The sequence below is a fragment of the Macaca mulatta genome, chromosome 4, assembly GCF_049350105.2.
Source record: "Macaca mulatta isolate MMU2019108-1 chromosome 4, T2T-MMU8v2.0, whole genome shotgun sequence".
NCBI classification, from domain to species: domain Eukaryota; kingdom Metazoa; phylum Chordata; class Mammalia; order Primates; family Cercopithecidae; genus Macaca; species Macaca mulatta.
Genome location: NC_133409.1, coordinates 133,304,399 through 133,448,577, shown reverse-complemented (window position 1 = coordinate 133,448,577; position 144,179 = coordinate 133,304,399).

The window sequence follows — 144,179 nt, the reverse complement described above, 5'->3', positions numbered from 1 at the left end:
GACTGTGTGGTTTGTATTTCAAAATATAAGTTGTGTATCATCTTATGCCTCTGCTTATGTACCTACAAAGGCTTCCCATTTCCTTCAGTGTTTCAATGGTGTAAAATGCTTCCTAAGGCTTCCTATGGTCTACCCTATCTCTAACTTTTATGATCACATTTCCTACTACTACTCTTACACCACTCACTCTGCTTGGTCCCACTGTGCTCTTGTCATTCCTTGAACTGACAGACATATTCCCCCATAGAATCTTGTCTTAGCTTTTTCTGTTGTTTAGAAAACTCTCTAGACATCTGCATGGCTAACTCCATCACATACTTAATATGTTTGCTTTACTTTAATGTCATCTTCTTGCTGAGACCTACCCCAAATACCCCATTTAAAATTGCAGTTTGCACCCTGGATACCTATTGTGCATGTCAAATCACCTTTACCTTGTGTTTTTCAGTATTTTTTGGTATTTATTCTCTTCCAATTTGGTACATAGCATACTTATCCTGTTTATTGTTCATTGTTTCTCCACACATGCAAACAGAAATATAATCCATATGAGGACAGGGATCTTTTCTCTTGTATGTGTCATAATGATTTCAGACAGTTTCTGCAACAGGAGACACTAAATAAGCATTTCCAACTTAGAACTTTCATATATACCCTTTCTTTTAGCTTAGGGAGAATATCAAGCATTGTGGGAAGGGTAGCAGGAAGCAATGTGAGGGAGTCAGTTAAATGGTTCTGTTTTCCGTAGCCATTTTAGTGTTACCTAACGAAACATTTAAGGACAAACACTTCAATTTCATGCTTCTGGAACTGGGGTAAGTATGATATCAAAGACTATGGCATGACTTTTTCAAGAGGTATTCAGCCCACAGAATAAATCTGGTTAACCTCTTGAATTAAATTCATGTAAAAATCTCAAATAAAAACATGTTTTATTCCAAAGAAAACATAAACTTGTTAATCATAGAATAGAAAAATTAGACAAAATTGAAGATTTCAAAAAACAAAGACATTTTACTCTTTGCATACACCAAAGTGTATGTAAACATGCACTTTGGTTTAAACAATCAGACCCCAGTGACATTTAGTTAAGTCTTTTCTGCCATTATAGATATTAGAGACTGAGAGCAGCACTCTTCATGTAAGAAAATCCCTTAGCTTAATTGTGGTATTTTGACTCCTAGCTTATTTTTTCTAAAGAAGAATTATATACTTTGTTATTTATTTATATTGCATCTAGGTTTTCAGGTGCTTGTTAGTGTTTGGTAGACATAAATAATGCTGGAATGCATGCTACTGTTAACATATGTTTGCTACTGTCAGCATAATCCCTTTTTTTAAAAAAAGAAATTCAACATTGTGAAAACTAAACATTGGACTAAGTAGACTTTGATTTGTTATATCTTATTGACCACAAATAAATGGTTTATTGTTGAGCTGAAATGTCTCATATTTTCTTTAATTATAAATAGAGCAAAAGAACAATGGTACTTATTATTATATGTATGACAATTGGGTGTATCAGAATTAACATAAATGCAGGTCTTAAAAGCCATCATTACTTACTACATAAGCATCAATATTTAATCTTAGAAACATGAAACTAGCTTCCTATGTATGAGTAGACAGAAGTGGAAAGTAATATTCAAGCCATGAAATTACCAAAAACTAAATAAAAACAAAGTAATGGGTTGCTAATACTGACCTTCAAATTATTTTACTTTTAACTCTCTTCAATCATGTAACGTATATAAAATCCACAAAACTTCTATTTGCGTCTTAGAAACACATCTGTTTGAGGGACTACTAAGGATTAAGGGTTTAATTCGGTTGGCCTCACATGTGCCAACTGAGTGTCATAATAATTTTGTACTTTATAGCTTGATGAGCCAAACTGTTCTGACAATTCTTTGCATCTTCAGTCACCAGAGGATTATACATAGGCTGTTATCCAAATCTCATTTAGAAAATATGTATCTCTTCTAAAATAACTCAGGCAAACTTGTTGCACAGCTTTCTTCATCCTGGTAAGTAAGACACAGGATTACATGCAGTCTCTGCTCCTTGGGAGCTTACCTTCCAAAACAGAAAAACACAATGAGGCCAATTAAGCAATCACATTTTACAGGACTAGGAAAATCACTTCTGGATTCCTTATTGGCACTACTGGAGTTGCTTTATATTCTTACAGGAAACATAATTTTTAAAAGGAAAAAGGAATAATCATGTCTTACTTCTGCTTACCGAAGGAATACAGCAGGGATTTAGCAGGTTTTTATGAGGAATGGTTTCCAGTTTGTATATATGGACCCCTGAGATATTGTTCATAAAATGCATATGCAGGCCATTTGTGTTCCGTAATACCAATAATGCATCCCAAACATGTGATCTTTTGTCATTTTGTGTTTTCCTGTCAGCAAAACATGGAATACATGTTGCTTGCTCTGAATATGTTGAAGGTCTAACAGTAGAACAAAAACTCAAAAACTTGAAAGGAAACTGCTATGGGTCCCTGAAAAAGCAGACACTATCCATTTGGCTCAACTTGGAGATATAGACCTTTTGCTGACAAGCGTTTTTGTTTGTTTCTTTCTTTCTTTCTTTTGTTTTGTTGTGTTTTTGAGACAAACTCACTCTGTCACCCAGGTTGGACTGCAGTGGTGTGATCTTGGCTCACTGCAACCTCTGCCTCCCAGCTTCAAGTGATCCTCCTGCCTCAGCCTCCTGCAGGTGCATGCCAACATGCCTGGCTAATTTTTGTATTTTTAGTAGAGATGGGGTTTCACCATGTTTGCCAGGCTGGTCTGAAACTCCTGACCTCAAATGATCCACCCACCATGGCCTCCCAAAGTAGTGGGATTACAGCCATGAGACAACGTGCCCAGCCACTGACTAGCTTTTTCTAATATGCAGTGTCCATACATGATACAGTTTAAGAGTGTTGAAAATTCACCATTCGTAATTTCAGAGACGTACTTTTTTTTCAATATTTTAGGAAAGAACAGAGCTGAGAAGAGTATCTTAGACATAGACTGAGGCAAATGAGAAGATATGGAGTCAAGAAAAATAGCGATAAAATAATCATTATTATTTAAAGAAGATATTCAGTTGAAAAAATGTCAGACCAAGACAATGTGTAACGAATAGAACAGGTTATTAGAGACCATGGTCTAAAGGTGAGAATACAGATGCAGAGTTGACGTCGAAGAGTCAGCGTTATTCTCATACTTCTCCATCGTTTGACTCCATCACTTCATAACAAAATAAGTTTAACCAGCTAATGATCATGCCATTTGCTCACTTGAAACCACAATATATTTAGAATTTATAAATCATTAAAAATAAGTCAGAAAGTCAATTTCCAAGACCTCAGTGCTATAGATAACATTTCCTAAGATTGAACTGCATGTGTGGTTCACCTGTATTTACAATAATTTTCTTCTGCTTTACACAAAAGACATGTATTTTGCCTATCACAAATCTTATAATGGTGACTTGCCCATAAAAAGAGACTATAAAATTGTGTTGGCTGACAATTGAAGGGAAAGTTTTGTTGCAGACACTAGAAATTTTATCAAATATTCCATCTATTTTCCCACATTTCTCCACTCTATCCACTCCCATTAAGTGAAGCAACAAAAATAGTTCTGAGTAATGGGCTGTGGGTAGAAGTGTTAGGTATCACTTCCATTCCAAAACATAGATGAAATAGAATGCCACTCTTCACCTGTTTCTTCTCCTGCTACAGCAACTATACCATTGGCATTCCAAATGCTGGGATCATCATCAAACAGGGTCTCTTGATCATGGGACTGCAGAGTGGAACATCCCCTAAAACACACACACACATATGTAAACCAGCCTTTATCTGGCATTTATGAAGAGCAATAACAAACTGTTGTTAAGCCACTAAGATCTGTGGTTGTTGTTGAACTATAGTCTTGTTACTGTGTATAATTTCCAAGAGCATATTAGTGTTATACTAGAAGAGTACTACGTGTTCATCGTTTCAAAGCAACAACACAAGAGATGTTTTCTTGTCCAGATACATTTCACAGCTGAACATTAACTAGGTTAGGGCTGTCTGAGAATGATGAGATAACTGATAATATCAGTGAATAATATGAAATTATTATTTTCCTTATTTTGCTATCAAATGGATTTCATCAGAAGTGATTTTTGAAGCTGGAGACATCACACTACCCAACTTCAAATTACATTATAAGGCTACAGTAACTAAAACATCATGGTACTAGTACAATAACAGACACATTGAAAAATGGAACAGAATAGATTACCCAGAAATAAAACCACACACCTATAACCATCTAATCTTCAACAAAACAATAAAAAACAAGCAATAAGGACTCCATATTCAATAAATGGAGGTAAGATAACTGGCTAGGCACATACAGAAGACTGAAACTTAACCTCTACATTTCACTATATAAAAAATTAACTCAAGATGAATTAAAAATTTAAATGTAAGATCTAAAACTATAAAAATCCTAGGAGAAAACCTAGGAAATAGACTTCTCAACATCAGCTGTGGCAAAGAATTTTTGACTAAGTCCCAAAAAGCAATTGAAAAGAACAAAATTGACAAGCGAGGCCTAATTAAACTAAAGATTTTGTGCACAGCAAAAGAAACTATCAACAAAGTAAACAGACAATCTACAGAATGGGAGAAGGTATTTGTGAACTATGCATCTCACAAAGGTCTAATATCCTGAATTTATGAGGAATTTAAACAAATCAACAAGCAAAATCAAATAACCTCATTAAAAATGGGCAAAGGAGATGAACAGACATTTCTCAAAAGAAGATATACAAGTGGCCAAAAAAAATACAAAAATGCTTAGCATCATTAATCATCAGATCAATACAAATCAAAACCACAATGAGATACCATCTTACCCTAGTCAGAATGATGATAGCTTTTAAAAAGTAATAGAATAACAGTTCCTCGCCAGGCTTCAGAGAAATGGGAACTCTTACATTGTTGGTGGGAAGGTAAAGCAGTCCCACCACTGTGGAAATTGGTTCAGAGATTTTTCAAAGAATTTAAAACAGAGCTACCATCTGACTCAGCAGTCTCATTAGTGGGTGTACACCCAAGGAAAATAAATCATTCTGCCAAAAGATACATGCACACACATATTCACTTCAGTGCTATTCACAATAGCAAAGACATGGAATCAACTTAGATGCTATCAACAGTGGATTGGATAAAGAAAATGTAGTACATATACAGCATAGGATACTACATAGCCATAAAAAAGAACAAAATCACATCCTTTGCAGAAACATGCATACAGTTGGAGGCCATTGTCCTTAGCAAATTGATGCAGGAACAGAAAACCAAATACCACATGTTCTCACAAGTGGGAGCTAAGTATACATGGACATAAAGATGGGAATAATAGACACTGGGGACTACTACAATGGAGAGAGAGAAAAGAGGGGCTGATACAGATCTCTGCTCACTACCTGGATGACAAATTCATTCATACTCCAAACCTTAGCATCACACAATACACCCATGCAACAAACCTGTCCATGTACGCACTGATTCTAAAATAAAAGCTGAAATTACTTTTTCAAAAATAAGTAATTTTTGAATAAGTTACAGAATGATATAGATGTCCATGGATGATGGTGCTTGAAAAGCATCATGGATGCAGGAAGCCATTTAAATCTATATCAAGAAAAAACAGCATTTGCCATAATAATATCTCCATTCCAAGTGCGAAGTTCTATTCATTTTGCCCTAATGTGGAAATTACATTTAGAGCAGCAAGTCCAATTGAAATAGTGTCTAATTAAGTTGATTACCACCTACTATCATTTCTAAGATGCCTAACTTCTTTTAGTAATGACTTAATTAGTAGTTCAAAGTGTCTTCTTACTATAAATACTGTGATTATCCTGAATCATTTTTAAATTATCTATCCCATCAACATCCTCAACTTCAGTGACCAATACATTCACTCTGTTTCAGCCACATGTAAATTGGCATCACCCAGAAATGTTCAATTCAAATATCTATCATTGTTGACACCATATCTTATCATTCTTGTTATTTATATGAATATATTTTTTAATTTTTAGTTTTTTCTCATTGAGAAAAATTGCATATGTTTACCATGTAGAACATGACGTTTGGAAATATGTGTATATTTTGGTATGGCTAAATCGAGCTAATTAACATCTGCATTACTTCACATACTTAATCATGTTTTTGTGATGAGAAAACTTAAAATCTGCTGTTAGCAATTTTTAAGAAGACAATAGATTGTTATTAACTATAGTCGCCATGTTGTACAATAGAACTCTTAAACTTGTTTCTCTTATCTAACTGAAATTTTGTATCCTTTAACCAATGAAGTATACATATATATACCTTGATATGATTGACTCTCCAATCTACACTACCCTAGCTACTTTCTTATTACATGTAAGTCCCACTTTACTTGTCACTTTTCTTCTTGTCTACTTAGAGTGTCAAAAAATATAACTGCAGCCAGTTTTTCCCCCACTATCCTGACTTCCTTTGCCTCAGGAAACAAAACATAACAAATTCACCCATTGAATAACATCATCATTTAACTCAACTCCTCCTATGTCTGGGTTATGAGGCATTATTAAAGAAAATAGTAAAAAACACACAGGTAGAGGTGTCTTTCTAAAATTCATAGTCTGCAAATGTGTTTGAGTATTTAATAAAACCTAGAAATTCTTCGATGAGTGCCAAGTAATTTCTTTCTCCAATTCCACTAGTAATTATTTTTAAATGTCTAACTTCTTGTCAAAATTTTGAAAACAAAATCACTACTCATCTGAACAGATGATTTTTCACTCTCATTCTTAGGGAAGCAATTTAATTTAAACACCTTCAAATTTATTTTCCACTTTATATAATAAATTGTTTCAAAATAACAAGGGCATCTGAACTTTTGATGACAGGCATTGAGAAGAGCTACTATAACTCTAACGCCTTATGTAAACAGGTTGATGAGGAGTTTTTCCTTTGTATGTCACTAGCGACATAAAACAAATTAAGCATAATTTTTTACAGAAACATTTTTCTATAAGAATTTACAAAGGGTACATATATTATTTATTACACTATGTGCAATATTTGGGATGATCTATTTCTCATTGTGTCTGGCTAAGTATGCCCACAATTTTTTTTTTTGCAAAAGACAGAGAAACATGGAGTGACCAATGAGTGTAAGGCTTCAAAACTCTCTCTCTACATATATATAGTTTCCCAGAACACCAGCTTAGTATAGTGCTTTCCCTGGGGAGGTAATGTGGTTTTTGTAGGTAGACAGATTTGAGTTGGATTCCTAGTTCTGCTTAAATACCTTTGGAGTAGTTATGTTATTTCCATGAACTTCAATATAATCACTTTTTTCTTTTTTTTTTTATTTTTATTTATTTTTTTTTGACGGAGTCTTGCTCTATCGCCCAGGCTGGAATGCAATGGCACAATGGATCCTGGCTCACTGGAAGCTCCGCCTCCCAGGTTCCAGCAATTCTTCTGCTTCAGCCTCCCTAGAAACTGGGATTACAGGTGCCCACCACCTCGCCCTACTAATTTTTGTATTTTTAGTAGGATGGGGTTGCATCATGTTGGCCAGGCTGGTCTTGAACTCCTGACCTCAAGTGATCCACCTGCCTCTGGTGTAATTACTTTTTAAAAAGGAACTAATGACACCTTCCTCATGAGATAGTTGTACAGATTAAACAAATGTACATGCACAAAGCTCTTCCACACAGTTTGTGCTCAGTACAAGAGGGTTTCATTTTTTTTTTTAACTCAGTTGAAAGTTAAAGTTCAAAGTCAAAGATAGATAATTAGGACATGTTATCTTGGACCAAGATCTTAATTGCAGAACTGATAGCCTAAGAGCTATGTTTTCAAGAATATTAAGGTAAGTGCTACAAACTCCTTGCTAGCACTTCCATATTTTATCAGCTGGATGAGAACAAAACTTCCACAGTTAAAGGTTCAGTCTTTAACCCTAAGACAGTATGTGACACTAGTTAAAGTCAGATGGATAGCTGTGCAAAATCAGATGTATAAATGTGACCACACTTATTTTATGCATGTTCAGATTGAAGAAATATTTATTACAGAAAATTTATAAATTGTGGCAAAACATCAAAATAGATATTTAAATCCACACATGAGCCCTCCACACAATAATAATCATAGCTAACATTTGCTTTACATTATCTTTTAAAACTGTAATATAAAAAATATATTTAATTATTATTCTTCAAAAGACTAGTCACATCTGCATCATATTCCACCACTGCAGTGTATCACAATTTACCAAAATACCATGCTGCATGATTCAGGTTTTTTTTTTTTTAATTATTGCTTGTAAAATTCGACAAGAACTAACTTTTGCTGATCTTTGACAATTTATCCGGCACAAAATTATTGGGTTGAAAGATGAGATATTTTTACACTTGTGTTGTGCATTGCCAAATTGCAGCATCTTGACATATTGAAAATACTGGATATCAAGATTTTATTCAGGAAAATGAGGGAAAACAAGAGAACAGAGACTCTAAAGCTCTTAAAGAGTAGGTTGAAATGCAATGGGCCATGTGAGAAACTGGGAGAACTCCCGAGGAAATAGTCCAATCTGCTTAGAGTCAGCTCATTTGGTTCAAGAACTAAATCACAAACCAGGTCACTATGAAGCAGCTGAACTTAACATTTTGTTGTTGTGGTTGTTGTTGTTGTTCATTAGTTATTTTGTGTTGAAAATCTTTCCCTCCATTTCTTCTATACATACATCCTCCTTCTAATATTCTTTATTATGTAATAAAAATAAAATATGCTAAGTAGATGGTACTAATGATCTGTCCAATAAAAGCTGTGGGTTCATAGAGCATATACAACATGAAATAAAGTAACCTGTGCACTGATTTTAAAAGTAAGGAGGCTGGAATATCTTAACTTGTCCTCACTCAATGATCCAGGAGTTTGTGGATCTTCAAATATTACTATCTTTGGGAAACATTCTCTTATTTTCTAGTACATAATGGACACTCTTTCCTCTGTAATAGAGAGCAAGGCTTTTACTCCATGATTGCTATTCATACCATGTATTATGTTTTTCCTGATTTGTTTCTACCTCATATTTATTTTAATTGATAGTGAACAATTATTGAGAACTTCACACAGTCTAGATATTGTGATTCTTCCATGCATAAACTTTTTGTTGTCATTACAGCCTCTAGTTCAGTGCTCAGTACATACATTTTTTAAAATGCTAACAATTGCTTGAATCAATAGATAAAGTAATTATTCAATAATACATGTGTTATGATTTTCAAATGCAGAGTGTTATATAGTAAAGAAGTGGGCTAAGGAATGTGGAGCCATTGCATCAATTGTTCTGAACTACAACTACCTTTAGCTCAGAGTGTCTCTTTCACAAGAGTGTCTGACCATGAGCTGGGTCCTAGTTTGCTTTACAAATAGTATCCTTTATTATACATGCCTTAATGTGAACAGATTGGAATGTATAACTGAATTTAGAGAATTTCAAGCATATGATTACATCATTAAATTTGAAGAATTCTGTATGCTAACTTTAACTAAAGGTCTGAGTTTGAAGGACTTATTAAATATCATTTTCCAGTAACTACTGAGTGTGTGTATGACCTTACACATGAATCTCACGAAACAAGGTCTGCACCCAGCCTGTCTATTTCAAGAGGATGTCATTCTCTGCCTTGATAGGAAGTCTCTATATCTGAAGGGGTTATGTCTAATGGAATTGCTGGCACAAGTAAAATTGTGTTACTACAGGTAAGTGTGGCCTTGGTTGTATGCAAGTTACCAGTATTGATGGTATTTAGTGGAACATGATGGCTTTTCCAACTATATAAACCTGTGTCATTATTTTTGCATGGAACTGTTATCTTGCAAAGTCATGAAGTAAGGAAGAATATAGCAGATGTTTTATATTTTGCATATAACCACAAGTCTGGTAACACTATGGGCATACATTTAAGAAACAAATGTTCTAATCATTTTTAAAATTTTTGCTCTTAGATTATTTCTCTAACCTAACTGAAACTTAGTAGACTCATCCAGAAGATTAAAGTTGGTCTGAGGATTCTCTCTTTCATTTTTAAAATGCTCTCTTTATGTATAGAAATAGCAGACTGTGCAGCACTCTACTGAACTCTAATAAGCAAAACTTATATTACCTAAGAGAAAGTTGGAACTTTCCAGAATATGTGATGAAGCAGCCAATTCTTTTAAATGATACTTACTATTTTCTGATGAAAACCAGAACACTAGTTTATTGAAATAACTTCAGAAACACAACAAACTACTTTAATTAGGAAATAATCTGTCTTAATGTGTCCCATTTGAACTATTATTCTCTATTTAATTTCATCTGCATCTTATCCATCCAGATTTCCTGTAGTTTATGATAAGTATATGTCTACCACTGGTTGTTCTCATATAGTACTTTATAGTAAAACAACCAAACAAAACAGAGAGTCCAGGCAAGAGCCCAGATTCTTCTACCCTTGCTACATGAGCTGCAAACATGCATACAACATTAAGACTGTGGCCGGATACATTTAGTTTCATTTGCATGCAGATTTAAAGCTTTTGATAAGTAATACTGTCAGGCACAACAGAAGTCTCCATTTCTCAGTATCCTCCCCATTCCTTCCACTACATAATGTGCTTCACTCATCTTTATTAAGTGTCTCATTTCTGAAGTTAATTAATATTGGGAACTCTGATTTGGCAATTGCATGTTTCTTTTACTGTTGAATTAGTTTTACTCTATTTATTGTGTAGATTTTAATGACCTTGGCAGCAACTTTCTGACGCTCGATAGGTAATAACATTCTGAAACTTAATATAGGAAACCCTACCACTGCCTGCTCATAGTGTTGCTTAACAAAGTGAGGGGTGTGGTGCCACAAAACACGTCCAGAGTTCTATATTTTTAAAACTAACCTGCCAGCAGAGAGAAAATGCAATGGGCCATGTGAGAAACTGGGAGAACTCCCGAGGAAATAGACAGAAACCATTTTCTGTCTTCCACATATAAAAATTTTAAAATATAAAACCTAAAATCGTTTATAGCCTGGCTGGGATTTCCAACTATGAATAGCAATCAGCAGACAAAGCATTGATGTAATAAAGGAAAAATAACCACCCTTATTTGGTAAAACCTTAAATGTTAACAGTGAGATTTATAATTTATTTACTTCCATCTTCTTATCACAGTCAAGCATATGAGGACAGAAAAACCTAAAACAGATGGGTGGTTCAATGAATTTCTTAATCTTTTGTAGCTCTTTATCTTCAAAGGAATTTTAAATTCACTATTGTAATGCATATATCTTGAATCAGGAAAACTGGTAAGGAAACATAGGCAAGTTATTTTCTTTAATTGAAGAGAAAATCTGTGTATTTTCATATTTCCGGTATGTCTTTAAAAAACACAGCATTAATATTTAGAGCACTTAGAAGGTAATACAATAATCTGGATTTTCTTGAGTTAGCTGACCTTTCTTCCCAAGGTATTTACAGGGGATTGCCATCTACCAAGTGTGGCTGAATCCCCAGGCAGTGAGATTTCTGAATCCTCGAAAGAATAGCTCAAGAGAGCCACCTACTGCTTATATGGATATCCAGTATGGAGAGAAAAAAAAAAAATGTGTCTTCAGTATCAAATTACATCAATTTAATGATTTTGTCAAATGAAAACAGAAATACTGCTGTGGCTGTGTTAGGAAACAATAGTCAAAATATCACATTTTTTTCATTCATTTCTCTATTGATGGATCCTAGGTTGCTTCTAAATCTCAGCTATTGTGAATAGTGCTGCAATAAACATGGAATCAAAAACGAACACTAAATTAGGCTTTAAATTCTTTGAGCTCTCTTTGCCACTTGATACTTCTCGAGGGACTTATCAAAAGCACAGATTACCGAGTAAAAAATGCATGAAATGGTCTCAAGTTCCAGATTTAGGTTTTAGACTATTTCCTTTTCATACTATCATAGAGCATTTCCTGTTGCTGTCATTCTAAGAAGAAAATACAAGACAGAAGGTAGAAGTGTGTGTCCCAAAATAAAATATTTAAAAGATTGGTCAGTTAGCCAGACATGTTGCTGGGATCGCTCCTGTAATCCCAGCACTTTGGGAGGCTGAGGTGGGAGGATAGCTTGAGCCCAAGAGGTAGAGGCTACAGGAATTGGCTGGCATACTGGCAGTGACAGGATAAACCTGGAATAAAGACCAGTGCTGGGATTATTAATTTTATCCATGCTGCGAATAGCTCCGATTTATAGAGTTCTAGATTACAAAACCATGATCAGATGAAATTTTAATAACTACTTCTTTTTTTGTACTTGAAGAATCTGATGCACACAAAGAAGGTGAAATAACTTGTTCAAGGTCATACTATTATCTATGTCCAGAACATGCTGGAACCCAGGGATCCCTGAAGTTTTTATCTAACACAACATCACTATGCCCACCCGATTCTTCTCAATTGCATATCCATTAGGCAGATTTGACCTATCGCACTATGGATGAAGTAAGGTTGAGAAATTAATTCAAGTGAGTAATATACAGCCCTGCGCAAAGGGAGTTCCAAGTACCATGGGGTGAATAAAACCCAGATGTGAGTCACACAAAGCAGAATTCAAAGTCCAGATTTCCTTCCTCACTGACTCAGTCACTAGATGTGATACTTTCATCAAGGGACTTAAATTCTGTGAACTTGGGTTTCCCAAAAAGTAAAATTTAAAAAAATCTATCCTACAGAATTAAAAATAATATAAAGACAGGTTAAATGCTTTGCTCAAGTGGATAGTACATGTTAATGTGAGCTCATATTATTAGTAAATAAATTACTGTAACATCAGGTAAAATAAATGAGAAGCGCCAAAAATGTACTCAGTGCTACAGATATTGATATACAAATATTAATATTATAGAACTATTTATACTGTGCATGTTCCCTTGCTTAAAAATATAGACTTTCAGACTCAGAAGACATTAAAATTAAATCTAGACACCTTTTGTTGTCATTTCACCATTACTACTCTGAGGCTGAAGTTCTTTTACTAATGACTTACATTTTTTATAGCCCTAATAATACTTTTCAATAATAACTTCATTTATTTATCCCACAGATGAAGCAATGAGAAAATTATGAAATAAATTATCTTTCACTACAGGGAGTACCTTCTAAGTGACTACACAACTTCCACTCTATCAATTAATATACGTCACCTCTATTTGCTTGAATACCTTGAAAAATAACACCATGAATACAAGGATCTGTCTTGTGTGCACTGGAAATGCTAATGACATTAACGTTTTCACTCTTACATGCATCCAATATAATTATCCAATACAATATTTATAATTTCAAATTTTCCATTATGAAGCAGCATGCATGAGATTAAGATTTTTCTCTATCAATTTGTCTTCAAGAACAAAACTAATATAGAGAAAAATATGTAACAATATATTGGAAACTTTTTGTTCCAGTGTCTTTGAGATTTTATCTTGTTTTGTCAATCATCCGCTCATAGTTTGTGAAAGATTTAACATTTGATGTAGTGATGTTCTTTCTTGATTGATTTTTCTTGCTTTAATATGTTTTTAGCAATATTTTAATAACTATAGAATCACCTTCTCTTAAAGTTTTATTTCTTGTTGAAAATTATTCCTGATAACAACTTTACATTTGAGGGATTACCATTGGGTTGTAAAAACTATTATGAAATTAGGATATTATTATTAGAAAATTATAATTAGGAATTGATAACTATAAAGTTAGTAACAAATCCTAAGGAGCAGATGTACTTAATATATGACTTTATGTGAAGTTAAAAATTAATTTGTAATCAAAATGAAATTGGATGAGGAGGAGTATTTAGAAATCATGATTTACATTGATAAAACATTCTGGATTGCATTTGTATTATTCCCAGAATGTGTTGAGTATATTAAATAACATTATACTTAATATCACAAATGATGTTTGGGAAAAAAGACATACGGAGAGAAGGCTGATGACATTCCTACCATTCATTAGGTGTTTGTTATTAGTCATTACTTATTAGCTATTACACACACATACACACACACATATATCACTTCAGTTCAAAAGTAGTGGTGGTAGTGCTGGTGGGGTAGTGGTAAGTGTATTGTTAGCTCAATTCTGCCTGCTTTAATCAGACGAAAAAAATTGGATGTGGTTACAAAATAATTTTGTAAAAGTGTAATTCCATCTGAAGATGAAAGTGTGGCATCAGAGTAATCTGAATTCATGGTGTCAATGATAAGTGCCGAGTACATTTTTCTGTGCGGCAAGTGAAATCACTTGGGCCCACGTGGTCCTCAGATTCTTCTCTTTTACCTTAAATCACTAATAGAAAATTGATCATATAGTAGTTATAATACATAGCTGTCAATCTAGCATTTTCAGCCGTCCAAAAATAGCAACCATATTTCACATGCACTGGAGATCTCTTCCTACTGAGATAATAAAACCATTCCCTTCATTATTAAACATCTTCTAAGCTCTGGGAAAATTTAGAATTAAAAATAGACTAGGGTGTCAATCAAAAGTATTGGATTAATATTTTTTGAAAAGTCGAGCAAAATACTAGTTCATTTTGAGCTTTTTGTCTTGTGCAAAATAAAATATCCTCACTTATAAAGTGAAGAACATAGTTGAGCTAGTCCAGGTCAAGTGTTTAATTATGTAGCTCAAATGTCATGTATCCTGTTCAAGATAGGAAATGACGAGTTGAGTGCTGAATATAATTATCACTGTCTTTCTAACGTTATGGATTTGTGACCATATAACAAAATCATAAATGAGAACATACTTTAAAATATTACTTTATACAAAGATGTCACCATGATTTTGTTCTATTGCCTTTCTCAAATTCCTTGTGTAATTAAATACTTCCTAGAGGGTACCATTTGCACAGCACTGATACAGGTTCATGAAAAAGAAAAATAAGCCTAAAAGGTCTCATTTCCCACACGCATTTTTTTAGTGGTGTTACTTCTCTCGTAACATTCAAGAAATTATACATTTATTCCTTTCTAAAAATCTAAAAATCTTACAATAAGAAGTTATCATCTGCTCAAGCACTCAGCAATATTGTGAGAGAAAATAAATGTGTCTGTATATATACTTATGTGGTATACATATATGTATATAATAATGTATATATATGTATGTGTATATATACATATGCATGTGCACATATGTGTATGTGTATATATATATACACTTATGCTATATATATTTATATAATAACCCAAGTATAGAATTGGGAGTATATATATGTTTAAAATATATATGCATATATGTGCATTTATAATATGTGAATACACACTTTCATACCACTGTCTCTTAAGCTACCAATCATGTTTTATACTTGGTTTGCTGTGTGTATATATATAATTTAAATTGCAGATTACAACTTATAATGAGATAGTTGTACGTACTTTATTCCTAGCTTGTTTTAAAAAATGTAGCTTCTTAAATATTGATGACAAAATGTACTCTGAATTATACTTTCATTGTTTCTGGGTTTTTTTAAAGTCAAAGTGATGTTTCCAACTGAAATATTCTAACTGAAAAATCTGGAATCTTACTGTAATGTTTTGAAAGGAAAGGTTTAAAATTGAAAGAGATATACATTTATAATATATGAATATACAATTCCATGCTACTGTCTCATAAACTATCAATGATGTTTTATTCATGAAGCATAGAGGGAAAATGCAGTAAGGCAAAAAGAATGAAGAAGGGAAGGAAGGAAGGAAGGGAGGGAGAAGGAGAGGGAGAGGGAGAGGGAGAAAGAAAAAGAAAGAAAGAAAGAAGGAAAGAAAGAAAGAAAGAAAGAAAGAAAGAAAGAAAGAAAGAAAGAAAGAAAGAAAGAAAGAAAGAAAGAAAGAAAGAAAGAAAGAAAGAAGGAACAATAGAAAGAACAACAGAAAGAACAACAAAAAGAAGGAGAGAAAGAACGAAAGAAAGAACGAAAGAAAGGGAGGAAGGAAGGCAGGAAGGAAGGAAGGAAGGAAGGAAGGAAGGAAGGAAGGAGAAAGAAAGAGCACAACAAAACTCTGTAAAAAATTACAAGAAAGTAAATATTAACTGGCTATGCATCCATCAGAAAGAAGTGCGCAAATGCTTTGAAACCTCAAAAGGAGAATAAAAAGATAAATAAAAGAATAAAAGACTAGCAGACTGAAAGCAGGCAACAGGTAACACCTTTGCAAAAAAATGAAAGTTGGTCTATATTGACAGTAGTTTCTAATTCCCATAGATCTTACATTACCAAACCAAACCATCACTGAATACATTGTGACAACTCTCAACACTCTAATGACTACCCAGAACTAAATAACATCCTTTAAAGGCACCTCATTTTTGCATCATTTTCAAAGTCAATATAGTCTGGAAGATAATTAGTGAAAATTGAGTACCCTTCTATTCCAATTTACAGCTGTTTGAATTTAATATAAGGAAGAAAATATTTTCAATATGGATTTGGATTCAAATTATGAATTTTACCATGTTAATATCTTTGTAGAAATTTTTAAGAGGGTGGATTATCTAATGCAAATCTTCTATATATTCATAACCAAGAAAATTCATTTTCAAGCACATTCATAATGATAGATTTTATTCAGTATTTTGACACTTGTGCATTTAAAATTCCTTAGAAAGTGAATACTTATACCATGTCAGGCAAATGCCATGAAAATACCATTTATCTAAAAAAAAAATACACAATGAAAAACACAAAAATTATGGGGTTTAGCAGAAATGTTAGAAAGATATTACAATAGCTTTATTTTTGTTTCAGGGGCTTTTAACTCTTAAAGAACCAGAAATGTGAAGCCACACAGTCAAAAAACTCAGAAACAGAATAAGCATTGTATATAATTCTTATTATTTAAGCTGAATGTGCCTTTAACTTGCCATTAAAAAAATAGTAAGTACAATTTTAATTGTATTGAACTTTTCCATACCCCTAAATTTTAGAAAAACATATTATACAATCTGATTCTGATGAAGGCAAAATCTCATTGGAGATTAAAAAATATACTATTCACCCTTGTTTTGTCATTAACAATATTTCAGGGGTAATGGATTGAGTTTATATTAAGGAATGGATTCTTGCTATTATGGACCTCTCCATCAGCCAAGTATGGTGAGAGCAAGTGAATTCTCTGCTACTTTGAGAATTTCATTAAGCCAACATTTGATATGCATTTTGTGCCTGAAATCTGGGACTGCTGTCCTATAAGTGGAGACCCACTGAGTCCAATGGGGCTTTGAGATCCCATATGTCACACCAACAGGAAAAATTCCATGACTCCTTATTGGAAATATAGTGTCTTATATATTAATTATTCCCATATACTAAACTTAATGTGATATCAAATAAATTTTTTTTTCTTCAGTACTGACTAGAGTATAGCTACCTTGCTTCTATGATGTACCCTAACAGGTGATATATTAAATGGTGGATATGCGCTTTTTTATACAGTTTTATACCTCCCAGAAGCACTTAATTTTCTTTGATATAACAACACTTAATATAGTATCAGTTTCTGCCCCAGATTAACATGTATTTTTATTTATTTTAAAATTATTATTATTTTTTTTCTTTTGAAACAGAATCTTGCTCTGTCACCCAGGCGGGAGTGCAGTAGCGTGGTCTCAGCTCACGGCAACCTCCTCCTCATGGGCTCAAGCAGTTCTCATGCCTCAGCCTCCCAAGTAGCTGGGATTATGGGTGTGTGCCATCACACCTGGCTAATTTTTTTATTTTTAGTAGAGATGGGGTTTACCCATGCTGGCCAGGCTGGTCTCAAACTCCTGACCTCAGGTAATCCACATGCCTCAGTCTCCCAAAGTGCTGGGGTTACAGGCATGAGCCACTGTGCATGGCCTAGATTAATATTTAATAGCATTTTCACTATTGAGTAATAGACCTGGTTATGAATTTTGGATATCTTACTCAACTATTGTCTGCTATTCAGCCAATTTGCTTGGGTAATTTGAATTTCAATTTTTATATGAATAAAATGCAGGTAATAACATGTATCTTAGAGGAAATACATATACATATGAAATAGTATATGTAAAATGCATAGCACCATGCATAAAAAATAATAAATACTGGATGAAATCTATTCAGTCATTCAACAAATGTTTATCAAACACATATAATAGTCCAGCACTTTATCAGACATTGGAGATACATTCATCAGGAAAGATCATGCAATCATATCCAACAATCTCAAAATATTAAGGGATCATAAAAAAAAGATTGATTTTAGCTCATGCTACTTCCTTGGCAATATGTATTATTGTTGCCTGGGGTCCCTGGTTCACATTGAAGTCACTCTGGAAACCAGAGAGTAACCATTTCATATAATGTTATTAATTTTTACTGGGGAAAAGAGAAACAAGAGTAATGCATTCAGACGCGTAACATTTCTATCTGGAAGTAACCATGTCATTTAAGTTTACCTTTTATTGGAAAAGCAAGTGACAAGGGGACATCAGCTTTCTATCTGAGGGAGGAAGCGTAATCTTCTTACAACATATCCGGTAGAAGGAGAATAGGAATATTTTTAAATGGGCCTAACCGCTAACCACGAGTAATGAACAAAATAGAACAAGATCCTTGACTTTATTAAGTTCCTATTTTGGAGAGGAGAGATGATAAATAAGAGAAAAATATAAATTATATTAAATGATAGTGGTATATTTTAAGGAAAATGTGTATGTTACTTTCATTAATGAAATAAGCTTTAACCATCCCTCACACTGAGAATAAGTGGAAAACATATAGACAGAATATGTGCATCTGCTAATTATGAACATGAAAATTGAGAAGCTAAGAAATGAACAAAGATTTTGATAGATTCATGAATTGGGGGATACAATTAGAGCTTAGGTCACTCCATGTGGAAAAAGCTCTGGCAAATACCCAGTCTTTCAATTGAAACATCAAAAAGTACTACCTGAGAGTAAAAGTTACAGAAATTATATCAGCCCTCACAATCGGTGTTATCCAGCTTTGGATCATTGAGATCACTGCTCCATTTAAATTGTTATGGTGTTGATAAACACATAACCACCTTCCAGAGCAAAAGTAAATCCCCTCTGGAAGAAGATAAATCCTCCAAAGTTTCAGATTATATTCCCAAATTTTCCTATCTCACCAGACAAAACAAGCAGATATGTGAAAAATAAGACATATCTGAACCAAAAAATTTTCAAAAGACATCTATACAGCCAATAGGTGATATAGATGCTTTATCAGGATATGGATTTGAAGCTTTATTTGTTCAAGGAATCAAAATGCAAGGCTGACAATTTTAGCAGAGGCTGGGAACTAAAAATATTCAAAATAGAAATATAAAAAACTGAAATTAAGAACTCACTAAGTGGATTTAAAAGCAGATTCGCATGTGAGAAGACAATTATTGAACTGGAAAGTTAGGCTACAAGAAAAAATAAATACAGGCTGAAGCAGAGAGAAAAAAAGACATGGAAAATATGAACAACAAAGAAGGTAAGAGATAGATGTGATGAAGTGATAGGTTCTAATATAAATTCAACTCAAACTCAGAAGGACAAGAGAAATGGAATAGGCGAAAAAATATTTGAAAAGATTATAGCTGATAATTTTTCAAAGCCCATTAAAGATATTGGACCAAAGATTCGGAGGTTCTATGAACAGAAAACGAGATTGATGCAAAGGAAAATACACTTACACATTTAGGTACGTCGTACTAAAAGTGCATAATTAAAAAAAAAAAGGCCGGGCGCGGTGGCTCAAGCCTGTAATCCCAGCACTTTGGGAGGCCGAGACGGGCGGATCACGAGGTCAGGAGATCGAGACCATCCTGGCTAACACAATGAAACCCCGTCTCCACTAAAAATACAAAAAAATTAGCCGGGCGTGGTGGCGGCGCCTGTAGTCCCAGCTACTCGGGAGGCTGAGGCAGGAGAATGGCGGGAACCCGGGAGGCGGAGCTTGCAGTGAGCCGAGATCGCGCCACTGCACTCCAGCCTGGGCGACAGAGCGAGACTCCGCCTCAAAAAAAAAAAAAAAAAAAAAGTGAGAGAGATTTTTTAAAATGTAAACCAAAGCAACACATGCCTCTGGTTGAGTCAGAAAACTTTTCTTGCTAGTGATTTTTTTTTCTTTAATTCTCTATGTATTTATTCATTCATTTAAAATTCTGAGCTCTAAATGAGGTCTCAGTTTCAGGTTTCAGTCTCATGTGGGTAGGCCCAAGCCTTCCTTCTTTTCAGTATGTCAGCAATACAATCCAACCCCCTTAACTTAATATATTCTAAAAATTACCTCACAGAAAAGTCACAGATTTGTATTCTTCTCTTTTCTCTTCATAACCCTCATGATTTCACTCAACTTCTTATAAGGTCAGACATGTATGAAAAGATATTTGTTATATTTTATCTAGTATGGCTAGATATTTTATGAAGGGAGATTTTCTAATTATTTACATAGACATAGTGCTAGAAACAAAAGTTTTTGTGTTTTTTACTTTAAAATTTTTTTGAAGATGGGTGCACAGGGTATAAAACACTAAATGGCACTTTTAGGACTTTGAAGATGTAATTTTATTGTCTTCTGCTTTCTATTATTTCTCCAGGGAAGTGAATTGAGTCTGGTATCTTTTCCTTTATCACATCTGATATCTTTTCTTTATAATATTTTTTATATAATTTCTCATTTTTTGCTTCTCTAGAATGAAGTCTTTATCTTTTTCAATTGTTTCCAACTATTAAGGCATCTGCATGATTTTCTTTAGTTTTCAAAATACTTAAGTTATTTGTTTTGTTCTTATAGAATCAAGAATATAATATGTTGCCCAATAGAGTATATAATTAAGTTAAATATGAAGAAAGTGCTGCTTTTGTTTTTCATTGACTATGACTTAGGTCAAAAATAAATTCAGATCAAGTTAGAAAAAATTTAAAAGTTTATTGTCATGCAAAAAGTACAAATCACAATTTCCCAAGTGGTAAAAAGCTCACCTTATAAGAGTTACAGCACCGGTTACAAAGCACAAAGAAGGAAGATTTTGACTTTTATTGTGATTGGCTGTTATACATTAGCCTTTTTTCAAAGATAAGCAGAACTATTTAACCTGATTTGTCTAGAGTTTAATGTCACTGGGTTATGCTACAAGAATGTAAAATATGTTTTGTGTTTATGATTAAATATCGCATTTCAAGGAAATCAGTATCACTTTAATTTTGATCACATGGTTATGGGCAGTTGACCTTGGAGTATATCTAATCCGTGGCCTTCATTTTTATCTTTAATACTAGTTATAGGATAAGTGGAAGAAAATTATACATAAGAGGTATATCTGAATGTCCTCTACCTTTAAGCTCAGGAGGAATGAATGATATAGTATGTGCTCAAGTAATTAGTGCATATAATTAGAGAATGAGGAGGACAGGGAAGACAAACTGCCCACACCCTCACTTACAAAAAGTGTGAATACAAGTACAATGTCCAGGGGAAGATGAACAGAGGCAGTGTCAGTATGTAGTAGTAGTAGTAGGAGAGAAGTTTCATATGTATGTTGGGCCTCAATTGTGGAGTACAAAATTCTGAGCCAATTCAGGGTTTAAGAATATAAATTTGGAACATGATTTTTTATTGCCATTTTATAAATGTGAAACTGTGGACAAGCTATTTATTCTTTCTGAATTTCAATGTGTCATCTGTAAAATAGAGATATTAATAGTAGGTAGCTTGGGAATTAAATAAGATAGTATATATAGGTGCTTAGTACAGTGCCAGACTCATAGGTGCTTAGCACGGTACCTAAATACTGGTTAAGTACTATTATTGTTATTTTAGGGCGGTGTGTTATAAGGTAGCTCTCAAGTCTGTCCTGAGATTATGAAAATGAAAACTTTATACTCTACAATGATCAATCATAATATTTTTATTATAAAATAATAATATTAATTAATAATATTAATTAATAATAATAATAATAGTATATCTCACTTCTTTTAATGAGACAATAAAAAGATGGAGACTTAGCATTATACATTTTATTGTTTTATTTTCCAACACCTCTGCATAAATCTAATTTAAACTAATCTAAACAAATAAACAAGCAAAGGAAAAGTATTTTACATTCTATTTCCAAGTGCAATCTTACCAATGATGTTTATTTCTTAAACCGCTACTGTGATAAGCAAGTATATGAAACATTGAAATATATTAGTACGTATTTACAGTTTTAAAAAGGTACTTTATAAATATCTTAAGCCATTTGTACAAAACAGAATGACCAATAGTTAGGGGAAAATCATAAATATCTAGAGACCACTGGGGTGAGTTGGTGTACCTCCCCTTTAATTTATTTTTATAAATAGATCTTAAACACTTCTATCATTCCTATTATGTCAATTCAGTGCAACTGGTATGATTATTGTTCAGGCATAGATTAAGGCAATAAAAACATGCTGGGACCAGTCTAACAGCAATATACTCATTGCTTATTCTTTTCAAGTTGCAAGGATCTTCACTAAAACAGAATTTTTGTTATTTGGTGGCTTAGACCTTTTTCTTAATATACAAAAACGAGAGTTGTTACTGAAAATCAAGAACATGCACCATTCAAATAATTGTTTAAAGCATTTGTTAATCAAGTGCTAATTTGTCTCAGCCTACGTTAAAGAGTGGAGTGATATATGGAAAACAATGATGATAATTTTCCTGAATATCTTAGACTCTGACTGGGGAAATTACACTTGCCTTGAGTAAAACAACAGCAAAAATATCACACCAAGCAAAGAACAAATAATATCTCAAATAATCTGTGTATCACAAATGAATGTATTTCCACATAGTCTGCACAAAAGAATTAGAGAATGTAATGTATGTGGTAGGGTTGGTCCTGAAAAATTCACAAAAGTTAAATCATGAACAGGGGAACATTAAATAATAATAAACCATAGGATACCACTATAGGCCTATTAGAAGGTCTAAAAGTTTAGGTTAGTGGGAGAGGGCAGCAAGATGACTAAATAGAATGCTCCACTTATCTTCACTCCCCTCCCGCAACAAGGACACCAATTTAACTACTGTCTACATAGAAAAAGGAAACCTTCATATGGACCAAAAATCAGGTGAGCCCTCATGGTACCTGGTTTTAAGTCTATCACTGAAAGAGACACTGAAGATGTAGAAAAAACATTCCCAAATCGACAATACTACTCTTACCCCATCCCCCAGCAGTGGCGGCATGATGTAGAGTGTATCTGGGTGGTGAGGGAGGGAGAGCACAACAATTGTGAGGCACTAAACTCAGTGCTGTTCTGTTATAGCAGAAAGGAAAACTGGACCAGACTCAGCTGATGCCCACCCACAATGGGAGCATTTAAACCAGCCCTAGCCATAGGGGAATCACTAATCCCCGTGATCTGAACTTGAGTTCTCACAAACCTTGCCAGTGTAGGCTAAGCGCTCTGTGCTCTAGATAAACTTGAAATGCAATCTAGGCCAAAAGGACTCCAATTTTTAGGTGAGTCCTATTGCTGAACTAGGCCCAGAGACAGTGGACTGGGGGAGCAGGTGACCTACTGAGACACCAGCTGGGGTGGCTAAGGGCGTGCTGGCATCACCTCTCCCCTAACCCAGAGGAGACTCTTTCCTTCTGCTTGGGGAGAGAAGAGGGAAAAATGGGGAGGACTTTGTTTTGCATCTTGGATACCAGCTCAGCCACAGCAGGATAGGGTACTAGTCAGAGTTGTGAGGCCTCTGTTCCAGAACCTAGCTCCTAGATGACATTTCTAGACATGCCTTAGACAAAAAATGGAACCCACTTCCCTATAGAAAAAGATCCAGTTCTAACAGCATTCATCACCTGCTAACTGAAGACTCCTTGAGCCCAGAATAACCAGAGGTGATAACCAGGTACTACATCGAGTTACTAGCCACACAACTGGAAATGTTCTGAGTCTCACCTGAAGCTAGCAACCTTCAGAGGGTGAGAAACAGTGCTACAGGGAGAAACTCTTGCTTGAGGAAAGAAGTAGAAAAGTAAAGCGGACTTTATCTTGTACATTAAGTACCAGCACAGCCATAGAGTGGGTAGAGCACAAGGTGAGCTCTTGGGATCCCTAATTCTAGGACGTGATTTTTGGAAAGCATTTCTGGACTTGCCCTGCAAGAAGGGAGACCACTGTCCTGAAGGATAAGTCCCAGTCCAGGCAGCATTCACCACAAGCTGACTCAAGAGTCCTTGGGCATTAAGAGAAAATTGGCAGTAGTCAGGCAGTATTCCCCATTGCCTGAGGGTAGTGGCTATAAAGTGAGGTTCTTCTGCTTTTAGAAAGGGGAGGGAAGAGTTGAGAGGACTACATCTTATGGTTTGAGTGCTAGCTCAGCTCCAGCACAATGGAACACCAGGTAGACTTCTAAGGTTCTTGACCCAAGTCCATGATTCCTGAATGGCACCTCTGGACCCACTTAGGGCATATGAGAACTTGCCACCCTAAAGAGAAGAACACAGGTCTGACTGGCTTTGCCACCTGCTGATCGCAGAATCCCAGGGTCCTCAGCAAATATAGGCAGTAGACAGGGAGTGGTTACAGCAGGCCTTGAGTGAGAAACATTGCTGTGCTGGCTTCAGGTCTGACCCAGGAGAGTCACAGTGGTGGTAGCCACAGGGGTGTTTGTGTCACTCCATCCTGAGTTTGAGGTGGCTCAGAACAGAGACAGAGAGATAGACAGAGACAGACTTTATTTGCTAGAAAGTAAAGGAAGAGAACAAGAGTCTCTGCACGGTAATCCAGAGAATTATCCTGGATCTCTTCCAAGACCATCAAGGTGGTACCTGTATGGGTCTGCAAGAACCACAGCATTACTGAACTTGATGCGTCCCCTAAAGCATATATAGTTTAGATCACAACACCTAATTCCTTTCAAATATCTGGAAAGCCTTCCCAAGAAGGACAGGTACAAACAAACCCAGACAGTAAAGACTACAATAAATATCTAACTCTTCAATGTCCAAACACTGAAGAACATCTACTAGCATCAAGACCATCCAGGAAAGCACTGACTCACCAGATGAAATAAAAAAGGTGCCAGGGACCAGTCCTGGAGAAATAGAGATATGTGACCTTTCATAAAGAGAATTAAAAATAGATGTGTTGAGGAAACTCAAAGAAATTCAAGATGACACATAGAGAGAAATTTAGAATTCTACCAGATAAGTTTAACAAAGAGATTGAAATTATTAAAATAAATCAAACAGAAATTCTGGACCTAAAACAATTGGCATGCTAAAGAATGCATGAATCTTTTAATAGCAGAATTGATCAAGCAGAAGAAAGAATCAGTGACCTTGAAGACAGGCTATTTGAAAATACACAATCAGAAGAGACAAAAGAAAAAAAGAATAAAAATCAATAATGCCCACCTGTTGTATCCAGAAAATTGCCTCAAAAGTGCAAATATGAGTTACTGGCCTTAAACAGGAGGTAGAAAAAGATATAGGAGTAGAAAATTTATTAAAAGGGATAATAACAGAGAACTTCCCAAAACTAGAGAAAGATATCAATATCCAAGTACAACAAAGTAATAGAATACCAAGCAGATTTAACTGAAGGAAGACTACCTCAAGGCATTTAGTAAACAGGCTATCAAAGATCGAGGACAAAGAAAAGATCCAAAAAGCAACAACAGAAAAGAAACAAATAACATACAATGCAGCTCCAATAAGTCTGGAAGCAGACTTCAGTAAAAAACCCTACAGGCCAGGGGATAGTGGCATGCCATATTTAAAATGCTGAAGGAAAAGAAATTTTACCCTAAAAGAGTATATCTGGGAAAACATATTTTAAAAATGAAAGAGAAATAGACTTTCATAGAAAAACGAAAGCTGAGGAATTTTATCAACACCAGACTTGTCCTACAAGAAATACTAAAGGAAGTACTTCAATCAGGAAGAAATGGACGTTAACAAGGAATAAGGAAGCTCCTGAAGGCAAAAAACTCACTGGTAATAATCAATATACAGAAGAACACAGAATAATATAACCTTGTAACCACGGTGTGTAGACTACTCTTATTAAGCAGGAACACTAAATGATAAACCAATAAAAAATAATTACAACAATTTTTCAAGACATAGACAGTACAATAAGGCATAAAGAGAAACAAGAAAAAGTTAAAAGGTGGGGGAAGAAGTTAAGGTGTAGAGTTTTTATTAGTTTGATTTTGGTATGTTTGTTTATCCAAATAGTGTTAAATAGTTATCAGTTTAAAATAACGGATTACAAGAGAGTATTTGCAAGTCTCAGGGTAATATCAAACCCAAAAACATACAATGGATACACAAAAAATAAAAAGCTGGAAACTAAATCATATCACCAGAGAAACACACCTTCACTAAAGGCAGACAAAAAAAAAAAAAGAAAGAAGGAAGATCACGAAAGAACTAGAAAACAAATTTTAAAATAGCATGAGAATGTCTTATCAATAATAACACTGAATGTAAATGGACTAAGTTTCTCAATCAAAAGACAGGAGTGGCAGAAGGGATGAAAAAACAAGATTCATTGATCTGTTGCCTATAAGAAACATGCTGCACATATCAAAACACAAATAAACTGAAAGTAAAGGTATAGGGAAAGATATTCCATGACAATGGAAACCAACAAAGAGTAGGATTAACTACACTTATGTCAGATAAAATACCTTTAAAGACAAAAACTATAAGAAGAGACAAAGAAGGTCACTATATAATGATAAAAGGGTCAATTCAGCAAGGTAATAATTTTAAATATATAGGCACTCAACACAGGACCACCCATATATATAAAGCAAATATTGTTAGAGCTAAAGAGAGAGATGGACCAAATATAATAATAGCTGAGGACTTCAACACCCAACTTTCAGCATTAGTCTAATTTTCCATATAGAGAATCAACAAAGAAACATCACAGTTAATCTGCACTACAGACCAAATGGATATAATCAGTATTTACAGAACAGTTCATCCAATGGGGGCAGAATACACATTCTTCTCCTCAGCATGTGGGTCATTCTCAAGGGATAAACAAGTCTTAAAACATTCAAAAAATTGAAATAATATCAAGCATCTTCTCAGACCACAGTAGAATAAAACTAAAAGTTAGCAACAAGAGAAAATTTGGAATCTACACAAATACATGTAAATTAAGCAATGTGCTCCTGAATGGACAGTAGGTCAATGAACAAATTAAGAAGAAAATTGAAAAATTTGAAAAATTTCTTGAAACAAACGATAATGAAAACATATTAAAACTTGTTGAATACATCAAAACCGGTACTAAGAGGAAAGTTTATAGCTATACGTGCTTACATCAAAAAAGAGGAAAAACTTCAAATAATGTAACAATGCATCTTAAAGAACTAGAAAAGCAAGAGCAAACCAAATCCCAAATTAATAGAATAAATAATAAAAATCAGAGCAGAAATAAGTGAAATTGAAATAGAATAGAAAAAAGTAAACAAAAAGTTGTTTTCTTCGAAAAGTTAAATAAAATTGACAAATCTTTATCCAGACTAAGAAAACAAGAAAATATACATAAAATCAAAAATGAAAAAGGAGACATTACAACTGATACAGCAGAAATTTGAACGACCTTTAGTGGCTACTATGAGCAATTATATGTCAATAAATTGGAAAACCTAGAAGAAATGAACGAATTCCTAGACACATATGACCTATTAAAGCAGGGTATTTCCCTGACGTCTTCAGGGGAAGCACAACAGGGGTGACTCATTTACTTAGCCAGTCGCTCTCAACTCCTTGCAGGAGGGAGCGCGTGAGTAAATGAGGTGGGAACCGGAGTGCAGGAGCGCTGAAACCAGCTGGCAGGGCCCAGGGGGTAGAGGGGAGAATCAAACTCCACTCACTCTACTGACTGTGTTCCCATACTTATGGAAGAGAGTTGTGCAGGTAAGCGGGTGCAGGAGCCTGAGTAAGAGCTTTTGGGGTCCAGCAGGGGTGAACTCTGTGCAGGCACTGTGGCAGTGTCCACGCAGGTACCTGAGACTCCCAAAGCCCCAGAGAGTGTGTTACAGTGCTCTTTTAGCTCTGCCATCCACAGATGGCTTAAGTATTAACAGCTCAGCGGACCCTTTGCCTTTTCTCATGTGGCGGTTGCTCTCCACTACTGGGTGCAAAAACAGTCTTTTGTAGCCACAATCAAGGCTCCCAAGCTCTTGTCCGGCATCCAGGAAAAACGAGGACACACGAATAATTGAATGATGGTAAATGCAGGGAATTTTATTACCAGCGGATGTGACTTTCAGTGGGAAGGGGGAGCTGAAAAGGGGAGGGGGTAATAGGTAATTTTCCCCTGAAGCCCGGGCGTCTCCGGCCAGATTCTCCTCCAAAGTTTCATTGTCATCCTGTCCCTCTGAAGTTAAGCTGCTTTTCTCCAATGTCCAGCTGTAGTTCCAATGTTTAGCTGCTTCTCTCTTCTCTGCCAGCTGCATCTGGAGTGTTTATAGGTACAGTAAGAGGTGGGGCAGGCCATGGGTAGTTTGGGAAAGGGCAACATTCGAGTAGGAAAACAGGGATAGATGTTCTCACTTTGGGCTATGAGTTTCAGGATTTTCAGCTTGAGGGTGGGGTTTTGTCAGGGACCCGCCCTTTTGTGCCTAGAATTTCTCTGCTTCCTGTCTCTATCACTACCAAGATTGAACCAGGAAGAAATCCAATACCTGAACAGACCTATAATAAGTAACAAGATCAAAGCCGTAATAAAAATGTTTCCCAGTAAAGAAAAGCCCATGACCCAATGGCTTCACTGCTGACTTCTACCAAACATTTAAAGAATAACTAATACCAACCCTTCTCAAATTCTTCTGAAACATGAAGAAGGGAATACTTCCAAACCCATTCTGCAATGTCATTGTTACCCTTATACCAAAACCATGGTATGCCAAAGTTACCAAGATAAGACATTGCCTTGCAGTTGTCTGCAAGTTGTCTTGTATATACTGTCTTGTAGATATGATATTGTTGTTTTATGTGTCTCTGTCTATACCAGATGTCTCAGAATAAACAAAAACACATGATACAAAGAAAACTACAGGCCAATATCTCTGATAAATATTGATGTAAACAGTCTAAACAAAACATTACCAAACAAAATTCAACAAAACATTGGAAAGATCCTCGTTATGACCAAGCAGGATTTATCCCTGGGATGCAAGTATGGTTCAACATGTGCAAATCAATGTAATACATCATATCAACAGAACGATGAATAAAAAGCATATGATTATTTCAATTGATGCTGAAAAAAAAATCAACAAATAAAATTTGGCATCCCTTCATGACAAAAACACTCAAAATACTGGGTATAAAAGGAACATACCTCAACATAATGAAAGTAGTATACAACAGACTCACAGCTAGTATCCTACTGAATGGGGGAAATGGAAACCATTTCTTCTAATATCTGAGACATGACAAGGATGCCCACTGTCACAACTGTTATTCAACATAGTACTGGAAGTCCTAGCTAGACAAATTAGAGAAGAGAAAGAAATAAAGGGCATCCAAATTGGAATGGAAGAAATCAAGTTATCCTTGTTTGCAGATGATCTTATACTGGGAAAGACCTGAAGACTCCACACACACACACGAAAAAATATCTATTAGAACTGATAAACAAATTCAGTAAAGTTGCAGGATACGAAATTAACTCACAAAAATCAGTAGTTTTTCTATATGCCAAAGGCAAACAATCTGAAAAAGAAACCAACAGACACACACAAAATTAAATACCTAGCAATTAACTTAAACAAATAAATGGAAGATCTGTATAATGATGGCTATAAAACACTGATGAAGGAAATTAAAGAGGAAACTAAAAAATGAAACAAATATTCTATGTTTGTGGATTGGAAGAAACAATATTGTTAAAATGCCCATACTACCCAAAGTGATCTATGGATTCAAGGCAATCCCTATCAAAATACCAATGACAATCTTCACAGAAATAGAAAAAAAAAATCCTAAAATATATATAGAACAAAAAATACCCAGAATATCCAAAGCTATCCTAAGTTAAAAGAACAAAACTAGAGGAATTACATTACCTGATTTTAAAGTATATTACAGAGCTATAAAAACCAAAACAGCATAGTACTGGCATAAAAACAGGCACATAGACCAATGGAACAGAATAGAGAACCCAGAAACAAACCCACACACGTACACTGAACTCATTTTTGACAAAGGTATAAGAATATGCACTGGGAAAAAGTCTGTTCAATAAATGGTGCTGAGTAAACTGAATATCCATCTTCAGAAGTATGAAATTAGACTCCTATCTCTTGCCATATACAAAAATCAAACCAAAATGAATTAAAGACTTAAATCTAAGACCTCTAACTGTGAAACTACTATAAGAAAACATTGGAGATAATCTCCAGTACATTGGTCTGGACAAAGATTCCTGAGTAATACCCCACAAGCACAGGGAAACAAACAAAAAAATGGACAAATGAGATCACATCAAGTTAAAAAGCTCCTGCATAGCAAAGGATACAATCAACAAAATGAAGAGACAACCCACAGAGTGGAAGAAAATATTTGCAAACTACCCCCCTGACAAAGGATTAATTACTGGAATTTGTAAAGATCTCAAACAACTCTACAGGAAAAAATTTAATAATCCAGTCAAAAGGTGGGCAAAAAATTTGAATAGACATTTCTCCAAAGAATTCATATGAATGGCAAACAAGCATATGAAAATGTGCTCAACATCATTGATCATCAGAGCAGTATAAATCAAAAGTAAAATGAGATATCATCTAATCCTAGTTAAAATGGCTTATATCCAAAAGAGAGGCAATAATAAATGCTGGCGAGAATGTGAAGAAAAAGGGATGTGAGAATGTAAATTAGTACAACCACTATGGAGAGTAGTATGCGTGGTCCTCAAAAACTAAAAATTGAGCTCACATATGATCCAGCAATTCCACTGCTGGGTATATACGCCAAAGACAGGAAATCACTATGTTGAAATACAGTGTGTTTGCACTCCCACGTTTGTTGCAGCACTGTTCACAATAGCTAAGATTTGGGAGCAACCTCAGTGTCCATCAACAAATGAATGTATAAAGAAAATGTGGCACATATACACAATGGAGTATTACTCTACCATAAAACAGAACGGGAGCCTGCCATTTCTAACAACACGGATGGAACTTGAGATTTTCATGTTAAGTGAAATAAGCCAAGTACAGTAATACAAATATCACTGTTGTCACTTTTTTTGTGGGGTCTAAAAATCAAAGCAATCGAGCTCATGGAGATAGTAGAAAGATGATTAGGAGAGGCTTGGGAAGGGTAGTCGAGGATGAGGGAGGTTGTGTAGGGGGGAGGTAGGAATGGTTAACAGATGCAAAAAATAGAAAGAATGAATAAGACCTACTATTTGATAATACAACAGGATTACTATAGTCAATAATACCTTAATTGTACATTTAAAAATAACTAAGAGTATAATTGTATTGTTTGTAACACAAAGATAAATGCTTGAGGGTATGGATTTCCCATTTTTTATGATGTGTTTCTTTCACGTTGCATGCCTATATCTAATGTACCTCATAAATATATACACCTACTATGTACCCACAAAAACTAAAAATTTAAAAAATTATAAAAGCATAAAAACTTAAAAAGTCTAACTGTACTAATTATTGCTGACACTATGGAGCAAGTGAAATCCAACATACTAGTTTGGGAAGTATAAAGTGTTACAGCCACATTTGAAATAGTTAGACCATTTCTTATGAAATTAGACAGACTTCTCATTTGAGCTATGACATGTAAAGGGCTCCTAAGTTGTCAACCCCGCACTTACAAGAAGAAAAGAGCTGAAGAAACTCAAATTAACAACATCTTTTTGGAACCATCAGGGAACTGATATCACAGGGCAAACTGTCACCCCCAAACCTTGGAGAGACAAATGAATACAGAGAATCAGCGATGAGTTCAGGCTACATGGAACACAGCCACTGGAGTGCCAAACTGGAAAAGACACTTAAATGAAAATTTTGAAAAATTGCTGGAGGCTGAGTGTAGACTAGCATGAGAGTTAGAAACTGGGCACAGTCTTGGGGGAAGCAAACATTCAGGGATTTTATCTGCAAGAAACCCAAGGGTTCTCATCATGGAGAGCAAAGAAAATTGCCTTTAAGTATTTGTTGTTGCTGTTTGCTTATTTTTATGGTAGATTGGGAGCAGGAAATAATTACTAATTTGAAATACAACCAAAGCATTCTTCATAACAAAGGCATGTTTTTCAGAGGCTAAGGCTTTGTCAGAGCCTTATCAGACCTGTAGTCAGAACAATTATCCAGTTCCTTATTAGGCCTGTGGGAAGAGCAATTATTCAGCTCCTCTGGCTTTCCTATCTCCCCTAAAGATACTAGAAAATACTTAGAAGGTCCCTCTCTAGGGCACAGGCCCATGAAACAGTTGAAATTTTAATTGTAAACTCATATAAAGGTTTCCCTTTCACCATACCTTACCACTACAGCAATAAGACTCTAGGATAAACACACTAAAATATAACATGAAGAGCTGCATACTGTGAAATCTATTTATGAAGGCATTCTTAAAGAAAACTAAAAAAAAAAAAGAGAGAGAGAAAGAGAGAGAAAGAGAAAATGGTAAATGACACTAGTGGAGTTTGAATCCTCTGGCAACTGCAGCTATAGCAAATATCAAACATAGCCAAATGCCTAACTAAATTATCATAAAACCTCACACTAAAGGCCTATTTACCTCAGTTTCTATTATCTAATACATGTTTTTACCAAAAAGTTGAAACATCCAAATATCTATTAACAGGTGAGTGGTTAAAACATTATGACCATACAACAATAACAGTCATCAATTAAAAAAATGAGCAATAGGGATGATTCTAAAAAATTAAATGCTGATTGGAAGACGTCAGTTAGAAAGAATATATACTCAATCATTCCATTTATATAAAATTCCAGAAAAATATGAACTGATCAACAGTCACAGAAAGTACATCAGTGCATGTCTGGAGGCAAGATGGGGGAGTGGGAACAGGGGATAAAGATTATAAGAGGTGTAAGAAAACTTTTGGGAGTGATGAATTCTATTATTTTAATTATGATGATAATTTTATGGTTACACCTATGTCAAAACTTAAATAACATTTTACTCTTCAACTTTGGGCAGTTTATCATGTCAATTATACCACAATAAAGCTTAAAAATTGGTGAAGAGTAGTCTGAAGATGAGTAATAGAAAATTATACCCTTTACAATTTCAATTTAATGGATGTAAGCATGTTTTAAACATCTAAAGTTTGCCTGTTTTCAATATGTACTGTCATCTCTATATAGATTGTAGACGAGCAAATACATCCTGATAAAATGGTGCTGGCCCTCATAGTGCTATATGCTAAAATGTGAGGGACACCATCAAAGGTGGCCAGATATACTTCTAGTTTTATTACTTTATTTCTTCAACAAATATTTTTGAGCTGGTCTATTAGACAGAAAAGGTACATTCCACCACATGTAACAGGCAATAATCTCCAGCTAATTATCTTCTTTCATCTTCCTCCCTTGATTCTTCTACCCTGATGCCAACAGATCTTCCTTGGACAATTTCTCTTCAAGTGACTCAAGAAACTCATGCACGTTGGAAATCTTTTTTCTAATCTGACAAAGCTGACTGGTCTCCAGAGCTCCATTTTGTTACTACTGAAATAGACACACCTTCCCTATGTAGATACTAAGCATGTCTTCAAGAAAAGAATGCTAATAATTTTTCATAGTCCACTACCAAAACTACTTTATTATACCAGATATACAATGTATAATTCACTGGGCAGATATAACAAGATCCTAGACCATTTGACATCTGCCTTCTTATATTTTCACTGATATTTCTGGATATCAATCCAACCAACACTGAAAGATAAGCCTTTTAGTTGTTTCTTGATACATTATATTATTGAGAAAGTGGAATAATGTCACTTTCCATGATGCAAAGGAAAATATAATTTGTTTTAATTCACAAATTATAGGTTTGTAATACCTGGATAAATAAAGCAATGAGAACGATGGGCACATTTAGAAAATTCAGAAGCATCCATAGTTGAATAAATATATATCTAGTTTACTAAACTTCGGTGGTACATTCTGAAATGTTTTGTCTAAGTGTTAGTAAACTTAGCATTTAGTTATTCAAAAAGAGGAGCTCGTGTGAATAAAACTATGGCCTAAAAGCTAAGTGAATGAAGACATATAAAGCAAGAGGTGTTAAAATCAAAACTGGAGTTTTGGAAAAGATCAGTAACTAACAGAGACAAATAAAACAGTAGCAATAAGTCATAAATAAGTAGATATGGAATTATTCTATTGAATTTCATTAGACAGTGACTTACTAGTGAGTATACTTTTAAAAGTCACATAGCTTCATCATACATTATCTACTTTATAGACACCCTCCAATGTGTCATACGTGCCATATGACAATTTGAAAAAAGAATTTGAAAAAAGAATCCAATAACATAGGCTTATAAATAATAGAATTGCACTTGACTCATAGTAATTCTAGCAACTAATTACAGCTGTCTCTCAGTACCCACAGGGGACTGGCTCCAGGACACCCCCTACCCCAAAATCTGCACATATTCAAGTCCCTCAGTTGTCCTTGCAGAGCCTAAAGATGTAAAAAACTTGCCCCTATATGCGCAGATTTCACATCCTTTTCATACTATATTTCCAACCTACATTTGGTTGCAATATACAGGGTTGCAGAGGGACAACTATTCTTCCTGAAAAGAAACCCACTTGTATGTGGACCTGGGCAGTTCAAACCCATGTTGTTCAAGGGTCATTTGTAACTTACAATATTTACTTTTAATGATAGGAAACCATTTACATTGATATATAAAGGTTTTCACAGGCTAATGTTTGAGTGTGATTACAGAGAAAACTTTTGACTTTGGAATCACTTGGAAGTTTCAATCAAATTATAAATAAAAAGAACATAAATTAATATTACATTTTAAAAAATGGAAAGATTAAAAATGTTCAATGTAATCATAAACGAAATGCTAGAAAGGACTGATGGTATAGAAATTTAAAACTTCTTACTCTACAAATTTACTGAGGAACATTCTTATTTATAATTTTTACTCACAGGAATATTATAGTTACACTTGTCTTAGGAACATCGTTTGGAAAAAGATGATGAGGATGATAAAGTAGGTTAATTTTTATTGAGTCTTACTGCATGTCAGATACTTTTCTACTTGGTTTATCCTACTTAAATCCTCACATGCCAACAGAACAACAAATTTTATGAGTAAAATTCTATGAATTTCTGCATTAAATAAATAAAGATATTAAAGATTCTAGATTTAAATACGTTGTTTGTGGGTATAGCAATGTTACAAATTAAAGCCAGTATTTTAAACCTGGCACTGTAATTTTACAACCCACATTTTTAACCAACATTCTATGTTATCTAATTAATTTTCACATGACCTCCAAAACCCATTCAATATTGTGTAAAAAAAAAATCCAAACAATAAGTAAGAATAGAAATTGATGTCTAGTATACCTATGGGTAATTACAAACAAATATCTGATTATCAATGCAATTTTTTTCATTACCACATATACTATAAAGATAACATGACACTAGTTTTTAATTCTTCATTCTTCCACTTACAATTTATTTCCTTTTGTGAACCAGTTTAATATTTTCAATGAAGCAAAAAGACAAATTTTCAGGGATTTTATAATAATGAAAATTAATATAATACAACAGTGAACTTGAACATAACACATCTTTTGTGAAAGTATTATATTTTTATTATTATTATAGATGTTTTTGACATTATAAACCACTAAAGCAATAAATAAATAAGTGATCTTAGAAACCAAATAAAAAATTATTACAGGTGAGGAATGCCATATGTGAACTTGAATTTTAACACCACAAGACACCATTTTAATTGCTTTGCTAATGTAGTTGGTTCCATCTATATTTTAGGGAACATATGGTACATTTTTCTGAGAGTGAGAAATTTTCTAGGTTTTTTACTATTTTTCACTATCATTCAGAATTTTAAATTAAGCCTTTCTCAATTTAATCCATTGTACAATTGACATCCTATTTTATTGTAACTTTTTAAACCAAAAGGATCATCATCTAAAATGTTGGCATTTAGAGTCATCAGAAGTTAGTGTCATTTTGCAATGTCATGGAGCACTTATTTTGTAAATTGCATCCTTTCGGAGATTTCTGACTAAATCTCAAGATGAAAATGGCTTACTCAGTGTTATCAACTGAGTAAATTGTCTTCCTGCCAATGTTTGTCATTCCAAATATTATTTCATCAACACTGAAAGTCAATTTTCCTAAAGCCCTTGGAGCAAGCAAAATTACCAAGTGCTTTCACTCTAATTCCATGAGGGAAATGAAGTAAATTCCAGGCAGTCACTTTGAGTGTTTTAATTTCACGTTTTATTTTGGAATTTATGGATCACTTGGCAATCAATTCATAGGAAACAAAAATAGTTTTCTTTGAAAATGCAAATTTTTGTATGCGGTAAGGTTGTGAGAGGTTAGTCCTATTTAAAAATGCATAAAAAATTCCAGCATGTCATTATTACTTTTTGCAAGGCTTTCATGAAATTTAATATAATTTTGCTAAAACTGCACAGAAAGGAATAATGATGGATTTAAAGTCAGGAGATATACTTTCAAATCACTGTTCATTATAACCTAATTTCATTCTATTCAACAAGATAATTAATCTACCTGAGTATCAAATCTGTTATAATAAAATGAGGATACTAATATAATCCTCACGTGACAGAATTAAAGTATAGATTAAATGTGATCGTATATATGAACATGCTCTTTGAACATGGAAACAAATCTATAAAGACGTTAATCACAAATAAGCATTTCTTGTCTTCGATAGCATTTAATACCCTGTGGCCCATGTATCCTGAGATATCACCCCAAATGTTTAATAATAGAAATCAGGTTTTGTATGTCTTCTCTCTGATAAAAGTTTTTAATACTTTTTGAAGTTTCCATGATTTCTTGTCCAGGTTTTACGAAAAATAACTTCGTCTTTAAACTCCTCTCCACTCCCCTGAAAGATAGAATGCCATCAAGTGAAAAAAATTTAAATGAATTTCTCAATTATTTAACTTGCAAATTATCTTTGCATAATTATTAGAAAGGATATATCATAATTAGATACTATAGCAACTCTATTCAATATATGTGCTTTTCTTTCACTTTGTATCTATGACCTTCACAATCAACTAGCCATTTTAGACACTTTAATTACATTCACACTTCATTATTTTTGCAATTCCCAGGAACTTTTAAACTATAAGTAAATGTAGAAGCAAGGGATTTCAGCCAACAACAGGCATAAAGCAGACAATTTTTCTCCCAGAGTTTCCTCAGGGCTTCAAACTTTAAACAAATTGCAATTCTGATATCAATAGTTACCTCCATTAATCACCATCTCCACATCCTTATCATTCCTACTCCTGGAGTATATAAGGCCTATAAGGTGAATAAATCCTACTCTCACTAGTGATATGCCTGGCATAATTTAATACCCACTTCTGCCCAATATTTGAGGAAGCAGAGAGAATGATGCTGAGCTGAGGATCCTTGAAGTCAAATGCAAGCATCTATTTGCAATGCCTCACTGAATGACTAGAAATATTATCTGGACCAACAAGCCAAGGCTAACATCTAACGCCTTTTAGAAAAGACTAGCAAAGTCATAAAGAAGTATGGGTTCCTTAAAGAGCTATATGGATGTGGCTTGGGAGTAGCCAAGAGCAACAGACCAAGGTGAAGCTGAAGAGAGAAAATAGAAGGCAGACACAGCTTGCTACATGTATTCCTCTCTGAAAAAGAGAGTCATTTGGTGGAGGAAGAATGAGCTGTAGTACTGGAAGATAAAGTCTTCATTCAGACAACATTGATAGACATCTAGGGCAGTGTGAGGGATGTGGTGAGGGGAGGACATATTATATTAATTTTTATTGGCTGCTACCTTTTGCTTTCTTTTACTTTTCCTTTTTTTTTTTTTTTTTTTTTTTTTGAGGTGGAGTTTTGCTCTGTTGCCCAGACTGGAGTGCAATGGTGCAATCTTGGCTCACTGCAACCTCTGCCTCCTGGGCTCTCAAGTGATTCTCCTGCCTCAGTCTCTTGATTAGCTGGGATTACAGGCATGTGCCACCGTGCCCAGCTAATTTTTGTATTTTTAATAGAGACAGGGTTTCATCATGTTGCCCAGGTTGGTCTTGACCTCAGGTGATCCACCTGCTTCGGCCTCCCAAAGTGCTGGGATTACAGGCATGAGTCCCTGTGCCCGGCCAGCTGCTTTTTGTTTTCTAAGCATCATTTTAGATCATTAGAGGGTAGTAATCTGTTTCTATTTTAGGCTCATCTCTTTTGTTTCTGAAACCCACCTTAGCAGGTGGTATTGCACATCTGGTTGTAGTTCAGTCCCCCTTTTTCTCTTGTTTATCCTTTTTGTCAAGTGGTTTTGCATGTTTTCAGAGCTTGTGATGGGAATATGTAATAACCCGATGGTAACATAGACGCAATATTAACAAGAGGTGGGTCTCCGAATTCAGGACCAGGATCACTTTGTTGCTTCAAACATTGCCTTCCTTGAGGTGGTTCCAGCATTCTAGACACATCAAGAATCTGTAAGAAATAAAACCATTCTTCTGAAACACATCGACTAAACACATCTGGAAAAGAGAATTTCTACTAGGGAGGTCACTGGGTCTGCGACTCTGTAAACAAAACTTTAATGCTAAGTAACATATACAACCACATTAAAAGAGGCTTCTTTAGTGAGGATAGCATTGCCAGAGCCAGTCAACATCTAAGACACTTAGGAAAGATGCCAGAAGCTGCAATGTTGACCACCCTCAAAGCCCAAAATCTTTGCCACCAAACTTTCCAGAAGATAATGGATATCACCCAACAATAATCATTTCTGAATTTAATTCTCATGAAGAATTTCATATTTGAAAACATAAGTAATACACCCATATCCTAGTTTCAAGAGAGTCTGAATATATGAAAGATCGGACTTCTCTTTGGATAAGAGAGACGCATTATGTGAACAATTAACAAAATGCAGGAGAAATATCCACTACATGCCTTATCAACATGCTTATCACGTCTATCCATTGACAGCGCTGAGCCATCCTCATTGTAACAACACTTCTTCCAGTTGAGGTGTTTTGTAATCTTCACAGTGATCAGCAGAGTTGCCTAGGTCAGCAGCTCCTCCTGAGCTTAGCTCAAAGGTGTTTTCCCACACCTTTCCCTCCACAGTGACCACTGTGATACAGGAAAATTCAATAAACTTCTTCTCATTGAAATTTTCAAAACGTTTCCTGTATACTTGTAAAACATCACTATACAACTTAACGGTTAGGTTTCTTCAGTTTTTTTATATTATAAAATGTATTACATCAACTCAATTGTTTACTTGCAGGAGATCACCTCAATCCCAAACCTGAATCCATCTTATTTTATCCTAAACCTGAATACAGTGTTATGTTAACTTGGCTACAATATACATGCCAAATAATTGTCCAAGCTACATTTTTTTCTTTTTGCCTTGATCAGAGATCATAATTATCTTCCTAATACAGATCAAAAACACATCTATATTTACACCAATCCAAATTCTAATCCTCACGATTAACAAAGAAATTTAATATCTCTGTATATAATGATGTCTAAGTATCTTTCGTTGCTGTTGTCCCCTAGGCTGGAGTGCAGTGGTACGATCCCGGTTCACTGCAACCTCCACTTCCCAGATTCAATCAATTCTCCTGCCTCAGCCTTCTGAGTAGCTAGGACTACAGGTGCACACCACCACACCTGGCTAATTTTTGTATTTTTTAGTAGAGATGGGATTTCACCATATTGGACAGGCTGGTCTCGAACTCCTGACCTCGTGATCCACCCACCTCAACCTCCCAAAGTGCTGGGATTACAGGCATGAGCCACCGCACCTGGTTGAGTATCTTTTTTCAAAGGTTAATTTTTCTTTTTCTTTACAGGTCAAACGTGCTCCATTTGCTAAATAATTATTCATTATTTATTACTTTCATGTCAATTTAAATTTTTCTGTCATCTTTCTAAAGCACAGTTTCCATAACTAAATGACATAGTTTTTATTTTTTTAAAAGATATTTAGCATAGTGCTGGATACTTTTTAGGTGCTTAACAAACACTAGGATCAGGTTTTTTACTGAAAATTTAATTACTCTTGATGTAGAAAATTATGACATTAATATTAAATGATAATGTGATGGCTAATTTTTTGTGCCAACCAGACTGGACTAAGTGATGCCCAGACAGCTGGTAAAACATGATTTCTGGGTGTTTCTGGGAGAAAGTTTGTCTTAATCTGTTTATGCTGCTGTTACATAATATCACAATCTAAGTAATATATAAAGAAGAGAAATGTATTTCTCTCCATTCTGGAGGCTGAGAAGTCCGAGATCAAGGCATAGGGAGGTTCAGTTGTCTGATGAGGAATACATTCGCTGAATGGGAGTAATACTGTGTCCTCACATGACAGCAAAGCATAATAGAAAGCTATTTATTAAAACACCGAGTGAAGCTTCTTTTATAATGGCCTTAATGCCGTTCATGAGGAAGGAGTCCTTATTGCCTAATCACCTCTCAAAAAACTCACTTTCTAATACTATTTTATTGGCAACACCTACATTTTGGAAGAGTGACATTGTTTTAGATCACAGCAGTATTCTTTTTTTTTTTTTTTTTTTTTTTGAGACGGAGTCTTGCTCATTCTCCCAGGCTGGAGCTCACTGCAAGCTCCGCCTCCCGGGTTTACGCCATTCTCCTGCCTCAGACTCCGGAGTAGCTGGGACTACAGGCGCCCGCCACTATGCCCGGCTAGTTTTTTGTATTTTTAGTAGAGACGGGGTTTCACCGTGTTAGACAGGATGGTCTCGATCTCCTGACCTCGTGATCCGCCCGTCTCGGCCTCCCAAAGTGCTGGGATTACAGGCTTGAGCCACCGCGCCCGGCCCACAGCAGTATTCTTGAAAAGATTACCATTTGAATCAGTAGACAAGGTAAAGAAGATCCTTGCTCACCAGTGTAGGTGGGCATGATCCAATCTTTTGAGACCCAAAGAGAAGCAAGACAAAGAGGAAGAGCTAATTCGTTCTCTCTTTCCCTTCTTCACCTTCCTTGTCTTCTTTTTTTCTCTCTTCTCAAACTGAAACATTCATTTACTCCTGCCCTCATTTGGATTCCCTGGTACTGCGGCCTTTGAACTCTGGGACTTACTCCACCACCCTTTCTATTACTTCTCCCACCCTCAGACTCAAACTGAGTTATGCCACTGGCTTTCCTAGTTGAGGACAGAATACTGTAGACTTCTGGGCCTCCGGAATTGTGTGAGCCAATTATCACGATAAACCTTCTTTTATATATCTATATATCTCTCTCTATATATATAGATATATCCTGTTGGTCGTGTTTCTCTGGAGAACTCTGGCCAATACAAGTTGGATATGCCAATATAACTTGCTCTCTATTTGAAAGTGAATGTGTATATTCTGCATGTCCATCTCAGTTTCCTTTTGCAACCTTCCCCAATATTATTATTTGATTATTTAATGCTTAATTTAAACCACAAACTTTCTAGCAATTTTGATCCTGGGGTTTTATGGTGTTTAATGAGGTTTTAAGTCTGGTTTTGCTATATGAAAGAGGAAACATAGAAATGAGATTATATAAATACCCCTTCAAGGGGAGATTTCTTATATCCATGGCTATCTGGAACATGGTCCAGCTCTATGGACAAAATATACATTCTCATAAAGCTCACCTGTGATATTACGCAATATTTGTAATCAAGAGAATCTCCTCTTCCCTAAGTAGAACATGCTCTCTGGCTAAAATTCCAATTTCTCATTTTCACACCATGTCTGTGTTCTAGAAAGGAATAAATAATTCAAGTCTGATAGAATGTTGAAAAGGGGGATTTCTCAAGAAATTTAAATTTTTACCAAGAAAAACATACGAAGATTAAAAGATAACGTGGAAATGCAGGACTTGTTGGGGCAGGAAGCTGAAAGAATTCAGTGTGTAAGAGAAGGTGAGTGAGCAATGTTGGAAATTATTTACTAAGATACATACTCAGAAAATATCAGGTACTATAGCAGCCACACATATCTGAACCATAAAATTGGCTTTAAAAGTGTGGTATCATATTAGAAAAATGCAGTATTTACTCCCTCATCCACCCTTATACTCATGATCTGTGGCAAAAGAAAGGTATCATCATGTGTTTTGTAATTGATGTGAGGAAAAAAACAACAAACAGAAAGGCAGTGAAAGGGTAGATTCACATGAACAAATCATGTACTGAAGCAGCTTAAATTAAAACGGTATTGAATAAGATAATATACTCCAAGGATATTCAACTGTAAAGTGCTTTTAAAATGTAAGATATTATAATTATGTAAGAAAGGAAGAATGGCCTTGCGTACATGTCTCATTTCTCTAGCCCGTCATTGGATATTATGCCATTCAGAAGACCATAATAACTTTTTCAGAGCAGAAAGGTCTTATTTCAAAAAGCATCCCATTTTATTGTATACTCTAAAGCTTTTCTCATTGATTTCATTTACTCAATGCTTTATATCTCAATATCTTAGGGTATGGTGAGGCATTTTGTTTCTTCTTGATTTTTCACAAGGTTGTTTTCTTCCACAGTAGCTCACATTTCAAACAAAGAACATGGATTATTCATTGGTGGAAATAATCTTTTCTTATCCTCCTCACTTGTTTTTGCAGCTGCAGTATTTCATCATGTGGCTATAGTATGTTTATTCAACTATTTTCCTATGCATGGGCATTCAGGTGATTTCTGATTCTTTGCAATTATAAACAATTCGACAATGAATAATGTGTGCACATTGTTAGAAATATGTTCTTCAGAATAAATTCATAAAATGGGATTGCTGCATCAAAAAGCAAGAACTTGTAGTTTTGCTAGATTTTGCCAAATTCTGCTCCATAAGTGTACTAATTTACATTTCTTATCTTAACCAATTATGAGAATTTCTGTTTCCCCACAGACTATCAACACATTGCTTACTCAAGATGTATTTTTAACTTTTGCCATCCTGATAACTGAGAATCAGTGAAAATATTGTGTTTAATGAGGTTTTAAGTCTGGTTTTGCTTTGCAAGTTTCTCATCATGAAGGAAGTTGGATATGTTTTTAAATGTTTAAAGGGTTTTTGTATTTTTTAATTTTGTTTTAACAAATTTGCCCTTTATGTATTTTACCAATTTCTCTAGCATTTTTAAGTGTTTTTGTTTAGTGTGGCATTGGAGCTAATGTAATAATAATGGTGTTTGTTTTGCCATGCACATTGTTTTTCTAGTTAAATCTATTAAACTTTTCTATTACCTCATCAATACCTTGAGTATACTTAGAAAACTTTTCTCCACACTTAGGTTACAAAAGGATTCATTTATTCTTTCAATTTCTTACATGTTTCATTTTTTACATTAGATCACTCAACTATTTGAAATTTATTCCTAGATATAAAGTAAGCAATAGATTACATTGTACATTTTTTGTAAAAACATGTCCAATTGTGCTAGGACAATTTATTTAAAGGTTCATCTTTACACTAGTGATTTGAAATATACCTTTATAATATAATAAATTTCAATTTATATTTGAGTCAATTATTTGACTTTCGATTCTATGCATTGGTCATTTTGGCTATTTAATGAGTAACAAATGAACTTAAATATAGAGGCTTTAATATGTATGTTTTAATATCTAGTAAGCTCACTATTCTTGTATGTTTTTCTTATGAATTTTAGATTTAAAATGTGTACCTCCAGGAAAGGTTTGAATACACTTGATTGCATTAGACATACAAATTTAAGTTATAAAAAACTGTTAATTTATGATGTTGAATTTTTTTAGCCAAGAACTAGAATTGCTTTTCTATTTGTTCAAGTTGTTTTTGTGTTTTTCAGGGAGGTTTTTTTCTCTCACATAGATTCTGCACAATTCTTGATATAAATGTTTCTAAGTGTTTAATTTTTGCCACTGTGGTTGTTTTGCTGTTATAAATGATGTTTTCTCTACCAGTATTTTCTCTAACTTGTAGTTATGTATTGAGGGCAATGATTTAGTTCTATAGCATTCTGTTTGTTTCATAATTCATTTTCTAGGTATATTATCATATCAAATGCAAATAGAGATAGTTTCAATTCTTATCTCCCTAATTCATTTATATTGTCTAAATCAAATGCTAATACAAAACACTTTTGGTCATATTGAAAATAGTGGACTTATTTGCTTTGTTCTTAACCTTAGTGAAATTTTCTTTAATGTTTTCTCATTAAGTAAAATGATGACTTGATGATTAATAAATTTGTGTGTTCAAATTAATGTCAAAGAAATATCCATAAATTGCTGATGATTTCTTTGTGTGTTTTTAATCACACATTGTCAAATAAATGTTTTCCACACCTACCAAGATTATTATGTGAAATAGTATTGGATCTCTGAGTACAGTTTATTATAACAATGAATTTTAGTATTGTACATTTAAAATTACAAAGTATTGCAAGGAAAATATAAAGATTTAAATAAATAGAGTGATGTACATGTTCATTAATTAGAAGACTCAATGTTTTGGGCACATCAGTTCTCATATATATATATATATATATATATATATATATTCAAAGTCTTCCCAGTTAAAATCCCAGCAGCCTATTGTTGTAGATATTGATAAGCTGATTCTAAAAGTTACATGAAAATTTAAATAGATATCCAAAACAATTTTGAAAAACAGTAAACTTTGGGAACTTAATCTGATTTCAAGAGTTACAATAATAATAACAGTACAGTATTGATGGAAGGATAAGTTTAGTTTATAGGCCAGTAGAACAAAATATAGAATCCTCAAACAGAGCCACACACAACATCAATTCATTTTTGACAAAGATGTCAAGGTAACTCAAAACAGAAAAGAAAGTCTTTCAAATAGTGCTGTAAAAATCAGATACGTATGAGGAAAAAATGAACACAATTCCTTACATAATACTACCCACAAAAATAATTTAAAATGGACACACTCCTAAACATAAATGCCAAAGCTATAAAACTTCCAAAAGAATGTACAAGAAAAAATAATGCACCAGATAATGGATTAATAAACTGATATATTCAGAAAATGTAATATTATTTAGTGATAAAAATTATAGTCATGCAGCATGGATAAAATGCAAAAATATTATGCTGAGAAAAAGAAGCCAGACACAAAAGAGTACAAACTACATGAGCTCATTTGTACAAAAGTTGAGAGCAAACAAAACAAAAATCTAGGAGCAGAAAACAGAATAGTTGCATGGACCAGGAGCGGAAGGGAGTGGTGAATGATTTCAAATGGGCTTAACAAAACTTTCTGTTGTAAAGAAGACGTTTTATCATTTCATTGTGGTGGCCAAAATACTTGAAAGTGTACATTTAAAATGGATATATTTATTATATGTAATTATATTTCACTGATGTGCTAATAAAAAGAAAATATTAGGTAATATTTGAGGTGTTTCTTCATGGAGTGTCTTTAGGTAAAAAAAAAAAAAAAAAAAAAGTGAAAAACACAATGACTGACTCCATGAATGCAAAAGAAACAAACATTTAGAGATAGTTTTTTTTTTTTTTTTTTTTTTTTTACCTATATTTGGAATTAAAACAGTTTTTGTAACATGCCTCAATCAAACAAAACATGTATTTTCTCAAGCTGCCTCTACTCAGTCATACAATTCTCATTGTTGAATCATATTATTTAAATAATTGGTTTTCTGAAAATCTTCTGAGTCAGCTTAAACTGTTTTTTTTGTTTGTTTTTAATGTCATCTTTCAGCTACTCACTTTTATGTCTACCATTTATGTACTCACTGTTCAGTCCATCTACGTCAAATACATTTGTAATATTTTGAATTTGTTCCTTCTGTGCACCTCGACATTTCATGTCCCTTTAAGGTTGATAATAATATCACTTATATTTATAATATTTTATATAAAGGTAATTATCCCAAAAATGTTAAACTGAAGTTCATGTATATCATATTAATATGGAATTAAAATAATATGAGTACCTTATTTTAATGGGAAGAAATGCCCTTCATAAATTTAAAATTTCAAAAAAAAAATTTTCTGTTCCTGATACTGTTCAAAACTTGGATAAAATCAAATGCAAAGTAATATTCCTATTAGTGTGTCAGGATCAGAAATAATACTTCCAGTATTCGTTTTTTACTCAAGCTCTATAACATTGATGAAACAGCAAATAAATGACGGTAAAGCAGGTTATCTACTTAAGTTATTTGAACCACTGGGCATTTCTGAGTGTTGATTGGCCTCCTGCTGATCTCTGAAGTCCTACTGACTTATACTATGATAAAATATGTAGAGATGGTGTGCGATAATAGGTACTTGCATTCACAGTGGAGAAAAAAACCCCTAGCATTGACTTTTGATGGCAGCATTTAAGAATTTATTATCTGCATGAAAAAATTAAGCTGGATCTAATCTTTGAAGTCTGTAGTAATACTCCTTCAGTTGTTCTTCAAATAATGTGTGTAGCATTGTGAAAACAAAGCATTTGTATGTTTTAGTGTCATGCAAAACATTTTATCTTCAGTAGAACACCAGGATGTATTTAATACTTAGGTGGAATATTAATGCATTCTAAAAGAGTTTCTCAGTTTCTGTGGCTGAGATTAGAAACATGAAATACTTATGATTCATAAGTTTCTTTATAAAAGTGAGAACAATAACAAATGCATATAATGATGGAAGACAAAAATTCTTAAACATGAATTAAGTCGTTCTTTTTATATATATATATTTTTTGAGACGGAGTCTTGCTCTGTCACCCAGGCTGGAGGGCAGTGGCGCAATCTGGGCTCAGTGCAAGCACCGCCTCCCGGGTTCACGCCATTCTCTTGCCACAGCTTCCGGAGTAGCTGGGACTACAGGCGCCCATCACCACGCCCGGCTAATTTTTTGTATTTTTAGTAGAGAGGGGGTTTCACTGTGTTAACCAGAATGGTCTCGAGCGCCTGACCTCGTGATCCGCCGGCCTCAACCTCCCAAAGTGCTGGGATTACAGGCGTGAGACACCGTGCCCGGCCGAATTAAGTAGTTCTTAATACTTCCCCAAAATAGTTGGTCACGAGCCATGAAGGGACATTTGAGAGTTGAAAATATATCCCCAGAGGCTTGATAGAGCTCTGAGTTTCTAAAGCTTTTTAGTATTTGTTTATATTTTGTGTACCAATTTGGAGACATTGTCATCTTCCCAGAAGAAATATTGATGTTGCATACACAACCTGACAAAATAAGCTTTTCTGATTATAGATGAAAAGATTTAAGAAACTGATAGCTGCAAAAATATGGCAATGCAAAATTAGATGAGCTTTCAATGACATAAAATTTATCAAGTAGCTGCAAACTTTGATTATGCTCTTGCAGTTCATTCTTTTATTCCACAAATATTTTCTCAATTAGTATGAAAAATATATGCAAAACACTGTGCTAAATATGTGGGCAATTAAATAACTAAGGAGACCCAATCCTTGCTTTGAAATAATTCAATCACATTTACTTAAAGTTTTCTGTAGCAAGTTCTGTCTCCATACAAATTTTAAAATATGTCCCTTAGAACTCCATGGTAGGGCAGAAGCACTGTATTGGCAAAGTGGATGCAAAGTGGATGGAATTCTCCCTATTCTTATTTTTTACTGTCCTATTTCAGCCAAAAGCATTCTACTTTTCTCTTTTTATGCACTGAGTCAACAAAAGTTTTTGCTTGATAAACCTTGCAACTTTCAATAAAATTCTTGACTGTAGTTACTTCAGCATGCTAGCAATAGAATCTTGGTACAGTATTTTCTTTTAAAAAGAAAGTTTAGTCAGGCTTATTCAAACATCGTGTATTTATTCATTGTTTCAACGGGTAATTATTAAGCCTATATAAATGGGAGATAATGATTAATATATTATATGTTTAGCTAGACCTAAATCCCACCTAATCTCCTAATCTAAGGAAAGATTTGACATTGCTTTATCTATTTCCCAATCAACACTTTAGAAGTCCAATTTAAAATTTCTCTCCATACACCCTACAACTTTGACATTTATTTTTTCTATTATCGTGTGTATGTGCCTTCCCGTAATCTGAGAAAAAGAAAAGAAAAATCAAGGCAACATTCGCTCCATGGCCTTGCTCTCTTCCCTCTCTCTGAATTGCTTCTTCTAAGAAGTAGAATCGTTTAATTTTATTTATTTATTTATTTATTTATTTATTTATTTATTTATTTATTTTGCTATAGGCTCTTCACCAGTGCAGGTTCTAAGACCAACATATTATCAGAATTTTTTTTTAAACTGCTGCCCTTCAAAATAACAAAGATATATTACCCTTCATGCTAGCCCATTCTGATGCTGACTCAGTTTTAGTAACACAGACTGGCTTAAATTGACTTTATAATACTGTGCGGATAGTATCTTCACACCTTGTTCCTCTGTTCCCAAGTCTGTATACTCATGACTTTTCCGGATCACAGTCCTTCCAGGACTGAAGCTCTTTCCTCTTCTTCCAATCTTCTCTATCCAGGGGACTGCAGTTACCGGGTGGAGTGTGTTTCTTAATGCTAAATATGTCCGGTTTCTAAATTCTCATATCCTATGCTATATGTTCACCTATGACAAGGTAGGTCTCTACTGACATAGTTTCTGGATTTTCTGTGCTTCTTTTCTACTAAACCAAAAATTCATATTTTAGGGAAAAATTTATTTTCCAAAGAAATCTAATACAGAACTCAAAAAATATTCAACAAGTAGTACTGAAGCTCATCTGTCCACTTGGCTCTTCCTGTCTTCACCAGCAGTCTTTGAAACATAGATAAAAGCTATTGGATTGGTCTCAAACCCTTTTGTTATTCACAAGCCCACTGAATCCCAAACACATAAGAAATGGCCTTTCCAAGTGTCATGTAGCTAATTTGACAACTGTTAGTCTCTTCAGGTGTCCCAAGGCTAAATATCTCTGAACTATTCTTTTGTTCAAGAAGAATGGGATTATTTTTGTTATTTTTAAACTTACAGCCAACTCCATTAGTCTGTTTTTATCCTTTATAAATTGCACTAAAGTTTGTGAATTAACTAGCTTTTAAAAATATCTGCCTAATTTTGTAAGGCAAAGACAGCTAATTTGTTTCTACTATTTTTGAATTAGTCCACTGTGGACCTAGATGGCCCTATTTTTAGAGGATTTATGCTGTCTATAAAAGAATATGATTCTGGATCACATTTTAGAATGTTACATCAAGATTTATAAATAGATATGAGAGGTTTTTCCACAATGAATGGAAGAGAAGTGCTGAAGTAAATATTTCGAGTCAACTGAGGAAAGCATCTAAAAGTTTCAGTAGTTGGAATAATCTGCTATTGTTTCACATTTGGTCTATTTTTCATTAGATTTTAGATTTTAAAAATTTATTCATGTTTTATTTACCTTGATTGAGGATCAAACTATATTTATTCTCTATGATTAAATTAATCAAATATCTCTTTGGGTTTATTTTTTAATAAAATAGATTTGAGTTTCTATGTAACAAAACATTGAGATATTTTAAGTAATTACTTATCAGTCTCCTGTAATCATCCATTAACTAAGGACAATGAGCGCCCTTAGCTTGCTGAAACAGCAAATGTAGGGCATTATTATGAGCTTTTTTTTGAAAAATACGTATTTAATTACGCTATTGTGGGTGGTTCTCAGGTAGAAAATCACAAGTAGATGATGCCAGAGATTCTAACGCTCATACAGAAAATGGCATTCAAGTGAATATGGAGATAGTGATAGGAGAAGAAAATCATCTACATGTTTATTTAGTTGTCAGTTAAGTTTTCAGTTATTAACATGTGTTTCGGCGGGAGGGGGCACTTGGAAGTTGATTGATTTTAATATCTTGTTACCTGATGTCCATTTTAAGAACATTCTTAAATTATCATGTTGGAAAAACAAAAACCAAAAAAACACAGATTTGGTATTTCTTAGGTACTGACTCTTCCAAATTCCAATAACTTCTCCATCCTTCTTCTGCAATACCTATGTTCTCACTCCAAAGAAAGTATCAGTTATGAAAACTTTGTATTGATTATAACCTTACTTCTTTTCTATTAGTCCCATCTTTCCTTTTCTCTTCTCCAAGTGTTTCTCCTTAACCTGAAAAACTTACACATAGCTATCTATCCTGTATTACTCTTTAAATAGTGATAAATTTCAATAGAAGATGCATTTTTTAAAAAAAATTGAAAGTGAGCTGTTTGTAAACTTTAATGTGTCAGAATCACCTGTAAGGGGGTGGTGGATATATAAATAAAAATGCCTATGCTCCATCCCTTAAGATTTTCACTTAGCCGATCTTGATTTGAGCTCGGAAACATCTATATGAGAAAACCCTTACTCAAAGCCCAAGAAAGGTTAAGCCAAGACTAGATTTTTGAAAACACTAATTATCAGAAAATTCAGAAGCCCTTAGAAGTCAATCTGATTTCAAGATCTGAAAGAAATAGGGTTTTCTAAATGGCCTCTTCATCTCACATCCCACAATAGAAAGGTGATTTTCTTAGCAATTATTAGATATTTTAAATATGTTTTTGGGCAATCTTTCTCATCTGTTGAGGTGGGTGCTTGGTAAGCCATTTAAATCTGGAAACATAGGGCACTCAATTCTGGGAATATAAAATAAATTTCTGTGACAATATCTTCCCCAGTGTTTTATCTATTTCTGAAATTTTCATTAATTATATATGACATCCTGAGTTGAACCTGCGATCTTTTCATTCCTGTTACACATTTGTTTATTTAGTTGTACTTTCCGGAAGTTTCAATCAGTTTGATCTTCTCACTATTTATTGATTTTTTCCAACTTTTAACTATCTTAGTTTAAATTTTCATGTGCCGTCTTTTGTTCTCTTCAAAACATTTTTTTCCATTTTTCGTAGAAGCAGTATCATATATTTTTGAAATTTATTTTTTCTCATTGTTTCTGCTTCCTCTACTTTTTTTTTTTTCTTCTTTAGTCTCTCTCTTACTTTTTTTTTTCTTCTTGGAGGCTTTCCTCATATATCTGGTAACTCATGGCTGGCATTTCTTTTGGGGATATATTGTATTGAAATTAGAAGTCCTATTTAATATTTCCATTGTGTTCCTCACAGGAAGGTGTTGAGATGACCAGCCCACTTTTATTTGGGGGAACCTAAAGTATTCATCCATCTTTTCTATAGGTAACTTAGTTTCCTCTGCAAAGGTCCTGAGAGCACAGTATGAGACTGGCCTGCAGTATTCTGGAGGTGGGACTGGGATGAAGGAGTTTGGCCCTGCTAAGGGAGTAGTCACACTTACTGTTTAAATTCCTGATTCTATTCCTGTGCCATAGCACTCCCTCCTCTGTGCGTGCAGAACCTCCCTATTTTTAAATTTCTGAGAGACTGCCTTTAGAGACTGGAGAGGGGAGAGGAGGTATTGTTTGTCTGCTCCATGAGGTGGGCGAGAAATTGGGACTCTCACAGCATTTGAATCAGATGATCCGGCAATCCTTTGCCTAGATTTTCCTCCAGGACATCTGGTGTTCCCAGATCTTAAATCTTTCTGGGGTCCTGTGGTGGGTACGTTAGCTTCACCATCATTAGTACATTCCTCTACACTGCTTGGAGATCTTGTCCCTTTATTTATTCTCCCAGGTTGTTTATTATTCCTACATCTACTCTTAGGAGTTAAAGATATTTTCTACTCTGTTACTTCACTGAAGACCACCGCTCTTATTGAGAAGCTTTTTTCTTACAGGTATTCTTCCAGGTTCCATTAGTTTCTCCTTCTCTTTGCCATGTTCAGACTAGGGCTGGTACCTCCCTGATGTTACTAACCAGAGGGCACTGCAATATTCTTTGCTGTTTTTTCTTAATCCTGTGACAACAGCCTCTTTATTGAACTCCCTCAGTTTCTCCATCTGAGGGTAACATGTTTTCTGATTACACCCCAAATGGAGAAAATGGCAAAACAAAAAACCATAATCTATGACATATTAAATGCTATGTATGTGATTTTACAAGATTTTACAAGAAACCAACCTGTCACAATCTACAGTTACCTGACTAAATCCAAAATAATAATAATAAGGCAGATTTAAACAGAACTGACAGGGTTTCAGAGCTGGGAAGACTATAAAAGTTATCCATTACAATGATCCAGATGTAATTACTTTTCTCTAAGATCATTTGATGAATGATCTCCCTATTTGTAGCATGTTCTGCTCTGTGGGTCTTTTCAAGGCACGTACTCCTAGTAAGTGATCACAAAGAGCAGGAGCGGGACCAGACCACATTTTATCCAGAGTTCACAATTAGCGTTTACTTACTGACAACATGCAAGTGTATAAGATGTGCTATTGTGCACCTGAAAACAAAGAGAAAGACATTCAGAGATTTTGAAATAAGAATCTGTGGGTCATTTCTATCATGAAAAAACTGAAAATATTTCTAGCATGTTTTATATAGCAGAACCTCATAATAGGCTTGGTAAATTTTAACAATGCTCAGCAACTAACTTAGGAATTGGGATGGATGCCTGACCACACATGTCAGCCTAAGACAAGTATTCAAAATTGACCCTCACAGGAGAATGGCCTGAACCCGGTAGGTGGAGCTTGCAGTGAGCCGAGATAGCGCACTGCACTCCAGCCTGGGTGATAGAGCGAGACTCCGTCTCAAAAAAAAAAAAAAATTGGCCCTCATAGCACATCACTACCACAACATTTTAGTTCCTCCAAACCCACTTGCAACAAATTACCAAAATCACAATTAATTTACTTATGTTTTTTCTAGAAAAATCCTACATCTTCTGAGTATACTTATGGAGAAAATATATTAAAAATACAAAAAAACAACATTACTATATTGCAAGTTTTAATTTAGTATTTTAAACCAGACCTTGCAGAGTTTTTATCTATTTACTCAGACTTATCTCCAAAATAGTTGTAAAGTGAATCAAATATATGTAGGGCAACTGCTCTTCAAAAAACAAGAAGTGCTAACAGATCAATGCAGTAAAGTTGTTGACTCCTCATAAATTTAGAAAATGTATCTATTGATGGAAATTCTGCAATATCCATCCAACTTCCCTAAATTGCTCTCTAATCTGTTCCTTTTATATTCAACAATAAATCAAACAATAATAATAATATGCCATAGTCATTTCTCTTATTTTCTTTGTTACTGAGTCTTAAAGAGTAAGTCAGTTATTAGAAATGTAAATTATTTGTTTGTGCCTTTCAGTTCTTTTGATGTTAAATCCGAATCGATATTCCACATAAGAAATATGCTAACTGATAATTAGAAAGTTAACATTTTAATAGGTTTATATAACACTTATTTTTAACTCCTTTATTGTTTTTGGATAAATATAGAATTGACCATTTTTCCTATAATTACTTTATGGAAATTTTCTATTCATTTTTGTCCTCTGTACATAATAGAGAAAAGTATTTTGCTTTGAAAAACTTTCCCTAACATATTTTGTCTTGTATTTGTTTCAGGCCTCAAATTGTACTTGAGAACAAAGAAATCGCATACTTGTCATATACGAAAGATGTGAAACGATTCCAAACATAAGAGTCTTCTTGTCAATATTCTGTCAATACACTCTCTGGCTTGTGCATTACAAAGTATTGTTATTCTTGTTCCTAAGTATAGTTCTTTCTCTCTACAACTACATGGTGACTCTGAATATTTTAGTCTGTTTATGAGTAGGCCAGATTTTAGACAATTGATGAATGCCATTTTGTTTGTAAAGGAATTGGAATATATTTTAGAACTAAGCATTAATTTTGTAAAATATGTTAAGGAAAGTAAAAATATAATAATTGTGCCTTCGGCTTGCAGGGCAATAAATTACAACAGTGGAAAATGAATGCATTTGCTTGCAGGGCAAATGTGTACAGCGTGACTTATTTAAAAAGAAACCTGCAGTAAAGAAAGTCCAAAAACGAACTAATGGGTCATTTAGGGTAAAACTTTTTATCTTTTTGCTGAGCAGAAACACATTTTGTTCAGGTTACACTAAAAGGAATTGTATATCTGGCAAAGCTATGAACAGTACCAATTCTTTCAACTTCTCACCGAAGAGCATCCAGGGAGTACTTTTGTGCTCTGCTCATTTTCATATCCAAACTGAAATGAATTGTTTTACAGTTTATGAGACATTTCCCTAAGCTGTCAAGTTTGAAGTAGTCTGCTTGAGAATAAGACTTATCTAAAAACGTAAGCTCCTGCAGCCCTGAGGCCTTCTGGATGATATAAGTTTAGAAATTTTAAAATTGAGTGAAATCGAAAAAAGAAACAAAGCAAAGAACACTTCCTAGTGAGACTGCTATTGCATGGCTAAACCAGGAAAGAAAAATCTGATACTTGGTTTGCTTGTTTATCCCGATTCCTATCTTTTTGGTATATCTATATGATTCCGTAAATACATAAAGGAAATATTTTCTAATTTCTATCCCAGGAAGTGAAAAATAATGAATCTTTGTAAACTTTGACCATAATGTGGGATCTCGTGGACAGAAGACCTACCTGGATTGTTGGAGGTCTCTATCCTTATAACATCTGGAAAAAGCACTTTTAAGGGCCGAATGTCCTTTTCCCTCGTTGGTGGGGATATCCTATAAAGTTGTCTGAGTCATAGTTGTAATGGTAGTCTGGGCCCCACCTGTTTGCTCATCTGTTTCAAAGTACCAAGGTGGCAGTGCCAGCTTTGGATTGCAGAATCTCTTACAGGTTTTATGATCAATAAACTCAGACAGAGAAAAAGCTGGGGTTCACATATAATAAATTTTGAACTTTTTCTTTAATATGGAATATAGACTGGAAGAAACTTTCAGACAAGTTTCTATCTGATGCTCTCCTGGCCTTTTTAATTTTTTTTTTTTTTTTTTTTTTTTTGACAGAGTCTTACTCTGTCACCCAGGCTGGAGCACAGGGGCATGATCTCAGCTAATTGCAACCTCCACTTCCTAGGTTCAAGCAATTCTCATGCCTCAGCCTCCTGAGTAGCTGGGATTACAGGTGCCTGCCACTACACCCAGTTAATTTTTTTGTATTTTTAGTAGAGACAGGGTTTTGCTGTGTTGGCCAGGCTGGTCTCGAACTCCTGACCTAAGGTGATCCACCCACATCAGGTGATCCACCCACCGCAGCCTCCCAAAGCACTGGGATTACAGGCATGAGCCACTGTGCCCGGCCTAATGATTTCCTGGACATTTTTTTATTGTACCTAAGGAATCTATATCGGAGACATTTTGTCTCTTAATAGTTTCTAAAATGTTCATTCAGAGAGACAGCCTTTGGCCTATTTCCAGTCTGGACTGGTACAAGAGATTCTGGAGAGAGGCAGGAATATAAAGAGTATGGTCTATAGGAATATTTTAAGGCAAAATTGTATTCATTAAATTTGGGCATAAAAGCATTCCTAGCAATTATAAGTATGTAAAAGGCTGTTTTATAAGGGTAAACATAAATATTATTGTCTAAAGTGAGACTCATGTGAAAAGAGACACTAATACATAGATATATAATTTATTTCTTCACATAATGATTCTATTACATAGGGAACTTAACAAAATATTTCCATTTAAATATAACTTTAAGAATAAATTTTTTTCATAAAAATTAAAATATATTCATATGCATCAAAGGAAAAACAATTCCTTATATTTATTATTTAAATGTTAAATAATATACAGGCTTTGCGTCAGAGTTAGGTCTGTTAATCAGATTCTTAACAATATCCTTGCTAATGCCCTTCCACTGGCATTTTTATAACAAAGGCAGTTTATAAAAATATACTTTTGAATGTAAAATATTTTAAATCATTAATGGAAATTTTTCTTCTAATTAATGTATGTATTTTAATTGACAGAAAAGTATATATAGTTATCATGTACCGCATGGTGTTTTGAAACGTGTACATTCTGCAATGTCTTAATTGAGCTAATTAACACACACATTACCTCACATACTTAATTTTTGTGGTGAGAACACATAAAGTCTACTCTCAGAGATTTTTCAAGAATACAACACATCGTTAATAACAACAGTCAGCATGTGTACAATAGATCTCTTGAATTTATTAAATTGTTTTCAAAATTTCCAGTCTATGCTTTAAATATTTGAAATAGTTGAAACCTTTATTTAGCCTTTTTATTCAACTGTGATATTTAGTTTTAATTGAGAAATGCTTTATCTACAAGTGCAGAGGTACTTAGTAAGCACACAGAAAATTCTAAGTGGAAGATATTCTCAATTCTATGTTTTCACACTGAAATGTGCCAATATTTCGATCCAGATATTTTCATAGATAGCATTTTCTCCTATCTACTTGTGGCATTTATTTATGAAAACTTTTATAACCAAAACTTGTTAAATTAGTGCTCCTATTGAAGTTTTTTGCAATGATTTGCTTCATTTAGATGCTGCACAATTATAGACCAATTAATTTTATTCCATTTAAGTTGAAATTGTAAATTTATATAAATAAAACTATGAACTCAATCAAGTATTATTACTAACCTCAAGATATGCCCAAGTACAAGTAACAAAATTAAATACTAAATTTTATTTTTGTATACCACTTGAGCTCTCACTACTTAGTATTTTTCTGTTTCTTTCCTTTGAAATAAAAATAAACTTAAAAATTCTCCTTTTTGCAATTTTTGTTTCCAAAAATTATGGAGGTGTTCTAAGAAATGTTTTCAAGTGAAAACTTTCAACACTTTTGAAGTAATTTTAAGATATACCATTATAATAGATTCAAGGCAAGTGCATAATGCTCAGTGACTTACAAGGTAATTATTAAAAGCCTCAAGTCTTTCTAGAATCTGATTAATAAGGGAGAGAAAAGAACATGTACACTGTTTTGTTGAATATTTTTGCACATTCAGTATCAGCTTCATCACACAATTTTGTAACTTAATTACTCTATTTGCATATACATAAATATATGTCAATTACTCTGTCAAATTACAGCTTTTTTATTGAACAGCACAGCTTGTTTGGAGATATGATGTGTGATGTATGAATGTTTCCAGGTACATTTTGTTTCCAAACTTTCTTAATTTGGTGAGAATAGTATTTTTACCATGACTGTGTTCTACCAACATGCATATGTTGTGATGATCACTGCAAAAAAATAAAATAAACTTACTTTAATGGTTAATTTTTAAACTGAATTTATACTACTAGTCACAATAACATAAGACCTTTTACCTTTAAATTATTTTAATTTCATTAATTGAAAAATCTGACTTCTTCTTAGAATTAATTTAACTGATTAATTTAGCGGATCGGATTTTTTAACTCTGCAAAATTCACCTCAAATTCAAAATGGAATTATTGCAGTAAGAATTATAACTTCATTTACATATTTGCAAAAAAATTAGAATAAAAATGAATAATGTTAAATTAGAAAACATTCATTTAATATAAATGAAAAGTCATGCTTATGGAATGATGTGTAAATACACTTTTTGAAGCCTCAGGAAGTAAATTGCCGGCTTTGAAAAAGCCTTCTTGAATAACCACTTTTTTTTTTCCTTTTTGAGACGGAGTCTCACTTTGTCACCCAGGCTGGAGTGCAATGGCGCAATCTCGGCTCACTGCAACCTCCGCCTCCCGGGTTCAAGTAATTCGCCTGCCTCAGCCTCCCGAGTAGCTGGGATTACAGGCTCCTGCCACTACATCCTGCTAATTTTTGTATTTTTAGTAGAGACAAATTTTCACCATGTTAGTCAGGCTGGTCTCGAACTTCTGACCTCAGGTAATCCACCCGCTTCGGCCTCCAAAAGTGCTGGGATTACAGGCGTGAGCCTCTGTGTCCGCAATAACCACTAACTTTTCAAGAAAATGATATTACACAATTCTTTCTTCTAGTTCTTACATAGTCAATTATATCGCCGTTGTCTCCTTGTCTGGGTGATAATTGTCAACATTCTGTGCTAGTTACATTTTCATTAATATTATTTCAATTTATATATATTTAAGATATGCAACATGATATTTGATGTACATGGAGGAGCTTCAAAAAGTTCATAGAAAAAATCAAATTAATAGATAAAGCCAAAACATATACACTTTATTTCTCAACATATGCTGTATCAAGTTCAAGTCATTTTTGTAAGCAATAAGACCAGTCATTTAGTCCATTTCTATAGAACTGAAGGTTCTAGGAATTTAACCAGATCAGTGTGGTTTGTTTGTTTGTTTTAATTAACTGAAGGAAATGAGTGCCCTTTACAGTTTTGTTGTTGTTGTTGTTTTGTTTGTTTGTTTAAGATTAGAAAATAAAAGAGCCAAACCAAAGCTGTGAGGTGGACGCCTTATGATTTCTCATTGGAACTCTTGCAAAATTGTCCTTCTTTGATAAGAGGACTGAGAAAGAGCCTTGTGGTGGTGAAGAAAGATCCTCTGCTGAAGCTTTCCAGTAATATTTTTCTACTCAAGCTTTGGCTAACTTTCTCAAAACACTCTCGTAATGAGCAGATGTTACTCTTCTTTGGCCCTCCTTACAGTTAACAAGCATAATGCCTTGAGCATCCTCCCAAAAAAACTGTTGCTATGACCTTTGCTCTTGACTGGTCTGCTTTTGCTTTGACTGGACTTCTTTCACTGCTTCTGGCCACTCTTAGGAGCCATTGCTTGGATTGCGTCTTGTCTTCAGAATCATATCTGTAAAGACATGCTACAAGTATTCAAAGAAATGCTTAGGATCTTGACCTCACTTATTTAAAATGTCATTGAAAGCTCTGTTTTTCTCTGCAGCTGATCTAGTTCCAACTGTTTTTGGCCCACATTGAGTGGAAACTCTGCTCAAGTTAGATTTTTCAGTAAGAATTGTGTAAGCTGAACCAAAGAAATGTCAGTGATGCTGACTATTGTTTGTGCAATTAATCATTGGTCCTCCTCAATCAGGGCACAAATAAGATTTTTTTTCTTACAAATCAATGTGGGTGGTCTGCTACTGCAGACTTCTGGCACCATCTCATTCCTTCTTAAAACAAGTTATTCATTTGTAAATTGCTGATTTCTTTGGGGGCATTGTCCCCATAAACTTTTCACAAAACATCAATGATTTCACCATTCTTCCACCCAAGCGTCATCATAAATTTGATGCTTATTCTTGCTTCAATTTTAGCAGAATTCATGTTGCTCTGAGAGGGACACTTTTCGAACTGATGTCTTATTTTTCTTAGTTCCTCAATTAGAGACTCTTCAGATATGGTATAATAAGTTAGTATCAGTTTATTTTGGTGCTGCAAGAGAAATGAAATTCATGCATACTTTTTCATAATATGCATTTTCTCTGAAATTTTAAAGATCTATGATACACAGTGAAATGATAACTCTAATCAGGAAAATTAATATATCTATCACTTAACACAGTTCACTTTGTGTTTGTGTGATAAGAGCACCTAACGTCTAACCTTTCTTTAAATTTTCAATATAGAATATGCGGGTTGGTGCAAAAATAATTGCAGTTTTTGCCATTGAAAGTGCAAATTACCTTTGCACCAACTTAATATGAACTATAGTCCTCATGCTTGCACAGTAGATCTCTAGGCTTATTCATCCTACATAACTGCAACTTTATACTTTTTGACCTACATTTCCCCATTTGCCCCCGCTCCACACCCCTGGTAATGACTATTCTGCAGTCTGTTTCTATGTATTTGACTTTTTAGAAAGTTCTGCTTATAGGTAAGATCATGAAATATTTTTCTCTCTGTGGCTGCTTATTTCACTTAACATTATGCCTCCCAGGTTTATCCATGTTGTCCCAAGTGGCATATTCTCCTTTATTTTTAAAGGTTGAATATTGAATTGTATACCACAATTTCCTTATCCATTCAATTATTAACAGACATCTAAGTTATTTCCATATCTTGATCAATGTTGAACAATGTTGCAATAAACATGGGAACATGTTGAATAATGTTGCAATAAACATGAGAACATGAAAACTCTACAAGGTGATCATTTTATTCCTTTTGGGTATGTATTCCAAATAAGGATTGCTGGGTAACATGGTAGTTCTATTTTTAATTTTTTGAGAATCATCCATACTGTTTTCCATAAGGGCTATACCAATTTATATCCACCCCACAACAGTGGACAATGATTGCCTTTTCTCCATATCCTTACCAACACTTATCTCTTGTCTTTTTGATAACAATCATCCTAATTGGTTATATGGTAATAGTTCATTGTGGTTTTGATTTGCTTTCCACGATGATTAGCAACTTTTTAATATAGCTGATGGCCACTTGTATGTCTTCTTTGGAAAAAAAATGTCTATTCAAGTCTTTTGCCCATAATAATTTAGTTGTTATTTATTTATGTTATTGAGTTGTACGAGTTTTGTATATATTTTGGAAATTAACTTCTTATCAAATATTTGGTTTGTAAATATTTTTCCCGATCAATAAGTTGCTTTTTCATGTTGTTGACTGTTTCATTTGCTGTGTAGAAGCTTTTTAGTTTAATATAGTCCTACTTGTTTATTTTGCTTTTTATTTGTATATTTTTATAACATTCTTGATTAATAGAAATTCAGTTAATCAAGAAATTCAGTATGCTTTTTGTTAACACAAGGTTTCAGTTTTTAGTTTGTTGATGTAAAACCAGTTTTAACAGAATAAAAAGCATTGCCAAACAATCAAATGAATAAATTATTTTGGTTTTACTACTTTTTACCTTGCAATAAATTTCAAAATCCCAGTAGGTGCCTTGCAATAAATTGCAAAACCCCAGTAGTCAGGTATTCAAACCATGCCTTTTCTAAGGCAGGGATCCCCATCCTGTCACTTGCATTTGTTTCCCTTAGACCTAACCTATTATTTTCCATCTTTTTTCATTCTTTCAAAAGACTGGAAGCCTGGGAATCAGGGACCTAACAGATTTCCACTATAAGAATGGCACTACTGCTTATTACACCAAGCAGCCCCCTGACACAGGCTAGACTACTTCTCTCACCACCAAAGAAGACTAGAAATAGCTGGTTATCTCACCCCAGTCCTGTTCAAGCACACTTTATTCTATCTGTGTGTCCTCTGAATTTTGCCCTTTAAAGTAAGATGTTAATTAAAATCTGTCTAGAAAGGGTCAAAAAAAGACAAGTGACCTCTTGTTGTCTTTCAGGTTTTGCCACATGTTCAAGTATGAAAGTTGTTCATTGCACATGTATCTCAACAATACTAGAAGGGAAACTTGTACAAACTAGCAGAAAAAATATAGGGGGTTAGACCAAGCACAGCCAGGCTTATTTTAATGCAACCAGTAATTTATTTATTTTAAATTATTTTTATTTTATTTGTAGAGACTGAGTTTTGCCATGTTGTCCAGGCTCATCTCAAACTCCTGGGCTTAACTGATCCCCCGACCTTAGCCTCCTAAAGTGCTAGAATTAAAGCCATAAGCCACCATGCCCAGTCACACTATTAATAATAATACATTAAAACAGGAATTTCTGTCATGAAACCTAAAGTAGATGTGGTTCTTGGACAACAGGCCAAACTCAGATATATATATATAACACTAGCTATAGGATAAAATGATAATGGACGTTTTAGTTTAAAAAGGAAAAAAAATGTACAAATGCACAATTGTGAGTTCAGGGGACTAGAACTATGTAAATAACCAAGTTAAAAGAGTGGTAATTTATTTTTTAAACAAGACTATCAGTGAAGAGCCTTTAGTTAAGGTCATTGTTACCTAAGAAGCTCCGAAGATCTCCGTTGCTGTATAAGCCCCACAAATTATCCCCCTGTCAAGGAGGCAGAACTATTTGACCAAGACATTTGCTGAGTTTGCATAGATCTTCTTGCAGATTCAGTCTCAAACCTCAATAACTTTTATATCTTCAATCATAGAGCATGGCCACATTCATTTTTTAAAGCAAAATGAACATGTAAACATGTACAAACATAGCTTTAGGCTCAAAGTCTTTAGAGAAATATAGACATAAGTTAATGAAATAGCATCAAGTATAAGCAATTTATGGGATGAAATAAAGTCAGGATTGTGTACAGCTGTAGAAATGTGAAGTGGGTAGAAGTCAGAATTTCTGAAAAGAGGCAGAATAAAAGAGTCTGGGGAAAGAGCATCTGGCATTGGAAGGTAAATCACTATCCACTATCATGCAATAAATGCAATCAAATGAGAAATGTTATTTTTATTTGATTTAATGAGGATATTTGTGCTGCACTCCATGGGTGCAATGATGTGAGGAGAATACAGAAGATTCACTCAGTAGTAACAATTTCAGCTCTGCATAGACAGATGTGCCTCAGCCTGTTTATCACTGTGACTTTCTTCAGCTATTTTAGAAAATAATTTACACTGGTCTGTGGAATGATTAGCCTGCCAAAGATAACTTATATTAAAGGAATCTTTTTTCCCTGCTTTGATAGAGAAAATGCATTAGTATTAAATAATATAAATGTGGTGTTCAGAGGTGCAGCCAAATTCTGTTATCTGAGGAGAGTGGTATGGAGGATTAGGGGTGGCGATTCTGGGGTGAAGCCCTCCCATTTTTTGATGAGTTAACAGGAAGGGGAACACTTCATGTTCACTTTCTGTATTTGTCACACTTGTCTCACAGTCTTGCTTCACACTGTGACCACTAATGTCATCCAATAACAGTGCTAATAACTGTAATGTCAACATATCCTCTTTAAGGATGTTGAAGTGGCTGTGAATGTGAAGAACGTATTCAGAGAAAGAAATTGCATCAGCTGCTCCCTGCTCACCTACCCTTCTGGTTGTATTCAGCACATTAAGGGAAAGACAGAGACAGTGATAGAGAGGAATGCTTCTTATGTCCATCACACCTGACCTTATTATTTCTGAGTATGTAGATGGAAAATTATGTTTGAGGTCATAATTATCCCTCAGGTCTATTGCTGCTGAATGGAAAGTATTTCTCGCTGCCTTTACTTCATAGCTGAATTATCTGAAATTTGTTAGCATCAATAGCAAGGAGTCCATTTAGATAGATACCTGGACACATGATTGATAGATAGATAGATAGATAGATAGATAGATAGATAGATAGATAGATATACAGACACACAGACAGATGGATGACAGATGTATGTAAGTGCAGGGATTTATATTTTTAAGTATATCATGACTGCTATTGTTTGTGGTATTGTGTACCAGATAGACAAATATCCTAGAAAATGCTTTATACAAAACAATTAATAGGTTCCCATAGTGTGAAAATTGTAAAGTAAGATGACTTTTCTAGATTTATTAAGCCAATTTGTTAAAGCTGGGTTTAGCTTTCTGTGACTTAAAGCCTGCTTAGGAGCAGAGGCTGTTAAACAATATATGCATTTCAGTGCATGGTGACATTCTCCATCCAGCCACGCAGGTGAGACCTCAGGAGGACTTCTCCATCATCGCCAAATCAAGTTTATTTATAAATTAGCTGTTGGTTCTGCCTATGCTCCTCACATTGTCATTGGAAACTTGGAATCTCTCTTGCTTTAATGTAGAGCAATTTATTCTCTACTTCATTCATAGCTTACTTTGAAAGTTCAAAAATTCACTAAGAACTTCTGATAAATAAAATCCCTACCTACTATGAAATGCATGTTAGAAAATCAGAAGAAAACTATCTGAAATATGTTTTATAAAGGCGTATTTGACTGTTTTACTGCCTGTCTTTGTCAATAGAAAGAAGCAGCATCAAGATTTAATTTTATCCTATTTTAAATTAGGTCACCATACCCTATTAAATTTTATTTCAATAGATTTTTCATCTTTTTTCTCCATATTCATTCTTTTATTGTTTGTTTGTTTTCTTTTTGAGACGGAGTCTCGTTCTGTTGCCCAGGCTGGAGTGCAGTGGAGCCATATCGCCTCACTACAAGCTCTGCCTCTGGGGTTCATGCCATTCTCCTGCCTCAGCCTCCCGAGCAACTGGGACTACAGGCGCCCGCCACCACACCCGGCTAATTATTTTGTATTTTTTTAGTAGAGACGGAGTTTCACCGTGTTAGCCAGGATGATCTGGATCTCCTGACCTCGTGATCCGCCCACCTCGGCCTCCCAAAATGCTGGGATTACAGATGGGCGTGAGTCACCGTGCCCGGCCCATATTCATTCTTGAAAAATCTCATACGTACATATGTGTTGCATTTTCTCAAACCAAACAAGATCCTATTTGTCTTTGTCAGCATGATTCGTGAACACTGTTTTAAGAAATGAGCTTTCTCTTTTTTTACATACATGACAGACTCCAAGCAAAAGAGCTAATAACTTTAATATGTGTAATTTATAATTATTATAGTTCCATTAATGTGATCTGGTATTCCAATCAAAAATCAAATGAGATACAGATAAGGTTCTATATGTATTGCATAAATCATAAGGAATGCAAGTAAAGGGGTGGTGAGTTTAGCGTGAAAAGAAATAAAGAAAAAATAGGGAAAATCCACCAGATAAATGACTAATTGTTATTTTTATTATTCAAGAAAACCTGCTCAATGAATAAGAATTTGAAACTTACAAGGTTTATGAAAAAGAAAGATGAATAGGGAAAGAAAACCATTCCAATATGAATTGTAGCTTAGGGAAAACTTCAGAGATGTCAGTAAGATGAACAGTTGTAAGGCAATAGAGAAGCATTGTTTTGGAAGAGACGAGCACAACTTAGCTGTAGCATGACTTAATATGATGTGTTTTGATGAGAAAGTGTGAAGGAAAATATAAAATCTATTGCCTTGAGATTCCTATCATTTTATCAGATAATAAGATGTATATAGAGGAAAAATGAGTTTAAAAAGCTAAAGAGTAAGGAAAAAATGATAGGTAAATAAATATTTTATGACTAACCTCATGCATCATCAATTGCTCCAATGTTTATGGCTTCTTTGCATTTTTCTGTCCATTGAATAGAAATTTGCAAGTAGATTTTCTAGTTTATTCCTTAACTAGATCAAAAGCTCACAAAGAGGAGGAACTGTGTTTTTTGGAAAAGTGTAGCTCATAAAAATATGTGGAATTAATACTAAATTAATGATTTTCAGTAAAACATTTGACAAAGCTTGAAAAATTATTTTAAGATTTAATTTCCATATTTAAAATTGTATTTGAAAAATGTAGCTCATCATATCTGGATAGGGCTAGATAATATACAAAGGCCTCCACAAAACAGGTCAGACACAAAACAAAACTAACTGGATACCAAAGGAGCACCACCACCACCACCGCATGCATTGTTATGGTTAAGAAGCCAACAAAGGGCCAGGCGCAGTGGCTCACGCCTATAATCCCAGCACTTTGGGAGGCTGAGGTGGGCGGATCACGAGGTCAGGAGATCGAGACCATCCTGGCTAACACAGTGAAACCCTGTCTCTACTAAAAATACAAAAAATTAGCCGGGAGTGGTGGCGGGCGCCTGTAGTCCCAGCTACTCAGGAGCCTGAGGCAGGAGAATGGCGTGAACCAGGGAGGCGGAGGTTGCAGTGAGCCAAGATCGTATCACTGCACTCTAGCCTGGGTGACACAGCGAGACTCCATCTCAAAAAAAAAAAAAAAAAAAAAAGAGCCAGCAAAAAGAAGCAGTAATACCAAATCAACTTGGAATCACTAACCAAACATTTCTGATGACATCAAAGCCTTCACCTTGGGAATATTTCTTTCAGATGTCCTTGGATCTGCATATCTGTGACATAGTACAACCCCATATTCACATAGTTGTCCCTTCCTTTTACAGTTTAATCTGCTCAGATCTGTCATGATGTTTCAGTTAGTTCAACCAAAAATTAATTAGCTATCAATCGAGAATCCTTAGCCGAAGGAGAAAAAAAAAAATCATCATTAGGTTACCATTTAAATATCCTAGTTTAAAAATAGTCCTCAGTATTCAAGGAAATTATCAGTACTATAACATTTACTCAATCTAAAATTGAGAACTCAATTTTTTAAAAAAATATTAAAAAGCCAGCCAGGCATGGTGGCTCACATCTATAATCCTGGAGCTTTGGGAAGCTAAGGTGGGAGAATTACTTGAGGTCAGGAGTTTAAGGCCAGCCTGAAAACCATAGTGAGACCCTGTCTCTACAAAAAATAAAAATGAACAATTATCTGGGTGTGGTAGTGTGTGCAGGTTGTCCCAGCTACTTGAGAGACTGATGCAAAAGTATTGCTTGAGACTTAGGTTGTGAGGTTGCAGTGAGCTATGATTGTTCCATTGCACTCCAGTGGGGCAATACAGCAAGACCCTATCTCTAAAAATCAAAGCAAAAAATTTAAAGCCTTTTATTTTTACTTTATAAAGTCACTTTACATATTTGGAAATTTATAATGTCTGATGATCAGCTATAAATCTTACAAAAATGTATTTATTAATTAGTTTAGTAATGTATTAATGGATATTTTTGTACTTCATTTTTTATTTAAAGATAAGGTCTGATGTATTAAAAGGCAAACATTGTATTTTGAGTATATAATATAGTATATTTTAAGTATATAAAATGGCAAAAGATGCAGAGAGATCTGTGATTTGGATACTAAATAGCAGGAAGTTTAAAGAAACAACATTGAACATGGGAGTCTTTTCCATAAGCAATAATACAAAGTTTATGTAGAGCATATAAAAATTTATTCATCAAAGTAAAAGAATTGGAAAAAACAAATACTTCACAGATTCTAATTTTAGGAGTAATCACAATGTGAATGCTTTAGGAATTAGATACAAATAATAAAATATCTGTAAAAGAGGAAGAATTACTAAAATGAAGCATTAGGTAATAATAGAAGAATATTCTCAAAGAAGGCTATATGGAAAAACAATAAGGGTCAAGAAAATAAAAAAGAAGTATGCCAAGAGCATTTATGTACATAGATGCCAACAACTATGAGTGCCTTGAAATGGGAAAAGATTATGAAACAATATTTAATTTAAAAAAGGAAGGAAACATCACCTATATACTATTCTTGCCAAATATATTTAATCTGTACAAAATCATGAGGAAAATTAAAAAAAGAGACTTTTGAAAAACAAAATTTATCTAAACTCTTCAAAAATGTCATTCAATGATACTAAAGACAAAAGAAGATGGAGACAATGTTCTAGATTAGAGAAAATTAAAGAGACAGAACAACTACATTTTACCCATAAAACATGATCATCTCATGGATCGAAGAAAACAATAATCAAAAATGAGTTTGGGAAAATTGTAGAAATTTAAATGAGGACAGAATAGTAGATAATAATATTGAGAGGTGAAGCCAGTTGGACTTCTGTGTCAGTTGGGGACTCGGAGAACTTTTCTATTTTACAAGAGAAATGTAAAATGCACCAATCAGCACTCTGTACCTAGTATTGTAAAATGCACCAATCAGTGTTCTGTGGCTAGCTAGAGGTTTGTAAAATGTGCCAATCAGTGCTCTGTGACTAGCTAGAGGTTTATAAAATGGACAGATCACCACTCTGTAAAATGAACCAATCAGTGCTCTGTAAAATGGACCAATCAGCGCTCTGTAAGATGGTCCAATCAGCAGGATATGGGCTGGGACAAATAAGGGAATAAAAGCAGGCCACCCCAGTCAGCAGCCGCAACTGGGGGTGGGTCTCCTTCTGTTCTATGGGAGCTTTGTTCTTTTGCTCTTCACAATAAATCTTGGCTGTTGCTGACTTTTTGGGTCCATGCCATCTTTTAAGAGCTGTAACACTCACTGCAAAGGTCTGCAGTTCCAGCGAGACCACGAACCCACCAGAAGGAACCTACTCTGGGCACAATATGGCAATAGTGAATTTTTTTGGCAACTGCAATGGGATAGGCAATAGATTTCTTGAGTGTGATAATTTTATTAAGGTTTTGTAGGAGAATTTGCTTGGTTTTAGGAAATGCATGCTAATTTTTTTAACAGTACGTGTTATAATGTATGCCACTTTCAAATCGTTCCATAAAGACCTATGTAAATCAATCTATCCATCGATTTATCAACCTATCATCATTTATCTGTTAGTCTAGACAGTGTGACTACATCTGTCTATTGTTTATGTATCTATCTATCTCTCTCTCCAGCTATCTACAGAGTTATCACTTACCATATATTCAGACAGAGATAAAGTGAATGTGGCAAAATATTAAGTGGTCAATCTAAGTAAAGAGGGTATGGGTGTTTATTGAATCATTCTTTGAAATTTTCTGTACATTTGAAAAAGCAAAAATCTGTAAAAAAGGAAATAAAACACAACTGAAAGAAGAGTTAATTAAAAGCAGAAAATAGCAACAACAAAAAAATTAGAATCACTTAAGATGAATTTTAAGAAGGCTTTAGTTTACTACTTAAGAGGCCAAAAATAAATTCAGTTCTTTAAAGAGTTGATATTACCTCTCAGTTTTTCATACAGAGCTCTTCTCTTAGAGTTATAAAATCTTTATTTCCTCCTATTGATACAGGCATTGCTCTCAGAACAGGCAAATCAGGCAGCTTAATTATTCAATTATGGATTCCTTTCATGGAGCATGTAAGACCTCCCTTTATTGAGGCATTTCTAATTTTAAAACTCTTGAATATTAGAAATCTGTATGAGCTCACTGGCTGCTTATTGACTCATCTCAAATTTGTTCAGAGACTAAAGTAAAACTGTAAGAGAGGTTGCTAGGGTTTGACAATACTCATTCAAAAACAGAAGACAGGCAGTTTTGTACAGTGGTTTTCTCTTTGTTTGGCTGGAAATGTCATTCTTTTAATTGATTAAATAATTGGCCAGGCACGGTGGCTCACTGCTGTATTCCCAGCACTTTGGGAGGCTAAAGTGGGCAGATCAAGAGGTCAGGAGGTCAAGACCATGCTGGCTAACACAGTGAAACTCCATCTCTACTAAAAATACAAAAAATTAGATGGGAGTGGTGGCACCTGCCTGTAGTCCCAGCTGTTCCGGAGGCTGAGGCAGGAGAATTGCTTAAACCCAGGAGGTGGAGGTTGTAGTGAGCCGAGATCATGCCACTGCACTCCAGTCTGGGCTACAGAGCAAGACTCCATCTCAGAAAAAAAAAAAAAGAAAAAAAAAAAATTAGCTCCTCATTTTTATTTTCCTGTCTAGAGTGCTAATAAATGTGTAAAATATATTTTGTGAGCACCGAGGCCCATATATGAAAAAGGGGATAATGGAAATTAAGGTGATGAAAAGAAGAGAACGAAACAAAGGCTTAAGATACATTTACTAACTAAAAAGCAAGAATATTGAATTTTCCTTAACTCCAATTTAACTATCAATAGTAGTTCTATCATAAAGATATTCTTTTAGGTATCCTTAAGTCAGCTGGGTACCGCTTCCCACTCCTGATTAAAATGAACCTTCCAGGCTGGGTGCAGTTGCTCACATCTGTAATCCCAGCACTTTGGGAAGCCAAGAGGGGGGTGGATTTGCTGGGAGCAGGCCCCCCAAAATCTGGCCATAAACTGGCCCCAAAACTGGCCATAAAAAAAACTCTGCAGCACTGTGACATGTTCATGATGGCCATAACGCCAAGCTGGAAGGTTGTGGGTTAAAGGGAATGAGGGTGAGGAACACCTGGCCCGCCCAGGGTGGAAAACCGCTTAAAGGCATTCTTAAGCCACAAACAATAGCATGAGCCATCTGTGCCTTAAGGACATGCTCCTGCTGCAGTTAACTAGCCCAACCTATTCCTTTAATTCGGCCCATCCCTTCCTTTCCCATAAAAGATACTTTTAGTTAATTTAATATCTGTAGAAACAATGCTAATGACTGGTTTGCTGTTAATAAATACGTGGGTAAAACTCTGTTTGGGGCTCTCAGCTCTGAAGGCTGTGAGATCCCTGATTTCCCACTTCACACCTCTATATTTCTGTGTGTCATTAATTCCTCTAGTGCCACTGGGTTGGGTCTCCCCAACTGAGCTGGTCTCGGCATGAATCACCTGAAGTTGGGAGTTCAAGACCAGCTTGACCAAGATGGTGAAACCTCGTATCTATTAAAAATACAAAATTAGCCGTCGGGGTGGTGCATACCTGTAATCCCAGTTACTCAGGAGACTGAGACAGGAGAATTGCTTGAACCTGGGAGGTGGAGGTTGCGGTAAGCCGAGATTGCACCATTACACACCAGCCTGGACAACAAGAATGAAACTTTGTCTCAAAAAGAAAGAAAGAAAGAAAGAAAGAAAGAGAGAGAGAGAGAGAGAGAGAGAAAGAAAGAAAGAAAGAAAGAAAGAAAGAAAGAAAGAAAGAAAGAAAGAGAAAGAAAGAAAGAAAGAAAGAAAGAAAGAAAGAAAGAAAGAAAGAAAGAAAGAAAGAAAGAAAAGAAAGAAAAAAGGAACCTTCCAGGGGAAATGTTCCTAGTCTTCAAAACAATTATAATGCTAATTAGTAAGTTAACTGATGAACACTGCAAAAGAATATTTTTCTACTGCCCTAGTTAGCTTGGGATCTGCTCACATTTTATGTGTTCAATAATGCTTTCTGTCTCTCACGTTTGTTAAAAATTGTGGTCCATATGACAAATGTATGAGGTGGTAGGCTACTATTGTTTTGGGGATTCTTTTCTATTTTCAAAAAAAATCAAAGCCCCTAAACTCCTACATTTATCTTCAGTATATGGATACTCCTGAAAGGTAGATCTCTTTGCGAATGAAAAAACAGCTTTTTCTAAACTTCAAACACTACAATGCTCTCAAGGGACACCAATTATTTGTAAGGTATAGTAATTTACAGATTATCCCAATTTGATCTTTCTTTTTTTTTTTTTGAGATGAAATCTTGCTCTTCTCCCCCAGGCTGGAGTGCAATGGTGCAATCTCAGCTCACTGCAACCTCACCTCCCAAGTTCAAGCGATTCTTCTGCCTCAGGCTCCTGAGTAGCTGGGATTACAGGAGTCTGCCACCATGCTAGACTAATTTTTGTATGTTCAGTAGAGGTGGGGATTCACCATGTTGGCCAGGCTGGTCTTGAATTCCTGACTTGAGGTGATTCACCCACGTCGGCCCCCAAAGTGCTGAGATTACAGGCATGAGCTACTGCACCTGACCCCAATTTGATATTTCAAATCCAAATTTTAAGGAGTACTGGAATCCCTAAAGAGTAAGAGTGTTTTGTCACAGGAAGTGATTCATATTATAAGCCAGGTTGACTTGCCCAATTTTAACATTAAGAGGACAGATCAGTTCTCAAATAGCAATATTTATTTATGTTAGCCCCCAAGAGGAAACAACCAAAATGTTCATCAAATGGTGAATGGATAAAAAACACATGGTATAACTATACAATGACATGTTATTCAGCAATAAAAATAAATGAAATACTTATAGTAATATAACATAGACAAATCTCAAAAAACATGCTAACTTACAGGAGCCTGTCACAAAAGACCGTAATTTTATGATGCCATTTATATGAAATGTCCAGAATAGGCAAATCTATAGAGACAGAAAGTAAATCGATGTTTACCTAACTAAGGCTGGTGGGAAATGGGGAGTGGCTGATGATGGTCACAGGATTTCCTTAGGGGGTGATGGAAATGCTCACTGTTGTGACAGTTGCACAGTTTTGTAAATACATTAAAAACAAGTGAATTATACACTTCAGGTGGGTGAATTATATGGCATGTGAATTATATTGTAATAGAGCTGTTTTTAAAAAATAAAACAACTTGGTTAAAGGTAATTGTGTATCAAAACTTTTACCTGACATTGTGCAAATTCAGAGAAAATGAAAGACCAGGATAAATCTAAATAAACGATTGTTTAGACAAAGTATGACTGCAGTATGAAAAATGCTTGCTATGATGGATATTTGAGAAATTTCTTTTTGAGTTTGTATATGTAAGCAGTGGTCAAATACATATTTAATTTCTCAAATAAAGCACACTAAGGAAAAGGTCCTGTAATACATGGCAAACATCATATTCCTGATTACAGTTAATCAGCTTTCTGACAGTCTATGGGAATTAAATGTTGCAAAGCTGTAATACATTATCAGCAATTCCTCATAGCCCAGTCTTATGTTAACACTTTACTTTCTGCCCTTTAAAAGTCATTTTTATTATCAACAAAACTGCTTCCTTGTGATATTCGGATTTTTTCTTTTTTGTTACTTTTCTGATTATTTTTAAGGACAAGACTTCCAATTTCTTCTAACTTTATGATTCTCATAAAAATAAATCTCATTTATTCGGTTTTTTAATCCTAAGAATAACTTTAGCTGTTATTCTAAGATACTATTTCTAAGCATAGTGTTTTGGGTTTTGATAAATAACCCAAGCTATACAGAGAACATTCAGATGGATTAAAAGTGAAGAAATAAGAAAAACAAGCCAAATACAGTATTATTATTTTTTTTTTCTTATCACCAGGCTTGTCCTCCGGGAAAGGCTAGTAAATCGCAGATAAAAATTTCAAAATCGCTTTGCAACTCTCTGGGGAAGAGCTGTTGGAGGAGGGCACTAAGATTGCTGGTTAAAATTATTCCAGACAGGTCGGTGGAATGGATGGATGATGCTCAGGTGCATTTGGTTTAAAGTTTCAAAATCTTTGCTCCAGCTAGAATCAGAATGTGTCATGACTACAAATAATTGCTAAATTTACCCCGTTATTTAAGAGCTGACAAAATAATGATTCAGTGCTAATAAGTCACTTTTCCCTGGGGCCTCCGTTAGCTATAACTGAGAAGCTGTGACTCAGACATCATAAGCCATTTTATTGTACACCACCACAAGGTACAGCTGACACTCTATGAGATCTTGTAGTTTATAAAGAAAGCATCTTATTCCTTATATTCTTTTAGCCTAATAGGAATACTCTCCAGTAAATCAAGAACCTAAGAGATGAGGAAATGGAATTTCAGGATGTAAAGAATTCTTAAAATTGTATGTTGCCTGGGCATTTATTTTGAATACACGCTTTTACTTTCTCATTCCAGGACTCAGTCACCATCGACACAGTTTCCAGTTCTACGCCACACCCAAATAATTCAAGCCACAGATAAGAACTTTAAGTTGGTGCAGGAAAATGCCTGAATGGTTCCTTACAGGAAGGATGGGAAAAAAGGGAGCCCATTCTGCCAGGGAGGAGAGATGACTCTCAAGTTGTGACTGAGTCCTCACCACACCCTAGTTCTTTAGGAGGCTGCCCCAGGCCATGTTTTCCCTGGAACAGTGCGGTGGGGTGTAAGGGGTGGTTTGAAACGAGAAGAGTCAAACTTTGTAAAATATTTGAAGAGATTTATTCTGAACCAAATATGAGTAACCTCTCAGGAGGTCCTGAGAATATGTGACCCAGGTGGTTGGGGCGCAGCTTGGTTTTATACAGTTTAGAGCGGCATGATATATCAAACAAATACATTTAATAAATATATTGGTTTGGTAAAAAAAAAAAAAAAAAATGCAGGACAACTCAAAGCATGGGGGCTTCCAGGCTATAGGTGAATTTAAACATTTTTTGGTTGACAATTGGCTGAGTTTGTCTAAAGACTTTGGATTGATAGGAAGGGGATGTTGAAGTTAAGATAAAAGATTGTGGAGACCAAAGTTCTTTTGAAGTCTTATAGTGACTGTCCTTAGAGACAATAGATGACAAATGTTTTCTATTCAGATCTTAGTTAATCTCTTTGGGATTGGGAAGGTCTGGCAGAAAAAGATCTAGCTATGTTAATGGAGATTCTCTCCAGATGCAAATTCCGCCCCCCCCCCCTCCGCCCTACAAAGAACAGCTTTGCTGAGTCATTTCAAAATATGTCAAAGAAACACCTTTTGGGGTAAAACAATTTGATTTCTTCCTTGTCTCATAATGTTATGCCAGAGTCAGTTTCGAAAGTAAGTCACGATATATGGGAATAAATAGAACCCAGCTGATGAGAATTTATGATTTGTAAGGCATGACTCCCCAGGACTCTTAGGAGTTTGGGCAAGATAAAAAAATCAGAGTTTAGTTCAAAGGGGTGTACAAGGTGAGCTCTCTCATTACCAGAATGATGTTTAGACACGAATAAACTGATCAGGAGTCAGAGAAGAGCCACAATGGTATCCACCAGTATAAACAAGTTTTCCATGTGAGGGGCCCTCTATCTCAGGCAGGACAACTAAGCATTAGGCCATCCACCAGGTTAAAAAAAAAAAAAAAAAAAAGCCTCCCGTGAAAGGCTCACTGTAAGCACCCATGTCCAGCTCTTGTATATTTACCATTAGGACAGGGTTGCTGGTCACCCTGTTGCTCTGGTATTGGAACCCCAAGTGAGCTGGGTACTCTCAGAACACAGAGCTGTTGACAGTACAAGTGTTCAGAAGTTAGTCCTGAAATCTTTGTCTTCTGATGCTCAGCAAGGTATCTTTCATTCATTGAGGTTGTTTTCTAGAAAACAAGGTCACTTAATTCAGATGTAAAGTGATAAACTTAGTTTTAGATACACATATTCCAAAGCACTGAGTTTTGTTTTGAAATTAATTTGACCAAGTTTGAAAAAAACAATTTCTTATTTAATTATTGTTCTATTAGATTCCTTTTGTATCTGAAACAGCTAGGAAAAGTAACAATGATTTATTTTTCATTCTGCAGAATATGTTGAATATTCATTTAATAAGTTAACCTCAAATTCTCCATGAAAATGGAGTCCAAATTGGATTTGGACCACGTTTTCAATTTTTGTATCACTGCTTCTCTCAAGAAAGATCACATGGTAACATTTATTCGATAAATATTTATTTACTATTCTTCACATATGGTAGACACTGTTTAGTCCTGGATATATGATAATAGAGTAAATGAGTCTCAGTCCTTATCAAGATAATTTTTCCTGTTCTTGCAGAAAAGGAGAAATTCAATAAGGCATATAACACACGTGAACATATTGTTTTCCTTTTAGTTATGATACTGATGCTCTTCAACACTCCTAAACCTGTAATGAGTTCAGTAATCAATTGCCTCTGGCAAGGGAAAAGATGCAACTGACAGCAAATCATATTTTGCTTGGTTTCTACTAGCTGTAGGTTAGAGACTACTAATTTGATCTTTGCCAAGTGAAAGCCTCAGAGGAAGACACAGCTTCTGAGTACTCTACTTAGAATGAAAGTCAACGTATCTAACTCAGGTAGGCTAGTTTCCCTCCAGTTGGCGAAGTCGCTAATGAACAATTGACTCATAATTGTTTTCCTCATTTGCAAATTAAAGGGCAAGAATTAGGATGTGATTAGGATGTGATTAACAAATAAAGCCAGTGACTTGTCTTAGTACCAGAAGACAATACCTGCCACTATCTGTTCAAACAACTTAGAGGCTACTGTCATGACACTTCCACTGCCTCTGGAAGGCTTGGAAGTGGAGTGAGAAATAGCATTTGTGTTATGGGTTACTTGGACTTGGGAAGGGGAACATCACACACCGGGGCCTATCACGGGGAAGGGGGAGGGGAGAGGGATTGCATTGAGAGTTATACCTGATGTAAATGACGAGTTGATGGGTGCTGACGAGTTGATGGGTGCAGCACACCAACATGGCACAAGTATACATATGTAACAAACCTGCACGTTATGCACATGTACCCCAGAACTTAAAGTATAATTAAAAAAAAAAAAAAAAGGCAAATGCAAAAGATGGAAAAAAAAAGTTTTCATCTGAATGAGGGTCTGTGCCCCCTTAACTTTACCTTTAAGGAGTAACTTTTTGCTTTTATAAAGCCTTTTTGTTAATTTGCTACAAGTTTTCTATGGCCCTAATCTATGACAGATGCTGAGCCCCAAACAATGAATAAGGCATATCCCTTGCCTTCGAGGATCAATGGGCAGAGAAAAGGGTTAGAGTGCATGCCATTTATGTGTTGTATGAGATAGCTATAGTCACCTTTTCAATTCTAAATATGTCAAATTCATGAATAGGAAAATAATATCATTCCATCTCTGGAAATTATTTACTTAAATTCACAATTACAAGAAAATTTAAATGCCTAATTTACAAATTTTGCATGTACAACACACGTATCAAGAATAGGATGCTGGCCAGGCATGGTGGCTCACACCTATACTCCCAGGACTTTGGGAGGCCAGGATGGGCGGATCGTGAGGTCAAGAGATCGAGACCATCCTGTTCAATATGGTGATCCCTGTCTCTACTAAAAATACAAAAATTAGCTGGGGGTGGTGGTGTGCACCTGTAGTTCCAGCTACTCGGGAGGCTGAGGCAGGAGAATTGCTTGAATCTGAGATATGGAGGTTGCAGTGAACCAAGATCACACCATTGCACTCCATCCTGGCAACAGAGCAAGACTCAGTCTCAAAAAAAAGGATGCTTGGCATCTTGCACCTGCTCTGGTCTATAAAGAAATAAACATTTTAATATTACAATATTATTTATCAGACATGCGTTTAGTAAAATTAAAAGATAGTCTTTATTTTGTGTCACTATGTGATCTATCTCATAGTGGATGAAAGAAAATATGCCTGGGCTCTGGAGCAGAAATAAATCATGGTGTGTAATCACAAATCATTGTGTAATCACAAGCCATCTCTTATTAGTTGTGTAAACATAGGAAGAACATTGAATTTTATCTCTTAAATGAGATGAATACTTATTTTAGAGGAGAGACTAGTAATACAGATTAAATAATATTGTGGCAATAAATCTCCTAATATAAATCTGTTTAGTGGTAGGCATTTTTGGTATGTATAAATAGATACATATTAAAATATCTAAAACAGTAAAGTAGCAATAATAAGGGTAAGTTTAGGTTGAAATATCCACACATATTATTTCAGCCATGTATTTTTGTCAAATACAATTTTCGTTCATCATTTGGAGTCAACAAAACGAATTAATGCATACCTGAGCTAGCCTTGTCATCTCCCAGAAGACAGGAAGCTTAAATTTCTCTTAGGTGGGGTCTGACAACTGATGGGCTCTAGCATTTTCTCTTCTTGAAGAAGACACAAGATAGTACACTGAAGAGTTTCTACTTCAATAATTCTTTCCTTGTGTGTATATAAACTTAAAAAAGAAAACAGTAATGTAAATATAACTACAAAGAGTCTATAAATCATGTCTTCCCTAGATAGTCATTTATCATATGGCAGTGACTGGCTGTGATGTTTTCCAGTTATATAATCCATTGAGTTTAGAACCTGACCATCATTTAAACAATAACTAATTTAAAACATTATTTAATAATACAGGAGAAAGAAATTTGTCCAAAAACAGGCAGGGGTGTAATTCATCCAACCATGAGTAACTCAATGATGTACCCTCCATAGTTGGGCCAATTAATATTGATCCAAATGCATTTAATCTGAGTTCAGCAATGCCAGCAATCCAATTAAGCTCAAGATTCTATAAAAGCTACATTTTATTAATCAAATGACATTTAAGGATGCTTTATTTTGCTCTTTACTTTCTTTTTAAGGATGAACAGATTAGAAACTTGGAGGTTTTCCAGTAATTCAAAATATTCAATGTCAAATGAGTTGTTATCTATTGATTTTTTTAGAAAGACTTAAAATCAAGCACAGTATAACATTTTAGAACTCACTTCAAAATAATTAAATACCATATATATTTTACTATAAAGAAACAATTAAAAGCAGATGTATTTTTTAATTAATACACAATAAGACTAGTGAATCTCAAAAATATATTCTACAATCTAAAAATTATATTTCATCTTTTAGCTTGCATTTTAAACAACGATTGCAGCTTATAATGTAGCTCACATTGTAAAGTGACACAATTAATAGTATATATTATATTTAAATATAATATATAAATATATAAAATATACATGTCATGTATGTTGTGTAGATTTATAATATATTATATAAGCATTATATGATATATAATATATTGAACTTTTAATTTTATATATGAATATATATTTATTAATTATGGAAATATAACTAAAATATTAAATAACAAATTTAAATTTCCTTCTGTTGCAAGTAGTTTCAAAACTTGAAGGAAACTGGATCCAACAAAGCCATACTGCAAAAGATTTGCATGAGTAATCTTCATCCTTAGGGGTTACCAAAAGTAAATAAATAGCCCCAAGAAGATGAATATCTAGTTGCTTAAATTGCTGAGGTCATAAAACAATAATGATATTAAATTGAGAAATATGTCTTCATAAATATAAAACTTTAAGAAATCTTTGAGACCTGAGTCTCAGTCCCATGGCTGCTTAAATATTTTCACATGTTTTATTCATATCTTTTGATATAACTTTATTTTATTTTATTCAATTGATGGTGTATTACATTGACAAATTTTCAAATTTCAACAAAATTTTGCTTTCCTGGGATAGAACCAAAAGCTAGGTTTTAATTTCATTTGTTTTCTCTGTTTGTTTTCTCTGATATTGATTTCCTTGGTATCTTTATTATTTCTTTTCTTCTACTTAGGTTTAATTTGCTCTTCTATTTTTAGCTCTTTATGGTAGATGCTGAGAAAAGAAAAATGCTCTGAGCAGCCTGAACTATATGAAACATGCAAAACTTATTAAGTCCATAAAGACATGAGTATGGAACTTCAGTCATACCACCCCCTCCACACACCCACACTGGGGGTGGGGTGGTGTGTAGGAGGGTGCACGGTTGTTGGGAAGAGGAATTGTTTTAAGGCATTCTGCTCCTGACTCACCCATTATTTTCATGTTCCCGGAGTTTGTGATACAAAGAACAATGTGTAACAAAACAATAGCCTATATTATTTTAATTTATATTATTTTATATTTTTAATAATATAAATTATAATATAGAATACATATTATAGTATATAATATATTATAATATATAATATAATATAAATTATATAAATAAAAGTTTTATTTTATGTTATATTTTATTTATATTATATTTTATTTATATTATTTTAATGACAATTCTTGGTAAACAACTTAGAAACTGCTTCTCTCCTTTTTTTCTGTAAAACCCAGTTGTAATTGCTGCTAATTGGAATATATATTTATTGCAATTTTAATATCTGCTCCCTGGTGGCCATTCTCAAGCTTTAAACTAGAATAAACTCTACACCTAATCGTATTTTCTAAATCTCATTATTTAAGGTTAACATTTTGGCAACCATGAAGCGATCTAAAGCCCAGCTTCAGTAATTCCCACTGGTTCATGTCAATCAAAACCTCGATACTACCAAGTGTGGTGGTTCACACCTGTAATCCCAGCACTTTGGGAGGCTGAGGTTGGTGGACCAACTGAGCTCAGGAGTTTGAGACCAGCCTGATCAACATGGTGAAACTCCATCTCTACTAAAAATACAAAAATTAGCCAGGTGTGGTGGTGCATGCCTGTACTTCCAGCTACTTGGGAGGCTGAGGCAGGAGAATTGCTTGAACACAGAAGGTGGAGGTTGCAGTGAGCCAAGATCATGCCACTGCATTCCAGCCTCGGCAACAGAGTGATACTCCATCTCACACACACACAAAAAAAGTCTTGGTACTAGCACGAATGGCTATTTCACTCAACCTCATGGGAGCTGGCAGGGATCTCTGGAAAGGCCCCTCTTGGGATCTGAATCCAGCTGACTTAGGTGAGAATTAAGACCTTGTTTAAGGCTGGGCATACCGGCACATGCTTATAATCTCAGTACTTTGGGAGGCTGAGGTGAGTGGATCACTTGATCTTAGGAGTTTGAGACCAGCATAGGCAACATTGCAAAACTTTGTCTCTACATTAAAAAAAAAAAAAAAAAAAATTCTGGTCGTTTAGTCCCAGCTACTCCTGGGTCAATGAGGTGAGAGGATTGCTTGAGCTCAGGAGTTTGAGGCTGCAGTGAGCAGAGATCATGGCACTGCACTCAGCTTGGGAAACAGGGTGAGACTCTGTTTCAAAAAAAAAAAAGACTTTATTTAAGCCATACACAGTCCTACTTGATGGGGTTGAAATTAAGCTATACTGAAAGATAGAGCTTCTCTAGATATTCTGATCATTGCAGATTTGAGATTTTCACTTTTCTCTGAGGTTAAAGTTGTGTTTGTCTTTCTTGCTAGAGTTTGCAACCTTTCCTCTTACTCAAAATTTGGTCAGGGAAAAACACAGTTTTTCTCTCTAAAAAGAGGAAATAAATGTTTATGGCTTAAGTGTTAGTGGTAGTGAATCCTATAGGTCTGCAGTGATGTCAATTCTTGCTACCTCCTCAGAAGAGATTTGACTGAGGGGCATAAAGCAGAAGGAGGGACTAAGGAGGGGTTTAGAGCAGGAGTCAAAGTTTATTAAAAAGTTTAGAGTAGGAATGAAAGGAAGTAAAGTACATTTGGAAGAAGGCCAAGAAAGGGACCTGAGAGATCAAGTGTGTGGTTTGACCTTTGACTTGCATTCTTCCAAGGTCTGCATCTCTTCTCCCTTGATTCCTCCCTTGGGTTGAGCTTTCCACATGTGTAGTGTCCTGCCTACACTTGGGAGGGGCTGCATGCACAGTGTGTTTAACCAAAGTAGTATGCATGCCCACTTAAAATGTTCTTCCCCTCCCAGTCAGGTGTTCATAGAAGGTTACATACCAATTAAACTCTGCCAATTTGCCTCTTAGTGTACATGCTTGAGCCCACTTGTCCAACTCCTGAGATCTTAGGAAGCTGCTGATTAGCAGTTTGAGGTTTTTTCTATCTGTTGGGAAACTGCCTTTCCCTGGCACCAGTTGCAGCCAACTATTATTTTAGAAACACAGTTAGAGGATCAGCTCCAGTCTCCAACTCCCAAAGCGAGCGACACAGAAGACCGGTGATTTCTGCATTTTCAACTGAGGTACTGTGTTAATCTCACTAGGGAGTGCCGGACAATCGGTGCTGGTCAGCTGCTGCTGGTCAGCAGCCCGACCAGCGAAAGCTGAAGCAGGGCGAGGCATCCCCTCACCTGGGAAGCGCAAGGGGAAAGGGAATCCCTTTTCCTAGCCAGGGGAACTGAGATACACAACACCTGGAAAATTGGGTAACTCCCACCCCAACACTGTGCCTTAAGCAAACAGGCACACCAGGAGATTATATCCCACACCTGGCCGCCAGGGTCCCACGCCCACGGAGCCTCCCTCATTGCTAGCACAGCAGTCTGTGATCTCCCTGCAAGGCTGCAGCAAGGCTGGGGGAGGGGCGCCCGCCATTGCTGAGGCTTAAGTAGGTAAACAAAGCCGCTGGGAAGCTCAAACTGGGTGGAGCTCACAGCAGCTCAAGGAAACCTGCCTGTCTCTGTAGACTCCACCTCTGGGGACAGGGCATAGTAAACAACCACAAAAGCAGCAGAAACCTCTGCAGACGCAAACGACTCTGTCTGACAGCTTTGAAGAGAGCAGTGGATCTCCCAACATGGAGGTTGAGATCTGAGAAGGGACAGACTGCCTGCTCAAGTGGGTCCCTGACCCCTGAGTAGCCTAATTGGGAGACATCCCCCACTAGGGGCAGTCTGACACCCCACACCTCACAGGGTGGAGTACACCCCTGAGAGGAAGCCTCCAAAGCAAGAATCAGACAGGGACACTCGCTGTTCAGCAATATTCTATCTTCTGCAGCCTCTGCTGCTGATACCCAGCCAAACAGGGTCTGGAGTAGACCTCAAGCAATCTCCAACAGACCTACAGCTGAGGGTCCTGACTGTTAATGACAGGATCAAGTTCATACATAACAATATTAACCTTAAATGTAAATGGACTAAATGCTCCAATTAAAAGACACAGACTGGCAAACTGGATAAAGAGTCAAGACCCATCAGTCTGCTGTATTCAGGAGACCCATCTCACATGCAGAGACATACATAGACTCAAAATAAAGGGATGGAGGAAGATTTACCAAGCAAATGGAGAACAAACAAAAAGCAGGGGTTGCAATCCTAGTCTCTGATAAAACAGACTTTAAACCATCAAAGATCAAAAGAGACAAAGAAGGCCATTACATAATGGTAAAAGGATCAATTCAACAGGAAGAGCTAACTATACTAAATATATATGCACCCAATACAGGAGCACCCAGATTCATAAAGCAAGTCCTTAGAGACTTAAAAAGAGATGTAGACTCCCATACAATAATAATGGGAGACTTCAACACTCCACTGTCAACATTAGACAGATCAACGAGACAGAAAGTTAACAAGGATATCCAGGAATTGAACTCATCTCTTCAGCAAGCAGACCTAATAGACATCTATAGAACTCTCCACCCCAAATCAACAGAATTTACATTCTTCTCAGCACTACATTGCACTTATTCCAAAATTGACCACATAATTGGAAGTAAAGCACTCCTCAGCAAATGTACAAGAACAGAAATTGTAACAAACTGTCTCTCAGACCACAGTGCAATCAAACTAGAACTCAGGACTAAGAAACTCAATCAAAACCGCTCAACTACATGGAAACTGAACAACCTGCTCCTGAATGAATACTGGGTACATAATGAAATGAAAGCAGAAAGAAAGATGTTCTTTGAAACCAATGAGAACAAAGATACAACATACCAGAATCTCTGGGACACATTTAAAGCAGTGTGTAGAGGGAAATTTATAGCACTAAATGCCCACAAGAGAAAGCAGGAAAGATCTAAAATTGACACTCTAACATCACAATTAAAAGAACTAGAGAAGCAAGAGCAAACGCATTCGAAAGCTAGCAGAAGGCAAGAAATAACTAAGATCAGAGCAGAACTGAAGGAGATAGAGACACAAAAAACCCTCCAAAAAATCAATGAATCCAGGAGTTGGTTTTTTGAAAAGATCAACAAAATTGACAGACCGCTAGCAAGACTAATAAAGAAGAAAAGAGAGAAGAATCAAATAGACGCAATAAAAAATGATAAAGGGGATATCACCACCGACCCCACAGAAATACAAACTACCATCAGAGAATACTATAAACACCTCTACGCAAATAAACTAGAAAATCTAGAAGAAATGGATAATTTCCTGGACACTTACACTCTTCCAAGACTAAACCAGGAAGAAGTTGAATTCCTGAATAGACCAATAGCAGGCTCTGAAATTGAGGCCATAATTAATAGCCTACCGACCAAAAAAAGTCCAGGACCAGATGGATTCACAGCTGAATTCTACCAGAGGTACAAGGAGGAGCTGGTACCATTCCTTCTGAAACTATTCCAATCAATAGAAAAAGAGGGAATCCTCCCCAACTCATTTTATGAGGCCAACATCATCCTGATACCAAAGCCTGGCAGAGACATAACCAAAAAAAGAGAATTTTAGACCAATATCCCTGATGAACATCGATGCAAAAATCCTCAATAAAATACTGGCAAACCGGATTCAGCAGCACATCAAAAAGCTTATCCACCATGATCAAGTGGGCTTCATCCCTGGGATGCAAGGCTGGTTCAACATTCGCAAATCAATAAACATAATCCAGCATATAAACAGAACCAAAGACAAGAACCACATGATTATCTCAATAGATGCAGAAAAGGCTTTTGACAAAATTCAACAGCCCTTCATGCTAAAAACGCTCAATAAATTCGGTATTGATGGAACGTACCTCAAAATAATAAGAGCTATTTATGACAAACCCACAGCCAATATCATACTGAATGGGCAAAAACTGGAAAAATTCCCTTTGAAAACTGGCACAAGACAGGGATGCCCTCTCTTACCACTCCTATTCAACATAGTGTTGGAAGTTCTGGCTAGGGCAATCAGGCAAGAGAAAGAAATCAAGGGTATTCAGTTAGGAAAAGAAGAAGTCAAATTGTCCCTGTTTGCAGATGACATGATTGTATATTTAGAAAACCCCATTGTCTCAGCCCAAAATCTCCTTAAGCTGATAAGCAACTTCAGCAAAGTCTCAGGATACAAAATTAAAGTGCAAAAATCACAAGCATTCTTATACACCAGTAACAGACAAACAGAGAGCCAAATCAGGAATGAACTTCCATTCACAATTGCTTCAAAGAGAATCAAATACCTAGGAATCCAACTTACAAGGGATGTAAAGGACCTCTTCAAGGAGAACTACAAACCACTGCTCAGTGAAATGAAAGAGGACACAAACAAATGGAAGAACATACCATGCTCATGGATAGGAAGAATCAATATCGTGAAAATGGCCATACTGCCCAAGGTAATTTATAGATTCAATGCCATCCCCATCAAGCTACCAACGAGTTTCTTCACAGAATTGGAAAAAACTGCTTTAAAGTTCATATGGAACCAAAAAAGAGCCCGCATCTCCAAGACAATCCTAAGTCAAAAGAACAAAGCTGGAGGCATCACGCTACCTGACTTCAAACTATACTATAAGGCTACAGTAACCAAAACAGCATGGTACTGATACCAAAACAGAGATATAGACCAATGGAACAGAACAGAGTCCTCAGAAATAATACCACACATCTACAGCCATCTGATCTTTGACAAACCTGAGAAAAACAAGAAATGGGGAAAGGATTCCCTATTTAATAAATGGTGCTGGGAAAATTGGCTAGCCATAAGTAGAAAGCTAAAACTGGATCCTTTCCTTACTCCTTATACGAAAATTAATTCAAGATGGATTAGAGACTTAAATGTTAGACCTAATACCATAAAAACCCTAGAGGAAAACCTAGGTAATACCATTCAGGACATAGGCATGGGCAAAGACTTCATGTCTAAAACACCAAAAGCAACGGCAGCAAAAGCCAAAATTGACAAATGGGATCTCATTAAACTAAGGAGCTTCTGCACAGCAAAAGAAACTACCATCAGAGTGAACAGGCAACCTACAGAATGAGAGAAAATTTTTGCAATCTACTCATCTGACAAAGGGCTAATATCCAGAACCTACAAAGAAGTCAAACAAATTTACAAGAAAAAAACAAACAACCCCATCAAAAAGTGGGCAAAGAATATGAACAGACATTTCTCAAAAGAAGACATTCATACAGCCAACAGACACATGAAAAAATGCTCATCATCACTGGCCATCAGAGAAATGCAAATCAAAACCACAATGAGATACCATCTCACACCAGTTAGAATGGCGATCATTAAAAAGTCAGGAAACAACAGGTACTGGAGAGGATGTGGAGAAATAGGAACACTTTTACACTGTTGGTGGGATTGTAAACTAGTTCAACCAATGTGGAAAACAGTATGGCGATTCCTCCAGGATCTAGAACTAGATGTACCATATGACCCAGCCATCCCATTACTGGGTATATACCCAAAGGATTATAAATCATGCTGCTATAAAGACACATGCACACGTATGTTTATTGCGGCACTATTCACAATAGCAAAGACTTGGAATCAACCCAAATGTCCATCAGTGACAGACTGGATTAAGAAAATGTGGCACATATACACCATGGAATACTATGCAGCCATAAAAAAGGATGAGTTTGTGCCCTTTGTAGGGACATGGATGCAGCTGGAAACCATCATTCTTAGCAAACTATCACAAGAACACAAAACCAAACACCGCATGTTCTCATTCATAGGTGGGAACTGAACAATGAGATCACTTGGACTCGGGAAGGGGGACATCACACACCGTATCCTATCATGGGGAGGGGGGAGGGGGGAGGGATTGCATTGGGAGTTATACCTGATGTAAATGACGAGTTGATGGGTGCTGACGAGTTGATGGGTGCAGCACACCAACATGGCACAAGTATACATATGTAACAAACCTGCACGTTATGCACATGTACCCTAGAACTTAAAGTATAATAAAAAAATAAATAAATAAATAAATAAATAAATAAATTTTTTTAAGTTAGTTAAAAAAAAAAAAAAAAAGAAAAGAAAAGAAACACAGTTAACAACCACCTGACCATCACCTGATAGTTACCTGATATTCCTGGTTGTGGGTGTTGGGGTTACCCTCCTGCCCTGCTCATGTCTGACTACCTACCTACTGTAACATAAGCAAACTTTGTAATCTCTTCACGTGGTCAGATTCTGAATCTTGGTTCAGTTTTCTAAAACTAAATCTTCTTCTTTAAAGAGAGATCAACCATTAGAAACACCATCTGGGTTTATGTTTAATACTTATGGCACCTCTTCAGGAAACTAGAAAACTGGTTACATATAACTTGTGATGGTCAAACAAGGTATCATTGAAACACCCAAATTCATTTATCTGCACACACAATTAGAAAAAGCTGGTTTTGGAACCAGATATATTGAATGGGAGATTTGCTTGCAACAATAGTTAAATGCTTCCTCAAAAAATTCTAAAAGAAAAAAATTGCCTCCATTGAAGAGGTAAACAAAATAATATTTGAAGCTATGTGTAAATTAAAAGAGTTTGCAGGCTTTGTCAATTTCATTTTTAACTGCTCCTCCTTCTACCACTGTGATCCGACTTCATCCCTTTCTGCTGGAACCCTTAACTCTTATACATCGATGAGGCAGAGATTTTTGGAATTCCACAATGCACAGATTTTATTCTCTCAAAATGAAGGAAATGTATTTACATTGGGAAGAGAGAGAAAAAAAGGGAGCAATGACAGAATGACAATGAAACTACTCAGATTATAAAATACAGATCCCACAAATTTTTTTCCTCTCTAAATGAGAACTGATGATTTGACACTTACAATATACTGACCCAATATCAGAAAATACCCTTTAAATGCCCTGCTGGACTTCCCAGTCTCTTGATGTAAACCTTGTCATGTCTCTGAAATGGTAACAGCCAGGGACTTAGCTAAATAGCATGCCAGCTGAGGTCAAATGTGAAACAAGTTAAAATCTTTTAAATACTCAAACTGCCTGCTGTAGGTCTCCATCAGGATTTACAGGAGCACTCCAACCTTGGTCTAGTGGCTAAGGTTCTATGCCTTCATGGCTGTAGTCCATGTTTGATTGCTGGTTTATTTTAAATTATTAGTCTAACTGTTGACCTGTTGCAGTACTCCATTGTAACAGATCTATTTTCTTTCCATGGACAGCTTTTGATTTCTTGTCTTTTTCTGTTTGTGGGGAATACAGGACTTTTGGGCTTTCATGCACAAGTGCTTGGCTAAGAAGTTGAGATCCTAGAAAATATGGACAGCAGAAATGTGGGCTGTATTTTATTTGTGGCTAGCAAGGCTTAGAATTGTCTTTTAGGTGGTTCTGGATCTTGTGAGGATTGCTTTGCACCTCTTTGGAGATGCCTATAGGGGAGCTATAGGCTCTTGGCCCCCTATTTGCTCAAAAAATTACTGACATGAGGCCAATTGATTAATAGGAGAAAAGGCATAAAAATTTATTTAACATGTATACACAGGAACCTTCAGAATGAAGACTGAAATTTCCAATGAGTTACAGAAACTTACTCATCCTGAGCCTACAATAAAGAATGCAGACTCAGAGCATGGCCAGAAATAGGTAAATCACATTTAGAGGAAATGTTACAGAAAAGGGGTCCCAATCCAGACCACAGGAAAGAGTTATTGGATCTTCCACAAGAAAGAATTTAGGGTGAGTTCACAGTGCAAAGCAAAAGCAAGTTTATTAAGAGAGTAAAGTAGTGAAAGAACAGCTAATCCATAGACAGAGTAGGACATTGCTGAAAGTAAGAGGAGGAACATGTCCACCCTAGGTAGAGTTCTTATATATATATACACACAACATAAAAAAAAGATCTTGGGGAGATGTGCTCTGCTACAAGGGCTTGTGACAAAGGATTAATTTTCTTAATTACTATATTTTTTAAGAATCAATATTTTTACCTTTAAAGCAAAGTTCAGAATGCCTTTGTTCTGATATTGGGATATCTGGACACTCCCAAGTCTGGTTCTGTTTAGTAAACATTATTAATTTGTCCCCTTAACTGTAAACATCTAGAAGCTAGAAATGCCTAACTTTTTGGGAATCCCACCCAGCAAGTCTCAGCCTCATTTTCCCAGTCCTCACTCAAAATGGAGTCACTCTGGTTTGAATGCCTCTGACAGAAAGACAGGTTAAGAGGGAGAGCAAGGAAGAAGCTTGACTTCAAAAATGGCATTGTTGTATAGATGAAAACTCTCTCAGACATAATAGATGGTAAAAGTTTCTTTTCAAACTTTTACAAGTGTCAGATTCTCAAACTCTGTGGGATCAAGGCAAAGGCATAGAAAGGAAAGGGGGGCATGGCTGCATTGATGGAGATTATCTACAGACACAAATTTTCACCACTTAGGCTTTGCAAGGCCTCTTCTGCATGCTGGCCAAGTGGAAGCCATTGAAAAATGTGTCAAATAAATACATTTTGGGATAAAATATTTTAATTCTTTTATCTAGTTAATCTTTGGTTAAGACATAACCTTGGGTAAGACTAATTGGCTTTGATGAGTCACTTGAAAAGATACCTTTGATTTAAAAAACAGAAGGTTGGATAAAGTGTTTATCAAAGATAAACTCTCAGATAAAGTGAGCTTGCTTCTTTTTCAGTGTACCATGCTGATGCAGATACAGAAAATGCTTTCCTTGCTATTCATTAAAGGGTCCCATCCCGAAGTTAATAATAATAATATAATAATAATAAAACTAAATTTAAAAGATTATTTATCTAACTACATTGGCCCCCAAAATAGGACTTTCTGGCATTTATCTGGCTGTTTGGAAACTCTTTGTAGAAGAAATGCACTTCTATAATGTAAATTTCCATTTGTAAGGCCATCTTCCTCTCTGCAGGATGGGGAACATTGGCTTAAAGTTTATATAGCAAACTTTATCTTCGTTTAGGATTCTTTTTCCCAGAAACCATGTCTTGAATGGACCTTCACCTACACCCTTCTTTGTATTAGCAGACACTGGTGTTTAGACATAAGCTCTATGCATTTGGGATGCAAATTTTTACCTAAGAGTCATATCTACAAGTGCAAATTTAGGGTTGCCTAACTAACAATTGTTTAGATCTTGAGAATCTAAAAGGAGGAGATTATTTGAAAACTTGACACATAACCTTATAAAGTTCTCTTTCTGTGTATCCTTATGTCTGCATTTCTGTTTGTTTGTGTTTCTCTGTTTTTTTGAGACAGAGTCTTGTTCTGTTGTCCAGGCTCTACACAGTGGACCAGACTCTTGCCTTGCTCCGTGTGGTTTTGATATTTATGCTCAGTATTTAGAAAAACTTAGAAATAATTCCCTTCTGATCTTAGCTGACTTGATTACACACAAAATTTGTTTCGTAAGATTAATCTTCCACAAACTTTCTACAACATGCACATGTTGAACCAACTTTGCATCCCAGGGATAAAGCCTACTTGATCATGATGAATTTGCTTTCTGATGTGCTGCTGGATTTGGTTTGCTGATATTTTGTTGGGGAGTTTTGCATCTTTTTGCATCTATGTTCATCAAGAATATTGGTCTGAAGTTTTCTTTTTTTGTGGTGTCTCTGCCAGGTTTTGGTATCAGAATGAGGTTGGCCTCATAAAATGAATTAGGGAGGAGTCCCTCTTCTTCAGTTTTTTGGAATAAGTTAATTAGCAATCCTTCTATCTTATTAATTAAAAAAGAAAAAACAATTTCTGAACTTACTGATTTTTTTTTTGTTTGTTTTCATGTCTCAATTTCAGCTCTGATTTCAGTTTTTGTCTTCTGCTGGCTTTAGAGTTGGTTTGTCCATTCTTCTTTAGTTCTACTAGTTGTGATACTAAGTTGTTAACTTGAGATATTTTTAACTCTTTGATGCGGATGTTTAGTGCTATAAACTTCCCTCTTGACACTGTCTTAGCTGTGTCCCTGAGATTCTGGTATGTTGTAACATTGTTCTCATTAGTATTGAAGAACTTCTTGATTTCTGCCTTATTTTCATTATTTACCTAAAAATCATTCAAGAGCAGGTTGTTTAATTTCCATGTAATTGATTAGTTTGGGGTGATTTTCTTAGTATTGATTTCTATTTTTATTGCATTGTGGTCCAAGAGTTGTTAGTATAATCTTAATTTTTTTTTAAATTTCTTGAGGATTCTTTTATGTTTGATTATGTGGTTGATATAAGAGTATATGCCATGTGGCAATGAGAAGAATGTATATTCTCTTGGTTTTGAGTGGAGAGTTTTGTAGATGTTTATTTGTTTTTTTGGTGAAGTGTTAAATTCAGATTCTAAATATCTTTATTAATTTTCTGCCTTGATGATCTGTCTAATACTGTCAGTGGGATGCTGAATTATCCCACTATTATTATCTGTGAATTTAATTCTCTTTGTAGGTTTCTAAGAACTTTCTTAATGAATCTGGGTGATTCTGTGTTGGGTGCATATATATTTAGGATAGTAAAATCTTCTTGTTGAATCAAAACCTTTACCATTATGTAATGCCTTTCTTTGCCTTCTTTGACCTTTGTTGGTTTAAAGTCTGTTTTGTCTGAAACTAGGATAGCAACCCTTCCTTTTAATTTCTCATTTGTTTGGTAGAGTTTTCTCCATCCCTTGATTTTTAGCCTATGGATGTCATTGCATATCAGATGAGTCTCTTGAAGACAGCATACTATTGAGTCTTGCTTCTTTATGCAGCTTGCTATTCTTTGTCTTTTAATTGGGGCATGTATCCCATTTACATTTAATATTAGTGTCAATATGTGCAGATTTTATCCTATCATCATGTAATTAGCTGGTTATTGTGCAGACTTGTTTGTGTGATTGCAATATAGTGTCACTAGTCTGTGTGCTTAAGTGTGTTTTCTTAGTGGCTGATAATGACCTTTTCTTTCCATATTAGTGCTCCTTTCAGGACCTCTTATAAGGCAGATCTAGTGCTAATAAATTCCCTTGCCATTTGGTGAAAAGGATCTTATGTCTCCATTGCTGTGGAGCTTAGTTTGGCTGGATATAAAATCCTTCATTGCAATTTTTTTCTTCAAGAATGCTGAATATGGGTTTCCAATTTCTTCTGGCTTGTAGGGTTTCTACTGCTCTTAGCCTAATGGGTTTCACTTTGTAGGTGACCTGCCCCTTCTCTGTAATTGCTTTTAACAGTTCTTCTTTCATTGAGGCTTTGGAGAATCTGATGATTGCATGTTGTGGGATGGTCTTCTTTTGAAGTATCTGGCTGGTGTTCTCTGCATTTCCTGAACTTAAAATTTGGTCTCTCTAGCAAAGTTGGGGAGATTTTCATGGACAATATTTTATAATATGTTTTCCATGATGCTTGTTTTCTCCCTTTCTCTTTCAGGGACACCAGTGTGTCATAGATTGAGACTCTTTACATGATCTCATATTTCTCGGAGGTTTTGTTCTTTCTTTTTTATGCTTTTTTCTTTTTTTTCTGACTGAGTAATTTCGGAGTTAGTCTTCAAGCTGTGAGGTTTTTTCCCTCAGCTTGGCCTATTCTGCTACTGATACTTTTTATTGTATTATTCAGTTATTGTGGTGTGTTTTTTAGCTCTATCAGAACATTTTTTTTTGTAATGGTTATTCCATCTATTATCTCCTGTATCATTTTATTGTAATCCCTAGATTCTTTAGACTAGATGTCAACTTTCTCCTGAATCTCAATGATCTTCTTTCCTATTCATGTTCTAAATCATATTTCTGTCATTTCAGCCATTTCAGCCCAGTTAAGAACCCCTTCTGGGAGACTAGTGCAGTTGCATTGAGAAAAGAAAACACTCTAGCCTTTTGAGTTGCCAGAGTTTTTTGCTGTCTTTTTCCTCATCTCTGTGACCTGGTGTTCCTTGAACTGTGATGTAATTTGAATATAGTCCGTAGATTTCTTTTCAGTGTGTTTCCTGAGGGGAAAAGCTTTGTGCAGTGTCTTTATTTATAACTGAATTCTTCCCTGTGGTTTCACAAGAGGGTATTTGGTAGAGTATTTTTGGTGTTGACATTTTGGTCTTTGATCAAGTAGGTGGCGTTTAAGTGAAATGACCAGTAGGTAGGCTTTTGCTCAGGCACCTGGCTCCTCTACATTTCCCTATGATTGCAGCCCTGATTCCTCTCACTTCTCTGAAAGTATGAGCTCCTCTCCCTCTTGAGTGCTGGCTGCAGATGTTGGCTTGGCAGCCAACATCTCAGGCACCTGGCTCCTCTACATTTCCCTATGATTGCAGCCCTGATTCCTCTCACTTCTCTGAAAGTATGAGCTCCTCTCCCTCTTGAGTGCTGGCTGCAGATGTTGGCTTGGCACTCCCAGGCTGGATATCGCAGCTCTGGGATGAACTCAGGCTTTATGTCCCCTCCCCAGCTTGGAGGCAACAGGGGAAGGAATCTTAGAAGTGGTTGGTGCAGAGGGCCTTTCACTTGCCTCTTTGGGCTCCTCTCCAGAGAAGTGCAGAGCCATTGTCAATTAGTGCAACTGGCCTGGGATGGGGCATCTGCCATATGAGTCTAAGGATAGGGGGCTGGGGTTGCCTGTTAATGAGCATGGGGTGGGGTGGGTATTTCACAGGAGAGACAGACTAGCCTCTTTAAAGCATTGGCAGTTTTCTGGAGTTGTGGTTAAAGCACTCAAGATCTTTGCTTCTCTCCCAGTCTTATGACAGCAAGGACAGCCCCACTGCAGTGGCAGTGGGAGAGGGGCTTTTGGTTGCCTCTAGGAGCTCCTCCTCAGGGAAACTAGAAATGTTCAGCCAGGGGATGGGTCAACTTCACTGCTGGCCTGGCTCTGCTTGTTGAGGAGTGAGGAATCAAGGGCTCACAAGGAGAAGAGCCTAAATTCCTCTCCAGACAGTGACTGTGGCATGCTGGGAACAAAGGTGAAGTCTTCAGGTACTTTGTTTCTTCCCTACACTGAGGGCAGCAGGGGCAGAACCATTGCTGTGGCAGTGGCAGAAGGGCTGTCAATTGCCTCTGGGAGCCCCTCTCCAGGGAATCTCAGAGCCACTGATACAGGAACTAAAAAGAAGTGATTTAGGCAGTTAAGATAAGAGAGTCCTCTGTAAGGTTTCCCTTTTAACAAAAATCAGCCCCCAAATTATTGTTATTTTTTTAACTTTATTTTTTTAAATTATACTTTAAGTTCTAGGGTACATGTATACAACATGCAGGTTTGTTACATATGTATACATGTGCCATGTTGGTGTGCTGCATCCATTAACTCATCATTTACATTAGGTATTTCTCCTAATGCTATCCCTCCCCTGTCGCTCCCCCCAACCCACAACAGGCCCTGGTATGTGATGTTCCCCACCCTGTGTCCAAGTGTTCTCATTGTTCAATTCCCACCTATGAGTAAGAACACGTGGTGTTTCGTTTTCTGTCCTTGTGATAGTTTGCTCAGAATGATGGATTCCAGCTTCATCCATGTCTCTACAAAGGACATGAACTCATCCTTTTTTATGGCTTCATAGTATTCCATGGTGTATATGTGCCACATTTTCTTAATCCAGTCTATCAATGGACATTTGGATTGGTTCCAAGTCTTTGCTATTGTGAATAGTGCCACATGTGTCTTTATAGTAGAATGATTTATAATCCTTTGGGTATATACCCAGTAATGGGATGGCTGGGTCAAATGGTATTTCTAGTTCTAGATCCTTGAGGAATCACCACACTGTCTTCCACAATAGTTGAACTACTTTACACTCCCACCAACAGCGTAAAAGTGTTCCTATTTCTCTACGTCCTGTCTAGCACCTGTTGTTTCCTGACTTTTTAATGATCATCATTCTGACTGGTATGAGATGGTATCTCATTGTAGTTTTGATTTATATTTCTCTGATGGCCAGTGATGATGAACATTTTTTCATGTGTCTGTTATTTCTTTTCTGACAAAGAGCAGCCTGTAAAATCAAGCTGTAGACATAGAAAAAAAGCTCTAGCTTGAATGGGTGAATGCTGGCAGCTATTCCAATAGGAAAAGGCTGCCTCAGTGCCAGGCATGTTCAACATGGAGGCTCCATCTTCCATTTTCTTTGTCAACCACTTGTACAGTAAGGGAGCAGGCAACATGGCTCTGGACAGATAAAGAACCATCTGCATAATAAAAGATTGGGGTGGGGAGGCCAGCTTCTTCAGGAACTATGTAAATGGCACACCTGGTCCAACTAGTCTTTTGGGCTCTATGTAAATCAGACATTGCCTCCTCTAGCTCTTCTACAAAACCCTTTTCATTTCATTACGGAACTGGAAGACCCACTCAGGAGCCCCTCTCTCTGCAGGAGAGAGCACTATTCTCTTTCTTTTGCCTATTAAGCCTCTGCTCTTAAACTCACTCCTTGTGTGTGTCTCTATCCTCAATTTTCTTGACGTGAGGAAATGAACCTTAGGTATTACTCCAGATGAACAACACCACTTCACAACTACCAGTGGGTGTGCTCAGAACATGGTGGCTGTTCTGCGTTCCTGTGCTGAGAATACTGCCTGGTGAAGACTGACTAAATTTATTTCCACATGGTGGCTGCCAGCATAGAAACTATTAAATAGGCCCTTTGTTTCTTTCCCAGCCTGAGGGCAGTTAGGGTGGTACAACTGCAGCTGCAGTGGTGGAGGCATTGTGGGTTGTCTCTGTAATTTTCTTCTCAGAGCACTGAAGAACTGCCTCCCATTGAAGTGTTTAGGTGGAGGCAGGTTAGTTGTGCTGTAGTCCTAGGGCAGGAGGTTCCACCTAGTAAAGAGAATTGGGATCAGGGACCCATATGGAAAATGTCTGACCACTTTTTCCATGAGGCAGCTGCTTTGTGCTGGAGATCTACACCAGTCCCTAGACACTGGGCACCCTGTGAAGCCTGAAGGCAACAGCAACAGAAGCCAGGGCTGCAAGACGGCAAAAATGATGACTTTCCTCTCCCTGTGGGAGCTCCATCCTAGGGAAGTGCAGAGCTACTATCAGCCTGAGAGCCTCAGTGGTGTGTGGCTGGAGTACTGGGTCAGTGAGCCTTATCCTGGGAGGTACAGTAGAGGTGAGGCCTGAAGTCCACCACTGCTCAACCACCTGAATTCGGCCCCTTTCATGATGGCATACAAGGGAGCCTGACCTCCCATGTTGTCAGAGCTGCAGCTTCTAATGCCAGGATGCCCATGGATCCAAGGGTCCTGGGACTCTATATACGTTTGAGCAGCGTTCTGCCCAGACTCCACATAGCTCTGCATGACAGTCTGAAGGCCTCAGCAGGGTGGCCTCATGAGGTGATCCTCCTGGCCTCAGGTTGCAAAGGTCTGTGGAAGAAGTATGGGTCCCTTGGTACTCTCACTCACTCAACATTTCCCTACAGTAGGGAAGCCCCCGTCGGGTTCCATGTCACTCACAAGTGGGCGGTTGTCCTGTCTCGCTCCTCTACATTCTCTGTGAGACAATTTTGTTTCCTTGATTAATCCCAGTGTGTCCACCTGGATGTTTCAGTTGAAGATCCAGTGTTTACTCACTACTTTTTCTTCTCTCTGTAACAGTAGTGCCCACTAGCTGCTTCTAGTCAGCCACCTTTACTCTCTCTCTCTTTCCGTTATCCTATTTTAATCATGTATTTTAAACCTTACTTACTATATTATCAAGTGCTTTACACCTTTAGTATTTGACATACTTTCCAAAATTGTATTTCCAATTATAAAATTAAATCCTTTAATCTAAACTAACTCATACATAACAAATAGGAATCTCTGGAAGTTCACGTGTTACTGGTGGAGGGTCTTGACTATGAGTATAGGTTCTTGGCATTTTGAGCAAATAGTTGGACAAAACCTATAGCAAAGCAATGAAAGAATGAAGCAGTGAAAGCACAGATTTGTTGAAACAAAAGTAGACTCCATAGAGCAGGAGTGGGCTTGAGTAGGTGGATGGAGAGAACCAGTTACAGAATTTTCTGGGGTTTAAATATCCTCTAGAGGTTTCCCATCAGATACTTGGTTTACACCCTACGTCTATGAAGGGGTGGCTCATGACCAGTCTGATTGATCATGGAAGGTGACCAATCAGAGGCTGAAATAAGGTTACAAAGTTACACCCTTATGCAAATGAAGATTTGGTCCATAACCAGTCTGATTGGTTGTGGGAGGGGACCTATCAGAGGTACTTTCCATTCCTCATCTGAGATGCAGAAAGCAGGGGTGGAGGGGTTGAAAAGGGAGTAGCCTGTGTTCTTTTGTTACTTGGGTATGGAAAGCTGGGGTTTTCCTTTTGATTTACGTATAGGAAGACAATGTGAATTGGCCTTAGGTTCCCTGCCTCCAGATCCTATTCTCCTGCATCAGTAGAGAGATATAATAGGCTTATTCAGTGTAAAAATCATATGGGAAACGTTGTCAGGTAAGAATAGTGTTTAACTTCCTTCACATTGTATTTGTATAAGAATGTTATTAATATGACTTCCAAAATTGTATGAGAGCCCTAAAATTATGCTATGCTCTGGTATATGTTATCAGTCATAATTATGATAATTATGTTAAACTGTTGTATACCACACACACACAAAAATTTTCTTGCCAATTGCTTCTTTAACCATGGTTATTCTAAGCATTTTTGTCATCCACAGATAATTATTATTTTACTTTGAATCTTCTCAGAAAGCAATTTATAATCAGTTACTGTCCAAAATTTACTACTTCTTAAAAAATATTCATAGAAAAGACCCTGACAATTCCTCTTGAATACAGGTTACTAACAGCTTTGGAGATAATACCATTAGACTAGACAAAAACTTCAAGAATTTTTTTAAAAAACTGATACTTTTGTAAACATCAAAACCTTCACAATCTATACATCTGAAAAGAACGAATGTCCAGGATCTACAAAAAACTCAGACAAATCAGTAACAAAAAACAAACAATCCCATCAAAAATTGGGCTAAGGACATGAATAGACAATTCTTAAAAGAAGATATACAAATGACCAATAAACATATGAAAAAATGCTCAGCGTCATTAATGATCAGGGAAATACAAATCAAAACCACAATGCAATACTGCCTTACTCCTACAAAAATGGACAACAACAACAAGAATGGCTGTAATCAAAAATGCAAAAAATGGTAGATGTTGTCATGGAAGCACTGAACAAGGAACATGTCTACACTGCTGGTGGGAATGTAAACTAGTACAGCCACTATGGAAAACAATGTGGAGAATCTTTAAAATACTAAAACTAGAACTTCCATTTGATCTGGCAATCTCACTACTGGGTATCCACTCAGAGGAAAAGAAGTCATTAGTTGAAAAAGATACTTGCACATGCGTGTTTATAGCAGCACAATTTACAATTGCAAAATAGTGGAACCAACTCAAATGTTTATCAATCAATGAGTGGATAAAGAAACTGTGATATACATATATATGTGTATACACACACACACACACACACACACACACACACACACACACACCATGGAATACTATACAGCCATAAAAAAAGAATGAATTAACAGCATTTGTAGTGACCTGGAGGGGACTGGACACTATTATTCTAAATGAAGTAACTCAGGAATGGAAAACCAAACATTGCATGTTCACACTGATATGTGGGAGCTAAGCTATTCCTATGCTAAGGCATACAAATGATACAATGGACTTTGGGGACTTGGAGGGAAGACAGGAAGGGAGGAAAGGGTTGAAAGACTATAAATATGGTTCCGTACATACTGCTCAAGTGATGGGTGCACCAAAATCTCACAAATCACCACTTAAGAACTGACTCATGTAACCAAATATCACCTGTATCCCAATAACTTTTGGAAAAATTAAAAAAAAATTCTTTATGATCTATTTATAGCTCATAGTATGTGTTTAATGTCTACTTTTGTCAACAAAATGGAAACATTTGCCTTTCTCTCTACCTGTTTTGTTAAGAACTTGAAAATTCTTTGTGAGTATTTTGTTTTAATTGGGACCTTTCTTTGTTACCCAGGCTAAGGTGCAGTGATGCAGTCATGGCTCACAGCAGCATCAAACTCCTAGGCTCAAATGATCTTCCCACATCTGTCTCCTGAGTAGTTGAGATTACAGTTGCATGCTACCATGCCTGGCTAATTTTTTTTTATTTTTTATTTTTTAGAGACAGTGTCTCACTATGTTACCTAGGCTGATCTAAAACTCCTGGATTCAAGCAATCCTCCTGCCTCAACTTCCTGAGTTGCAAAGATTACAGGCATGTGCCACTGCAACTACCTGTTTTAAAATTTATTTTTAGAGGCAGGGTCTTACTCTGTTGCTCAGACTGGAGTACAGTGGCATGATCATAATTCACTGCATCCTTGAGTTCCTGGTCTTAAGTGATCCTCCTGCCTCAGCATCCCAAGTAGCTAGGACTACAGGCACAGGCCACCGTGCCCAAATAGATATATTTTTAATTTTTTGTAGAGATATAGTCTCACTATGTTTCCTAGGCTGCTGTCAACTCCTAGCCTCAAGTAATCCTCCCACCACAGCCTCTCAATGAGTTCAGATTACATACATGAGCCACTGCACCTGGTTCAGTATTCTTAATTCATGGCAACATGCTTATTTGCATAAGTCCAATAATCTGTTTTCTTTTGTAATACAGCAAAATTGGTGTATTAGTTCCCATGCTACTAATAAACACATATCTGAGACTGAGTAATTTTATAAAGAAAAAGAGAATTAATGGACTCACAGTTCCACATGGCTTGGGAGGCCTCATAATCATGGCAGAAGGCAAAGGAGGAGCAAAGGCACATCTTACATGGTGGCAGGCAAGAGATTATGTGCAAGAGAACTTTTCTTTTATGAAATAATTAGATCTGATGAGACTTATTCACCATCACAAGAACAGCACCTGAAAAACCCACCCTTTTGTTTCAATTACCTCCCATTGGTTCCCTCCCACAACATGTGGGAATTATGGTAGGTTCAATTCAATGTGAGATTTGGGTGGGGACACAGACAAACCATATAATTCCACCCTTGAGCCCTCCCAAATCTCATGTCCTCACATTTCAAAACCAATCATGTCTTCCCAACAGTCTGCCTAGTCTTAACTTATTTCAGCAATAACTCAAAAGTCCCCGGTCCAAAGTCTCATCTGAGACAAGGCAAGTCCCTTCCACCTAGGAGCCTGCAAAATCAAAAGGAAGTTAGTTATTTCCTGGATATAACAAGGGTACAGGCATTGGATAAATATACCTGTTCCAAATAGGAGAAATTGGTCAAAATGAAGGGGCTGTAGGCCCCATGCAAGTCCAAAATCCAGCAGGACAGTCAAATCTTAAAGCTCCAAAATAATCTCCTTCTACTCCATGTCTCACATTCAGGTCACACAGGTGCAAGAGGTGGATTTCCGTGGTCTTGGCCAGCTCTGCTTCTGTGGCTTTGCAGGGTACAGCCCCCTTCTGGTTGTTTCATGGGTTAGTGTTGTGTGTCTGTGGATTTTCGAGGTACATGGTGCAAACTGTCAGTGGATCTACCATTCTGGGGTGTGGAGGACGGTTGCCCTGTTCTTACAGCTCCACTAGGAAAGGGCACAGTGGGGACTCTGTGTGTGGCCTCCCACCCCACATTTCCCTCTGCACTGCCCTAGCAGAGTTTCTCCATGAGGGCTCCACCCCTACCACACAACTCTGCCTGGACATCCAGGCATTTCCATAGATCCACTGAAATCTAAGAGGTGGTTCCCAAATCTCAACTCTTGACTTCTGTGCACCTGCGGGCCCAATACCACGTGTAAGCCACCAAGACTTGGGGTTTGCACCCTCTAAAGCAATGGCCTGAGCTGTATGTTAGCCCCTTTTAGCCAAAGCTGGGATGCAGGGCACCAAGTTTTGAAACTGCACAAAGCAGCAAGGCCCCGGGTCTGGCCTACAAAATTATTTTTTTCCTCCTAGGCCTCCAGGCCTGTGATGGGAGGGGTAGCCACAAAAGTCTCTGACATGCCCTTAAGACATTTTCCCCATAGTCTTGGAAATTCACATTTGGTTCAGTTTTGCTTATACAAATTTCTGCAGCTGGATTGAATTTTTCCCCCAAAAATGCATCTTTCTTTTCTATTGCATTGTCAGGCTGCAAATTTTCTGAACTTTAAGCTCTGCTTCCCTTTCAAACATAAGTTCCAATTCCAAACCATATACTTGTGAATACCTAAAACTGAAAGCTTTAACAGCACCCAAATACTCTCTTGAATGCTTTGCTGCTTAAAAATGTCTTCCTCCAGATATCCTAAATCATCACTCTCAAGTTCAAAGCTCCACAGATCTCTAGGGAAGGTGCAAAATGCCACCAGTCTCTTTGCTAAAGCATAACAAGAGTCACCTTTGCTTTAGTTCCCAAAAAGTTTCTCATCTCCATCTGAGACCACCTCACCCTGGACTTTATTGTCAATATCACTATCAACATTTTGGTCAAAGCCATTCAACAAGCCTCTAGGAAGTTCTAAACTTTCCCGCACCTTTCTGTCTTCTTCTGAGCCCTCCAAACTGTTCCATCATCTGCCTGTTACTCAGTTCCAAAGTCACTTCTGCATTTTCAGTTATCCTTACAGCAGTGCCCCACTACCTGGTACTAATTTACTGTATTAGTTTGTTCTCATGCTGCTAATAAAGACATACCCAAGACTGGGTAATTTATAAAGTAAAAGAAGTTTAATGGGCTCAGCTCCACATGACTGGGAAGGTCTCATAATCATGGTGGAAGGCAAAGGAGGAGCAAAGGCATATCTTACACTGTGGCAAGCAAAAGAGTGTATGCAGGGGAACTCCTCTTTTATGAAACCATCAGATCTCAAATGATTTAATCACTCTTACGAGAACAGCACAGGAATAACCAATCACCATGATTCAATTACCTCCCAAGGGGTCTCTTCCATGGTACATGGGAATTATGGAAGCTACAATTCAAGATGAGATTTGGATGGGTCACAGCCAAACCATATCAATTGGATACACTGCTTATTTTACCAAGACTTTGACTGGAAAGACATATTTTCAGATTTGATCAGACTGCTTTGGGAAGTTTCTTTATGAAGATGATAAAAAGCTCCCTGGTTAGCCTCGCATGGTGGTGTATGCTTGTAGTCCTAGCTACTTAGGGGGCTGTGGCAGGAGAATCACTTGACCCCAGGAGATTGAGGCAGCAGTGAGCTATGTTTACGCCACTGCACTCCAGCAGTCAGGTAATAAAGCAAGATCCTGTTTAAAAAAAAAAAAAAAAAAAAAAAAAAGCTTTGGAAACATAGGTTAGCATGTTTCCCTTGCAAGGTCCTTTATAAATAATGTCACGTTCTGATAAGCCTAGGAGCCTAAAGATATTTATCGATATTATGGGCACAGTCTGATGTCAAATCCTTGTCTCAACTGTCTAGCTTCAAGAGGGTTTTAAAAGTCTAATCTGAGACTTCGTATTAAAAGGTTTCCACAAACCACCTTCAAAAGGTCTTTATGAGTTGGACATGGTGGATCATGCCTATAACCCCAGAAGTTTGGGAGGCCAAGGGAGGAAGATCACTTGTGGCCAGTAATTTGATACTAGCCTGGGCAATATAGAGAAATCCCATATCTAAAAAATACAATAAAATATCTTAAAAGCCTATATGGCCAATCAGTCTTTTTGTTGCAACTGTAAGAGTGATTGCCCATATAGGCTTTTAAACAATAATCATGTCAAGTATGATTAACAACTTATTTTATAAATAAATTGATCCCATTAAAATGTATCTTTTATAGAAATGGGGAGCTAGAGAGAGAAAAAAATGTGTTTCAGCAGAAAACTGCTATATATCTTTTATTAGATTCCAGCCCTTACCACTGTTTTTGAGATTTTATTATTTTCCTACAGTTGGGACGAAATTCTAAATTATTTCCTGGCTATAATACATTTCTATAGGACAACATTTTAATTTTTTAATGATGTTTTTAGTTGACTGCCAAATGGAAAAGAACTTTTTTCATTCTGTCATACAAATTATCTCTTTGATTACAATTTTTCTGTGCATTATATCTCTACCATGTACCTCGTTTTTTACTTCATCAAAGAAAACTAAACTTGTGGCATTCCAAAGACTAGAGATGATTCAACCAGTGACAGCAGCTGTATGAATTAGTAACTTTTCTGAGGTCTCATTTTTGCCACCCTGTTAGGTCATCCCAATTCAAATTTTGGTGCTCTTAAAATTTCTAACTGAGATGTATTCTCTCCCTCCTACTCCCTCACCATGAGACGGGACCATTCAGAAATTGGTCTTCCTGATGACACAAAAATAAGTTCCTAAATATAAAAGGAGCCAAAATCATTTGAGTTCATCCAGTATGGTTTCTTTGAAAGATCCTGATAAAAATGGATGAAAGTAAAAAAGAAAAATGTCAATTAGCTGGGCCTGATGGCATGCATGTGTAATTCCAGTTACTTGGGAGACTGAGGCAGAATTGTATGGACTTGGGAGGTGGAGTTTGCAGTGAGCCGAGATCATGCCACTGCACTCCAGCCTGGGCAACAGAGCAAGACTCCGTCTTGAAAAAAAAAAGAGAAGAAAAGAAAAAAAGTAATCACAAAATAGAAAAATATCTCAGAGTAACCTGAGCTGTCAGAAGTATGAACAATTTATCAGGCCCAAAGACACAAGAGTATGGAACTTCAGTCACATCCCCTGCTCTCATGCCTGTGGAGCAAATCCTTAAAATTATCTTTGTACTTGACTAGCTGCCTCACTCATTATCTTCATGTTTCTGGAATTTATGATACAAAGAACAATGTATAGCCAATCAATAGCTTATGTTATTTCCAGGGGAATTGCTTGAACCCAGGAGGTGGAGGTTACAGTGAGCCAAGAACCCGCCACTGCACACCAGCCTGTGTGACAGAGCGACACTCCATCTCAAAAAAAAAAAAAAATGTTATTTTAATGAAAATTCTTGGTAAACAACTTAGGAAGTATCTCTCCTTTTTCCTAAAAATGTGCTTATAACTGCTGCTAGTCAGTATATTCATGGAAACTTGAATATATGCTGATGGATGGCTATCTTTAAGCTTTGGGCTTGGATAAACTATATTTTGTCATATTTTATAAATGTAATTATTTAAGTTTGACAACACTTAGATCATTGATTTAAATGTGTCTTACTTCCTCTTCTTGCTGCTTAAGTTTTATGTGGTTTACAGATTACATGTAGTGAAAAGGTATAGTAACTCAAAAATCTCACTATTCACAGTTAGGCTCTTCAAGTTTAGCTTTCCTTCTAGTTTCTGACTTTTTTTTCTGGGTTTACTTGTATCTCCCATGCTGTATTATAATAATAAATTGTTAGATCTTTGTCTTAAATTCTGCACAGGGGTATTCTAAAGTCCTTGAAATTTTCTGAGTGATAAGAGTTTATTTTTAAGTTAGTGAGGTGACTAATAATGTATCCATAAATAACTACACGATGGGGGCTGATCACTACAGGGACCAACCATGTGGTGACAGGTTTGGTTCTTGACCACTTATCATCTCTGGAGAGGGGAAAGGGGATAGAGATTGAGTTCAGTCACATAACCAATAATATAACCAATCATGCCTACATAATCAAACTCCAATCAATTTTGAGACACAAAGTCTCAATAGAGCTTCCTGGTTGGTGAACACACTGATGTGTTGAGAGAGTGACTCTACAAGAAGAAGGAATGGAAGTTCTGCATTTCCTCCCAGATCTCATTCTATGCGTCTCTTCACTTGATTGGTTCTTGTGATTGTGCACTTTATAACAAAACTGTAATTGTAAGTACAGTTGTCTTCCTGAGTTCTGAAAGTCATTCAAGTAAATTAAACCTGAGAGAGTCATAAGGACCTAAAAATTTACAGCTTGTCAGTCAGAAATGCAGATGGCCTAGGAACTCCTGATGAGTGGCTGGAATTTGAAACAAGGGTAGCCTGGTTGGGAACTGCTTGCTTTAACTTGTGGGGTTTGCATTAACTCCAGGTGGTTAGTACCATAATTGAATTGCTATGCACTCAGTTGCGATTGAAACAGAATACATGTATATACTAGCTACATAGCCAAATATATTATTCATATTTTAGATTTCCTCCCTTCTACAGCTCCCTCATTTTCAAGATTCTTTAAGTTTCCAGCTGTCCTACTGCTCTAAATCCTGTCATCTTCCCCATGATCCAGTTTCCCACAGGAAGAGTTAGAGGGTGGTGGTGGTGGGTCCTTGAGTCTCTCATGAGAAAAACAGCAACAACAACAACAACAACAAACAGTAAACCCACAGTTTTTGTAGAAGCAATAGCACTCTCTTCATAATAATCTCCTCTTATTTTCCTCTCACTTTTTCTGGGTCACTTTCCAATACCTTCAAATATTTGTTTTAACACTTTTGCCCAGTTTCTATAAGTGTTTTTTCTAGGAAGAATTGTCTAAGATCTTCACATCATTTATTTACACCATCAGAAATAGCAGGAACAATTTCCAGAAACCTTGTTATTCTTATCCAATTTTTTTCTTTTCTATTTGCAAGCTACTTCTATATTCCCCTACACTTAATTTTTCAAAAGACTAATAAATATTTATGATTTATAAAAATGAATGCTAGAAAACAGGAAGGGTGGACAAAGTTTGCAATAGAGGAGGACATTCTATCCAAGGAGATCACTCACTAAGTTGCCCAAACTCTGTCATCTCTTAGTGTATCTTCTAAATAATTAAACAATGACCTCCCTCCTCTTTTGTCTAGATATTAACTTAGAATCACTGTGTCTGGGAGAATAGTTACCTCTAGGTTTATCTGGCACAGAAATGGATGTAAGATGAGACAAATATAAATATACTTAAGCATTAACTTTTCTCCACCTCATCAAAACTCTCCTTTTGGTAATTCTTTCAAACAAGTTTTCCAACACCATGGAGAGCAGCAGATAATAAAATTACATACAGAAAATTACTTAATGTTCCCTTAGTGTAGCTTAGTGTTCTCATTCTTGTTATATTGTTGTTATATTGTAGTTATACATGTATAAGCATGTTTTTCAGTATTGTTTTATAAAATCAGTTTAAGCAGAATCCATGTTTTACCATCTGTATTTGTATAGCCCCTGAGACAGAGCAGCTAGCACTGAGGCACACAGAAGAAAGAAATAAGAAAAGGAAAGAAGAAAGGAAGGAGGGAAGGAAAAGGAGAGAAAAGCAAAGGAGAGAGAAAGCAATGAAAATGATAAAGAATAATTGTCTTCAGATGAAAATCTGTAAAGAGTTTTGTTTCAATTCTTTATTGCTGCATAACAAACTTTCTTAAAATAGAGTGCCTAAAACCAATAACTAGTTAAATATTTATTTGCTCATGATTTTCAGTTTCTTCAGGACTCAGCAGAGACGGCTCATCTTTGCTCCATGTCTTCTTGGTTGAGGGCTTATTTGACGTTGGAGAACCCAAGATGGCTTCCTTCACATGTCTGACACCTCAGTTTGGATGTCTGGAGTGGTTGGAAGCTGGTTGGACTATTCTCTTTTTTTCTTCCATCCTCTATGGATTCTTGATCTTTGTAGGACCTCTCTCTAGCAGACTAGTTGTTTTTCTTGGCTGTGTGAATGTTTTCCAAGAAAAAAAATAAAATGAAAACAGGAAACTGCAAGACCTCTTAAGACTAAGGACTGAAAATCTTAGAATGTCATTTTTGGCATATTCTATGAGTCAAGAGAAGTCACAGAGCCAGTTTGGCTTTAAATGGAGGAGTAAGAGACTCTCATCTCTTGCTGGGAGGAACAGCATGTACAGGTATGGGAGGATCTATTAACAGCAGCCTTTGAGGACAATCTACCACAGTGTTAACAGCCTATTACTGGAGTATCATAGAAAACTATTGTGAAAATTTAACCTAGAAACAACTATAACTCAGCAATTCCTAGTTCATTAATAGTTCCTAGCTCTTTTTAAAGAGCACAATATAATATTTACTTTAATACTTCAACTTTGACTAAAAATTGTTAATCAAATGTGTCCTGAAACCATTTCAGATAGGATATATTGTGTCCAATGGCATCCATAAATACAGATAAACTATAAACTGTTGTAGATAAATTGTGAATTGCCATATCCATATAAAACTATTCACAAAAGTAGATGACCAATGATTGAAATAGGGAGGTAATGTGTAAAAAGTACACAGATAGTCCTTCTTTTCTTCTAAGCTTAGAACCTTAGCCTATTTTTCTGTAGCACAGAGCTAGCTGAAGGATTGTGTGAAAGATTATTTTAAATGTAATAGCATTTGTTTTGTTTTGAAATGTAAGCTATAATCAGATTGGTGTAGATGAATTTCGCCTATATTTAAATGGTGAGGTTTGTAAAAGAAAATCTAAAATAAAAAATTGACATCATTTTTTCTCATTTTATTGTTTTCAGTTCATAGTAACAATAAAATTTGCTATATCATTAAAAGGAACTACACACACCTAGGCTTTATAAAGAAGATTTGTAAACATATGCTATGATAGATACATTTCTATCATCAAATCAGCACTTCAATCAGAACCAATATGATTGTAATAAGATTGACTTTCTTTCATGAGCACATATATCATGAAGGTTCAGGGAATTTGTCTAGTATAGAAGACTGTTAAAAGGGAGATGGCAGACCACGAATTAATATCCATTACTGGTCATCCATATGGTGAAAATGGATATTAGTTGTGGTTTTATTTTATAATTTAAAAGAGGATATTAGAAAAAAGTCTAGTAAATTATTTTAAATTGTTTTTGTTTCAGAAGTTTTTTAAATGAGATTTCTGGTGGTAATTTATAAAGATTAAAATATGCCCATTTAGAGCCTGTATTTAATAAGTTAAAGCCATTAAGAAATTAGAAAAGCCTCAACAAGCTATGTTGTCTCGGGTGATATAAATGTTTATTAATATGTTTATTTTTAATACAAAAGGATTCTGCAGATAATTTTGTTAACTTCACTGTTTTTAGAATTCCACATTTATTAGGAAGATAATACTTCAAAGTAAAAGCTTATTCAACAACCTCATTTACCTTTTCCTTGCTTTTGGTAACCAAACCACTGAGCAAACAAAAAATAATAGGTTGATAATACAGGCTATTTCTGCTTGGCTGCAATTGCCCGGAATTTCTATTTCAACTCCTTTCCTCTCAGAGTGTTGCCACTAATGTGACAATCAATCCATCTGTGCTTCTGGTTATTAAAGAGAACCTGGCAACCACTTTAATCAATCACCTTGCTGTGAAAGGAAGCAGTGAGAAGGTTGAGGGGAGAGGTGAATTACCTCAAATCTAAGGTTGGTAATATTGTTTGCAGAGGGGAAGCATCCTGGGGAGTGTATAACCTAGGGTGAGTTTTTATTGGTCTCCTTCAATTTTTTCTTTATTTTGAAATGACCTTGAACACATATCAGATAATTCACACAGTCCAAGGAGCAATCGCCTATTTCCTCAAAGCTTTTAGGGTAAGAAGCACATTCATTCAAGGTAATGCATTTTATTTGTAACTGCTTTCCACAGTTTAACTTTACTTAGCTTTTAGGTGACCTCTTAACCTATCATTTTTCAAAGAAATTGTGTGTGTGTGTGTCTGTGTGTATGTGTGTGTGTGTGTTTTGAAGAACCTTTTTTCTAGCCAGGGGACCTGGATTTTCTTTTGACTTTTCATTTTCATTACCACTCTAATCAAGGAATCATGAAAATACTTATTACCTGACCTTGGAAACCTAAATGCTCTCATTTGGCTGTCATTGATTCATTGATATCACCCTTAACTGTCCATAAAGAGTTTTAACTATTCTAACCCCCAACACATAATTCTTACTGTAGATGTTCAGGTCTGCTTCATGTTGCATATACAATCCATTTCAATTTTCACTTGTATGTCTTTGCTTTTGCTATTCCCCTAGGTTTGCACTTGTCTGAACGCTTTTATTCATTACTCATGCAAAATGTGCCATTTCTCCAAAGTCCACCTCAGCCTTTCTAACATTACGACCTCTTTTGATGAACACCACAGCTTCCTGTCCCCTCACAATATTTATTTTTTCTGAACTAAAGTGATTGAACTCAGTTTAACAAATGATCATATAACGCTGTATCTAAGTTTCTTATGATGTTACATCTGTCGGTTTGTCTTTCAAGGTTGTACATTTGCTGAAAATGAGGACTACATTCCTGCAACATATATTGGGGAATTAGGGTCCCCAGGGTGCTCTATAACCCTTTCCTAATTGATTTCTGCCAGGCACTTAATAATTAACACAAAATAAATCTTTTTTAAATCACTATATATGAGTCCATAACTTATTTTGAAGTTAAAAATGCCTTTCCACCTACATGGTAGGCAAGAAGAGTTTAAATTTGTTGTTTTGTGTTTGCTTTGTAATAGATTATATTTTAAACATATCACAGGCAAGATCAGTTTGTCATATTTATAGATTTATTTATAGTACTGCCTGTGTTTGCCACTATTGTTTTCTAATTTTGTTGTTGTTGTTTTTGAGACAAGGTCTCACTCTCTTCCCCAGGCTAGAGTGCAGTGGCATGATAATGGCCCATTGAAGCCTTGACCTCCCAGACTCAAGCAATCCTTCTACCTCAACCTCCTGAGTAGCTGGGACTACAGGCTTCTGCCACAGCATCTGACTAAATTTTCAAGTCTTTGTAGCAATGGAGTCTTGCTATGTTGCCTAGGCTGCTCTTGAACTTCTGGGAGCAAGTGATCCTCCCACCTCACTCTCCCAAAGTTCTGGGATTACAAACATGAGCCGCTGCACCCAACACGCTATCATTATAATGCCCTAATGTTTGCTAGACTGTCTTAATTAAATGAAATTCCTATTCCATTGTTGGTATGCAAACATTTCAGTGGCTGTAACATCATAGGTTGATCTTTGCTGTGTCTATTAAAAAATGATTTTTATTGCTTATGGACAATAAGTTGGGATAAGGAGAACACTGATCTAATTTTAGTATTTGTGATTTAACCCTTTCTAATTCTGATTCATATTTTCTATTCTTATCAGGTCTATAAGAGCATAAAGTACAGTAGCAAAACTGGTAAAAAAAAAAAATGACTAAAATAAAACCGTTCTCTAGCAGGAACACTTCACTCTAGGACATTATGCTATGGTAAGGAAAAAGTCTATTTAAAAATGTGATTGCCGGCCGGGCGCGGTGGCTCACGCCTGTAATCCCAGCACTTTGGGAGGCCGAGGTGGGCGGATCACAAGGTCAGGAGATCGAGACCACGGTGAAACCCCGTCTCTACTAAAAATACAAAAAATTAGCCAGGCGCGGTGGCGGGCGCCTGTAGTCCCAGCTACTCAGGAGGCTGAGGCAGGAGAATGGCGTGAACCCGGGAGGCGGAGCTTGCAGTGAGCCGAGATCGCGCCACTGCACTCCAACCTGGGCGACAGAGCGAGACTCCGTCTCAAAAAAAAAAAAAAAAAAAAAAAAAAAATGTGATTGCCATAGCATCTGATTTGCTTTTATAAAGCAGAGTTTTTCTGGCAATAGGCAAATGGCAACACCAAACACAAAACTGCCCCCAAATTTAACGTTCTAGTACCAAACTGAAAATATTACCTATTTCTTGTCTTTAAAAAGTAAATAGCTGTTTACAGTAATTGTTTTATAAATGTAATTGAGAGCATTACTAAGAGTAGACAATAAAATACATAGCTAATCACAGGCTTTATGTTTTTGGGTAACAGCCCCAGTTAACAACTCATTTGAATGTCTACAATTAGATATTGATTGGCAGCTGATTGATATGTGAAAGGACAAGGAAAGCTCATTTGATCAGAAAAATCATGTTGCTTATACTTTCAAATGAAACAATATTTGAGCAGGTTGAGTTCTTGGAATTGATTAGGAATTAGAGCAAATAAATAGAAAATTTCTCAGACAATTAAGATTTAATCAGGCCTTTCATCACCCCACTACACTGCTGTGCTTGTCCTTGTTAACTTTGCCCTCTTTCTGCCCTCTGTGCCTCATCAGAGTTTTAATAAATATGTGCCACTTCCCAGCTTCAGAGTCTGCCATGGTGGTTCTCAGAATCTTCATAGGCAGGCATTGGTTGTGTCAATGTCCTCAGGTTAGAATTATCCATCTTTCTCTGGGTGCCTATGGTCCATTCTGATTATGGAAGTCCCTGCAGGATTTATTGTTTCCTATCTGCTTTAAAATCTGCTTCTTTCTGAGATGGCTTGTGGGTACCTGCATGCCTTTCTTTCTCAAACACATTGCTTACCTCACTACAAAATTTTTTTCTGTCATTTTTTTTTCTGCACCCTAATTTGAACAAATAATTAAGTTCTTTTCTGGTGTTAGGGCACTAGCAAAGAATGACTCTGAAGCTATTTTCTTAATATACATCTCCAAAACAGATTCTGTCCTTCAGTGCAGATAGTGTTAGGCACAGATGGGAGCCTGGCTGGCTACCTTCAATATTTTGTTTTCCTGATTTAACACCCAAGTCTGGAATGGTGACAGAGACCCTCCCTTGTTCTCTGTGGATTATAAAACTATGTCATGTCATGCTATTTTTCTACTAGTCAGTGGATAGATATCAGAACATTTTTTTTTTCTTCAAATAGAGGAATCTGCTGGACATTGTGGCTCCCGCCTGTAATCCCAGTACTTTGGGAGGCTGAGGCCAGTGGATCACGAGGTCAGGAGATTGAGAACATCCTGGCTAACACCATGAAACCCTGTCTCTACTAAATATACAAAAAATTGGTCACGCATTGTGGCATGCACCTGTGGTCCCAGGTCCCAGGAGAATCGCTAGAACTCAGGAAGCGGAGGTTGCAGTGAGTCGAAATTGTGCCACTGCACTCCTGCCTGGGTGACAGAGTGAGACTCCATCTCAAAAAAACAAACAAGCAAAAAAACAGGAATCAATACATATGAACATGGAGGAAGAGGAAGTAAGGTGCTATAGAGAAGACTGCCTTAGATTTATTAAGCATCTTCCCATATAAAGTTACGTTAGGGCTCAGAAACCCAATACCCTCCATATATGACGTTTTCGCATGCTTAACTAAAGAAGCCTCAAGGTTTTCTGACCAACCACCTTCACCATTTCCCCCAGAGAAGCTAAAGTGTGTGTGTGTGTGTGTGTGTGTGTGTGTGTGTGTGTGTGTGTGTGTTTTAATCTGCCTAAGATCCAGACCCACTAAGGAAAATAATTATATTTTATTTCCTCTCCCTGTTAGTTCACTATCTACTGCAGAAAAGAAGACCAAGATGTGAGCACATCTCATCAGAACTTTTCACAAGTATAATAACTGTCTTTAAGGACTATTTAAATTTCAAAGAAAACTATTTCCAAGTTAATCTCTGTTCTTTGATCTAATCATTCTCCCTAGCAATTATTTATTGCCCCTCAATAGAATTCCTCTTCTCCTCCCTCCCATAACCTGTCTTACCAGGATAGATGCCTTCATTTTTTCTATAACCTCCAAATGGTATATAAGTTTCTGAAACTTACTGTGAAGTTGAGTCTTTCTTCTGAGGGCTCCTGTGTACACACGTTAAGCAAATTCGTATGCTTTTTCTCCTATGAATCAATCTACTTCATCCCAGTGATTTTTCAGTGAACCTTTAGGAGGGCAATGGCCATGACCTCCACAGTTAATATAATGAAATATTCTTCAAGGATTATGGCAGATGCCTCTCCTATGGTGTGTCTAAAGTGTGTCTTTGGAAACAAAATAATCCCAATGAGAGATCCAACCTTTTATAATAGCATGATGGGTTCCTGTTGCCTGCTGCACAGATAGGACCAATTCAGAGAAAGCAGTATTTCAGTCAAGAAAGAGTTTAATAAACTCAGAGCTAGCCAAATGGAAAGACGGGGAGTCTGTTATTCAAATCAGCCACCTCAAGAACTCTGAGGCTAAGGCTTTTATGGATAACTTGGTAGGCAGGGGGCTAGAGAATGGATGCTGCTGATTGGATGGGGATGAAAGCATAGGGGTGTGGAAAATGGCCCTGATGCACTGAGTAAGCCTCTGGGTGAGGGCCACAGGACCAGATGAGTCATGAGTCTTTGGTCCAGATGGAGTCAGTTGTTCAGCAGAATGCAGAAGTCTAAAAAAACCTCAAAAGACCAATGTTAGGTTCTGCAATAGTGATGTTACCAATACAAACAACTGGGGAAGCTACAAATCTTGTGATCTCTCATGCAGTAAACAGTTACAGAAAAACAAGCTATGCCTACATCTTAGCAGAACTCAGGCCTGTCCCATAATCCTAGTCTTGTGGACTTAAATAAGTCTTAGAAAAGTGGTCTCAGAACAAGGAGGGGGTCAGTTTTAGGGAGAAACTATTATTATCCTTGCTTCAAAGTTAAACTGTAAACTGAATTCCTTCTGCGGTTAGCTTGACTTACTTCTAGGAATGAGTGAGGACACCCAGCCTCTGAGGCTAGAAGCAAGATAGAGTCAACCGTGCTAGACTTTTCTCATTGTCATAATCTTTGCAAAGGTGGTTTTATTTCTATTTCTTGTATTTTCTGGTCTCTTGACATGTTCTTTCATTCTCTGCAGAATTATTAAGATAAGGTAATTTAATTCAGTAAATCCTTCTATCTCTTTAGTAGCTATGAAAAAGATTGTGGTGGGAGTTTGAATGAGCTAGCTAAATATTTCATGGATGTGATTATGAGTGCTTTTCAATACTAAATTACTCTGGGGAGTTTTGGTGGATTTCAGTTATCCGTTATGTTTGTGGTTACTCTCTGAATACTCTCTTACATTGAGTCTAGTTAAAAAAAACAGAGAGAAAGGCAAGCTATGCCTATATCTTAGAATTCAGTCCTATTCCATAATCCTACCCATTAGAATGGCCAAAATACAAAACACTGACAATATCAAATGCTAGTGAAGATGTGAAGCAACAGGAACTCATGCATTGCTGCAATCAAACTCCTTAGCATTACCCAAATAATTTTAAAATTTATGTCCACACAGATACTGGCACACAAATGTTTATAGCAACTTTATTCATAATTGCCAAAATTTAGAAGCAACCAAGGTACCTTTTGATCAGTGAGTGGGTAAACTATGGTACGTTCATACAATGTAATAGTACACAGTGATGAAAAGAAATATTATGAGATCACAGAAAGATGTGGAAGAACATTAACTACATATTGGTAAGAAAAAAAAATGCCAGTCTGAAAAGGGTGCATTCTGTATGAGTCCAGTTGTAAGACATTCTGAAAAAGGCAAAACTATAGAGACAATAAGAAGATCAGTGGTTGCTAGGGTGGCAAGGAGAAGGAAGGGATAAATAGGTAGAGCATAGGGGATTTTGAAGAAAATGAACCTCTTCTATATGATACTGTAAAGGTGTGGAAAGGTGACATTATACATTTATCAAAACCTATAGAACTGTGCAACACAAGAGAGTGAACTGCAGTGTAAACTATAAACTTTAGTTAATAATTGTGTATTCATATTGGTTTCTCATTTGTAACAAATGTATGTTAACAATAGGAGTCACTGTGTGCAGAGGGAGAGGCAGTATGTAGTTACTCTCTGTACTTGCTGTTCATGTTTTCTGTAAACCTCACACCGTAAGACATAACGTTTATTAATTTTTTAAAACTGAGAGAGAAAAAGGAAAATAAAAAAATTAGAATATTGCCTATTGCCTCATCTCAGTATGAAAACACATCATTCAACTGTGAAAACTCAAGTGATAGACATATAATTATTAGCTTGATTACAGAAGTGTATTTTAAAGTATAGTCTACTGACTAGTACCAAGTTTTTAAGGAAGAGGAGGAAGCAAAAAAAGAGAAAACATTAATTTTATCATTGTTTGCATTAGGAAGTCTTCAGATCAACCATAGATTAAATATGTATACACTATACTTATGTGTGTGTATACATATGTTATATACTATATGTGTTATATGGTAACATTACCATATACACAAAATACAAAGTGATCACAAAGCTAACCCTAGTATAAATATATTTATTTTCTTAAATATTAGATAATTCAAACACATGTGAGTGTGCCTGTGCATACACACAAACATGCACACACAAATAAGTGAACCATATTAGGAAAAGATGATAAACATGATCCAAACAAACAAACAAAAAATGACATATGGCCTAGATCATATATATTAAATCTTTTGTCTTATATTATCTAATGTAAATGGACTTACTTCCTTGATGAAAAATTGGATCACAAAACAAAATTTAATTCTTTCTATAAGTAAAGGTCACCAAATAAGCAATGTGATCATTAAAGGTTGAAAATAAAAGGAGAGGCAAGCACACTACAAGCAAATGCGTTTTGAAGGAAAGCAGAGGTTGCAATCTTAATACCAGAGCAGGTGAATAGCAAATTCAGTCCTGCCTGAGAATAACAATGAGGCTGGAATTCTCCATCATATAAGATCTACGGTAATTAAGATAGAGAATTTAGGCACAAAGATAAACAACTATAGTAATTTGATATAATATATAACCGAGATGCAGATGCATGAATATGTAAAAACTTGATTCATAACGGAGCTGCCACTGAAGTTTATTGGGGAAATGACTGACTCATCAATAAATTGTTCTGAGAAATTCTGCTATCTATTCTGGAAAAACAAATAGCTCTTTCAAAAGGAAAAAAATTCTCAAGTGTAAAAGGCAAATTTATAAACTTCATGAAGAAAGTGTAAAAAGTTATACCTATATAATTAGACCAGGAATATGTGATCTTTTACAGAAGTGAGGAGAGCTTAAACCATTAAAATTAATTCATAAATTCAAATATATTAAAATGGAGAATTTGCTACTTATCAAAAAGTGAGTATTAAAACATGCCACCAACTGAAAGACATTTGAAAAAATAAACTTTATAAATCATTGGAAAATAAAATAAGCTCCATTTTTACAAAATGAAGCAAAGATTTATATAGCACTTCACACAAAAGACAAGTGAATGGCCAATAAACGTATTAAAAATGATAACTTTATAAGTGACTAAGGAAATATATATTAAAGTCAAAGTGATATAGCCTTCCACACTCTTTATTTTGATGAAAATTTAAGTCAGACATTGATTTTGGGGATGGATGTTTTTAAAAATGATGTTGTATTCATGACTGATAAGTTCAGTTTTCTTATACATTCTGTTCTTCTTTCTGTGTTCAATATTTAATTTAAAAAATTTGGCCAGACCTGGTGGCTCACGCCTGTAATCCCAGCACTTTGAGAAGCCGAGGCGGGCAGATCACGAGGTAAAGATATCAAGACCATCCTAGCCAACATGGCGAAATCTCGTCTCTACTAAAATACAAAAAATTAGTCAGACGTGGTGGCACGTGCCTGTAATCCCAGCTACTTGGAAGGCTGAGGCAGAGGAATCGCTTGGACTGGGGAGGCGGAGGTTGCAGTGAGCCGAGATCGAGATCCTGCCACTGCACTCCAGCCTGGCAACAGAGCAAGACCTCATCTCAAAATAAATAAATAAATAAATAAATAAATAAATAAATAAATGAAACCAGACTATAATTCTGTGTTAAAATCTATGATGTAAAACTGTGGAACTGAAAATACTTGCATATTTTATATCTCAGAAGCTGTGACAAGTAAAACATTCTGCTGTATTTGTGATTTTTAAATCCCCATTGAATAGCTTTCAATTTGGATTTATCAAAATACATTCTATATGTGAAAGTGTACATTTTCCAAAAAATTAGCCAGGCGTGGTGGCTGGCGCCTGTAGTTCCAAGTACTTGGGAAGCTGAGGCAGGAGAATCCCTTGAACCCAGGACGTGGATCTTAAAGTGAGCCCAGATCACGCCACTGCACTCCAGCCTGGGTGACAGAACAAGACTCCATCTCAAAAAAATAAAACAAAATGAAATAAAAGTGCACATTTCCACATAAGCAAAGAAACCATGTGGGGGTGTGGAGAAGTTGGTCAAAGAGTAAAATGTTTCAGTTAGACAGTATGCATAAATGCTGGTGATATATTGTGCTGCATGGTGACTATAGTTAATAATAATTAGTTACTTGAAAATTGCTCAGAGAGTAGACCTTAAATGTTCTAATCATAGGCACATACACGCAGACAACAAACAATAACTATGTGAGGTGATGGGTATGTTAATGAGCTTGATTGTGGTGATCATTTCAACACGTATGCATATATCGAAACATTTCTTGTATGCCATAAATATATACAATTTTTATTCATCGATTATAGCTCAATAAAGTTGGGGAAAAAAAACTAAAATTAATAAAAGAAACCATAATTAAGATGAAGGATTGCTCTTGCTACATGTTAGACATGCCTACTTGTATTTGGGCAGGTGTGATTTTTTTCACATATAGAATCCAGTTCTCTGTTTGAATCTGATTTCTCCATAAAAAACAAAGCATGGCCAGGCGCAATGGCTCACGCCTGTAATCCCAGCGCTTTGGGAGGCCGAGACGGGCGGATCACGATGTCAGGAGATCGAGAAACCCCTGGCTAACATGGTGAAACCCTGTCTCTACTAAAAATACAAAAAAATTAGCCGGGCGTGGTGGCAGGCACCTGTAGTCCCAGCTACACGGGAGGCTGAGGCAGGAGAATGGCGTGAATTCCGTAGGTGGAGCTTGCAGTGAGCCGAGATCGCGCCACTGCACTCCAGCCTGGGTGACAGAGCAAGACCCCACCTCAAAAAAAAAAAAAAAAAGAAAACAAACAAAGCATTCCCCCTGTTAATATATGTGTCAAACTAACAATAGTTACAAAATATTTGCTATACCTCCATCAAGTAGGTCTAGTCCTTTTCCCTTTGAGTCCGGGCTGCCCTTTGACTGCTGAAGCAATAGAATATAGTAGAATGGTACTATTAGTTCCTAGATTGGTAATCCTGAGATTCCATTTTTGAAGTCCTACTATGCTGCAGGATAAACAATTAGGAGAGGGGCTGAGACTGTGGAAAAGGAGAGGAACCCAACCAAGCTCAGTCTCTCAGAGTCTCTGTCGGGTTGGCAGGCATGTAAGTAGGCATTTTTTAGAATCTTCAAGTACTTAGCTATCAGCTGAGTGCCACTGAGTAACTCCAGTCAACCAGTCATAGAATAGAGTAAGAATCACCCAGTGAAACCCTTCCCATATCCCTGACCCACACAGGGGCCCGTATTTTGTGCCCAGCATAGGAGGTAGAAAGTGGAACAAAGTTCTCCATTCCCAAGAAAGTTATATTCTACTTATTGTAAACAAACTAAAGGACACATCAGCAAATTAATTTTAAAGGGTTATAAGTGCTGTGAAGGAAACATATATGTTACTAAGAGGGTAGTCAAGACATTTAATTTAGATACAGCAGTTAGAAAGGCTAAATGCCATCATCAAGATGATTACATTAAATTTGACATTAGATTGGCAAATAGAAAAGTGTGCTCTAAAGAGGAACAGTATAGTACTGACCAATTCCTTGATGTAGGAAGCAGTTTGATCAAGTGGGAAGCTGAATTGCAGTTGGTCGTCTCTGTAGTACAGTTAGATAAGGATTTCAGTGGCCCAAGTAGATGGTAAGATAAAGTAGGTATCAATTTTTGCAAATATTTAACCATGGTGGAGTAGATGTTGGGATTATTTTTTTTCCTATGAGCAATAGAAGGCAATGGATTATTTTAAACAGAAGGAAGACATAATTCTAAACATATTTTAAGATGATAATATTTTTGTTATATTGAAAACAGATTGAAAAAGGATGTTGTTTACTTAATAATTACTTAGTCATCCTCCCAAATCTTATAGCAATACTTATGTAAATACACTGTTTATATAAATGCATATATTGTGTGGAATGCTGTGCAAGACTGATGAAAAATCCAAAGGACTCATATTTTTTCTTTCACTTGTTATTTATAAGGAAGGAGAGAGGCTGGTGAGCAATCAATGAAGAAAAAGCTTTACAAAACTTGACTTTAGAAAAAAAAATCTGAAACCAGTCATAGTTGCAGTAAAAGAATATTATTGAGATAATGAAACTCTCACACAGTATGATGTAGTCTAAATTTGGACAGGATGATGATGTATTCAAATGGATCACTCTCTAAAAAGAAGCCATAATATACATAGAAGGGAAAAATGAGATCTAAATCTCATCAAGATATAAATGTAAACATGGATTATCATAGGAAATGAATTAGTGGCATAACATAGATCAAATGTCAATCATTTACATGATCTTTTCTCATTTATAAATTTTAGCACAATATTTAGAATATGATCAATATTGAAACATCTATTGAAATAATTGTCTTAGACAAATGTGTTCTTAAATATGCTTCATAGACCATTATATTAAGATGACTCCCATTAGACAAATAGCACATTAAAAATAGGCACTAGCATTTTCACCATCACAATCGTAATGAACATACAGAGCACTATTTTAACACACAATAATATCATTTGTCTTATTGTACTGTGTTTTTTAAATATCACACACTTGTTTTTATTACATTTATTGTGGTTGAACACTCAATATATGAAAGGTCCATCCTCTTAACACATTTTTAAAGGTAAAATAGAGCATTTTTAGCTGTAGGCGCTGTGGTGTACAGCAGATCTCTACAACATTCATCTTGCATAACTGAAACTTTATAACCAGGAAACAACTCCCCATTTCCCCAACCCCTTGTCCCCTGGCAGCCACTATTCTACTTTCTGCTAGTTGGAGTCTGACTCTTCTCGATACCTCATATAGGTGAAATAATGCAGTATTTGTCCTTCTGTAAATGGTTTATTTTGCTTAGCATGTCTTCAAGGCTTGTAAATGTTGTTGCATATTACAGAATATTTTAAAGATTTAAAGACTAGTAATAGTCTGCTGTTACGTATAAACCACATTTTCTTTATCCATTCATCTGTCAATGGAAAGCCCAAGTTGTTTATATACATTGGCTCATTAGACAAATAGCAATTTTTTTAAATAGTGCCACAATGAATACTGACATTCGATTATCTCTTTGATGCCTTGTTTTATGTTCTTCTGGATAAATGGCTGGAAATAGGATCATGTGGGAATGCTATGGTTAATTTTTTAAAAAAACTTCCATGCTGTTTTCCATGAAAGGTGCATCAGTTTGCATTCTCCCCAGTGATGTAGAAGAGGTACAGTTTCACCATATCCCCAGCTACATTTATTTTTCATTTTTTAAATAATAGCCACCTTAACAGGTGTGAGATGATATCTCACTGTGGTTTTGAATATGCATGTCCCTGAAGATTAGTGACACTGAGCAATTTTTCATATACCCCTTGGCCACTTGTAAGTCTTTAGAAAAAGATTTATTCAATTCTTTAGTCCATTTTCTGTCAGGTTATGAGTTCCTTATGCATTTTGGAAATTAATTCTTTATCTTATACATAATTGCAAATATTATTTCCATTTGCATAGGTTGCCTTTTACTCTGCTGAATTATTTGCTTGCTATGCTGAAGCTTTTAGGTTTGATAGCCCTTACTTAGTTTGTAGCTGCAATTGTCTATTTTTACTTTTTGGCTTATAGTTTTGATGTCGTATCTATAAAATCACTGCCAAGAGTAATTTAAAAAAAAAACCTTTTCCTTGTTTTTTTTTTCCCCTAGGAATTAAAAAAATTGAGCTCTTATGTGTAAGTGTAAATCTATTTCGAGTTGACTTTTTGTGTATATTGTGAGATATGAGTCTAAGTTTTGCATGTGGATATTCAGTTTTTTCAATATCATTTATTGAAGAAATTATCCTTTCTTCATTGTGAATTATTTACATTCTTATAGAAAAACAGCTGATCATATATATATGGTTTATTTCTGGGCCTTCTATTCTGTTTCATTGTTCTATATGTCTGCCTTAATACCAGTACCACACTGTTTTAATTACCATGGGTTTTTAATGTATTTTGAAATCATGAAGTGGGTTGTTTCCAATTTGTTCTTGCTCAAGATTGTTCCGGATATTTGTGGTTAATATCTAAAATATGCAATAAACTCCTACAACTTGATAACAAAATACCAAGTAATCTGATTTAAAAATGGACAAAAGGCCTCAATAAATATTTTTCAAAGAAGACTTACAAATTTCCCACAGGTATATAAAAAATTGATCAGTGTCACTAATCATCACTGAAATGCAAATCAAAACTACAGTAAGATATTACCTTTTACTTCTTAGAATGACAATTATCAAAATGATAAAAGATAACAAGTGTTGGTGATGATGTGCAGAAAAGGGAATGCTTACATACTGTTGGTGGGGATGTGAATTGGCATTGTTATTACTGAGAACAATATGGAGGTTCTTCAACAAATTAAAAATAGAATTACTATATGATCTAGCAATTCTATTTCTGGGAATATATCCAAAGGAAATTAAATTAGTATCTTGAAGTAACATCTACACTTCTTTGTTCACTATTGCATTAGTCACAAAAACCATTATAGAAATAAACTAAATGCCCATTAATGAATTGATGAAGAAATGTGATATACACAGATCACATACATTGGAACAATGTTCAGCCATAGAAAGAAGGAAATCTTGCCCTTCTTTAATTTCACATAATATCCTGCGGGTTTATTTATTTGACAACATGGGTAAACCCACAGGACATTATGTGAAATGAAATAAGCCAGATACAGAAAGACAAATATACCATGATCTCAATTATATGTATAATCTAGGAAAGTTGAACTTATAAAGGCAGAAAGTAGAGTAGTGGCTGTCAGAGGAGACATGGGGAGATGTTCAAAGAGTGTAAACTTTCAGTTATAAGTTGAGTATGTTTTGGGAACCTAAAGTACAACATGGTTACTACAGTTGATAATACTGCATTGTTTACTTGAAATTTGATAACAGAATAGATTTTAAATGTACTCACCCCCTTACACATGCAGAATAATTTCAACTACAGGTGGTGGTGGACATGTTAAATTATTTACCTGTGGTAATCAATACACTATATATACATACCTATATATACACACACACATATATATACACACATATAAATATGTGTGTATCAAATTACCGTGTTGTGTACATTGGGCATACACATTTTGTCAATTAAGTACGACTCTTTTTTCAGAGATAGGGTCTCAGTATATTGCCCAGGCTGGTCTCAAATTCCTGGGCTCAAGTGATCCTCTTACCTTGGCCTCTCAAATTGCTGGGATCACAAGTGTGAGCCACTTTGTGCAGTCTATCAGGACTTTCTATTTTAATATGTTGATATTATTATATAAATTTTTTCATGTATTAATGTGGTAAACTATATGGTTTGCTTTGCAAATGTTAAAGCAAATTTTCATTTTTTAAATAAATCAAGTTTAGCTATATTATCTTTTTAAATAAAGGACTATATTTGGTTTAATATTTTCTTTAGCATTTTAGATCAATGTTTATGAAGGACTGGTTCTAATTTTCCTTCTTGAAATGCTTTTTAGTGTAAGTTTTATCCTTCTAACTAGAGTAACTTTAGGATCTATAGTGATGTCTCTCTCGTATCCTTAATATTGGTAACTGATACATGCACTTTTTAATCTTTACTGGTCTTTCTGACTTTTAATAATTTTATTGGATCAGCAATCTTCAACATGTGGTTGCAGAACTCTATGGATCCTAAGACATATTTAGTGAACCTACAAGGTCAAAGTAATTTTCATAGCAATACTAACATATGATTTGCCTTTTTCACTGGTTCACTGTGTTGACATTTGTACTCATAGGGAAAAAGTAATGGTGTGTCATTTAGTAAAAATTATTTTCATTGACCCTCAAACTTTGAGTATACATCTTTTTTAAGTTCTGTATAACACAATGGGAAGTATATATATAGTGCTTCTGCTGCATTTCGGAGTCAGATGGATAGCTCAAGGAAAACATTTGTTCACTTAAGTCATCAGCTGATCTAGTCACTTTTCATGGAATACTATTTTACTTGAAAGAAAAAAATGACAGAAAAATATTATTATTCACACTTACATATTTGGAAGATAGTTTCCCATAATTGAATGCAGTAAGTTTTTGTTTTGTTTTGTTTTGTTTTGTTTTTTAGTCAGAGTCTTGCTCTGTCACCCATGCTGGAGTGCAATCTCAGCTCACTGCAAACTCCACCTTCAGGGTTCACTCCATTTTCCTGCCTCAGCCTCCCGAGTAGCTGGGACTACAGACCCCCGCCCCCATGCCTGGCTAATTTTTAGTAGAGACAAAGTTTCACTGTGTTAGTCAGTATGGTCTCGATCTCCTGACCTCGTGATCTGCCTGCCTTAGCCTCCCAAAGTGCTGGGATTACAGGTGTGAACCACCATGCCCGGCCAATGAATGCAGTAAGTCTTTAACTTCAAAGTAAATAACTGATAGTCTTATTGCTAATGATAAAATTTGAGCTTTCAGCCAAAAAGCAGAATGTAGGAAAAGGTGTATCTTTCACAATGAGTTTGATTATTTCTTAGTATTTAAAATTTTCCTTACTGAAGAGATGTTTAAAGACATTAGTGAATGTGACATATTGGTATTGTATAATAATATGTGTCAGCATTTTAAGTTATACATAACTAATGGAACAAATATTTTCCAAATGACCAATGAATGATGTTACAAAATCATGTATGGATACAAAATCTGTTCAATGTTCAATATAGTTCCAGAGATTTTAATTTAATAGTGTACAAGAAAATCGTTGATAGGGTTTCAAATTCTATGTTTAAGAAACTAACCAATTCATAAAGATTAGTTATACTTTTCAGTTGTTTGAGAGTAATACAATGGAAAATCCACAATTATCTGAAGAGTATATTAAAACAGTCTTTGCTCTTCTAAATATGTATCTTTCTGAGGCCAAATCTTCTTCAATGCTTCAGTAAAAAGAGCATATAAAGAAAGTAGAATACAGAAGAAAATATAAGAATTCAGCTGTCTTCTATTAAGCCAGATACAGAAGAAATTTTTAAAATATAAAACAATACCAGTCTTCTGCCTGCATTTTTTTTGTTGTTTGGAGAAAATATAAGTGTTTTCATTAAAATATATGATTTATGTTAACATGTAACCAGTTTACTATAGTTACTTTTAAACAATTTATTGAATAACTTGTCCGGAAATGTTTTCATTTAACTTTTAATATAGCAGATACCTTCAGTGATCCAATGGAATGCCTGATTCTCTTAGGTCCTCTTCTGCTTAGCAGGTCCTGAACTCTAAGTTTATTCCCTAGCCTTTTGGAAATAGATAAATCTGTGCTCGTCTTTTCAGCTTCTTGTCTGCTGCTTTCTATCCAACATATGTACTGTCAGGGTTAGTAATTGGCAAATGTCATGATGCAAAACTTTACAGAATATTGGGTTCACCTTTGACTTTTCCTTCTCTAGGGATCTTAGCCTTGAAGTCCTCTAACTTGCATTGATAGCTAACCAATGCCTTCAAACATTAAAAAATAAAATAAAATCTTATGCATATGGTCCAGTTTTTTTTGGTGGAAGGTTGACATATTATAAAGTTGTCCATTAAAGACTAAAGTGGAACTCTCCCATGAGCATCTATGGTGAAGTAATTACAGAATATTTTTTTCAAGTTCCCCCAAATGATTCTACCACATGGTCAATGTTGCAATGGTTCTGTGGAAGCAATACAGAAATTTCAATTGCATAGGCCTGAATCCAACCTTGTTTATCCAAGTGATGCGTAATTTTATGTGTTGACTGGGTTACTGGGTACCCAGATATATACATGGTCAAAGTTATTCTGAGTGTTTCCATGAGGTTGTTTTTGGATAGGATCAACATGTCCATTGGTAGAATAACTAAAGCAGGTTGCCCTCTGTAACGTGGATAGTCCTCCCAATCACTTGAAGTCTTCAATAGAACAAAATGACTGACCCTTCTTTGGATAAGAGATAGTTCTTCCTGCCTGATGGCCTTTGAACTGCATTTTTCCTGCCTTTGACTTGAATTTCATGAAGTATTTACTCTTCCTTGATTTCACACCTGCCAGCCTTCAAAAACCATTGGTTCTTCTGATTCTCAACCCTTCTAACTCAAACTGAAACTACACCATTAGCTCTCTTGGGTATCAGCTTGCTGACTCACCCTGCAGACCTTGGCACTTGCCAGCTTCCATAATCACACGAGCAATTTCTTACTATAAACCTCTTAAAAGATGACTAGATAGAAACATATCTAGCTTGCTAGCTAGTTAGATGATAGATAGATAGATAGATAGATAGATAGATAGATAGATAGATAGACATCCTATTGGTTCTGTTTCTCTAGGAACCCCTGACTAAATTCCATTTCTTTGTAGCTTACATTTCCTTGCATATTTTAGCATATTTAGCATATTTTTTCTTCTACTGAACAAAGTCCTAGCTTCTTTATAAACACATTGTGAGGAGATTATTGGAGTAAACACTATATAGTAGCTATCACATACCATGAAAGACAACCAGTATGAAATACTATCTCACTTATATATTCCTTTGTATCCAAATTTTTCCTAAATGTAGAGGTCCGTGGCGTTGTTGAACATTTCAGACAACAATCCCACCTCATGGTGTTTGCCTTTTTTATCCTCTCTGCCTGGATTACTCCTTTCTAAATACATAGGAAGGAGACTCACATCATCTAAGCCCTTGTTAAATGATTCCTTCTCTTTGAAGCCTTCCCACACTCTTTAAAGTTGAAAAAGCCCTCTCCCATTCCTTCTCCTTTTCTGTTGTTTTTTTCTCACAATATGGATCAGTTTCTAATATGTCTATATTTACTTATCTATTTCATGTATTCCCTCCACAACCATCCCAATGCAACGTAAGCTTCATAGGGGCTAATTATTATTTTGTGTGTGTGTGTGTTTATATCTGTTTTATAATTTTTCTTCAGTGCTTCAAAGAGTACCTTTTCTATTAAGTGCTTACTGTGTGTTTGCTTAATAAATAAACAATCTGTTTAAGAAGATTATAGAAGTTTCTCAATGATCTTCATCTACTCTGGCAGCCCATGGAGAGACCGGTCTCTTGACTTCATGTATAGAAAAGTGGGAGGAATGGCAACTCAATAAAAATTAGAAGTTTAAAAATCAACTTTTTAAATAGGAAGGTATAGAGTATGTGATTTATTTACATACTTTCTGATACTGGCAGACTGCTTGGGAACTTAGAGGATTCGGAGAGTTATTTCTGTTGCACATGTTGAAACTCAGTAGAGCCCTGATATAAATGTCAGAGGTACCACTTTTAAGACTAAGAAGAAAATACTTTCGAATGATACTTCTCAGCTGGTAACATAGAAACAATGTTTCAGTGGGGATGACTTCTAAGGTGGATCATGGAGATTTGAGCAGTCACCAGTTTCTTGGTAAGCCTTGTAAATCAAGGATTTAAACAACATGTATTACTGATGTTATGCTTGCCTAAACACTATAGGCTCCATGGAAGATTAAATGTTTTTCCTTCTTATGCCTTTCAGTATCAACATCATAATTATCTTCATTATCTTTGGAATAATAAATAACTCTATTTAGCATTATTATATTCCACGACTTGCTTAGTGCATATTCTTTAACTTAATTCACACAGCTGCCCAACTACCCAACATTTACAGATGTGAGAAATGAAAGTTTTCAATGATTAAGCTTGAACAAGGAATACAATTTTAACTGCACTGTTGTGATTCTATGCAGAAAGAAGTCCTCTGAATACAAATATGATACAAAGCCCTTTTTAATTATACATGTCATTAAATGTGCCTTACTCATTTCCTTGGTTGATTATTCTGTTTCTAACATTAATACTAATAACATCTGCCAAAATATCCTGCACTTATTAAGTATCTACTATAAGTTAGAAACTGTAAACAGTGTCACACACTGTCCTCATCCTCAGAGAAACAATAATTCCTCTGAAATATAAAGCAGTTATAAGTAGTAAATAAGTTTAGAGATGAGAGAAACCTCTGTGGGCTATGCCATTTAGTGAAGATTCTATGGGTTGAGAGACATTGTAGAATGAGTGGAATTTAAATGGGTAATGATAAGAGTGGCATATTCTAGGCAGTAGCAGCATATTTAGAAATAATGGGTAAACCAGATTTTCTGAAGTAGAATGGTAATTTTAACAAACAGTAAGGCAAAAACTTGAGGTATATAGGTTAGAGTTAATTCAAAGATGTTAAAAATCAACGGAAACAGAGCTGATTTTGCCTTTCACCCCCATGGGTTTTTCTGTTTTGATTCATGATGGATCTTTTTGGAGAGTGAGGGTAAGAAGATGGCAGGCTATGACTATCATTCAGATATATAAGGGCTTGTAACTAAACATGCTGAGAAAGTGAAAATGAAAAGCAATGGGCAGGTATGAAAAAAATCTTACGCAAAAGTTTATTTGGGAACAAGGAATTCTGAGGTATTAGGAAAAAGGTACAGACTGCAAAAGGTTGAGACAACTGAGGCGCTGGTTTCCAAGATCAGAACTTTATGAAAAGCCATGAGGTCCCCTACAACTGTTGTAAACCACAGATTTAAACATAGCATAAAGCACTAATATTATGCTAGCTTGAGCGTTATAGACTCCATAGAAGATTGAAGACTTGTTTTTCATTTTTTTTCCATCCCGTTCCTTTCTGTGTCAACATTGTAATTATATTCATTGCCCAGGAAAGATCATTCAGGTTGTTAATGACATGAAACCATAAATAGTGCAGCAAGGTCAGAAAAATGTAAGGTTGCAATTGTGTGTATACTTCCTGGCCCCACTGTCTTCAGCTAAAGACCTAGGGGGACATAGTCTGCCTGTGGATCCACATAATAGATATAATACAGTAAGTGAGCTGGAGACATAAAGTCAGGGATACAAAGAAAAGCCAGACCTGATGTGTTTTATGAATTATGACCCAGTAAAAGAGTCCTGTATGTGATGGACAATGGATGGAGTCATTCATTTACCACATCCATATGCACTGAAGACCAGCGATTTGGCTGATTCTATGAAGACAGCCCTAGAAATAGCAGCGACACTTACCAAGTTTCTGCTATATATCTGGCGTTAATCACTTTACAAGTAATATATAATTTAATCTTCATTTAGGCTCTGCACATGTAGGTGCTAGTATTTCTGCTTTTGTAGATGAGAAAATTGAGATTAAAATATTAGAGATTTTCCAAATGCCACAAAGTTATCAAATGGTAGTGCCAGGTCAAATTGCAATTTATCTAATTTCAAAGACAGTTCTTAAACACTATACTATAAACTGTAGTTTTGAATCCACATGATTTGGAGAATGATATTACCATTTAGGAAGTAAATTACACACAAAACTAGTTTTGTAAACAAAAAGCATGAGTTTAGTTATGCATTGACTTTGTTCTGAAAGTAAAACTCAAAATGGGCAGTTGCTGAAAATAATTTGTATTTAGGATAGATAGAAGGAATGCATGAAAATAAATATTTGGGAATCGTCTACATAAGAAATAATATTCAAAGCTACAAGCGTGAATGAAGTTTCCAATGGAAAGGGTGTGCGAAGAAGAGGTCAGGCGGCTAAAAGCTGCATGAAGAGTGGTGATAGCAAAAGGAAGCAGAAATGGAACAAGAAGCACAGGAATATCCTGTGGCAAACAGTTAAGGAAAATAGCGGTTGAAGAAAAGTGATTAAAGGAAAGCTATGTGGCATTTTGGATGTTTAGTAATGAAAACATTATGACAAAAATTTGAAAGTGTGGAGTGTTTTTACCAAAGAAGTATACACTGTCACCTAGCAGTGCTTTGTGTGATATATATTGTGAGAAGAATTATTAGAATTGAGAATGAAGCCTGCGGTCTCAAACTAAGTTAAAAATACTAACACATTTTGGAGCACATAGCACAAGTAATGAGACAGCTAGTGAACCATATAACACAGAGAACAACCCTACATTTTATGGTCATGCTTTCACGCATTGGAAGTTTTGTTGCATAATGTATGAGATGATTGATTAAACGTATATACCTTTCTGTTTTTTAAATACCTATTCTCTATTTTTACTTCTATGGGAAGAACTTCTATTTCCAGTGTAATAATATTGATGAAGAAAAAAATTAGCTAACATATATTGAACACTTTATATGCCAGGCATATTTCAAGTACCATATGGATATATGATCCTTACAAAATCCTATCAGATAAGTTGCTATTACTCTTATTTTTTAGATAAGGAAACAGATATAGAAATATTACCTAACTTGCCAATCAGATCACACATATACCAAGTGGTAGAGGCATAATTCATAACCCTATATGTAATTGCCCTATCAATGGAACAAAAAAATTGGTTATGCAGTTATACTAGAAATTCACGATAAAATCTGAATGTCACAGTATTCACATTCTTGCTTCACATTCACATACTTCCTTAAAATTCCTCACCAAAGCCGATTCAAAATAGTTCTTATCAATGTGAAATACTATTAAAGCAATGGTTTATTTGCAACGAAATGAGAGGGCAAGAACTTGGGCAGGGGTATGAAAAGGAAATATGTTCTATGTAGACACAATTACAGATAATCTAAGGTAACTCAATAACAGGTATTTTTATTGTGCTTCATTTTACTCACTTTGGAGATACTTTTTTTTTTTAATTGAAGGTATGTATCACCATGCATTGAGCAAGTCCATCAGTACCATTTTTTTCAATAACACGTGCCCACTTGTATCTCTATGCCAACACTTTTTAGCAATAAGGTAGTTTTTCAATTAAGATGTGTGTTGTTTAGACATAATGCTATTGCACACTTAATAGACTAGAGTGTGGTGTAAACATAACTTTTGTATGCACTCAGAAACCAAAAAAAGTATGTGACTTGCCTTGTTATAATGTTTGTTGTATTGACATGATCTGGAATGGAACCTACAGTATCTACAAGGCATGCTTGTGTTGAGTTTTTATGAAAGGGACTAGACACTTCAAACGTGGCAGGACATCATGAGAGGGGAGCCAAGGGTTAACAACTGGAGCAGGCCAGGGAATACCGAGGAAGGCCTTGTTCAAATATTTCCTTTCCCAGATTTCTCATCAGACTTTCTAATCTGGTCTCAGGTCCCCATTGTCAGTCAAATCCAATTCCAACCTATCAAAATACACTTTTGATTATTTTCTTCATAAGCTGAAAAATATTAGGTGTTCTTTTTCCACCTGCTATGAAAGATATATTTCAAATTCACAATAATGAAGTCTTCCTCTATGTGAATATCCTTACTTTCTTTAGCCTCTCAGATTCTTACTTATTTTCCATGGTGCAGTTGAAATGTCATTTATTAAATAACATTTTGCCTAACTATCCAGAGAATTTATCCTCAGGGTTCTTCCTCAGGATTCTTGAAACGCTCTGTGCCTATACCTTAAGATTATTCTAAAAACGAAATAAAATAATGCATGAGAAAAAATGTTGGGAAAAAAGTGTGTAGTGTACACGTAGAAGGAAAATCAACTCTCTTTAAAACTGATGAGGCAGTATTTTTGCTCTGGGCAGGGGAGGGAGTGAAAGTAGCAATTCTATCTTCAGAGATGCTGCACAGAACAGACCCTAACCAAACTTCCAGCAGAGGCAGATAAGCACTGTTTTACACAGAGCCTCTGGGCCAGTGCTGTCTGATAGACTTTCCTTAGCAAACTAACACAGGAACAAAAAACTAAATACTGCATGTTCTCACAAGTGGGAGCCAAGTGATGAGAACACATGGACACACAGAGTCGAACAGCATACACTGGGGCCTATTGAAGGGTGGAGGGTAGGAGCAGGGAGGAGGTCAGGAAAAATAACTAATGAGTATTAAGCTTAATACCTGGATGATGAAATAATCTGTACAACAAACCCCCATGACACAAGTTTACCGATATAACAAACTTGCGTTTGTACCCCTGAACGTAAAATAAAAGTGAAAAATAACAAAAAATTAATGATAATAAGAAAGAAATATAATGTGAGCTACCCATGTGAGTATTATGAGTGGTCTTAAATGTTCTAGTAGTAAAAATAAACAGGTGAAACTGAATGTAACAATAGATGTATTTAATCCAATAGCTAAATCGCACTTCAATACGTAAAAAGCTTTGACACACATTCTTTGTTTCACATGAGGTCTTTGAACTCTGTCATCTATTTTATCCTTACAGCACAGCTCAGTCTTGTTTAATTGGCTCATAGTTCCACAGGGCGTACAGGAAATAAGGCTGGGGAGGCCTCAGGGAACTTATGATCATGGCAAAAGGCAAAGGGAAAGCACGCACATCTTACATGGCAGGAGCAGGAGGAAGAGAGTGAAGGGAGAGATGCCATATACTTTTAAACAACCGGATCTCATGAGAACTCACTCACTATCATGAGAACAGCAAGGGGGAAATCTGCCCCTGTGATCCAATCACCTCCCACCAGGCCCCTCCTCCAACACTGGGGATTACAGTTTAACATGAGATTTCGGTGGAGACACAAATCGAAACGGTATCAACACACATACAGTATTCCATTTGTTTAACGATTTGCCTAGGGCTCCATTGAAGGTCACATTGCCACCTAATGCAAACATGGCTGTCCTGCATTTTAAAGTATTCCGATGCTGTAAAATTAGCTTCATATACTTCCACACTGAATTTCTCAGATTCACTGGATATATTTTGTTGTTCTTTAACTCCATTAATTCATTACAGCAAGCATAGACTCAGTTTGTTTTGAAAAGCTCAAATATTCATAAAATCCAACTTAGGCTTCAGAGTTGTCTAATACAGTAACCCTTAGTCACATATGGCTATTTAAAATTAATTGATATTAAATAAAATTAAATTTTCAGTTTCCCAGTCACTTTAGTTGCATTTCATTGTTGAATAGCTACACATGACTAGTGGTGACTGCATTGGTCAAGTGCAGATATGAAATATTTTGTCATCTCAAAAGTTCCATTGGACAAAACTGCCTTAGAGATTCATAGCATACATTATAAGGATGCAGTAAATTCAGAGACTGGTAAGTTTTTTTCTGACTTTAATTTATTGTTATTTTTTAAATGTTAGAAAGCACATTTTAAATGTGTTTTCAATAGCCTCTCTAAAAGAAATAAATTGGCTTATATAACAATCTGCTTTGACTTCCCCTATAATATTCTGTTAGTGTTGCCAAGCATTTATTTAACTAATTTATAAATCATATTGAGAACTTTGCCCTTAAACTGCAGTAAAACTGCCAATTATTTTAATGTTGCAAGTTTTAAAAATCTTTTCTTTTCTTTTATGAACCTAGAGCAAAGCAGTAGGTGAGAAGTTGCCATGGGCCAATGACTTGAAATTAATTTAATTTACTTGTTGCTTTTTACTGCTTTTAGCTTGATTCAAATTTCTTAAATCTGCTTTCATTACCTTCTTAATGATTTCATAAGACTTAATGATTTCATAAGACATAATTGACTCTGTCCAAGATCTGTTAGAAGACATTTGTACATTGCTTTTATTACCTCGCCTCCTCATAATAGAGCCTCCTGGTGTCTTAATCATTTTATGCTATTGTTTTCAACCAAGTTAAACTTATCAATATAACTATGATTGAGAAATGAGTCGACTTGAAAATGATGCTGGAGTCCTGTGAATGGGAACCCATTCTGGCCATGCAGTAACCTGCCAGGTTCTTGAGAACTGATTTTTCCATATATGGAAATATTGTAACATGAAATATTTGTTTTGTTTTCAATAATTTTTGCAGACTGTTTCTTTATTTTACTCCTGCTCTGATGTTTTTTTTTAATAACATGTTTCCTATTGACCATTATTTCTTTTATTTATGAACTTTTTTTTGTAATGAAGTTTCACTCTTGTTGCCAGGCTGGAGCACAGTGGCATGATCTCAGCTCACTGCAACCTCTGCCTCCCGGGTTCAAGCGATTCTCCTGCCTCAGCCTCCTGAGTAGCTGGGATTACAGGCGCCCGCCACCATGCCCGGCTAATTTTTGTATATTTTGTAGAGACGGGGGTTTCACCATGTTGACCAGGCTGGTCTTGAACTTCTGACCTCAGGTGATTCACCCGTCTCCTAAAGTGCTGGGATTACAGGCGTGAGCCACCACGCCCGACTAGTTATGAACATTTTTTACCTGATGTCCAAATGTACAATAAATGTCTCCATTGCCAGTAAAGTCTGTAAGAATTCTAAAACATAGTCACAGAGAAAAAAAAGCACTAGTTATTATCAATTATTTCAAATTTTATTGATAAAAAAGGAAGATTGAAGTAGTAGTTTGTGTATATTAGTCCAGTCCATTCTCACACTGCTATGAAGGATACCCAAGACTCAGTAATTTATAAAATGAAGGGGTTTAATTGACTCCCACTTCTGCATGCCTGGGGAGGCCTCAGGAAACTCACAATCATGGTGGAAGGCAAAGGAGAAGCGGGTACCTTCTTCACAGGGTGACAGGACAGAGTGAGTTGAAGCAGGGGAAATGTTAGATGCTTATAAAACCATCAGATCTCATGAGAACTCACACTATCAGGAGAACAGAGTGGGGGAACTGCCCCCAAGATTCAATTACCTTCACCTGGTCTTCTGGATCTCTGGAGATTATGGGGATTACAATTCAGGATGAGATTTGGGTGGGGACACAAGGTCTAACCATATCATAGTAATGAGTCTTTGTCAAATAATTACAATTTTTAATAAGTAATGGAATATTTACATATATACATGTTCTGTTTTAGTAGCTTTATCCTGGATAGATACACATTTGTCTCAATGTCTGTAATTGTATATATATGGATAACTATTAAAGAGTTCAAAAAAAAGATTAAAAATTGGAAAATAGAAAAGCTGTGGCCAAAATAAGTAGTACTAATCAGAACCAGTATAGGAAATCATCCATATAGAAAATGAGTCTAACGCTGTGGCTTAGTAAGTGTTCCATGACAACAGCTGGTTGTGTGGCCTCAACTATTTAACTTCTGAAATGTAAACATCCAGGTGACCTACTAATTGGAATGAGATGTAGCTAAAACATAACTAATGTAAATGCACAAGGTATACACTGGGAAGAGACAGATGGACATGGGAGTGAAAGATGGGTAGTGAGGTTAGAACAATCCACCGATGTAACTTCATGTTCAGAAGCCCAGAACAATAAAGATTTATGTGGATGTTAAACATCTTGAAGTTAGCTTCCAATAAATTGACTGTCCCAATCAATAGTCAATCTATCATTAATCCAGAGAGTATAATGATGACTGGGTTGAGAAAATATCTTTTCCTTTTAGAGCTATAAATATTTCTCTAACCCAGGTAGTTATGTAAATAAATGTTCTGTGAATCTAATACATAAAATAAGTATAAAATAATAAAATTAAAAAGTATTGATAATAATGTAATTATTTGGCACTGGGTTAAATAAAAGAATCATAATATATTTTAGAATCACTAGCAAATGTGTGAAATTTTAAGAAAGCTAAGAAAAATCCAAAATTCATTAAAATATTTAGAGCAACCATTCTCAATTTTAACTGCATGTTGGAATCATTTGAGAAAGTTGTGGAAATACTAATACACAAAAATTAAATAAGAATTTATGAGCTTGAGAATAGGGCTTTGGAATTTTTAAAACAGATTTCATATATAATTATATTGTATAATCATGATTTGACTACATTTGCAAAAAAATGTTTAAATATCGAATAGTGCTTGATTTATAAAATGTATACTGTATAAGATTTATTTATGAGTTGTGCTCTTGTAAGTTCAGGCTGCTATTACAAAATTTCTTAGACTGGGTAATTTATAAACAATAGATATTTATTGTTCATAGTTGTGTAGGCTGGGAAGTCCAAGATGAAAGCACCAGCAGATTTGATGTCTGGTAAGGGCCTGTTCCTCACAGACGTTGCCTTCTTTGTTCTCATGTGGTAAAAGGGGCAAACTCACTTTCTAGAGCAGAAATCCCATTCTTGAGGAATCTGCCCTCACAACCTAATCTCCTCCTCAAGATCCTATATCTTAATACTATTTGGAAGAAAGCCCCATATACATTTTCCAGGGACAAGAAATTTAGACCATAGCAAATAGTAATACTAAATGTTGAAAAAATTAATACATTACACAAATTACAAATTGTAGGGAATGTTATTCTCCATACACTAAAAGCACTTCAGGTGATTAAAAACTCTAGCCACATGCCCAGGACACAATTGGAAATCTGCAAACATTAATCGAAGGTGCCTACAATCAGGAAGTAAAGTCTTAAATGGAAATCATTAAATTTAATTTTTACAAGTCGAGTGAATCACATGATCTACCTGGCACGGTGTCATTTTTATATTAAATAGATAGGTAGGTAAGTAGATAGATAACATAATCTATGAATTATTCTACATAAGACCTTAAGTAACTGTGGTTAAAATTGGGTGACAGATGAAGAGTGGTAGCTGAATGAAGAGAGCTTCTAATGATAAAATAAAATTTTCACAACTTTTACTTTGATATCATTGTTGTATGTGGAATTATGTGATTGACTAATTTAAAAATGATAATCTATTTTGATCAGAAACCTGCTAACCTGATGTAAGCATATTAAGGACATAGAACATAATGAAACAGTTACATACACATAAATATGTGTTTCCAATTATGCGCGTGGGAATACATGTGTGTGTTGGAACGACATGGGAGATTTTAGAAGTCCTTTCATGTATCTTGGCAAAATCTACAAAATGAGGAATTCGTGATAGTGAGAGCATTAAGGCAAGAGTAAAACCAAAGAAAAACCTGAGTATGAAAATAGTAATAATAGTAACAGTAGCGATAACAACATTTACTGAAGAATTTCTATATTCTAGTCACTGAATGATGCATAAAGTGCTTTCAGAAATGAAATGTCCATGTCAGGACAACTAAGAGATTAAAGGTGACCAGAATCAGGGATAATTGCAAAGTATAAGGAACAATAATTCAAGAGACATGGACAATAACAGCGTATAGATACAAGAGCAAGATGCAGTTTTTCCAAAAAAGCAAGAAGTGTGTGTGTGTGTGTGTGTGTGTGAGAGAGAGAGAGAGAGAGAGAGAGGAGAGAGAATCAACAAGATGCCAGAGATAGAAGTGAGATGTCCCCAGAAAAAAAAAAAGGAAGAGAAATAAGTAAACTGTTTAATAATAAAAACACAGATGCTCATCAAGATATTTTGTCTTCGTTCATACAGCCAACAGACACATGAAAAAATGCTCATCATCACTGGCCATCAGAGAAATGCAAATCAAAACCACAATGAGATACCATCTCACACCAGTTAGAATGGCGATCATTAAAAAGTCAGGAAACAACAGGTGCTGGAGAGGATGTGGAGAAATAGGAACACTTTTACACTGATGGTGGGATTGTAAACTAGTTCAACCATTATGGAAAACAGTATGGCGATTCCTCAAGGATCTAGAACTAGATGTACCATATGACCCAGCCATCCCATTACTGGGTATGTACCCAAAGGATTATAAATCATGCTGCTATAAAGACACATGCACATGTATGTTTATTGCGGCACTATTCACAATAGCAAAGACTTGGAATCAACCCAAATGTCCATCAGTGACAGACTGGATTAAGAAAATGTGGCACATATACACCATGGAATACTATGCAGCCATAAAAAAGGATGAGTTTGTGTCCTTTGTAGGGACATGGATGCAGCTGGAAACCATCATTCTTAGCAAACTATCACAAGAACAGAAAACCAAACACCGCATGTTCTCACTCATAGGTGGGAACTGAACAATGAGATCACTTGGAGTCGGGAAGGGGAACATCACACACCGGGGCCTATCATGGGGAGGGGGGAGGGGGGAGGGATTGCATTGGGAGTTATACCTGATGTAAATGACGAGTTGATGGGTGCTGACGAGTTGATGGGTGCAGCACAGCAACATGGCACAAGTATACATATGTAACAAACCTGCACGTTATGCACATGTACCCTAGAACTTGAAGTATAATAATAATAAAAATAAATAAATAAATAAATAAATAAATAATTAAATAAATAAAAAAGATATTTTGACTTCGAAACTCATGCTAAGTAAGAAGACATTGTATGATATACACAATGTGTACCTGGAATACAAACAAATTGACTTGAGGTCATCTTATTCTTGGATAAAAATAACTGTATATTGAACAAGATTATAAGTGTGCTGTGCTGCAAAAAATATTTTATCTTATAAGAGGTGTTAGAAGAATTACCAGGTGAGACTATATAATCTTGTGAAGTGAGTCATTAAACCAACTTCAAGTTCTTACCCCTTATAAAGCTCTGTGATTTTTGAGCTGCTTTTATTAAAGGCAAAACATTTTGTAGAATTTGAATACAATTTTATATTATGGATGATAGCAGGAAAATAAATTATTCAAAGCAAATATTGGTGAGAAACTCTGGCTGCTTAAAGGTATCCTGTTTTCCCACTAGGTAATTTCAACTTTATTTGCCTTGTCTTTATGTAATATTTAACAAATGCATCATGGCTATTCTTAGTTGCTCAGTAACGTTTTTAGTACATTTCCAAGCAATTCAAATAATATTTCACTATTTAAAAAGTGATGGGTTGTGCCAATGGTACACATTCCTTAATAACAAATCTATCATTTGTCATATTTTACCAAATCTAAGACCATTTATGAAAGACAAGAATGTTAATTCCTTAGCTTTTTGACATGATGTTCAAGACATTCAGAAGTGTTGCATAATGAGACTTTCAGAGCATATCATATTCTTTCCTATTTGCCAAACCAAACAGAAGTTAAGATTATTCTGATTATTTAGAAAAGGTAAATGATTTCAGAAAAGTGAAAGTTGTGTATACACATACCCAAACAGATAGACACACACACAAGACAAGCTAGCAATAAAGATACATATTTAAACTAATCAAGATTAGCTTTTTAAATACTCTTTTAAGAAAATAAGCCATCAAAATTTGTATTATTAATGTGTTCCCATCATAATGTGACAAGGCAATGTGCTGAGAGCTATTTTTGCCATTATCCTGAGTCGATATTAGGGAGTGGCAGATAGACTTTGCCTGTATTTTGGTTAGAATTTAGCAGAGATTTCTTTATCTGTGGCTCATCAAATGCTCCACAGAATCCTGGTTGTGTGAAGATGAGGGAAGGTACAATTTCAGATTGTAATTCAAAGTGTCCACTATCCAATCTGTCTACCTAGTTCTGAAAGCTTTAAAATGAGACATAGGAAAAAATGCCCTGTGTGTTAACTTCTTTTTCATCTCTCTAAGACATCATCAGACACTCAACAGTGGCAGTGTCTATCAAAAGATCTTATCCATGAACACAAAATATCTTTCAATTTATTTATGTCATCTTCAATTTTTTTCAAAAATGTTTCAGAGTTTTCAATTTACAAGTCTTTCATCTCCTCAGTTAAATTTATTCATATTTCTGATGCAATTGTAAACGGGATTATTTTCTTGATTTCTTTTTCTGATACTCCATTATAGTGGTACACAGAAATGCCACTGATTTTTTTTTTTTTTTTTTTTGAGACAGAGTCTTGCTCTATTGCCCAGGCTGGAGTGCAGTGGCACGATCTCTACTCACTGCAAGCTCCGCCTCCCAGATTCACCCCATTCTCCTGCCTCAGCCTCCCGACTTGCTGGGACTACAGGCGCCCGCCACCACGCCCAGCTAATTTTTTGTAGTTTTTAGTAGAGATGGGGTTTCACCATGTTAACCAGGATGGTCTCGATTTCCTGACCTCGTAATCTGCCCACCTTGGCCTCCCAAAGTATTGGGATTACAGGCGTAAGCCACCGCACCTGGCCGCAGCTTATTTTTATATGTTGATTTTGTATCCTGAAATTTTCTTGAATTTATTTAGTTTTTCTAAAAGTTTGTAATGGGGAGTCTTTAGGGTTTTTCATATATAAGATTATGTAATTTGTAAATAGGAACAATTTAACTTCTTCCTTTCCAATCTGGATGGTTTTTATTTCTTTGTCTTGCCTAATTGCTCTGTCTAGAAATTGCAACACTATGTGAAATAGAAGTAGTAAGAAGAGGGTATCCTTGCCATGTTCCTTATCATAGAGGAAATGCTTCAATTTTTTACCATTTAGTATAACACTCTGAAACATCTTTTATAAATGCACTACAGTGTGGTCACCACATTCATTCACTGAAATAGCACTGATCACAACATGGCTAACAGGAAGCACTCTTACGGACATCATTTATGCATTTGCTTTTAAGCATTTCACTGTATGTGTGGTCACCACATTCATTCACTAAAGAAAAAAGAGCCAAAATAACTAGTTCTTAAATCACAAGTTGTTAAAACATGGCGGAGTTTATATTACCAAGAAACTTTACCCTCCAGATGTGGTATTATCTCTATTTAAGTAAATATGTGTTATACATACATCAGTAGAAACTAAAGCTAGTAGAGTTGTAAAAGAATATTACAGAGTACCAGTTTAACACTGGCAGTGTCTTAATTAAGCTAAGTGGAAGTTTGAATGAGGAAAACCACAAAAGCTTTAATTATATGCATATTTTTATAGCTCAGCAAAATTTCAAATAAGCGAAGCACTTCTGAAATCCCAAATGTGTAGCAACTGATGATTATATAGAATCATTTTTACACACTATTAAGAAAGCCAGTTAACCATTAGCAGTAATAAAATAACACACTATATTAATAATAAAGTCTGTGATATGAATGTTAATAAAAAAGATTAATCCACTATCCCTTTACACCACATTTTGTGAAATGTTGCTTGATAAAATAATCAAATTTTGAAAATAATAACACCTCATTGTAATTGTAGTTTAAGACACTCTTTAAAATGTTTTTATGTAATCATTGTCCTCGTACATAGTTACATTTGACTGCGGATTTTTTTTTACTACAATTAAAAGATTATAGTACTTATTAATTCATTCTTAGGCTGTTACTTAAAAAAAATTCAAAGGTGCAATTCTTTGATTTTTTTTGTTAACTTTTTAGTTGTATCTTTACTTCTGAATTGCAACGTTAATTCTGGGGTCTAGGACCACACATATTTCTTTTAGCTTAAAGTACACTAAAATATTTGACCCCAAATGACAAATGCCCTGATAGGGCCTACAACAGAGTATAAATAAAGGCATACTGTATCTTTACTGGGAAATAAAAAGAATTCAGAGGGTCCATTTACATGTGTCTTGGGAAGGAAAGAAACAAACTTTAGCCTTCAAAGCCCATCTTTTCTTTTGACTTGGGAGCAGAGAAGAACCACCATTATCTCTAAGAGGTTAAGAACAAGGAATAAAACAAAGATTGTTGAGATAGTGATAGTTATTTTCAGTGTACTCATAAATGCAGGAAAGAAACATAAAAATGACAATAATGATTCTTAAAAATGATAAATATTCTACCAAAAATACACCAAGTTCTCTGACCTAATCTCTGTCACACACACATGCACACACACACACACACACACACACACACACACACACACACACCGTGCTGAAGCTAGCTTGCATGGCTTGCTAGACCTAATTGTTAAATGCTTAGATATTTTGCCAACAGTTTGTTAAAATCTTGATAGCTTGAAATTGGCCTTGGTGGGAATATTTGTACCACAGAAATTGTTAAATGCTAAAACTCAGATGTTTTTGTTTGTTTTTTAGTGATTAAATTTAACAATACATCATCACCTTTAGGGCTTTTATTTGCTTGCTTTTTTGTCCTTTACTTTCTGGTCTTCAATCTTTTGGTTGATTCCTTGTAGAGGCAAAAATTTGTACTGTGTCTCGTCTTAAACCTTCACTTCTTGATGAAGACAAGGAGACTGTGTATATTGTCAATCATCCACTTCATACCCCCTTTTAACAAAGAATACCACAGTTTAAGCAATGGCACTTTAACTTTTGCCAGTTATGTAGACAAAAAGATAATAACTAGCAGCCATCCACAGAGAGGCACTAGGCACCAAGTGTCTTTTCTAATATGGCATCAGCTTTATGAGGGATATAAAATTTCAGAAAGGAACAAGAGGAAAATCATTTTTAAAGGCACAGGACTATTACCGCTCCCTATGAATTTAAAGGAAAAAAATATTAGACTAAATATTAAGTAAGATCCAACTCCCTTTTCTCTTACCCCCTGCTTGGATTTACTTCTGCTCCAATATCACTTGTAACAGACTCTGCAACAACAGCAATTAATACAAACAGTTGGAATCCCAATCACCTGTCTTTGTACAGGAGAGATAATCAGTGTCAGACAGATGCAGACATGAGTTAAATGGTACATTTCCAATATTGGATGGACTTTGTAGCTCTTCAGTCAACTTCCTGAAATCATACTGACAGGGACAACAAGAAGGATGTAAAATAAAATAATCAGTTGATGTTCTTACAGCTACTAATTGTTTCTAGAAAGTGGAATCAATCAAATAAATTCAGAACAAACATCCTAACTGGCAATTCCAATGTGTCAGGTCTTCACTCTACCCAATATCTGTGCAACATTTGACATTGATATTTTATATTCGTGCAATGAATGCTGCTTTATTTTGTGTTTGCATCTGTGTCCTTGACCTTCATTAAATAATATAGTTAACAAGTCTAGTATCATGTGTTGAATACAATCAACAGTAAAGATATGTCTTCTCCGCCTCGCTCCTCCAGCTCTTGGTAGTCCTGTTTACTTCCATGGCTTCAAACAACACCATTAGGAAACTTTGGCTCCCTTTCTCCTGCTCCACCCTCTTTACTGAGCCCTAAACTCACAAAACCAACTGTCTTTTGATTACTGTCTCATTATCTTCCCTTGCAAAGCAAAATCTAACTTCCTAAAAGTAAAATTATTATCCTCATCCTGTTAAAATCTCCATCCTCCAGCCTTCCCCATCTTAATGAATGTTATCATTTTCTTTCTTGTGGTGAAAACAAAAAACCTTAAAGACAACTTTGATTATCTCACTTCCTTGCTCAGAACTTCCCTTTTATATTTCAAATCAGTCTCTCTCAAATCTTTCAGTCTGTTCCTACTGCAATTAGAATATTTTTCAGCCCATCTTCTAAATAAGACAGAATAAATAAGACTACATAAATCAATCTTATTTTTCTGGTATTCAATTTGTTTCTCATCTGGGGCTACAGAAGCTAGTATGTATCTTCAGACACTCCCATAACACATGAAACAAAGCAATCCACCTAAAAAATGTCAGTAATAGAGCCCCCAAACTGGCCAAATTTCAGCATATTCCTACTATTACTGTCTTCTCTAGGCTCTCATACTTCACTGGGATAATGTTAACAGTGGACTTCTAACTGCATTTACTCAATCGAATGTATGTGCTTTTCTAATCCATCCCCACTCTGCCACCAGAATTGTATTTCCAGAATCCTCTCTAAATTCTTGAACTCATGCTCTTAAACGTTTTCTATAGTTCCCCATTACTGATGGAAGAAAGTCTTAGCAAGGCTTTCAGAGCATGCCGTATTCCATCTCAGCTGCATTTTTCAAAATTTCACAATGACTCTAGTGACACCTCCTCTCTTAAGCTCCTTTCAGAGCACTTCTATTCTGAACCTTTGTTGATACTGTCTCTGCATCCTGGAATCCCATCTGTTTGATCACCTACTGAAATCCATGCAATTTTTCAAAGTCCAACCTCAAATAATTAGCTTAGTGAAACCAATCACACCTCCTTTTTAAAGAATTTTATCCAGCATTTCTTTCTCTCAAGTTCTCTAGCCTGTGCTTGGTAGTTTAGAACTCTGTCATTCTAATTGTTTTTTTTTTAATTTATTTTTCAGCCTTCTATCATCTTTTGTTTCTATAATTATGTCAGCCATCCCAATGTGGTTTTCTTCTATCAAATTTGAAAGAAGAAAACAATTATTTCTTAATTTTTAATTTTAATGAAAATTAAATTCATTTCCTGGCAAAGTTCTTGACACATATGAGACACTTAATAAATTATACTTCAATAAATATTTTGTATTTAGAATAAGTAATTCGGCCAGTTTGGGGGCTCTGTTGCTGACATGATTTAAATGAATTGTTTTGTTTCATGTTTTATGTGAGTGTCCGAAGATATATTCTAGTTTCTGCAGCCCCAGATGAGAAGCAAATTGAGTACCAAAAAAAGCAATTTTGATTTATGTAGTCTTATTATTCTATAGCTCTTATTTAGAAGATGAGCTGAAAAATGCCCTCTCAAAGCTATTTTTTTCTTGGCAGATACTCTATTAGTGATAGACTAGAGTTAAAATAATGCAGATAGACTGGAATATTATTATTGATTTTTTTATAAGCCTATGCCAGTTTTCTCTGAATGATCAAATAGCATACCCTGTTTGTCTGGTTGAGAAGAGCAGAAAATTTCAAATACTCAATCTAATATAATAATAGCAAGTACATACTGTGGTGTGCCAAACGGTATTCTACATACTTCTCGTAAAATAACATGTTTAATTCTTAAAACATTCACACATGGTCGATACTCTTAATATCCCCATTTTACAGAGAATGGAATTGAGGGATTCGATGATTAACTGACTTGTTCAAAACACAGGACTTGTCAACATTTAGAACCAGGATAGAAACCCAGGCACACTGATCTATATTCCATCCTCTTTCGTGCTATGCTGTGCTGCCTTTCATTAATTGATTAGAGGCATGTGCAACAGTAAATACAAAGAATCAAATAAAATGGGAACTGAATTGAGGTATTAAAAAGTTTAATAGAAGGGCAAATTAAAGAGTGATGAATTTTGACTGGATTGTCAGAAATTGACGCACAGATGAGAGGACCACTTAGAAAACTCACACATGAGCAGGGTTCTAACTCTTCACCACCTTAAAGGGAGATGATGGCCTTGTGGTTCTCACTATTCTTCAGATTCTAACAGCATCTCTTATTTCCTTCTACTTTTGCCATCTCACAGTATCATAGGCCCTTCCACACTTTTCTTGACTGCCTAACTATTGCAGAGTATAATTACATCAATAATTATTAAGCACTAGTTGGCGGCGTATGTAAAAACATATATTTCTTTAACTTTATAACAAAATGCTATTCACCTAGCATTTCTGAACTCAGTGCATTATCAACATATAATAAAAACAAACCTAGCGTCATACTTTTATAGAGTTAAATAGCAACCTTGACTTTCCTAAGAAATACTTTAAGCTTTACTACTCATGGTTTTGTGAACAAATGTCAGCTTTTACTGCACATTGCTTAAACCCTAGAAATTATGAAATATTTTATTTTAGCTACGTTAAGTAATAAGTAAGGATATTCAGGAAGTAATGATATTCAGGTAAAACACACACACACACACACACACACACACACACACACACACACACACACATAATTGCTAAATCATTTATTTTAGCCAGAATCTAAATAGACTTACCCTTCTTTTACTAAATCTTCCAAAGATTGAGGCCGGGCGCGGTGGCTCAAGCCTGTAATCCCAGCACTTTGGGAGGCCGAGACGGGCGGATCACGAGGTCAGGAGATCGAGACCATCCTGGCTAACATGGTGAAACGCCGTCTCTACTAAAACATACAAAAAACTAGCCGGGTGAGGTGGCGGGCGCCTGTAGTCCCAGCTACGCGGGAGGCTGAGCCAGGAGAATGGCGTGAACCTGGGAGGCGGAGCTTGCAGTGAGCTGAGATCCGGCCACTGCACTCTAGCCTGGGTGACAAAGCAAGACTCCGTCTCAAAATCTTCCAAAGATTGATAACTCTTTCCCTTCTCTGATTACTATTACACATCATTTGAGAGGTCTTTGACATTGGTGAGTACACATTTTTAAATGAGATGAGGACTGGCTTCCTGGAGAAAGGAGAGAAAGATAGAAATAAAAGCTATTGAACTCAGCTTATCTTTGAAAAATTGACATTAAAATCTAAAATTTACCTATTTTGTATTTTCCAGCATGCAAGAGACTAAAGAGTGTGTGAGTTTTTGTGTGCATGTGAATAGAGGTGTGCATAGCAGTAACAGTTAATGATATGTGCCAACTTGACTGAGCCACAGGACACTCAGATAACTGGTTCAACATTATTGCTGAGTGTGTTTATGAGGGTGTTTCTGAAAAAAATAGC